This window comes from Peromyscus eremicus, chromosome 12 (genome assembly GCF_949786415.1).
Source record: "Peromyscus eremicus chromosome 12, PerEre_H2_v1, whole genome shotgun sequence".
NCBI lineage: Eukaryota > Metazoa > Chordata > Mammalia > Rodentia > Cricetidae > Peromyscus > Peromyscus eremicus.
The window spans coordinates 68,166,209-68,310,387 of NC_081428.1; the positions used below are offsets into that span (position 1 = coordinate 68,166,209).

At 41.1% G+C, this 144,179-nt stretch overlaps 1 protein-coding gene and 1 long non-coding RNA gene across 3 annotated transcripts; one reads left to right on the forward strand and one right to left on the reverse strand.

Annotated features, from left to right (window-relative positions):
- Window positions 1–14,288: 14,288 nt before the first annotated feature.
- Tp63 (tumor protein p63) lies at window positions 14,289–103,995 on the reverse strand. Of its 2 annotated transcripts, none has more exons than XM_059276911.1 (12): window positions 103,826–103,995; window positions 86,690–86,944; window positions 43,882–44,068; window positions 41,939–42,054; window positions 40,546–40,655; window positions 39,721–39,845; window positions 37,760–37,842; window positions 35,019–35,155; window positions 22,767–22,924; window positions 20,588–20,732; window positions 19,243–19,336; window positions 14,289–16,502 (listed from the first exon to the last, which is right to left on the reverse strand). In XM_059276911.1, the coding sequence occupies exons 1-12, from the start codon at window positions 103,865–103,867 to the stop codon at window positions 16,206–16,208; spliced, it is 1,749 nt and encodes a 582-aa protein (XP_059132894.1). In that variant the 5' UTR covers window positions 103,868–103,995; the 3' UTR covers window positions 14,289–16,205. The 2 variants fall into 2 exon arrangements, with proteins under 2 accessions (XP_059132894.1, XP_059132893.1); XM_059276910.1 differs by having other exon boundaries at window positions 39,709–39,845.
- On the forward strand, window positions 20,506–23,552 carry LOC131922185 (uncharacterized). The gene is made up of 3 exons (XR_009382232.1): window positions 20,506–20,610; window positions 21,527–21,661; window positions 22,879–23,552. It is a non-coding gene; the product is annotated as an uncharacterized LOC131922185 (long non-coding RNA).
- Window positions 103,996–144,179: the final 40,184 nt, after the last annotated feature.

Below are 144,179 nucleotides of genomic sequence, written 5' to 3' on the forward strand. Positions count from 1 at the left end.
GACACCTATATCTTCCAGTGCCTTCTCCCCAGACTCTAAACAATGTGAACCTAACAGGCAGCTCTTACATATAATTTTCCATAAAGATAATGCACGAAGACTGGCCTACAACTTATAACTATATTTATGTGAGTGTGTATTATTCAGTTATTTTAGAAGAGATACCAAGAGCAGAGAATAGAAAAAAAAAAAAGACTCTGGGAAAAAAATGAAAAAAAAAAAAAAACCAATAATAACACAAAATATCAGTTCTTATTTTTCTACTTTATTTCTGAGTAGCCTAAGTTATTACAGATATTTCAATTTTTGCTGTTTTGTGTGTAATATCACTTTCTCAGTGTGCCAACTTCATTGGGCTAAGAGCTGATAAGACATTCTTCATGGTGTACCTGTGAGGTTGGTTCTAGAAGAGATTGGCATTTGAATCAGTGGGCTGTGCAGAGCACAAGGGCATCATCCACTGGAACCGTAAATAGAACACAAGTTTGCAGAGGCAGATCTGTCTTCTGCAAGAGGGAGGATATTCCTCTGTCTTCCAACAGCAGTGTTCCTAATTCCACACCCACATACCATCTACCCTCAGTATTCAGACTCACACTGACTCATATTAGAGCAACCACTCATGAACTCACTTATGATTACTCTTCTATCTCCATATATTTTCTCTCTGTGTACTGGAGAGAGATCAACTCAAAAGTAGGTTGGAGGAGTTACACTTATGAGTTTATTGTTTCCTGTCTCATATAATAGAGGCTAATAAACAAAGACGTATAGGTCTGTGGCTCTGGCATGAAGAAAGCTTTATTTGGTGTATTTGATTTATATGATACAAACACATAGAGAATTGCAATAAACACTATTAAATACTAACAGTCATATTTTCTGTAGAGTATGTATATGAACAAGTAACATTATATTTCAACTCTCCACATATATTTTTTCTTTTTTAGACTTACTTACTTTGCTTTATGTGTATACATATTTTGCCTGCATATATGTCTGTGCATCATCTGTGTGCCCGGTGCCTACAGAGATCAGAAAAGGGCATTGGATCTCTTGGAACTGGAGTTGTAGATGACTGTGAGCTACCATATGAATACTGAAAATTGAACCTGGGTTCTCTACGAGAACAACAAACGTTCTTAATCACTAAGCCATCTCTCCAGCATACTTTTCTACATCTTTAAAAGTATAAAATGCATGTATACTTGAGAAGGTCCTCCACAACACCTCAGTTGTGCTTACAGACAGTGAATCTTTTTTCATCTCTATGAAACATGTGCAGTGGCAAAATCATGGATAGTCAAGGAGAAGTAATGGTGTACCTTATTGATGAGAGAGGGTCCAGGGAGAAACCGAGAGGAAACAGCAGGTAAAATCTCTGGTCCTAACTCTCAAAAAAAGTTACCACTAATACAGCACTATCCCTTTAAGGACTGGAGACAGATCACAGATGAAGCTACATGTAGTGTGGCTGACAAAGACAGCATTGAGGAAAACACAATTGTGGTGATTATTTTATTTGTGCTCTAATAAATAAAGCTTATATGGAGATCAGAGAACAAAGGCAGCCACTATATTAAACATAGAGGTCAGGCAGTGTTAGCACATGCCTTTAATCCTAACATTCAGGAGGCAGAGATTCATCCAAATCACTGTGAGTTCAAGGCCACATTGGGAACAGAACCAGACGAGGTGGCACTGTTAACCATGGAGGTCTGGAGGTCTGCAAACAGATAGGAAATGATAGAGCTGGGTGGAAAGAGGAAAGTGATGTAGCTGGGTGGAGAGAGGAAGTAAAATGGCAGGACACAGAAAGGTATATAGGCATGAGTATACAGGAAGTAGGTCTCTATTTGGCTGAGGATTTCCTAACAGTAAGAACGTGGCTGGGCTCTTTCTGCTTCTCTGATCTCTCAGTTTTCACCCCAATATCTGGCTCTGTTTTTTTTTTTTATAATAAGACCATTTAGCAATTTGTCTTACACACTATAGACGTGTGTACAAAAAATCAGTGCTGAATTTACTTTTGAAAGGATGATAATCGGCGCTTGTGGCAGCGCTGGTTACTGGTGGAAAAGTCACGAGGCACGGCCATGACTACCAGGGTTACAGAGAGCTTTATTGGAAAGAAGGAGAGGATAGGAGAAAGGAGAGCCAGGCCTGGAGAAAGAGAAAAATGGCGGGAGCAGAGCAGAGCAGGGAACAGAGAGAGAGAGGGTGGGGTCTGCATCTGGCGTTTTTTAAGGCGCAGATTGAGTGACCACACCACGCATACATAGTCGCCAGTGCCCCCTGATGAGGTAAGATGCAAGACTCCAAGCTGCACATGTGCAGGAGTGAGGGCAGGATCCTAACAACTTTACCTGTACCTCTTCTCTTGATCCCTTCCTTCTACTTCAGGCGATTAGATAAAGAAAAATATATAACCCATTTTGCCTGTTTGTATAGCATTTATTATAAGTTACAAAACAATTGCTGAGCTTTCACTAAATGCTTAGTGTATTTTCAGCATCTTAGAAGTTAGAAGAGAAAGTATTTATTAATGCCTACTGTTAAGGAGAAGCTTGGAAATTGGCAGCCACAAAACAAGCACAGAAAGCAGGTTCTAGAGATGCCTGTAAAGGTAAAAGTTCATCCAAACTACTCAACAACACACATGAAATGGTGCAGAGCACCTAGAATACATACACTGACCAGTGGGTCTCATTCTGTGTCAAGGAGATCAGGGCTTTTCAAAAGACATTTTTGATAGGCATTTGAGATAGTTGGAAGTAGCTGACGGTTGTAATTTTCTTCCCATTTCTTCTTCACTGTCAGATGGGAGTGTGTGTGTCTGTCCTCTGTGTTTAATTGTTTATGTTCAAAACAATTAAAATGTATCTTAGCATTCAAAAACAGGTCAGCAGATTGATGGGCAGAAATCACATACATCCCATCTGTTTTTGAAACAGTCTCCAACTAACTGATGTAGAGTCTTCTATGGTGGATCAAGGAGCTTCAGCATGGAGGAAATGTTTGAACTTTTAAAAGATGAGTTAGAAAAAGTTGATTGAGATGAGTGGCATAGGATCCAGGCATTCTGCTGAAGTAACTGGTGTAACAAATGAAAAAAAGCCTGAAAAGTCAAGGACAGTTTGTTTGTTCTACAAATGGTGGTTGAATGCGTATTACATTGACATTCATCAGAGAATAACACAGAAGTAATTCTCTGAGAAGAGCACATTGCAGCAGGGGATGTTGAGAAGGAAATTTGGTAGACTCCAGTTAGGGATAAGTTTCATCTGGCTGGCAGTGGAAGCTCCTGGGGGGTGAGGGGGTCTAGTGTTTGCATGGAGCCTGGGGGCGGGGTTGGGATTATTCGATGTAATCTAAAACTGATAAGATTTTTAGAAGGTATGTATGTTTAGCCCAAAGGTATGACCTACTGAAAAATCATCCAATGATGAGTGGGGACACTTGTACCATGAATAGGAGCTCTGAACTCAATCAGAAAGGTTTGGTGTGACCCTGATTCACCAGTGTTGTGACTTGGACATTCATTTGAGCTATTTCCTCAAAGGCTCTCTTGCCTCATCCCTTTGTACTTTATATCCACTCTTTCTGTCTCATAGCATTATGGAAGTGAGATGACTTCTATGAAATTTCATGTAAATACAGTAAGGCAGAATATATAAATTGTACATAAATGAGACATTTGTTTATATAATCTCTCTATATCCTCAAGCCTTGTCTTAGTTAGGATTACTGTTATGATGAAGCACCATGACCAAAAGTAACTTGAGGAGGAAAGGGTTTATTTGGCTTATGCTTCCACATCACAGTTCATCACTGAAAGAAGTCAGGACAGGAACTCAAGCAGAGAGGAAGCCGGAGGCAGGAGCTGATGCAGAGGCTATGGAGGGGTGCTGCTTATTGGCTTGCTCCTCATAGCTTACTCAGCCTTGGTTCTTAAAGAAACCAGGACCACCAGCCCACAGATGACACCGCCCACAATGGGCTGGGTCCTCCCCCATCAATCACTAATTAAGAAACTGCCCTATAGGCTTGCCTACAGCCTGATTTTATGGAGACATTTTCTCATTTGAGGCTCTTTCTCTTAGATGACTTTAGCTTGTGTCAAGTTGACATCAAACGAGTGAGCACAAGACCCAGATTTTTATTCTTATGTTAGCTGTTTCCCCTGGTAATATACATAGACATTTCTATTAAAAATGATATAGAGATGAATTTTCATTTATTTTCCCTTTTGTTGCAGTTGTCTCTTCTGGTTCCTGACATACTAGTATGAAAGAATGTTGCCATGGAAAATGCCTTTGTCTGTATCCAAGGAATTCCTGTTGATATATTATACATGTTTCCTTAAATATTCTTCATTCTTCAGGCCTCTTACCTTTAGCTGTAAGTATCAGACCACGGTCAAGTACCAACCAACTTCTCCAAAAGGTGGGCCATTCCATGTGTTACCATAACTCTCTAGAAAAACTGAAAGAAGAGAAGGCATCTCTTCCACTCAGCCCTGTTTCCTCTAAGAGACGGGGAGACTAGTCTCTACCTGTTCACTCTAAGGATGTATGTGAGCTCATGGAGGAGGGAGGAGGAGGTGGGAGGAGGGAGGAGGAAAATTCAGGCTGTCAGCCCCTTGCACACAGCTCCTGAAATTTCTCTTCCCATTAGTCCCCACTTATCCCAGTTCTGGACTCTGTGTTGTCTTTTAAAATGAGGGGAAAAAAGAAAGAAAAAGAGAAAAGATGGGTGAAGAGGAGAAAGGGAAGGAGAAAGTGATCTCCTTCTTCTAAAGTACGGAATCACATTAATGGCACAAACTTGAGCCAGGACAAGGCTGATTTCAGCACCAGGGTGCACCAAGGGCTGTTTCTTGGAGAAACCTGTTCTCTAGACCTTGAAGCAGAGATGAGCTTTAACCTGGTAGGCTGCCAGGTGTTACCTGTGGTAGGAAGACTGAAGTCTCCTCACTAAAACTGAAAACAAAGGTCAGTGAGATGCTGAGCAGATGGACAGCTTGTTGTGACAGCTCCATGACTTCAGTTCAGTCCATGGAATGTCTGTAAAGATAGAAGGAGAGAACTTACTCCACCAAGTTTTCCTCTGACTTCTATACACACGCTACGGCATGCACACATCCCCACTTACATATCACACACACACACACACACTATAATAATAATAATAATAATAATAATAATAATAATAATAATAACATAAAAGTGCTGAGCATATTTTAGATATATTTTAAGTGCTTTATAGGTATTTTAATATAGATCTCAGAACAACGTTTCATATACCACAGCGCTCTCCATTTACCCAAGAAACAAGCTGGCCAAAGAGAATTTCAAAAACCACTTCTAAGTTCTCAGCTTTGTGAAACTGGAGTGGGATTAGGGGGTCAGACTGCAAAACACAAGGTCTCACTATCCTGCCATGCAGCACGTATTTCTGTTCCCTTTGATACTGATCACTCGATTAGTATGCAACACAAGCATGAAGCCCAGCTTCCCCAGGCTCCAGCAGAATGTCTCCTGGGAAAGACCCTTCTCCTAATTCCACTATGCAGTGGTTCTCAACCTTCCTAATGCTGGGACCCTTTAGCACAGTTCTCGTGTTGTGGTGACACCCCCCCCCACACACACACACCATATGATTATTTTTGTTGTTGTCTCGTGATTGCAGCTTTGCTACTGTTATGAGTCATAATGTGCATGTTGGTTGGTGAAGGGGTCTCGACCCACAGGTTGAGAACAACTGCCCTACAAGATTCCAGGCTTCAATCAGGAGTGCTGCTACTTCAGCCCAGGGGTAGCAAAGTTTTCCCAAAGGAATTCACTGACAGACAGGAAAAGGCATTGGCTAACTCACACGAGGGTTGGAGGGGGGGGGCATGTTTTCTCCAGGTGCAGTCTAGAATGTTGCTCATTATTTATCCCAGCACAAAGAATGAACATTCTGCATTCTGTTTTACATTCAGAAGCAAAAAAAAAAAATCAAATCGACTGGCAGAGGCAACAGGAGGCAATGCATATAAGAGCCTAAAATCCACACATAGTTCCAAGAGCTCCTACTGTGAGTTCTAGAGTTCTTCAGGCCACAAGTGTCTGTAGCTAAAATGGGCATGAGGATGGAAATCAGTGAGCCGTGTGTAAGCACTCGTAAGCAGTACTGCGAAGTCTTCCTTGACACGTTCCGCTAAGAGAGGGGAACAGCAGAAGCGCTGTGGCCTGGAAGAGAGTCTTCTGGCAAGGAGAGGTCAAGGAGGGGTTGCACTGAAATGGAAAGGGAAGATACAGGTCAGCTGGTTTACTAGGAACTGTTTGCAAATTTCCTTCCTGTGAAACTCTGTACGTTCTCATTCCTCCCCAGGGCTCAATTTCCTACTCGATGCAATGAGCCTGATTCCTAAGTTCTTCGTGGATCCGGCTTTCTACAATCATAGAGCTGTGTGTTTCTCGACACCGAATTCCCAAAATGCTTTGCGCAGTGTGAGACGCTGAGTCATGTTTTTGACAGGAAATGCAAAGAGCACCAAGACCACGTGACGCCACGAATGCACAAGCCGTTGCTTAGCTCAATCTATGCATCGTTTTCTCACACTTACCGACATGCATCATCCCCGATTTCCTCATCATGAATACACCCATTCCATTCAACGTGAGGAGAGCGACTATTACACAAACACACTGGAGATAATTGGAGGGCAGTCTGGAAGAAAATCATCTTTCAGTCAAGAGACAGCAGAGCTCTTTTCCTCAGGGAGGGAAAGAATGCATTACAACCATGGGAGAGACCAGGCCTTCACTCTCCTGCCACCCTCACCAAGGGAGGTCAAAGTGTTATCGAGGCTGTGATGATGAGCAAAGAGTGTGGTATTGTACTGCAGGACAAGAAGTAATGAGGCTAAGGAGATGAAAGACAGAGGAGCCAGCCAGCCAAGCCGCTTTCTGATGAATAGGATATTATACTAGGGAAGAAGCTGGCACTCTCTGAGGAGACAGAACTTCCACTGATTGCTCAACGCTGTCTGAACACTAGACAGCCTTCGGACAGCATGGTACCTTCTGAGCCTTGGGCAAGACCCGCCTTAGAAACAGCTCCTTGCCTTACATGTGACTCTTGAAGGTGTCATGGACCTGAGGGTGGGTGTTCATAAAGATGACGTGGCAGGCAGCTATCTTTAAGATTAGTTTTGAGCCACAGTAACATGCAAATATGCTTTTGCTCAAGCCACCAAATCCACCGAAGGGCAACACCACTAAGCTAGGAACATCAGGTTTGAGGGAGAACGGAATATAACATGGGTGTCTTCTTCAGAGAGAAAGAGGGGCAACAGGAAATTGGAATGGTGCAAAGCAAATTTCTCTAAACTTTTACTGACTCTGTGCTGTTTAGAAGTAAATTAGTTGGGGTGACAATACTTTTAGGGGCTTGAGGAAGCGAGAGAGAGAGAGAGAGAGAGAGAGAGAGAGAGAGAGAGAGAGAGAGAGAGAGAGAGAGAGAGAGGAGAGAGGAACATAGAGGTGTCCTTATCCCAAAGGTAGTGAAGAGTAAATTGTACACACTCAATCTTTTCTGATTTCTCCTATAGATATTTCCAAAACACCAGCCTTTAATCTCTCTCATCTACCAAATGAGTTGGTGCCAGATGCCACCAGATTCCACGATTCTGAAAACAAACTTTCTGATTATTTCCAAAATGTCTTTGGCCGGAGGCTACACAAAGTAACACAACAGAATTTTCTACTCATTTCACTGTCCAGAATCTGGCAATAGGTTGGTCCTTGGTGTTCTTTTTCTCTCATTCTTTTAAAATTCCCGCATCCAGCATTCTAAGCATTCAACAGTGCTCTCCAGCACTTTCTTTAGGTTTAATTATTAATAAGACAGTGTAATTTTAGGAAGGCAATGACAAGTTTGGGGGACTTTTAGATCAGTTGGCGGGAACTTGGTTAAAAAACCCAAGTGCACAATGATCAACTAATAGGAGGTAGCATCACGCGTTTAGAAATATTGACATAAAATCATCCCAATTTATCTGAAAGAAAAGGCAATGTCATTCCCAAGCCAGAGAGCAAATCTCGGGTGAGTTATGTGCTTACTGTGTTCTTTATTTCCTGTTATTCTGATTTCCGCTCTCTCGACTTGAAAGCACTTCCCTGTTCCTTGTCTCTCTATATCTAACCTTTATTTGAATTACAAAATGCTGGTCCTCTGAGGTCCTAGGTTGAGAATTCTGATAAAAACCATGAAAGGGAAGTTCTCCTGCCAGTACTTGCCACCCACTTGGCACAAACACAGGTTTGGACTTAGTGTGGGGAGTTACAAATCTCATAAATTTCAAAGACACACCCAACAGGACTCTGAAAACACTGCTCTAAACGGATGAACTCCGCACATCTGAACTATACCAATTTAACATCTATTTTCTCTGGAGAAAGAATGAGTTTTCCAGATGCTTAAAATCTATACTGAGTTCAGATTACATTGTAGGACTCTGATTGGTCACAATAGTTTAACTTTGTTATTGCTGATTTTTTTAAATGTCATCCTTTAGTTAACTTCCAAAAAGATATTACTGAAATAATGACAAGTTATGGGTTCAAGGCTCCTCACGTCTTACAGATTTTAAGCATCTCATCTGACTAACCAGCCTCCTTTAGTCCTGTGTGCCTTCCAGATTGCTACTGCATTTACCTATGCAAATTCACTAATCAGCATAACTTAATAACTCTTAAAAATTGCATAGTGTCAATCCAGTTCAGAAAAGTGGTAGTGGGTGCTACATCTTCTTCAGGTAGAGAGCAAGTGCTAGGAACGGTATACTTAGGATGCACACGTCCTGTGTCTTAGAACACCTACTCAGAGAACTGCAGACACGAATGAGAAAAAGCGTTTACAAGGCGACTGAGCACCACATGTGTTGATCTGTGGCTGCTCAGCTCAAGATTCCGGCTACATTCTCCAAGTCTGGTGTGTACCACTATTCCTGTGCCGTCCTTTCTCACATAACCTTACCGTACCATCAAGAATTAGTTACCGACTAGGATTGCTGTGTTGTCATATTAGCTAATGAAACCGCAGCACCTAAAAGCTAAAACATAGCCTTGCATCTCAGAAATCCTATGAAAAAGTTAGATAGCTCAAGCAGATTTTGTCAAAATTCGGCTTTTGGTGCTCATAACTATTAATGTTAATTAAGTCATAACAAGAGCTATCATCATTCGTTATTTTCTGGCTTTAACTATTTCTAGTTTTCATATTTTAGTACTTTTTTAAAAAGTTAAAATATAATTATATCATTTCCTTCCTTCTCTTTCCTCCCTGCAGCCCCTCCCATTTCTCCTTGCTCCTTCTCAAATACAAGGCTTCTTTTTGTACTATTGTTACATATGTCATGTATTTTATATATCTACACACACACATATGTGTGTGTGTGTATATATACATATATATGTATACACACACACACACACACGCAAGAGCATACATACAACCAGCTGAGTCCATTTAGAGATACTTGAAACTATATGATTCCAGGGCTGACCACTTGGTATTGGATAGCCAGTTAAGGGACTCGCTTCTAAAGAAAACTAATTTTCTTGCTTTCAGCATTCCTCAGTTGGCTATAGTTCTTTGTCCAGTGAGATTTTCCTGATGTGTTTATCTAACGATTCTTTATCAACAAAAAATTGAGAGTCAAATACCAGGATAAGAACCTGAATGATCAGAGAGGAGGAGGCAGAGAAGCCCTCCTATCTTCCATCCAAAAGGCTGAGATCCTCTCTCAGCCCTGCCTTACTACATCCTGTCTATTGGTCCTCAGTTCTCCGAAACCTCTATGGTTAATTTTGGTCGGCTAGCAGCTAACTCTGCCCTCTGATTCAAAGCAAACTTTATTGTCAGAATGCCATCAAAACATCCCACCACATTCTCCCCCTTCCCGTTAGCCTGTCCGCTGGCCCCGTCTGTGTTGAGGGCTTTGTTGCACAGCCATGCTTGCTGAGGTATCCCAGTGGTGCTTCCCCATCATTTCTAGGGGAAACAATCTCTCAGCAGGTTTCCTGTGTCCGCTGGCTCTCACACATTTTAGTAATCTTATGAATGAAACAGGAAGATTAAAGAAATAGTAGAAAACAAACTCAAAATAGATTTGGTCATTTATTTTTCTATTTTCTCGATCTAAATGTAATAAACTGCTTGTGAGCTGGCATACAATGTGGAACGTATTTGCCTTATGAATAGGAATTTCATATAATTTTGTGGGTATTCTTGGGTTTTGTTGCTTTTGACTGTATCTCTTATATTTGTATCATGAAAATCCAAAATACCAAAGACATTTTGGGAACAATTTATAGATTCTAATTGTTTGGAAGAGGTGGGTGTTCATGTCCTTTGCTTTCAAAATATTTGAAATTTTGGATTTACAAACACTAGTCAGACTTTTCGTTTGAGTTAAATTTCATATCATTTGCTTATTTCCAATGACTTTTGGCAGATTCTTTTGTTAGCATTTGTGTACTTGTGAAGTATGTCATAATATTTGGTCTCCAGGAATCATTAGAGGCGAGAAAATACTACCACATCTGCTACAAAATTGGGATGACCAGGCTTTTGTTGTAAAGATACTACATGGTAAAATTCTTCCTCTCAAATGACCCTCTGAATGAAGTTGTCATTTTGTTTTTCGAGACAGGGTTTCTCTGTGTAGCCCTGGCTGTCCTGAAACTCACTCTGTAGACCAGGCTGGCCTTGAACTCAGAGATCTGCCTGCCTCTGCCTCCTGAGTGCTGGGATTAAAGGTATGTGCTGCCACCGCTCATTGAAGTTGTCATTTTTATCCAGATATATAAATTGTTTATCCACTGAACTTTGTGCTTGAGAAACTAAATTGAGGGCATCAGGGGTGAAGACTCAAGTCTGTAGACTAACTTATGTGAACAATTTCACCATCATGTTCTATTTAGCACATCAGGGGTGAAGACTCAGTCTGTAGACTAACTTATGTGAACAATTTCACCATCATGCTACATTTTTCTTTTAGTTTAACAAGCTTGAACTACCTTTTGACTATTTTAATCTTTGTATCATTTAGAACATAAAATTCTGACTGCAGAGGTATTATACATTGTATTACTCTAAGCCTTCTTTAAAGGTGATATAATATTTATGGGTACCACTGTACAAAACTATGCAAGTATGTAATAGTATATTTATGTCATCTTCCTTCTGTGTTCTTACTGTGCCATTTGGTATGGTAGTTAATACAATAGTGCTACAATAAGTGTCATATTATTTTAAATGTGTGAAGGCATCTAAAAAGGGAACTTTTAAAATTAAAGAAATTTAACTCAAGATTATCTTTTCAACATGTAATTCTAAGATACTATCTTCTCAACATGTAATCAACACAAAATGATGGAAAATTGTTTTCATTCATTTTTATTCTAAATCGCTGGAAGTGCATGTGTATTTTGCACTTGTGATCTCCGTTTTGATGAGCTCCATTTAAAGGCTCAGTAGTCACACATAGCTAGCGGATACCACATTAAATGGCAGGCACAGTCTAGAATGCTTTCGTTATTTTATTTTAAAAGACATGTTGGTGAGACTTACTGAAAATAGAGGCCATGATTTTGGAAGAAAGAAAGAAAGGGGGTATATGGGAGGGTTTGAAGGAAGAAACAGGAAGGGAGAAATGATGTGATTATATTATAGTCTCAAAATAAAAGAAAGAAAAACATTATTAGCTTTTGGAGGGGGAAGGTATTAAATTTATTGATAAGAATAAGACAGTTTCTAGAATGCCAAATCATAGAAAATTTTTCAAGATATGAAATGAGAAGATCATTAAAGTTCCAGAGTCTACTTTAGTTTGTAAAGTGTTTAAGAGATCCTCTGACAATTGGAAGAAAATAAATTTGGTTCTCTGTAACTTTTCAACAAACAAAGGAGTCCAATATTCTGTGGTGTATATCAAGCACAAGTCATTTGCACAGTTGAGTTCTTTCTCATATGCATGCTACCAAACCAATTTCTTTATTTTAGAGCAACTATCACCAGTTTTCAGTAAATAATGTAAGATTCATCTTCCTTGACTATGTTTTCGTAATTATATTCATCACATGACATGTTGTCCTTCACATATACACTGAATAGTCTGCAAAGTTCTTGATATATTTTGGTTGTTATTTTCATGCCATTCTAGTTCAGTCTACAAGAGGATAAAGTTTTCGATTTAATAAAATTCATTAGACCATTTTGTTGGAGAGCATTTGTTTTAATGGATAATTGATGTACCTAATGGAAAGGTATTGTCCAGTCTGTCCCCCTCAGAGGCCACTGTCTTCACTGTGTCTCCTCACACAACCAGGGTGACCTACCCAGCATTCCTTCTGTGTTAAGGAGGCTATTTAAGCACCATGGGACAGTCATTTAGTTAAAATTAGGACATAACTCTTGCTCAGCCATCATCAGAGAAGTTTCCTCCTACAGTAGATGGAAAAAAAACAGAGACAACTGGACAATGTGCAAAGAGTGAGAGACCTTGGGACACTGAGTCCTAAATGGGATGTCTCCATGAAGCTTCTTCCCTTAGAGCTCAGGGAAGAGAAGGTGGAAAGATTGGAAGAGCCAGTGGGATGGAAGACACCAAAGACACAAGGCCTTCCAGACAACAGGGCTGATGCACAGAGGAACTTGCAGAGCCTATGGAAGCAGGTGCAGCAATTGCACAGGTCCAAGCCAGATAGAGCCCCATCTCTGAGGGTTGTCGGTGGACATGATCTCCCATCCCTAATCAAAATGCTGTCTCCAGTTGACAACCACTTTCCAAGGAAAAAGTATGTTTCTTTAATGGAGTCTCACTCGGTATACAAACCCCACTCAGTGACAGACCCCATGCCTAGCAGCAGACTGCTGATGCCATACACACTCAAGGGTATGGTAGTTTGGGAGATTTTGTTTGTGTGTTTCGTTAATGCTTTCTCTGGGCTTTTTTTTAACCTTATAAGTCTTTTGCTTAAATGTTATGGTTTCAAATGTTGTGTTTTTATGGGTTTTCTGTGTGTGAGTTATCTGCATTTTTCCTGCCTGTTTTCTAAAGAGAGTGAGAAAGGAAAGAAGGTATAGAGTTGGGTAGGTGGGGAGGATCTGGAACAAGATTAAGGAAAGGAAATCATGATCAGAATATATTGTATGAAAGGTAAAATCTATTTTCAATTTTAAAAAAGTCAAAAAATAAAATAAACTTAGGACATGCTACAGTCTCATCCTTTCTTGGATAGCAAACTCTTTTTGACCTCAAGTGAAGTATTTCTTCCTCTTCTATAGTAAGAGAAATAAAGTCAGAGGTTGAAAGGATGGACACACACACACACACACACACAAAGAAAAACCCACATTTTCTTAATGTATTTTCATTTATTTTCAAATTTTATTGCATGTCCTGGCAAACAAAAGTGGCTTATAGATTTGCCTCAGGCTCACCATAGCCCGGAACACAAAATACCAAAAGACAAGCAACTGAAGCCGTAAAAAAAGTATCATGTCTATAAGAAAGTACATTTTGAAAAAACATTAATAAAGTATATAAAACATTTGACATTTGCTTATTTTTGTACAATTATAAAAATAAAAAACCCACATATTTTTCATATTCAACATCCCACATATATATTTGGGGGAAAATCAAGCAAACAAAAGCTAAATTGATGAAGAAAGAGCATCCCACTTTCTCTCCTCTTCACTTCATCCCCAAGCAAAGGAATCCCATTCTCCAGTGAGTCATCGAGCAGACATCTGTTCTCCACACCTTTCACCGCAGCCTTGGCTGCTCACACACCTCAACACCGGTGTGAGGAGAGGAACTGTGCCTACCTATGGCTAATGGCCAATGCCAAAATCATCAGATACAGTACAGAAATTTCAGAGTTCCTAGTGCCACCTAAATAGTGCTGAAATGCCTCAGAGTCCCCAGTGCCACCCTAACAGTGCTAAAACAGCCCAAATGCTCACAATACCCAGGAAGCCACTTGTCTTCCTGACCTGGCCAAGACATAACTTCATTCTCCACCTATTGAATTTGCAAAGCTGTGAGCTTGTTACAGAAATTAATAATGTTTATCATTATTTAAACACAACAAAAGGTTGAAATTAAGGACTCATTCTCTTTAGCATACAAAATTAAAAAAATTAAAAAACAACTTTCCCTTCCCCCCATCTTACAATTAAGGTATCATGTCGTATTTGACACTGTATTCTCACTAAATGGCATTTTTTTGCAAAAAAAAAAAAAAAAAAAAAATAGAAAAACAGTAACAACAAAAAAGTTTCAGCTGTGGTTCTGGAAAACCCAACTATCCCAAAGAGAAAACCAAAACAAGCAAAAACAGCATAGTATGCAATTTCACACACGCACATACACAATATAAGATTTTCTGGTGAAATCCATACATTACATTTCAGAGGCGTATTTGCCCATTTGCACTTTAAAATAAAAATGAGTTCTCATGCACAATGAATGGCAGCCCTTTACCAAAATAGATGGGAGGGTTGTAGAGCTCATTAGCATATACATAACACAAGTTTTAGATCCGGAAGAAAGAGATTTGTCTCAAAATGTTTCCAAAGCATCTAGGAGGAACACTAACTGCTGCGTACTTTCACAAAGTGGAAAACAAGTCTGTGTTGGTGTGCCTTAAACAGTTTTAGTGAAAAGCGTTTTCCTTGATTTGTGGACATTTCTGTGTCTACGCATAGCCTGGAAGGAGCTGGGTGGAAAACTGGATCTTCAAGCCTGCTTTCCAAAGCAATGGAGCTTTGGTAGTTCAGAAGAAAATAACAGTAGCCCAGCTCATGGCACATGAAAACTGCATGCCTAAGTTTGGATTTTCCAACCCACTACTCTTATTTTAGGCCTTGAAGAGAGGTAAACTAGTCTCTGCATGCAGTGTCTTATGGATAGGAAAGTCCTTAAAAGGTGTATTTCCCAAGCATCACTCCATGCTTCAAAAGGAATGTAAATTCATAGTTTGATGGGACATCTTTCTTTTTTAGTGGAGATTCAGTATTTTTGAGTCATGCTTGTTTATCCTGAATATTCCTAATAGGTACTACAACTTCCCATAAAAACTATTTAATTTCCACTCATCCTGACTAATTGGCCTAAATTCTTACAAAAGCAGTGAATGTGTATTTTACTTGATCAGCCTAGTAGGGAAATTTACTTTTAAGGCTACTCTAATGGCAGCAAATATTTTCCTAATAAATACTAGAGTGTTGGGCCTTAAATTTCAAGGGGCCATTGCTATATTTGGCTATATCCCATCAGATATTTGGAATGGCTGACTTGGGCCATTTAAGAATTTCCAGAATAAACTGCATTCCTCATTCTCAAACAAAAGCAGGAGAGATTGTCCTTTCCTATAACATGTGACAAAGTGAACATGAAATTTTGCTTGTAATAGCCACAGAGTGAATCAGCCTAACTGGGATGGACACCAGTAACATAAAATATACTGACAGAGAAAACTGTGTACATATATACAGCTTTACCTCATAGTGAGCAATGGTAAACACGCTGGATGTATCCATAGGTTTGATGTGCTAAATGCTAAACGCTAAACATCCAAAGAACCAAGAGGACCTGTACATCACTGTTACTCACATAGACCACTCAACTCTAGATATCTGTCACCATACATGATACCCCTGAGTAAGGGGGTACAGATCAGTCATCCAAAACAAACAAATTTCAAAGAAGTTGATAAGTGCAACTCAATTTCCATTAAATTACATTTAAACAATACTCAATGCCCCCACCCAAAATATATATTGTATATTTATATATTTATATTTATATATATATAGTCTTAGACTATAAGGCTGAAAATGCTTTATAAAAGTCAATGAGAGTTCTCCACTGCTTAAAGAGACCCGCTGCTTCTTTGCTAACTTCTATCTAGCAATGACAACGCATCCTACAAGCAAGAGTTTGGAAGGCTTAAAGCCAGAATCAGAATCAAGTAACAGGTCAGACTTTAGGCGACAGGCCGCCTCTTACTTCTCCGTCCCTTTAGAAACCAGACTGAGAAGGAAAATCAGAAGAGCTAGCAAGAATGCTTTGAAGATCAAGCAGATGTGCCCTGTTGGGGCTGGGAGGTGGAAGAAGACGCAAAGAGCCCAGCAATGGCCGCTCATTCCCCTTCCTCTTTGATCCGCTGCTGTTTGTTGCGACGGGAATCCATGTCAAAGTTGAAGTCATTCCATTCATCACGGGGTGGGAAAGAGATGGTCTGGCGGAGAGTAAAGCGCACAGCATCAATCACGCGTTCACCACGGGTCTCACTGGATCCCACACTGACTGTAGAGGCGCCGCTTGGGGTCCTCAGGAGATGCGGGGGTGAGGAGAAGTCGTGCAGCTGCCTGTGGTCCAGGATGCCCTTCCAGATGGCATGTCGGAACTGCTCAGGGATCTTCAGACTTGCCAAATCCTGTGCAACAGGAAGGAGGCCAGGCATTATTAGAAGGCAGACACCTAGACTTTTATCACATGCTGTTTTTCATTCCTTGGTAATTTGGCTTAAATGATCTGAATTTATTATCACTAACTTGGCAAATAAAATTAGCTTTCTGACAGTCTTCCATATGTTGTTACTGAGAACACAGGTAGGACCCTGCTGTGTTACATGTGGTATGGACAATTCACTTGTTCTTCATTGACCTCAACTTCTCCATGTGTAAAATAGTGTAGACAGTAGTTAAATAAGAGAGCAAAAAATCTCAAGAAGAAATGTAAGATTCTCCATGAATCCAATCTATAGGGCTTTAGCCACCAGAAGAAAGGTATTAATGGAGTGTCACTAACAGTGGGGGAGGAAGGGAAAGATTTCTAATAGGGATTGAGAGTTTCCTATGTGCCAAGCACCAAACTGTTTAGTTTATATTCATAATCCTATTTAATCCTGAAATTAGTGCTGTCTATTATTTTAGCTATTTTATGGATAGAAAAAAATGGAAGATTAGGTTAACAAGCCTTGAAGTTATATAACAAGGTAAATAAATTGTGAAATTAGGAAGAGTTTTTGAGCCTCAAATTATCCTATGGACCAAAAAGTCTTATGGTGTGTAGATAAAATACATCAACATGCACAGTGGTTGTGTCTATGCACTATGGGAGGGACCAGAGTCTTAAGTAGGTGTGGTCCATGTCTTGCATTTATTGGCCCTAGTTTGTTTAATATGTTTCAATTCAACAAAGCAGCAAGGTGGGCAGGAAGAAGCTTGGCAGATGGAACCTGATCTTAGTTGTCCTACTTGGATGCATTGGGTACAATTGCTTCTTTGCATTTTAGATACTATGGGCTCATAGGCAAGTGTGGGTATGATGTCATATAAATTCGAAAACACGCACTATAATGTTTATCATTTATATTATGAACTCAGTTTTGCCTCTGAAGATACCCACTGTATTCAAATTCTCTACCAGAAAGGGACACTAAAATAACAGACTACTGCAAAGACACAAGAGGTGTCTGTTTCCAGAAATGAGCACAAAGATGCTGAGGGGAAGATGAGAAAATCAAGTAGCTTTCCAAAATTTCCCAACTCAGAAATCTGCACCATGCTGTCATATTGTCTCATTATATGGGTTTCAGACCATCACAGCTACCCTAACTTCTTCTGTAGTAGAAGAAAACATTGTAAAGAAGACAGTCCACAAATAGATTAAGTTAGCATGCCCTATTACTTCTTGCATTCTTTATACCTCTGAAACTCTGAATGAGCCCAAGATTCTTTGTAATCTCAGCACCACTACCAGGCGACACCAACAGAGAAAGATTTGCGGGAAGCACCTGTGAACATTAATGGCTGCAGGAGAATCCTGGAGCTCCCCACAGGGGCCAAGTCTATAACTAAATATTATGTAAAGACCTAGGGAAGCATCGGACTCCCTGTTCCACCACATAGGACTCCACTACAGGTGTTTCTCAAATACAGGCCTGCTCTGTTTTCATCCACGGAGAAACGTGGTTTTAAGGCAATCCAAGTCCGGTTAAAACTTACTCAAAGTGTTCTTTATAAGTTTTTACCAGGGGTGACTTTTGGAGTTGGGAGGGATGGGCGTAAGGCAGCATGGTATACGCTGCTCTATAGGGCTGGGGCATTCTCATGCCGCAGGGGCATCTCTAGCATCGGTGCTCAAGGAGGGAAGGAGTCCCTACCACAGAAGCAGCAGCAGAGGCAGAGACCATCTCTTCCCATCAGTCCAAAGTGCCATCTGGAAGCTAGAACAGAGGGTAGCAAATGCCAAAGAGAGCAGCAGAAGGCAGCTGAGGAGGGAGGAGGAGGATCAGGTCGCTGAAAATGCAAACGAAGTAGCTCCCACGTCACAGAAGCCCAGGAAATGGGGTGGAAAGCACGAGAATGTTCCATCACATACAGCTTGTTTTAAAGACTATCCAAACGAGAGGGGTTAACTGAGGCCCAGAGAGGCAAAGTGACAGCCTCGAATGTCATTCCTACTAAAATCCATGCCCAGGACTCAAACTTATGGCCAGTAATCATTCCTGATGATAGGGGCAAGGAGTTGGGCTGACAGATTTACAAATGAATGCAGGATCATACGGTACTGAAAGGCACAGTTGACTCATCCTTAAAGCCCTACTTTAAGGATAGGTGGGATAGGCCAGTGAAGAGGGTCACAGGCTAGAGATTTATGGCCAGGCTTATCTTTATGATTCCACCATCAACTCATCATGGCCAACGACAGTTTTGTCATTTCTCTGTATGTATAAATGAGAATCACACTATCTCCTTGCTCTCCTCCTTGGTGATTGAAATTGACTAATGAGAACATTTTAACCAGTCTTTGACAAGCCTCACTATGCTGCCTAAGCAGGTTGCAAACTTCTGAGCTGAGGTAATCCTCCTGCTTCAGCCTCCCAGTTACTTGGTTTCAGCCACCTGTCTTAAGACTAAAATGTCTTGATTGTACACATTCAATACTTTCTTTCCCATTTGTACACACTTGGGTGCAACAAGCCACAGCTTAACAATCAGGCTTAGTGATTGCTGAGCTTCTAACCTAGAGAATTTTTCTGACAGGGTTATAGTTTCATCAGAATTAAAACAAAGTTTAAAACGAGCGTGGATGGAACTACAAGGTGTATGTCCCGGAGGCGGAAAAAATGAAGAAATTTTACTGTAGAGAAAAGTCTAACAGTTACTTACATCCATGGAGTAATGCTCAATCTGATAGATGGTGGTCAGCCCCTGGGTCGTGAAATAGTCCAGACATGATGAACAGCCCAACCTTGCTAAGAAACTGCAGAGGGAGGAGGGAAGAGGAAGGAGGAAACAGAAAAAGAAAGTTCACCCCAACTGCATTGGCGAGGTAAAGGAAAACCCAACATTTTGCCCTTGGATGCCTTGCATAAGAGACTGGGGGCCAAGGAAGTATGTGGGGGCCTTAGGTTTGAGGTTTGAGGACTGTTAGAAACTCGAACTTTAGGTAAACTGACGACAAAAATCAAGTGTAAGCATTCTAGAAGGCGGTGATTTTTCAGTTGGTGATCTGAGGTAGCCTAAGGTTTTGTACAAATGCAGCAGGAGCCATCGCAGGGGGTACAGGCGCAGGGTTCAGTGGTCAGGTCCCCAGACCCCTTGCCTCCTGGATCATCACATCAAATTGGGAATCTCTATATTTACTACTTAGTGTTTGTGGGCTTCTTAGAATGCTTTAGACAGTTAAAACATTGGAGGCTAGTACTCTAGAATATCAATACTTCTTAATGTATGTCCTTAAAACACAGATATTCCTCTTTGTGGTGCTAGCCTGAGATTGGTGATGTCACTATCATCCCAGGGTCAACGTCTGCCGAGCTAAGCCATGTAGCACACCATCTCTGTGGCTAAAATTACACACGGACAAAACCTACTCTACCAGCAGCCAAAGGATCAATGTATGCTTCCCTGGAAGCAGAGGACATGCCCTAAGCATGGAACATGGAGCTGCTTGTGCCTCTGTGAGAAACACCTTTTACATTTTGTTAGTGTCTGTCCACAGGAAACTGTCTTCTCTATAGTGGCCCCACTTCCCAGCAGAGTGGCAGAGGTTCTTCAAATTACAGATTTTTGCTAATATTAAAACTTTTTTTTTTATAGACATCCAACTCCAAAATTATGGTCCCATGGTGGCTAAGAGCTATGAGGCCTAGAGAGCAGGAAAGGGAGCAGGATAGCCAGTTTATGTCCCTTTGGGGAAACCCAGCCCTGAGCACCAACTTATGGGCCACAACTGACCTATAAAAACAGGAGGCAGGAGAAGGGAATAAACGAAGACCGTGAAATGGGTCTGAAACCTGTGTGCATACATACACACGTTTTCACTTTCCCCACACTGGTTGGAGGCATTCTCGATAGAGCTATGCTCGCCACCCTGTGGATCACACTCTACTTCCTGAAGTCACGAGACAGCGTCCTTTCTTCTCAACCGTCTTACCAGCTTCGCCAGTGTCCCCCCACCACCCACAGACGCCTAGGCCCGGCCCCCAGAGCCCGGGGTGTGTGCACTCACCTGACAATGCTGCAATCTGTGGGGTACGGAGGTGGGGGGGTGCAGTGGGAGGTGGAGGGCATGGAGAGCGGGGGAGGGAGGGCTTGGGTGGGGCTGAGTCCATTCATGTCTCCAGCCATCGGCATGTGAGTGCCCATCATAGGAACTGAACAGAAGCAGGAGGAACAGAAAGGGTTACTAGGTTATCATTTCCCAGCGTCCCAGGGGTCTAGCTTGCCTTGTTGAGTGTTACCAGAAAGCCATGGGGTGTTTTGTTTTGTTTTTGTTTGTTCGTTTTTGTGGGGAGGGGTGGCCTAATTTCTCTCTATCCCTTCACACACTCTATGCCTAGTCCAGCAGAATAGAATCAGAACTCCAAACTAATTAGAGCTTTCTGGACCTTTGTTCTCTTTGGACTCTCTTCTCACCCATTTTTTTTTTTCTTCTAATTGTTCTTTTCTCCTAAGTTGATATGTTTTTCTCCTTCTACTGTCCAGCATGGCTATATTTCAGTTTCTCTTGCTGCACTCATCTCCTGTAGCACACAGACTAGCTGTTATCACTGTTTCTGTCCCCGCAGACATAGCACACTTCCTGGTACAGTGAGATGCCCAAAAGCTTATACCGAGAGAAACGTTAACCAATGCGTGTCCATAAGGTCTGTTTGGAAACAGGAGGACTTACTATGGTATTCGTTTGGGAACTTTATGCCTAGTGAGAAAAAACACAATTCTAGATTCTACCTCTGCTACACAATCCACTTGAATTCACCGATATCACCAACACTTTGGGCATTTTTCAAAACCATGAGCTTCAAGCATTCACTGACACTGCCCCCTACTCAAAAAAAAAAAAAAAGTTTAGTACTAATAAAATTTATGAAACAAATTTTGCTTTCTGGTCAAAAACTAGGGCAATAATTTATCTAGAACATTAGAATATAATTTGCATCTGCTTTAGTAACCAGAAGAGTGGCTCAGGGAAAGACCCCTGCTGTGATGCAGTCAGCTGCAAAGCACAGTCCTGAAGCTTCTTCATCTACTTCCCGACAGACTTCTCTGAGTGCATCAGAGAACTGTGTACTAGAAATGAAATGTAAATGACTGAAAGTCGTGTAAATGTAAAACGCTGCTGTTGCCACCACTATCTTGTCCTTTGAACAAGCAGGGATATTTTAATTATGTTACAAGAAAGAAAATCACATTGGGTGGCTTCTCTTTGCACTGTCAGGTTTGGGACCTCAGGGAGGATTACCAGGAGAGAGCAGTCTGTTGTAAAGTCCCTGTTGTCATGCTACTTCACACTGAAAACTCAACAGGTTCCCTCAGCTTCTTTCAGATTGGCTGGGCTTTCCAAAGAAAAGGAAGCCCAAAGGTTTGGTCCCAATCATTCGGGATTTTGAAGGACTAGATGGTAGGTCCTTGTTTTTTTCATTAAGTGGGAATTTTAGCAACTATGCATTCTCTCTATTCCTGATATTATTTATCCTTCTACATTCTTACTATTCTTTATTTCATTCAAGTGTCTGCATCCCGTTTGCTAGACTTACTTATAACAAAGTAAATCTGTTTATAGAAAAGCTACGTGCCAATTATCATCTATTTTGCACTGTATTTTATATCTATGCCTTGTTACTATGAGGAATTTGTATGTGTACAGAAATAAAGGGGAAACTGTTATGGATTGATTCCCTGCTTACGGCATATGGAATGAAGTAAAATGCTAAATGTGTGGGGTGATCATTTTAGAGACAGAGAGCAGCAGAGCAAAGAACTAATTTGTTTGCAGTTGCACAGCTAATTTTGCACGAGTCCAGAGGAGGATCAGTTGTTACACTGCTTTCTGTCTAGCACATCACACTCTTCCCATCACCTCAGCTGTACTTCTTTTAGACTGTGTTGGAGGTGCTCAGTGGTGAGTCTCCGTCCAGGCTGGCAGAAAGTGAACTGTTCTCGTCTCAGAGATCCTTATCCCTCCTGAGGGAAGATCCTCACCCCACATCTGTCTCTATTAGGGTGTTTGGTGATGAAACCCATACCTCAAGAATGCGAAGTTAACTGTGAAAGCCGAGTCAGCCAACTGTGGTCCCCTCTGGCTCTATGGCACTTAGCTTAGGGAAGAACATTTTTGGCTATCCTAAAGCATCTTCTCCTGTACTAGCCCTGTTCATCCTTTGGCAGCTCAAGAGAGAGATGCTTACTGTTGGCTCCCATGCCCTCCGGCATGGTGGTAGGGGTGAGGGCGTTGCGCTGCTGTGGGTTGATAAGCTGGCTCACGGAAGGCAGCTTGTTCATGCTGTTCATTTTGTTCAGAGGTGGGGAGCTGTTACCATATGAAGACTGAGACTGCATCGAGGTCCTAGGAACACAAACATGGGAATGATGGTCAACGTGGGACACCGAAAGGCAGGACCAGTCATTTCCAACAGGTCTGGGATTAAAACCTGGCCTTGAACTATGTATGTACCAGATACTCCTCATGGTTAATGACCTAGAGTCCTAACCAGGGAGGGACTGCAAAGCCGTCACAAAAATCATTGTTTTCTGGACAGTACATATAGAGTGTTTAACATCTCATTTGTGAGAGGAAATATATACACACTTCTTTTCTTCTATTGCTTCCTCCATTTTCTTTCTTTCTCTTGTTTTTCAACTTAAATAAGTCTTAATAACCAGGAAAGAGAGGAAAGAACTGAGCGAGGCACACAGGCTGATAAAGACCAGAAAAACACTAAACTCAGTTTGCAAACGAAGCCTTCCATTTACAACCTTCCAAGCCATTTGGGATGCACAGAAAATACCCGAAAGAGTCAATCATTGGAGGCATTTGACAGCACACCCTAATGTCCCACAAATACCCCCAAGATATAAATACACTTCCTCAGCTAAGATGAGCTGTGAGAACACCCAGTGCATGCCAAGAGCAGTTCTATGTGGGAGAACCTTAGAATCCAAGCCACTGTGGTGTTGATTTTCTATAAGTCTTGTGTGTGTGTGTGTGTATGTGTGTGTGTGTGTGTGTGTGTGTGTGTGTGTGTGTGTGTACAAATCTAGTAGTTATATAAAAGCTATAGCCATGTAATCAATAGATATAGCCACGCACCCTTGCTGTCTGAGATACACTGTTAGTAGGAGGAAATTTGAACCACAATGTTTTTCCTCTTTTAGAGGCTCACAGAGTAGTGACTCTAACAGGGATAACAATCCCTCACTCATTATAGGGCTGAGATAAAAACTGAAGAGGAGCTAATAAGGACCAGCTGTAGAGACTGTACAGTGAGGAATTGCTGACTGTAGAATGGGGATTTTGCTTTGAGTGCGTTTCTAACCTATGGTGGGAAAAGCTCTCCTTTACAATTCATCAAACAACTAATCAATTTTGCTTTGTTCTGATTTGCCTCCTTTCTACCACACCCATATTCTCATAGATATATTAAAAGACATATTTAAATTTTTTATGTGTGTTTTATTTTCATATGTGTTTGTGAGGGATATCAATATCGAATACTTTGTAAAATTAAAAAAAATTAAACGATGGCCTTAAATATTTATACTTTAGGCAATTTTTGAAGATACACTGAATTCCCCATAGTTACTAAAAGCAGGAAGCCTGGTTTCTATATTAGTGCAGAGCACTAGCCAGGGTAAAGCAAACAATATACTCTACAGTTATTTATGTAAACTATGAGGATTGGACCATTACTTTTTGTTCTCTTTAGCCCTTTTCAAGTGGTACGAACAGGCATCATGTAATAAATTTCTCCTCCTCCCCCAGTTATGAAACACCTCAGGATACCTGGCTGACTTTCACCCATGTTTGAATGATTGCCACGGCTATGGGGCATGTCCTGCCACAGTATGGAAGCCCATGGTGAACAGATAAGTATCATTAATGTTTGAAGAATGAGTGAATATGAAACTCTAAGAAAACAAAATGCCCAAATGCCCAGTTCCCACTGCTAGATGAATGGATTGAGAATAGAAATGAGTCTCCTGGTACTTAGCCCTTGAATTTTTTTTTGTTTTCTGGGGACATGCCCCCAGAAACAAAATGATGGTGGGTAACAAGTTTGCAGGATCAAGAAATTGTTGAAATACTAAGATAAATGTAAAAGGCCCAAGTAGGCAAGGAGCAATGACTATGTAAAGGGAATCTACCAGCTACCAAGCAATTCTGAGTCCACACAGCCGCTGTGTTCCAGGAACCTGATGGGTAGTCGGCATATTCAGAAAGTCCATAACTCAGTCCAGGGAAGCACAGAGTAAAATAGTAGGAAGGTATTAGCAGCTGCTGCTTCTCCACCTGTCTTGGGCAGCCATAATGTAGCTAAGAGTTAGTCACCCAGGTTCCAGATACAGATAGGACAGTTAACTTGAAAAGACTCCATGTTCTTCTCCATCTCCTCAAGTAGGTGGACATATAGCCAAAACTAACAATAAGAATAGTTTTAACCATTAATAACCACAAACAGGAAGATAAAAGTACATTGACAAACTTTACATTTGTCCCTGGACTTTCAGTAACAATTTATTGCTATTTTCTATATCCTGTTAAAACATATGGTCATTACTTTTTTTACTACCTTATTAGCTAATTGATTATGTTTCACTATAATCAACTTAATTTTAGGAAGATACACTGGAAACAGCAGATGAACAGAGAAGGAATCTGAATTTTGGAGCCAACCAAAATGTTTGTTTCCTTCTAGATATGAGATGAATATATGAAGTGACCAGATTTAATCTCAGTCTCCCCTGAGCCTCATTTTCCTAGGGCAAGCCTTAGGCTTTTCTCTGTGAGAGTGCCTATGGCATCTGAATGAGTTCATGTGAGAGTTCTGGACATTGTCCAGTGTCTTACAGACACCCAAGATCTTCGTCCTTTCTTCCTTCTTATAGCTCCAAATGGTCAGTTTATATCCTTGTATTTTGTCAAGGGGTTGTAAGGCACCAACTTATGAATTTATAGGAAGAAGTGGCCAGAATTGACACAAGATTCTTAATTGAATAAATTTGGAAAATGATTTTGGATAACCTCAAACAGATCATAAGTCTTGAATGTACTCACTAGAACATGAAAGTGAGTTTTGTAGACATACAGACAAAGGTCACAGCACTGTGATCATTACTCACTCCACAATGTCTGAAATCGACAGCCATCACACACTTGGAAAAAAATGTGATCCTGGATTAAGTCAGAGCCAATACAAAGGTCCTGAAAAACAGCCAACCACTTGGCCATTACAAGTGCAATACCACGGTCCCTCAGTAAACAATCCCCCGTATGTTGGGGGACAATTGAAAAGAAAATAGAAGCTGTGCTGCATTGATGGATTTTTCCTACTTGTCCCTGTCCTTGTCACCTACCCCAGCCAAAGGTCAAACAACCCAAATGTGCTGACACCAGCGCTTGGCAGGAAAACAGAGTGTGGTTTCTCTGAGGCCATTTCTGTGGAGATTTATGAGTTTTCTGGGAACTGGGTATTATAGAGATACAGACAGCTAAATCTCCTGTAGTTGTAGTCTAAATCAAAGTCACAGTTTTTTATTTTTTGTTTTTTCTTTCATTTCTTTTCAGTGGTGGCAACTGAACCTAGGTCTTTAAACATGTTATCAAATTTTCTACCACGGATCTCATTTGTCCACAGATCCCAATTCTTTGTCTTTAACTCTAAAACCATAAACTTCCATGTGCCTTGCTAAGAATAAAATTTAGAATTCCAGGGCTAGATGTGCCTTTAAATCAGTGGTTCTCAACTTGTGGGTCACGATTCCTTTGAGGGACACAAATATCAACAGATATCCTGCATATCACATTTTTACATTACAGTTCATAGCAGTAGCAAAATTACAGTTATGAAGTAGCAATGAAAATAATTTTATGGTTGGGGGGTCACCACAACATGAGGAACTGTGTTAAAAGGTCACAGCATTGGGAAGGTTGAGAACCATTGTTTTAAATGATCTGGGATTAAAAATCAGACATCCTGTTTCTGCCTCTCACGACTATGTGTGAAAGACAAACCTCATGATAAGTTCCAAGTTATGTCCACGGCCTTCTGAACCCTCCCTTGCTCCTTTTTCTTGATTTAAATCCCTTCATTATACTAACTAAACCTTTCAACTCAAATTTGGAGACACATCAACAAAATGTACTTGACCAAGCCATTTCTAGAATGCTGATTATAGAAAGGGGAAAAGAACAGGGAAGGGGAAGGCGCTCTGAAGATGATTGGAAAACAGGACGAAGTAGAAAGATGATTATAGCTGTCCTAAGTATTTCCCAAGAGCACCTCTCTCTGGGGCCTGCACTCTGGGTAATCTCGCCTCCAAAGACCAAGGGCAGCAAGAGTTCTTCAGAAGGCCAACGATAATACAGAAATATATTCCATCATTTTAAAAATACACATGAGTATAAAGGTTACTGAAGGTACATCAAAAATGTACATAAAAATAGGCTAAAAGAGAAAAATGTTTCTGAAAGAAATGACCAAAATCTAAGCACATTCTCTAATTCTTTAAGTTCTCATGACTCAAAGTTAGGAACTGAAATATGACAAGGACATCAGAACTTACTAATATGCTTTAATCTCTTGTTAAGATGTTTTTGTCTTATGTGTTTTTCTGCCACTTGCTTTGGTACATTTATAAAAACTTCCTTTGAAATAGTAACTACAATAACATAAAGCCCAAAATACACAGAAATTGAACCCCCCAAACTTAGGAGGTTGGCCCCACTCTAGATTACTGGCCAAATATTTGATAAAGCCCATGGCATCTAAACCTAATTATCTAATACGTTTGGACTTAGTTTAAATCTAATTAGTAAATTTGGTGATTTTAAATAAAGCTCAAAACCTGCTCAGATGCCTTTTGGCACTCTAGGATGTAAGTACTCACAGGGCTAAAATATGCTCATTTAGGCCAGTGTTTCTTAACCTGTGGGTTGTGACATTTTTGGGAGTGATGTATCAGATATCCTAAATATCAGCTATTTATATTATAATTCACAACAGTAGCAAAATAGCAAAGAAAAATTTTATGGTTGGGGGGTCACCACAACATGAGAAATTTGTATTAGGGGGCTGTAGCTTTAGGAAGGTTGAGAACCACTGACTTAGACATTGTAACTAATTTTTCAGAGTGATGCTTGGATATATCTTAAATAAAATTACAAAAAAAAAACAACAAAGAGAGACAGGACCACAGTGATGGCCCTGTCACTCTGACTACTTAGACCCACATATAGCATTTGCAGCACTTAAGATATGAGAATATACTGTACTGGGGGGAGCGAGAGAGACAGAAACAATAACTACAAGATAAACCAAGGTGCAAAAGTTTATTGAAAATTAAAACCACACATCCACAAAGCAACAGCCTCTATCACAAGAAATTGTTGTCTTGGTGACATAGAATAAAGCGCTGGTGACCTGGTTAGGGTGGGAGGGGGGGCATGGATATAGAGGAAAGAAACAGGGATTCTGCCAGTCCTTTGGAGTTGGGAAAAATATTTTAAAAGGAAAGAGAACTTGATTAGCTCTCTATAATTTCTAGGCTAGAGCTACCGATTTTAATACCTGTATATTTAGATATCATTCAGTCAGAGAGAGTAAGTTTCTCAGATAAATGCACATGAACAGTAGTGTGAAAGCTGGCTGGTTCTATGATGGACAGGGCTGAGGGCTAGCAGGTCTAATTAAACAAATTATCATAGATTTGGTGAGAAGACTTTGAACTCTCTGGGCATTGAACAATGGTAAGCAAGTACCTGGGCAATATTTCGGGGATAGTTTCATCTCCTATTAACACCATAAAAGTAGCTTACCTGCCATGGCATCTAAACAACCATTTTGAGGAGTGTCTCTCTGTGCACAGAAGACTATCCTAGCAGATGCTAATGTATGATGGCAGAGATCAGAGCTGGCAAAGCCTTAGTGAACTTTCTCCTTACATAGAAGAGAATACACAAAGAATGCAACTTCTCAACAAGAATCCCAATCCCGGTACACTTAACACCTTAGTCTGTTACTATTTGCAGTATTACTCCATGTCCAGCATTCAAAGGGCTCGAGACACTCAATCAACACAATTTGCTTAGGCACAAACAATAACAGATTTTTTTTCTGGTTTTCTTAAAAATACATCTTAAGTTTGAGACCTGCTCAAAAGCTTTATTATGAGTTTTAGAAACACAACAGAAGGTAACAGAAAAGGATTCCAATAAACATTGTAATGCCTCTACCCAACCGATCCCCCTCCCTCCTGGGAAAACAATAGAAAGCTCACAGACAAGCACAGTTGGAGTTGCTGCCCAACCCAGGCAGGATCTAAAGATACAAAATCTGCAGTAAGCATCTTTCCTTTTGTAAAATTTTGAGTCCCTTCAAAGATTCTCTCACTAGTGGCTGTGTGCCTTTGAGCAGCTGGGTCTCTGAGTCAAAGTGTCTTCAAGTCCTGTTTGGGAGGGCTGGATACATGTACACACGCTCACACAGAAACAAACACACATGCTCCAACACAGACTGGGATCTAAGGGTACACTGAGCGGTGTGGGGGGTTGGAATGTCTAAAGAAGACGTCAGACTGTGTCGGAGCGTCTCTCCGGGGCTCCACAAGCTCATTCCTGAAGCAGGCTGAAAGGAGACTGCAGAGAGGAACCAGAGAAAGAGAAGGAAGGCTTAGGACTCATGGATCCACATCAAATGAGCACAGAGATACACCCTTCTACCTTCATGATCATAGCAGGCGGAACAGACCATGTCAAGAGCCATTTCTCTCGCTTTCTTGAAAGCCATCCAGAACATTCTACCTCTCAAGAGTTATGCAAAGGAAAAGCAAGGCAAGGCAGGGGCAGCTAATCAGCAGAATCTTCTTTTTAAAAATACATTTTCCCAGGTCCTCTCTAAGACCTAGTTGGGGCCCAGTCATGCCCATTTCTTAACAAGTGACTCATTTGAGGATTATGGTGACAGGCAAGTCCAGTGTTTAGTATAGTGCTTGGCATGGGTCTACTGGACTCAGTTAATTGACAAAGAGAATACAGAAACAAGAATAAACTTTGATCCTCTGTAAAAATGTCACATACCCAATTATTATACCTCATTACTGTTCTGTCTAGCCAAACTCTGAAGTCTGAAGAAACATGATCTTATCAGTGTGGGGGCTGCGTCATTGTGCATCTGGAAAGAACTATTAATGAGCATTTTGTATGTGCCTAGATTGAGGTGGGTAAATACCTTAATCCTCTCAGTCACAAACTTGGCCTATAAATGCATATATCAAACTCATGAAAGCAACTTTTGCATAATTAAGAAATCAATTATGCCATAGGATGCCAAGAATAAGCCCTTTTATTTGGTTAAAGGTTGTGCAACCTGGTGAACTGTTGGGAACTGTTTCCCAGACTGGATTTTCGAATCCTATTTGTTCAGTACTTTCAAAGGAACAAAGCCATTCCTCCCCCGCCTCAATTCACAATCTAGTATACCAGCGAGATTTGGTATCTTCATAAGGAAATATTCCAGAACACACACCATGGGGAAAGCAACTCATTACTAAGAGGTTCAGCGTTGAGTCTTCTGTGTTTGGAAGCTGAAGTCTGGAGTCTCTGGTAGAAAAGCCTAGTACAGTCAGCATGTACTGATCTTATTCCAGTGAAGGCAAGATTATATATACCCCATGGGTTCAAACTTCCAGACCTAGAAGCAAGGCCAGTTCTACACGGAGATACACACATTTGGAGAAGGAATTTCATTGAATTTAATCAAACTTTGAGATTTTTCTCCATTAGTAATTCAGAGCTAATAACTCTCCCTGTCTTTAAAAATGTCATTGTTTAGCCACGAAGTTCAAAAGCAGCCCTGCGTCAACTATAAAAATTCAGATTTTTATTACTGTTGTCTGATTGAACAAAATGAAATTACTAGGTTGTTTATTGTTGCTGTTGTTTTCAAGTCTATAGAGCTGGCAATTTCCAGCAAATATTCTGAAAACGGGTAGCCTTATAACCTAACTTCCAAGTGTGGTTTTAATGATTGGTATCAGTTTGGATATCTGTGTCCTTTACTCTCTCCTAAATTCATTAGTAATCTTGAAGACAGACACTGTCTGCTTCTTACATGCGTGAAGCTGGGAGAGGGGCATTCCTGGTTAAAAAAAAAAAAAAAGAAAAAAAGAAAAAAAGACAGCTTTAAACTAAAAGAGCAAGACTAAAGACCAAGAAGCTAGTAACTACGGCATCATGGGAAGGGATGCTACCTACAGAGTTCCGGATGCTACAATATTCTCGCTGCTGCCTCCTTAATGATGGAGCTGACCAAGACTGGCTGTGATTCTAAAGGGTTTCTAGCCTAAGCTGTTTTGTGGGCTTGCTTGGTCTTTCCAGCCTTGGAGGGAGGGGCTGGACCCAGTCTTGAAGATCTCGCTCAGAAGCAGCATCCTTTGGCTTCTGTTTACTATGGAGCCATGATTAAGACATTATAAAAAGGCATCTTAAGAGGCATTATAAAAAGGCATCTTAAGAGTGTTACAGGGTGTATTATAAGTTAATGGACTCTACTCCATGGAAAACAAAATGCAGTTTTCCAGAGGGAACCGACAGCTAGGCAAAGGTGTAAGAAGTCTTACTGGCCTGAGAACAGCAGAGGCGAGGAGGTTGAATCACAGAGAAAAACAAACAAACAAACAAACAAAAAGAAAACAAGTCATATGGGCCTTTATTCTAAAAGTTAAGGCTTGCTAAAACAGACGTCAAATAACTTGAGCCTAGCATTAAGAATCAGTGCCCATGGAATAGCAAGGGAGTGAAATTTAGCAAAAATATTGGGTCCAATCTGTCCTCCCATTAGATTTGAGCTTTAGTAAACATAACTGTCTATATTTGTACCACTGTGGGCATGCTAATGGAAATAGAATTTCTTCTTAAACAGTGAAAAGCCCACATATGTCTGTAACAACTTGAATCATAGCAACTCAGTTCAAAATCTATCTTCTTCCATAGAGCCTATGATCATGAAGGTAATGATGAAGGGTTAAAAAAGAAATACATAATAAACCCATGCACACGTGAAAAGCAAGCAGAGAGAAAACACAGAATGGGAGACTAAGGAAGCAATTATATTGAAAATATTTTATTGCCACCTTGTAGGAAGTATATTGCATTCCCACCAATTTTTGTTCTATTCTCCTCCCCCCCAAAAAAAATTGATTCCTTACCAACATAAAATTGCTACTATGATTTAGAAAGGAAATCACAGGCTATTATAGGCACTTTCTAAGTTGATTTATTCTTTTCAAATGATTGTCAGGAAATTAGATTTCCAGTTTTTCTTTGTCTACTTATTCCTGTCTCCTGTTCTTGGAGATTTGCATGAAAATAAAAAAGCTGAGAAAAAAAAAATCTCAGCTGAAGACTGTGGCAACCAGAGAACTTACATGGATTCGTGTCAATCATCAGGGAGACATGGATACGTAATGGCATAAACATGTAATTGGACCAAACATCTGTATTTTGCAAAGATCTCATTTTGCAGTCTGTTAGCTCTTCATGCACAAGCTCTCACAGCTGTGAGACACCAACTCCAAACCATGCACTTGACTGTTTCAAATGAACACCCTGGGAGCTACGCAGCTAATTCCCTACTATTCATCTTTAGCTACTCCTGGAAGAGAGTGGAAAATAAGTCCTGAAAACCTTTTAGACCATTTTTTTGCTAGCACAGCTTTAGCATACATTTTCTTCTCGGATGAAACAGATTGCTCTATCAGGAATAGATAATAAAAATTCCCTTGGGAGCAATGCAAGTCATTCCATCAGCTACCTTGGAAAAATCCTTACACAGAGATACAATGTCAGTATTTTTATCTACACAATGCAAACATAGATAGCATGAGCCCCTGACCAGAATCAAGCCCACTTCATTCATAAAGCCTAGAAAACAAAGATAGTAGATTATTTCTTTTCTCATCTAATCTATGGAACCTTCCTTAACTTATCCCATTAATTTATACAACCCTGATAACTGCAAAGCTTTCTCAATATTACAAAGGTATTTTGGTTAAGAATTCACCATTTGGTGCAAACTACAGGAAGGCAGAAGCCCTATCTTTCTCAACTCCATTTTAAAGTCACATATTATAGTGTGCTTTAATAAAGGGATTATATCAATATGAGCATTTGATATCTAAGGGGAAATGCTTCATTTGTCATAGGACAAATGAGATCTATGTTTGAAGGCTGCTGTCTGATGCCAACTTTAGGATGTTTTATTCTCTCTCTTTTTTTCCAAGACAGGGCTTCTCTGTATAGTTTTGGTGCTTGTCCTAGATCTTGCTCTGTAGACCAGGCTGGCCTCAAACTCACAGAGATCTGCCTGGCTCTGCCTCCCGAGTGCTGGGATTAAAGGCGTATGCCACTGATGCCTGGCATGTTTTATACTCTTGTTTTAACTCTCTAGAATATACACATTAGCTTTCTGATGAACCCATCAAACAGAAATTCCACTTCAATGAACCCAAGAAGATGAGCAACCTATTTATCTGCAAGAGTGGTTGGCAAGCTCTAGAGTGTGGCTCATGAGCTTCCAATGGTTTTCACACTGTTAGACATGGAGAAGGTAGCAATCATGATGTGAGAAAATGGTATGAAATACAAGTTTCAGACTCCATTATAAGATACCATGTGACAATCACCCTCATTCATTTACAGTATCTATTGCTGTTCTTCTGATACAATCATAGAAATGATCAGTTACAAGACAGCATCTGCACCAAGATGCCTAAAATACCTAACTCTCATGCTTTAGAAGAAAATGCAAATGTTCACCAGTCCCTGTGCTAGACAGTTCTTTTTCCATTAACTAGAAAGACAATGTCCAGAACTGACATCTCAGAACTAGTTCAACACAACATATTAATATGTAATGGAATCCCAAACCTACTGGTGTTGTGTTGGCTGAGGTAAAGTTTTAAGAATGAACTGGAAGTAATTTATGACCAACTTCTCCGAGGAAGGAACTCTTTCTTATCTCTCTGCAGTCTACTGTGTTTCAGCTGTGGATTCCTTTGATCCCTTTTGTATGATTTGAAGTGAACTAAATTAGCATCATTCTTGAATATCTTAACATACATTGATGTCAGATATACAAAAGAATCCATATGATTGCCAGTGAGAATTCTGTGTGTTCTGATTTTCCTTTAGAGTACTCTGTATCTCCAAGAAAATCACTTGACTGAATTTTATGATTGGCCTTCAGAACAAATGATAGTTACAAATTGTACAACTTTGATGTGAGATGTGATAGAATTTTTCTAGTCAAAAAGAGTCTTAAATGCTCAACAGCTTTGAGTTGAAAAGGGGGCATGCTTATTTCTGAATCTTCTACTGCTCACCACTGCGAAGTTGCCTATGATTATTAGAGATGTAGTCTAGACTCCTTAGCAATCACTTGCATTTCTAATTTAAAGACCATCTTTGGTCAAACCTTATGACTATTGTAATTTATTCTAATAATATAAATAGAATAAATTACCGCTGTAATTAAAAACAAAACAAAACAAAACTCCTTTCACAGTCAAGGTTGTTTTTGATATCATTTCTTTTTGTCCTAAAAGGTTGAGTGCTCGAAATTTCTCACATAGATTGAAAATATAGTATAGACATTTATCTACTGAGGCTCTCTGGCAACACCTGTACTAATACACAATGTATTAAACTCACAAGTGATTGTACTTGAGCACCCAAAGGTAAGTATAAACAGAGCTCTGATTGGCCAATCTACCATCCTTTCAGAAGAGCTATTCTCTTCTTATTAGTCATAAGACAATTAACATCATCAAAGCTCTAAGTGGAAAGGTAAAAACTTAACATATGAATAGATTGTATGCATATGCTAATAAGGTTGGAAAATCTTTCCCCGTGTATTTGAAAATGTATTGCTGGAAGACAGTCTAGAGCCAAGATGGTAAAACACAGAAACTTGCTATGACTCTGTCCTGCACTGGGACATCCTTCAAGGAACAGGGCTAGGTCTCAGAATCCTTGTTAACCCAGTAGGCAAACAAGCCATCTCCTTGTAGGAAAACCTCCTTGGTACTCTTTATCTACAGCAGTCCCCCAAAAGGGATTGTACATATCCTAAGAGATCCACAAGCCAATCCTCTGTAACAAGTGAAGGACTTTGACATGGACTCCGTGGTTAGAATAGAGCATTAGTAAGTGTTAGTATGAGTTTGGGCTCATAATAGAACACAAGCGAAACTCCGGCCAGAAGAAAGGTTACAAGACACATAGAAGGTGAAAACTGAAAAAGTAGGCCAAACCAGCTCATCTAAACTCTTATGGATTACAGTCTCACGATCTCAGCTTCTGCCATTAGCCTACTGCTCATGGAAACAGCCAACAGTCACCCTTGCTCATGCCTTCTGAAAGGACAGCGACAAGACACACTCACTGTTTCTGAAGTAAGTGCTGGTGCTGCTGCTGCTGCTGCTGCCTGTAAGTTTCGATTGTGTGCTGAGGAAGGTACTGCATGAGCTCCAGGGACTCCTTGATCTTCAGCAACATTTCGTAAGTCTCACGACCTCTCACCTACGTAAAAGCCAGAACATGGGGAAGGTGAAGAGCTGCGGAGCAGGCAAAAGTCAGCCAATTCTCATTATTTGTAGATTATGTGTTGGTAAATGCACCTACTCCCTGATACGTCTTTGTGACATGAATATCGATAGAGCTGGCCCTTTTCAGGCAGTTCGAGACACACACTGGGACAGAAGAGTTGAGTCATCTGTGTGTGTTCCCAGCTGAAGGTGAACAAGGAGCAGCTACGCTTCTGTATCAGCTTCTGTGCTGTGAGCTGGCACTCTTTTCCTAGTCTACTTATGGCCATACAGTTTGCAGTTTTGTGTTTTCTGTTGATGACTTGGTTATTTAAAATGGGCTCCAAACTAAAATGCTGCTTACTACTCTTAATTGCAAAGAGGCCATACGGAGAATATGCTTATGTTTGAAAAACCTTGTCCAGGTGAGAGTTACCATGCTGTTGACTGTGAGTTCAGTGTGGATGAGCCAACAACTTATATTAAATGGGACACCTCTAAACAGAAACATGTATAAAATAAGGCTATCAACTGATCTATTGAAATGCTAGAGCCAGAGAATCATAGGAAGCCAGTACTACATTTCCCCAAAGACCAATGATCCAGTTTCAGCTACAACTTTATAAAACATAATGACCATGAAAAATAAGCCATCTTTGGAATGACAAAAGTTTTCAGGAGGAATAAAGCATGCTTTGCTTTTTAAAGATGGCTTCCTCAAAGCTTTAAAAATGAAGAGAAGGATGGGCTAAAATAAAGCCTGCAGCCTACCTGGCGTGTGGTGTGCTGGGAGTGAGTGTCCAACGCATTCTAGACCTCATGCGCTTATCTGCCTCATCCAGTCAATGGCCTGAGCACAAGCAACAGATGTGCCCAGTTTCTCCTCTGGTGTTATTAGCCTGCTCTCATGTCTCTTCTCCAAGAAGCCCACCCTGACTTTAGGACCGATCTTCTCCATGTTTGCTCCTTCACTTGTGTCTCCTAGCCTTGCTCTACTAAGCACTTCATTACCTTGTCAGTGCTATGGACCCAGTGGAAGGTAAATGTTCTGAAGGTAAAAATTCATACTTCTTTCCAATTGCTTGGGATCCAGCCTATTGGTCATTTAACATGAACTGATTCCATTGGTTTTTTTTTTTTTTCATCCCATAAACTTGATTTTGTTTAACTTTTCATTACTTTTAGATACAATTCATCACAGTTGCTCCTTTGTGAGTACACACTGGAATTTCCATGGACTACTAGTATCGTAAAGCAGGTGTAATGTTTGACCTAGAGATAAAGCATTCACTTTCTATATGTAGCTTTAAAAGCAAGACTGGGAACCTCAGCTTATTGCCTGTCAGGTTTCCCCGAGAGCCAGTGCTGGGAAGACGCAGAAGGAGGCATGCACACCCGAACCTGTTGAGCAACTTAAGCTCCCATCCCAGGGCAGTAGATCAGTCGTCGCTCCTGGCACTGCCCCCTGTGTGCCAGCTTGGATGGCATCAGGGTTGAACCAGTCACCAGTATTTTACAAAGTTTAAGAAGAACAGCAATAGCCACTGTTGACGGCAAGGACCTAGGGTAGCAAGGACTCAATGAACACTAACCACAACCTAACTAAGTGACCTCGTCAGTGACCCTGTAGAAGTGATGGATAGTCTTACATAAGAATTGAGTCAAGCCTTCTGGCTCTTCACATGTAACTGTGGCTTCTGCCTTGCTTGGCTTTGTTTATAACACCCCCTAAAAGAAAACAAATGTTCCCTGCACATAGAAATGATGACTGTCTAGAGACACGGACATGCTGATTGTTGTGAGTTGATGGTTCCATATGATAGACATGTATCAAATGACCCTGGTGCACCCCGAAAGATGAACAGCTAATGGCTGCATGAGCAACTTTGTGAGCTATTCATGACAAAAATTCAGGAATGGCAATGCTATGTTAAAAAACTTTATCACTCACAAATAATGACATGTGAATTAACTTTAAATATTTGATTGAAAATGTCCTATTAGGAGGGTAGCTTTGATAGAATGGAAGAGTGAGTGGAAGCGCTCACAGAATGAATATATCCTAAGGGAAAGGATGGCCTCATGATTTATAAAGAAAAATACCTTTGCTTTATTTTATACTTCCTTCTGCCACTGGGATTGAATGTGTTTTCCTTCTCTACATTTCCTATGTTTAACTCCTAAATTCCAAAGTGCTGCTCTCGGGAGAGGGGGCCCTTGGCACACTATCTAGATTGTGAAGGTAGAGACTTGGTAGATGTGATTAGCGTCCCTGTGAATGATTGCTCCAAGAGCTATCTAGCTTTCTGTCCTGTGAAAGAGAATATGGAGAAGATGGAGGCAACTCAGAAGAGGGCCCTCCCTCCCCAGAACCTCACCAAGGGCAAGTTGACCTCAGACATCCAACCAGCACTGGGAGAAATCCATCCGTGGCTGTGGATTTAGATTAGCTACATCATCTAAGTCACTTCACTGTTCTAGCTCCAGCTGAGTGAGAGTTCTTTCCCGTTGCCCGGAGTAACTGGGTAAGGACCATCTAACAAATGCACATTCAAGAAAGCTTAGATGAAGCAACCATGAAAAGTCAAGGGTGACTCACTGGTAAGTATAGCAGTTCATCATCTGGGGATCTTCGTTTCTTGATAGAAGTCATCTGGATGCCATGCGTATTCTGACGAAAAGCTGGAGGAAGAAATATACAAGTTTCATCCAGAGAAGTTACTGAAGCGGTGATGCACTGAATATGATATTTAAAAATACATACAAAGTAGAAACCGCCTAGCAACCTGGGAGATGAGGGACATTTGTCCGAAGTACCCATCTAGTTGATGCTAGTTGCTTTTACATCAAGTAAGAAGGTGGGTAAGAGACAGAAAAGTCAAACTCAGGATGCTGGGGGGCATTCAGAATATGTGCTGCCTACATGTGTCTCTGAAAGGCTGTTAAGAAAAAGGAGAAGAGGGTTTCTTTCTTTTTTTTTTTTTTTTTTGCTTTTTAAAATTTTTATGTTTCAGATCATACATCTCCTAAAGAGTTAAGTGCATGGTACAGGAACTGTGTTGGTCATAGTAAAACGGGGGAGAATTAGCAAGCGATAAATCACTAAGGTTTTAAAATTAGAATCTCTAATCAATCAGGATCCAGGGTGTGAAAATGATCTTTCCACCAAAATTCAGATATTTTGTTCTTCCTAGAAACCACCAAATTGTTGGTAATTAGAGCACCTGAGATAGGCTGGACTATGCTCTATGCTCACTGCAGGCACAAGAGTGAAGTTAGAATAGGGATATATACATATATATACATATATATATAGATAGATAGATAGATAGATAGATAGATAGATAGATAGATAGATATGGTACATTTGAGTTATTTGAGGAATTATCAGGGAGACAGAATCTAGCAGAAAATGATATTACATCCAACACTTGGAAGTCAGTGATGATAGATTCTCCTATAAAGAACAATTCAATTTTTAATTCATCTGAATACTAATGGATAGGAAGAATAAACCCTTCTAATAAAAGAAGGTACTATGATATACTTCGAAATACCTGTTGAAGAGTAGGCATGGCTGTTTATGCCTGGAACTCCAGAACACAGACTACTGAAGAGGGACAGTTGATGTGAGCCAGCCTGGTATACATAGAGATTTCCAGGTGTAGGTGGGGCACAGAGTAGAATCTTTTCTTCAAGAAACCCAAAATAACTTGTTGAGCTGCCATTGGGCTCGTGTTTATGCAACATGCTTTCTAGAATAATATTTCTCTATAAGTCAGCAGCACACGTAGAACAAGTTTGCAGACATCGGCTGGCCTTCAGGACTCTGTGGTGGTGACTGAGGTGGAGGCGTACACCACAGGTCACATGAACCCCTTCCAATGGAAGCATGTCTGCTTTTAAAAGTTTGTTCTACAGGTTTGTTGAAATGTCCCATTTAAAAAAAAAAGTGAGAATTAATCGAAGTTTAATACCAAATGATAAGGTAGTTGAGGCTTCATTCTGGTCAACACATGAAGTCCAGGCTCAGTGCGACCACATCTGCACATCCCTGGACTGTGCCTAAGGAAATATATTCTCAAATGGCACTGTTTCTTAGAGCCCTGAGGAGAACAGGTACCACTTTAGCCCCATGCTTAAGAGCTGAGAGATAAATAGACACCTGCAGCTTTAGGTCACATTCGACCCAGGTGGAGGGCTTATAAAAAACACAGATTGCTGGGACATCAGAAACAGCAAATGCAGAGCTTGAGACTATGCCCAGTTTCCAGGTATTGTTGATGCTGTGTGGAAATCAGATTCTGAGTAATCCCATACTAAGATCTCCAACCAATGACTGTAGCTTAAGCAAGCAGTAGTGTGCTCTGGGGCCCAGCACATTTCCTCCACGTGTACTAGCCATACTGCTACTTTCTCTGAGTCCTCAGCTCACACTCACTGCTAAACCTCACAGTTTTCCTCATACAGCCTTCCAAACATTATCTGCAGAGTCCTGTATCTGGAGATGCCTTGGCCCCACCCCATCTGGCCACTACATCTACTTACGGCGCTTCGTACCATCACCGTTCTTTGCGCTGTCCGACACCTGCTGCTTTCTGATGCTGTCTTCGTCGGCCTTCCTGTCTCTTCCGGGGCAAGCACAGATCCGGGCCTCAAAGCACCGTCGGCCCAGGACTTGCCCACTAGTAATCAGAGAAAAAAAAAAAAAAACAGGTTTAAGTGGCAGGTGACCAAGCCCCCCGGAGTTCTCCCACTGTCTTTCTCCTGATGCTGGCCATCATATGGGTACCCTCGCCACCCTTCAGCATGCCTGCTTCAGCTGGTACCCTCGCCACCCTTCAGCATGCCTGCTCAAAGCAAGCCCCCAGAAACACCTGGCAGAACACAGAGCTGCCTGCGTGCCACAAGCCACGTGAATGAAGAACATTCCATTTGTTCTACAAAGAAGCTCCGAGCCATTAGCTGAACAGCTGCATTTAGCTACATATTTTAAAGGAAACTTGAGTTAAGCCAGGGGATGTCCCTGGATAAAATCCCCTAAGGCATCTCAGACTTCTCAAGGAAACTGGTAAATGCCTTGGGGGGGTCACAGGAAAACAAACACTGTCTATCAGAAACAATTCCAGTCAAATGTCAAGAATTCAGGTCTGAAGCGACTTTTGCATGCCCCCTTGGCTCCTTTACCCCCTTCCCTGACCCACCCTTCTCTGCCTCCACTTTCTCAGATCTTTTGAGGGTTCACAGTGGGTTTATAGCACAAAGCACCAAATCTGGGGCCCCTCTCCACTGTGCACGCAAAAGGAGTGTGGAAGAACATAGGGTTCTACTTCATCGCCCGCCTATGACTGCTTAGGAGTCTGCAGCTCCACACATGCCACTCACTCTCTGGTTTCCAAGGTAACAATGATTAAAATTGGACGGCGGTTCATTCCTCCGACACAGCTGCTGTTGCACATGAAATTGTACAGGACTGTTGTGAATTCAGTGCCAACCTGAGCAGGAGAAAAAGAAACATGTGTGTCCATATGTGATGCCACCTGTGCCAAGGATGGTGTGAGCTGATGCTTTTGCTCTCGGCTCGGCCCTCTTGGGAAAGAACTCTGCTTCTCGTGGCATCTTTCCTTCTAGGAAAGGGTATCGTACAGCCCACTGGAGAGCACCCCTTTGTCTTGCTTCCAATAGATCCTCACACTAATGTTCTCAACATTGGAACAACATGGCCAAGACGGACCTTGTTCTTTTGCAAGCTGATTCAAATCACTCACTTCAGTCTATACCACACAGATATCTCTGGGGAAGGAGAGCTTTTTTTTTTTTTTAAAATGCTCCAAAATAGCAGCAATGCTCCAAAGGGTATTTTCCTTTTGAAGTCAACTCAATATTACACAGGTTTGAATGTACATCTTCATGAAGAATATCCTGGAGCTAAAACACCCTCAGAATTAAGTCATCTAAATCGTTCAACTATGCATAAGGCAAGTCAAGCCCACAGAGTCACATAGCATGGGAGTTACGTGCCCAAGAGCTCAGAGCTTGCTAGTCAACCTCAGCAGACTGGCTTTGTTAGTCCTGTGGTCTTCTGACTACTGTGTACTTCCCACTACTCAATTCTGCTTCATACAACACATTTGTAAATGTACCATCTGTTCAGGGAAACTTCAGCTAAACCATGTGTAGTAGCTTCACTCATTTACAATCTACTATAAAATAAAATACATCTAGCATTTGTTTACACCCACTATCAATTCCCTGCCATCTAGTTAAAACTGGGCTTCGTATAAAACTAACCTCCAAGCTGTGAGGTGAGCTGCATGGGCAGAGCCCCATTACCAAGGAAATTCAGTGCACACTCAATTTTAAAGGGATTTATTCATTTTTATTTTATGCATTTTGCCTGCATGATGTATGTGCACCATGTGTGTCTGGTGCCCCCACCAGCCAGAGAAGACATTCAATCCTCTGGAACCAGAGTTACAGGCAGATGTGAGGAACCATGTGCATGTTTGCTGGGGAGGGGCCGGAAACGGAACCAGCCAGGGTCCTTTGTAAAAGCAGCATGTCCTCTTAAGGACTGAGCCATCTCTCCAGCCACGTGTTTAGGATTTTTAAAGGGGTGATATGGGAACGAGAGACATTAACAGAATGTTCTGGAAGTATTTGGTAGCAAAGGTGAACACAGTGATAAACGTTAGATGCCGCATGTTGCCAGATGTGTATTGTTCCTTCTGGCTTGCTAGCCCAGCTGCAGGTCTGCCCGCCTTGTTTGCTTGTTTACCTGGGGTGGCTCATAAGGGACCAGCACACTCTGCCTTCCTGTGATAGGATCTTCTACGTACTGGGCGTGGCTGTTTCCTTCTACTCGAATCAAATGACTAGGAGGGGCAATCTGTCCTGTATGTCAGAAAAAGACGAAACAGTTAGTTTACATACCCTAATAATAAAGACTATGAAATGAAGCGGCATGGAAAGAATGATGGTGGTGGCCAAGGACACCCTCTGTGTCATAAAGGAAACACACATCCTCAGGAAAAGGGCAGACCTTGTTGCCAGCTGTCTAACATGGATGACACCTAACACTTCATACCAGCACAATGAGCTTTATGATGACCGATGTCTAGGGGATGGTTCTATGTTCCACAACTTAAGGTTAACTATCCGAGCTTTCCTAGGACTCTGTGCCACCTCTCTGACTTCATCCAATCGCATAGAATTTTCCTAGTTTCCTTGGAAAATGGAAAACAAACAAACAAACGGAAAAAGTACAGCCTAAGACTTTGACTGGCAAAAAATACTAAATGAGAAGTAGAAGAAATTAGCTGAGGATATAACTCAGTGAAGGAACACATGCCTACCATTTGCAAGGCCCTGGGTTCGAGCCCCACCGCTGGAAACAAGACAAGCTGAACACTGGAAGGTGGTGAGCACTGTCGATCTTTATTTTTTTTTCTCCTAACCATCTTTAGACCTGGCTTTAGTTATAAAGATAAGAAACTTTCTGGCTCTACTGTGTTGAAAGAGGCCCCGGTTGGAGACAGGGAGCAGGTTTTACAAAGAGCCCAAACAACGTTATAAAACTGTGATGTTTGGCAACGCTCCAAAAGACAGTGTTCTGAGACTTAGGGACCATAAAGCCATCTTTACCCTTGGGGTATGAAGTGCCAGTCTGTGAAAACTATTCAATAAAAGGAAAAAGCTAAGAATATCAACATATTCTCGGCAGCACTGGTTATTCTGACTAAAACAAAATTATGTTAAAAATGATGGAAACCTCTAAAATATTGTCATTTTGATGGAACACTGACATTTGGGCAAACTGAGGATGAAACCTGCATGTGCAGGATATCTTTTATAGTATATAGTTAAGCATAAGGCAAGACACAAAGAGATGGATCACGCAGTCATGTAGACAAAACTAGAAATTATTGTATAAAAATCAGTCAGGGATATTTGGCTGTATTTTCTCCTAAATCTTTTCCCAGCCTCTTTCTCCTTCCATGAACTTTTTACACAATCTCTTCTGTGCCCTATATTCATACATGCCAACTACCTCCTCACCTTTACACTCGCAGTGCTTTCTGTGAAACGTTCTAAACTCAAACCCTTCCTGCACCTCTGGAGGATTCCTTTCTAGTTCTGGTACTCTTTGCTTTCCTTTCCCTCCACGGAACTACAATGTTAGAGCTGTGTGACCCCTTGGGAGCACTCACCTCTCCTATAACATTGCTGTTGGATTTGGGGCTCAGAAGGTGGGTATAGATTACACACGGGCACAGAACTTAAAGGGGGTCCCTAAGATCCTTCCTGGACACCTGTCTTCCTTCCCACTATCCATTTGTCCTGTGTCTTTTCTTTATTCCTCTTACCCATTGTTCTCCTTCTCAATTTTTATTCTTCTCTCTCCCTTTACTTTTTCATTTGCTTCTTAGATCAGTTCTTTTATGCTCCTTCTTCTAGTTTTCCCCTGCCTTCAACTTCTCTAAACTTGAATATCACTCTGGGAAAGGCACCCAAGTCAAAGGATACCAGAGCCACAACTACCACCGTGCTATTCTGTCCACATGTTCTCATTTGGAAAAAATAAATTAATAAGTAGTTCAGTTACTGGGAAAGTCACCAATTTATTTATCAATATTCTGAGTCTGGAATCAGAAGCAGAACCTTTAGCCTCAAGGAGCTGGGTTGAACAGCAGCAGAACCCCAGAACCCCACCGTTCTTACCCTCATTGAACTCGCGGCTCAGCTCGTGGTTAGGGCACCGTTTCACGACCTCAGTGACGTGCTCGGCTTTCTTGTAGACAGGCATGGCACGAATGACAGCACCCTGTGGGGGCGGGGTCATCACCTTGATCTGGATGGGGCACGTCTTCGCGATTTGGCAGTACAGCTTCTTCAGTTCTGTGGAATACTGCTTAGAGAGGAGAGAGGCCCACGGGCGGAAGCGAGAGAGAACCAGTGTGAGATGTTACTCCAGATCAGAACACGCAAACCACGGCCACGCGTGAAAGTCTTTCTAGGTATGTGCTAAGCTCTGCCTAGGACAAGTGTGGCATGTGGCAACTTTGTAACAGGAAGCTATATTTAATCAATATCAATAATTAAACTCATCATTTTTGCTACTGTAAATAAAATTTTGTTTCCAATACACAGTGCATTTATACTATTATTTCCTTAGTGTCTCTCTCTCTCTCTCTCTCTCTCTCTCTCTCTCTCTCTCTCCCCAGTGTTTTTTCCGCCTTTCTTTAAACAAGGTCTCATTATATAGCACTGGCTGTTTATCTTGGAACTCACAGAGATCTTCCTGTCTCTGCCTCCGAAGGGCTGGGAATAAAGGCGTGGACCACAAGCCTGGCCTCCCCGCTCCATCTTTGGGTTGAGGAAATTGAAGTTCACAGGGGTTTATAAATATGACTTTTCCAAAAGGCCCAAGGTATTGGCAACTGATAGCTTCTGGGGGAGGGAGAGTCAGCTTTCTTTAAGGGTGTGGCCTCTGATACGTGGACCAAACTCCAGAGCAGGCTCTGCACTTAATACTATTTGGGCTGTTCAAACAGCATTTGGTCCTCTCACCCAATGGCCACCCTAATAGGAAGCAGCTGATGCAGCCATGCAGATTTATCCAGTAACAAGTGAGTAAATGTTTCCTTCCTACTCAGTTTTCTCCAGGAAGAGTCCATTTCCTGGTGCTGAGCTGGCTTAGAACTGGGAAATGTGGCTTAGAACTTAGAACTGTGGGAAATGTTAAAAATGCCGAAGATGTAAGGGGACAAAGTCCCATCCTGCACCCTCCTCTTGCTACCTCTGAATCAGGGTTAACGTTAAACCTTCTCACCCCAGCTCCCGGGGTCAGTGCCTCATTGTGGCATGCCTACTCACTCCAATACTGAGGTAAAACCACCCAAGCACTAGAAATCCCGGCCAAGAGTGGGCACCTAGTAACACAGATCCAAACAGAGGGTAAACACCCAAGGCGGCAGGCCTACGCTGGCAGCATCCTCCTCCCTGGGAGAAAGGACAGAACAGGAGCCAGAATGGCAAAGACACCCATTTTTTGATATGACCCACCACAAATATGACTAAAGGATAATACCTACCAAAAACAGGAAAAAAAATAACATTTAAATTGGCTTTATCACTGCCTTTTGAAATAGGGTATTTATTTAAGTAATACTTCATTTTCTTCCAAGTAGTTCAGTGTATGAAACCTTCAGTTAAAGTTTCCTAGTGCTAGCAGGGCATTGCAAAATCAGTCCTCCAAGTCCACAGGCCAAGGATTAAACACAGTCAAAAGGTTTTCTATAGCTTGAAGAAAAGGAAGCAGGCCCAAAATCAAGCACAGAAATAAGTTTCTTTTTAGAAAATACTGAATGAAATGTAGATGAATATTTTTTGCTCTTGTGTTCTTAAATGTATTTACTGTTATTTCATGTGCATTGGTGTTTGCCTACATGTATGTCTGTGTAAGAGTGTTGAAGCCCCTGGAAACTCAAGTTACAGACAATTGTGAGCTGGGAATTGAACCTGGGTTCTCTGGAAGAAATCTTAACCATTGAGCTATCTCTCCAGCCCCTGCTTTTGTGGTCTTAAATGATGACTTTAGAGAAACATCATTTTAGGGCATATTAGAAACTCACTTCCATGGAAAACTCCAAAGGAATCAGCATATCTATTTGTGTTTTAGTTGCAAGAAAGACTTTATATAATCCTTCTACGCATTTCAGGAAACAAACAGAGCCTTAGGACACGTGACTAAAAGATCAGTCTGTCGGCTAACAGCTGAAGGTAATCAAGAAGGAAAGGACTGTAAGAAAAAAAGAATAAATGTTCAGAACAGGACAGGTCCCTAAGGGCGACAACCCACTGTAGTAATTAATATATTAGAAACAGAGGTGCAAAGACTAAAATGACCATAAAAGGTACTAAGAAAAAGTTTGGGGGTGGGAGACCTGCCAGTTGACACAGTGTTTGCCTGGTTTAATTCCCTAGCACCACAGAAACTGGATGTCATCCTTGACTACAGTGAGTTGGAGGGCCGCCTGGGATATAGGAAACAATTGTTTCACAAAATGAGAGGAAGAAGTGGAGGCTTCATCAATCACAGATCCTTATTCATCCTCAGGGAGGGAGGTGGGCAATCTAGCCTCTGACTTCAAATAATGAGTGCTGTTATTAGAAAGTGAACCTTCTCTCAAAACTATGAGGAAGGGATTACAGGTGCCCTGTCCCTTATCGGAAGCCCCAGGGCCAGAGGATTCAGTATCTGGAATTGTTCAGGTACTACAGAGGGAAGAAAGTTCACGAAGCGTTTATCCTGAACACCGGCCACAAGGAAAGAGGCCTGCACACTCTGACCAGTGTCAACACTTCTGCGGAATCCATAAATGTTCATGCTGCCCAGGGGATGACTTCCAAGCCTCCTAGTTTGGGTTGGATTTAACCAACAGATGACTGTGCCTCCGACTTAGAAAATCAAAAGGAAAGAGAACAAAGCTTGGTTTTTAGAGCTCTTTGAATTCAGAATTGCAGATAACAGATAATGGACCTCTATTATTATCATCGTCATCATCTGTTTTATAGATAAGAAAATGAAGGCTCAGTGCGGCCTTGCCTGAGGATACACAGATGTTGCATAGCTCCACGTCCTCCTTTTAATAGCAGATCCTCGTCCTTCAACAGCAGATCCTCGTCCTTCTAGTCTCTAGTGAAGGGACAAATTTGTACTTTTACATGTCCTTAATTTCCAGCACCAGGGCTTTTCTGAATGAATGTCAAATGTATAGAGTCTTCAGTGGCACTAACATAAAGCTCCAAAGGGCCCTGGTTAAACATGCAGAATCAGTCTTTAGTTTTCACTGATTGTTTTACTTATACAAAGAAAGCAAGTTCCACTTTTGAAGAAACCCGGGGCTAGGAGAAAGGGGCTCCCTCGGCTTTCTGTCAGCGCTGATGGCCAGTATGGCTCTGAGGAATGCAGCTGCTTTCTACCACAGCTTGAAAGACTCTGTATGGGTCTTTGAGCTCTGGCTTACCTACCTCTCACCCTTCAAAAGCCTAGCTCTTCTCCACTGCACTTTTCTCAGCCTGCGTTCTACAAATACGAAATTGTCTCCTCATTTATTTATTTATTTCCATGGGTATGAGTGTGTTTTGCCTGTACCATGTTCACACCTGGTGCCTAAAGAAATCAGAGAGAGCCTTGGTTGGAGTGTCCGGAAATGAGTTACAGGTGGTTGTGAGCTGCCATGCCGGTTCTGGGAACCAAAATCCAGGTCCTCTGCAAGAGCAACATGTCCCCTTAACCACCATCCCACCAAGCCAGCTGTCCAGCCTCTTATACGAACTTTTCAATGTAATCTCTTTAAAGACGTGTCATCCATCTATCCCCACAATTCAAGCATGCTGTCCCCCATCTTGTACACTCTGGGTTTTCCTTAATTCTCTACAGCATGCCAGGGCACTTTAGAAGATTCCCAGAGAATTCTGCATCCGGGATGGTACCTTTCCCTATTCTCCAGTGTTGGCAATGTTTCCTACTTGACTAAATCAAAGTATCTGACCAGGGCCACGCTGCATTCTGTTGTTGCATCTGGGTTAACGGCCAGGTCTGCAACACAGAGACTAGAGGAATGAAGAGGCTGGGAGGATCCTCCTTTGCCAAGGTAAGTCTCCATCGCTCGGCTTCCTTCACTGTTGGCAGATCAGTTCGATGATGATACTATGATTTTCATATGGTTTTCCAGTTCTAACTGCAGTCTCTCTGGCCTATCACCTGTTAATAACTTCTCAGACTTGGCACATCTTTTATCCCTTACTGAGTAGCCTTGTCAGCTTTTCTAGCTATCCAGGTTTATACAAGATAGCAAAAAATGGGAAATGGATTTACATCAATATTTTTATAATCCCTGGTGATTCACACCAGCCGAGACTGCAATTTGAACACATACAGTGATTTCAATGTGATTCTTTGTTTCTGAGACTTTCAAAATTCGTCTCTAATTTGTTCCTCAACTCTGGCTTGAGGTTTTGGAACTCTAGAGCCTAGATTATGCTTTAAAAATTTTTGCATGTGAGTCTCTTTTGTTTCAATCAATGTTGTATGATTTTTCTGTTAACTACAGCAGTTTTGAAGTGTTTTAGGTTGGTGACTTCTGAAAAAGGTAGAGTTGCGTAATCACAGGCACATTCCAGATAGAGAATGGTTTCAATCTCTTCCCGAGGAGTCTCTGCCTCTGTTATTAACTCCTCTCCAACTCCTGGCCCCAAGCAATCGTCTGCTTGCTTTGTGCTCACTTTAGTTTCACCTTTGTGGAACTTCATATAAATGGGCAGATACATTGCATAATGTCCTGGGACGGGACTTCGGAAAAGTGCATGACGTCACGTATGTCAGCATCCTATTTTACCTAGGAGTAGGGTTCTGCCACTTACCATTTCACTATCGCCAGTTTTCTCCACTGTGGATAAATGATTATGTACAGAACTTATTGTGAATACATGAAATGTATGCTTTTCTTAAATAACTGATTTTTCTATGACCACGTACTGTGGGATCTGACTAACTTTACTTACTAGTTCTAGTAGCTTAGAATTTTCCACACAGACAAGCACATAAACTGCTAATATAGTCTTACTTCTACTGAAGCATAATTCTCTAGTTCAGAGAGACCTGCCATTAACCTTTGGGATGTTTTTTCCTGTACACGTACATTCAAGTAAACTGGAACCATAAAAAATTACACATTGAGTTAATGTATCATGCATATTTTAACTTAGAAAACATGAAGATAAGATTTCTGTTTTTATTCATCACATCTTATTAACATCTACCATTTCATTTTTTAAAAATCTGAATGTTATTTTCTACCTCAAGATATGAGGGCATCTTTTCCTCTTGTTTGTATTTTGAGATAGCCTCTCTGCTGTATTCTCTACTGTGTGTAAGGTTTCCCACAGTAAGTTCTGCAGGATTATATTTCAGATATTGACATAATTTCTGCATTTCAAATGTCATTCCTTATGCTCTTAAATCCATTTTTGCAGTCACCTCTCATCTTAGCCTGTTGGTCTTGCTTTATTATTTTTTTTCTCCAACTTTCTGGTGCCTACATTTTACTGATTTGTAGTGAAGCCACCTTCTAAAGACTTGTTTAGACTTCCTAAGGTATTTTCTTCGACTCTTTACATTGGTTCTCTCTGGTTAACTTTCGTTTTACTCTACAGCCCCAGCATCTGCTTTTACTGTTATCCACCAATATACCAGGATCCAGTCAGAGCCAATGTCTGCCCCTTTTGTTTTTCTGTTTGTGAAACATTGCGCGACTGCACAGAGACGCGGGGGATAAACTCAAGAGGCCAGACTTAACTCTGGTCTTTTGACTTCTAATCCAGTAATTGTTGCCCGTAATTGTTTGTCAGACAAGAGTCTGTTTCCTGGCTTTGGAACTGGATCCTTTTCTCCTTCACAACAAAACGGCTCTGTTAACTCCACTGTTACCTTATGTTATTTTATTTTCTTCAACTAGAATTCATTTTTTAAAAAAGATTTCCACCCCACCCCCCCTTTTTTCCCCTATGTGTTGCTGACCCCACTAACTGAGCGGGGTCTCCATGGACTACTGAACATCTGGGACCCTGTGATAAAGCCGGCTCACGCATTCAGCTTGATTTTAGAAAAGGGAGAAACAAGTAACTGGTATTGTTTTTGTAAGGATTTTTTGTTCTAAGTAATAACATTTCCTGATGATCTATGCATATCTTTTCTGATGAAAACAAGAGGACTGGACTTTGTCAAGTCCAGACATTTTCTCCCACTTGTCCACCTTTTCATTCCTTTCCCTGCCCTAATTTTGGTTCTTGATACTTCCTGCCTGGGAGCCAAATTATTAATTATTCTTTAAGATTACACCCGCTGGGAAGCTTTTCTACTCTCACTGATCACACACACATAAACACACACACACACACACACACACACACACAGCCAACCCATCAGCAAGCACATCAGCAAAGCTGATTAAAATACACCTGGAAACCCAATCCTATCCCCCCATCCACCACTTATTCAAGCAGCTCCATCTATGGTCCTACCTAAAAAACTAGCTCATTCAGTTCACAGTCAAAAGGAGGGAGGAGGATGAGATGATGTGAAAGAGGGGGGCATTTTTACTTATCTGTAATATTTTATGTAAGGAAAATTGTGAAGCAACATAAAATACTAAAATGATGGTAACTACTTGGGCATCCTAACTCACTTGCTTTTTCTGTTTTTTACCTTTGGGTAATTCCTGTCTAGCTAAGTAATACACAAATATATCCCTGACTCTTAGCAGGTAGAAACAGGTGGACAGCAAGGCTAAGCCAGACGGGGATACACAAGGACTCTGTCCAAAAACAAGCAAACAAGAATACTTCTGAATTATGATGCTTAATTTTAATTGTTAATTAGATTAAGAAATACCTAGAGCTGGGTGGTGGTGGCACACACCTTTAATCCCAACACTCAGGATGCAGAGGCATGTGGATCTCTTGTGAGTTTTAGGCCAGCCTGGTCTATAGAGCTAGTTCCAGGACAGCCAGGGCTACACAGAGAAACCCTGTCTTGAAAAACCAAAGAGAGAGAGAGAGAGAGAGAGAGAGAGAGAGAAATAACTTAGATTAGTAAATCACACCTCAGCTGCCCATAAGGACATTGCTAAGCATCCTTAGAACAAAGAGGCTCTGGCCTAAAGAAGGCTTAATGCACTGATGGATTTGAAATCTGAGTAGACCATTGGGACATGGGCCACTGTGGAAGGTAGGATGTGTTGGAAGAACTAGGTCACTGGGGATGTAACCTTGGGGGCTGTATCTTACCCTGGCCATTTCCTGTTATTGATCTGCTATTTCCTGCCCCCCATAGAGAGAGAGGTTCCGCTCTGTTCTACCTTCCACCTCTGAAACCATGAACTAATCTTCCCTTCTTCAAACTGTTTCCGTCAGATATTTGGTCACAGTAACAATGAGAATGACTAACATACTAAAAGTTTTTTGTGCTGAGGATAAAATTCCCTTGTGCTTTTCACTGAGCTAAGTCTCTAGCCCCCTAATTTATGTTTTCCTTCTGTAAACGTAGGATAAGCATCAGTAACCTGTAAAACTGTAACGTCTGTGATTTCAGAAGCCACAGAATATGCCAGGACCCAGAGGAAGTATTATCCAAACCTTCATTTCCCTTTTATTTTCGCATATAAAATAGTCATAAAGGGATAAAGCTTATTCATGAAGTCAACAAATATGTATTAAGCATGTTCTTTGCACCAGACTCAGTCTTGCAGCAATACCCTTTCCCATCAATGTGTTGGCTTAAAGGAAACATGCGTATTAAATTAGTTCTACAACTAGAATAAAAGGTCTGAAGAGAGAGCAGAGGGACTGAGGGGAAATGAAGGGCCATTCAACATGGAGGACCTGAAGGCATTCTGAAGCTAATCTGGGCATCCAGGAAGTGGACTCAGACGTCCCCGCTTTTGTAAGGGACAGCTTTCATAACATAGCATATTCTAATTACAGAGTTTCCATAAAAAAAACCTGCCTGGTATCTTCAAGGGCAGCCCTTGATTCCCTTTCTATCCTTCAGTCACCCTACCTCAAGGCATTTGGAGCTTCAGATCACTTTGCTAAGGTTTTCTTAGAAAGTCAGCTCGAGGAGTTTTGAGCTATAGGATCATTTGGTCTAGCTACTAGATTTCCAGGTAAGAATCCGAAGCCCCAGAGAGGAGACTGGCAGGCAGACTTTGACATGAAGACCAATGAGACCTTGAGCATGACCAGCTTTAGAGAAGAGGCCCAGGGTCGAACTGCTCTGTTTGATAACGGTGAGTTTGAATAAATACTCAGTTATGAAAACACAAGACTACAGAAACTAGTAGTCTACGCAGAGGCCATTTTTCTGAAACATCATCAACTTTCAGCAGGGCTGCAAGGACACTGTCGTTGCCTTTGGTTGTCAGACATCCATCTTTCATTCTGCACTTTTATTCCTTAAATGTAAGCATATTTTCAGACTGGAGTCAAAAGTAACTGTAACATAAAATGTCTACTGCTTGCTGAATAACCTACTTCCCGAGGTCTTGGGGTGAGTCTCAGCCACCGTCTACTGATCTTGCTCTATCTTAGGTAAGGCGGAGAGTGCAGGTGTGGCTCTCTATGAGAGTTTTGTTGTTGTTTTGTTTTTTTTTGTTTTTTTGAGACAGGGTTTCTCTGTAACAGCTCTAGCTGTCCTGGAACTGACTTTGTAGACCAGGCTGGCCTCAAACTCAGAGATCCACCTGTCCCTGTCTCCTTAGTGCTGAGATCAAAGGTGTGTACCACCACCACCCAGCAAGAGTCTTAATGTGAAATTATACAACCAAGTGCTGTGATAGAGAAAATGGGGGAGGGGGGAAGGGGGATAAAGAAAGCACATTTGAAATCATTTGGTTCCAAAGATAAAAGTAATTGACTCCTCCAAAGAAATCACAAACATATGATTCCCTGAGTAGCTGCAGACAACTCACATGATGCCCTGAGTCCTTGAGTTAATCATCCAGATGGAAAAAGGAGGGTACTCATTGAGATGATCTTGCAGGCATGTCCATCTTCTTCTTCCTCTTCTTCCTCTTCCTCTCCTTCTCCTTCTTTTCTTCTTTTCTTCTTCTTCTTCCTTCTTCTTCTTCATCATCATCATCATCATCATCATCATTAGTGTGTATATATATATATATGGACTTGACTGAGATGTGCCATAGTATGCATACACAAGTCAGAGGACAACCTTAGGGGATCAGTTTCTCCTTACTCCTTGGCATGGATTTAAGGGATTGAACTTAGGTCACCAAATTTGAGATGGTGGTGTCTTTATCCACTGAGCTATCCTACACAACAACTTTTTGACAGTGGGTAAATAGACTCTCATGTACAAAGCCCATGCTTGAGACCTGTGCAAGTGATTAAAAAGTTTCTTATAATAATAACATAGCATTTTAAGGATGTGTATGATTTTTGTTAGCCCGCATGTAGGCTGTGGTTTGGACAGGCCTGCCAGGGGTTGTTCTACTTTGAATATGTTATAATAGGTGATAAATCTCCTAGCAACACTGTTTTCAGGTTCGCACCGCTCAAGCGACTTTTTAAAATGAGATAAAATGTGGCACAGTCTCTCTTTGGAAACATATAAAGAGTGGAAACCAGCATGCATCTAGATACCCATGAAGGCATATTTAATTCTAATTCCTGTCCATGACAAGGAAGCACCAGCTCTTGGTCAAGAGCGGGGAACCTAATTTCATGTAAGGTCTCAACCAAGTTCCCCATAGACAATCATTAGAGTTTAAACATCAACAATGAAGAAATTCTTTCTTCAGTGGCCTGGAAGGGCAGTGCTGGATAGCGGTGGTAGAGCCCAGCTCTCCCATGCTACACAATATCCCTGACCGAATGGGAAAGGAAGCTTTACTGAAGTTTTGTTTTGTTTTGGGAATGAGGGGGACAGCTTTGGCATATTGAGAGGAAAGCTGCTTGAAGCCAAATATCATATGTTCAAATAAAATTATTCCAAGGGATTTGGCGAAACAAGGGCAGATTCGGCTCCTTAGCTAATAATATGTTGCAAATAGAAAGGAGGGCCAGGAGAGCATTCCAGTGGTGAGGACCCCACTGCCACCACCTGCCTCAGTGACATACTGTATTACACGCTCTTGGCTGCTAGACTGGTAATTTGGTATCACAGTGCATAGAAATGGCAGCTAATATCAGTACACACCTGCCTATGTTTACAGCAGCTCCCTTTCCTGAAGGCACAGCTAAGACGTTTCCCTCCCTACTATATCAAAACAACATAAAACTTAGGTTTCTAAGTTAACTCTTTCATTCTTTTCCAGAAAAAAAATACAGTGTGTTAAATTCAATATGGGTGGAATGAACTTCCATGCAAGGATTAATCAATAAGTATGTAAGCCTTCTTAAGGGCAGCAGCTTCCCAGGCAATGTCAAAGCCATCCTGATGCCTTAATGCCAGACCAGCCTACATCTGCCATGCTATTTACTACAAGGAGATAGTCTACCATTCTCTTTGAATGTAATACCATGCACATCATAACCATAGAGAAGCAATCTATGCACAACGAGTGAATTCTTCCTTTATTAACATTTGGAGCAAATCACCTACCCAGAGAACAAGGCTGGGTCTGAAGAGGAGCAGAAATCTAACACATATTAAATACATCCATAAATATATTGGTCTTATTTTATTCCATGTATTATTAATAGATTAAGATTTATTTAAACTTAGGAAAGAAAAATCATCAGAATTTACAAATAGTCAGAAAGATAGTTCCCCTTCACTAAGAGAAAATGTAAGATGGACTTCTGATTTGTGATTCCCCTTTAAACAGAGCTCAAAAGAATGCAAGAGGTCAGATGTATCCAGTAGTGCCTGGATAACCCCAAGAACCTGACCAAAAAAACAGTCAGTGTCAAAAGCAGCCACATCCATGCACCCCAAATGAGCCGTTAATATTATAACAAGTTCAAAGTCAGCCTTCGGGTGTTTTAGTACCATCTTAAGGCATCCAGTGACCATTTTTTCCCCTTTCTAAACTGTATTCTTGAAAATGACCACATTTATTCGACCTTCACAACGGTAAGGATGTGTGTGATGAAGTCATAGTTGGAGCTGATAGAAGAGGAAGTCACACAGCCCATGCAGTGTTGAGACAGGACACAAAGAGGTGCTGGCACGTGGTGTGTAAAGTAGAGATTAATCTGCAGCAGAATCAGATACAGGAAAGGCAGACATCCATGGCCAGCTCTCAGTTTTCTTCAGGGGGTTGGGAAAATTAATCCCAACATCAGTTTACTGACATACTCATACTAACATCTGAGCTGTACTCAGAGAGCCAAGCAGACTTGATCTGAGAAAAAATGTACTGAATAACAGTCACAGAGTTTTATGAGCCAACATAGATTCAAGTATGAATTGTACTATCTAAAAACTCAGTGGAGAAACACTAAAACATTCACATCCAGAAATAGTGTTTTTAATTAAAAAAAAAACAACTAATTTCAAAGTTAATTTTGCCTATTCTAAACAAAATTCCAGGCAGTGAGTGTTCTATGGTGGGCAGTTTACCAAAGCACCCCCAAAAGAAAAGGGGGCAGTGAGTATGGGATTTGGGGAGTGTGGCAGAGGGAATATTCAGAAGTTTGGTTAAAAACCAAAATATAAATCAAGAAGCCACTACTTATCCTCTGTGGTGATGTGAGCCATACTTTGCTCTCGACTTCCTGCACCTAATTCCAGAAAGGGAGAGAGAAGAGTCCCCTATCTTCCTAACAACTTCCCTAACCTTGTGGGCAAGCTCACTTTGGCCCCCAACTTCTTAGTTAATACAGGGTTGTTTTACCTTAAAACTCCATCTAGAGCGAAGAAGGGCTTTGCAAGTGAGCTCACAGGCAGACCTCAGGCCACCATAATCTACGGGAAAAGATCCCCACATTGGCCCCACAGCCACCTGGCAGGTATTCACTTCTCCCCACCTCTCTTCCTGCCACAGCCGTCTAGCTGCCAGACATGTACGAATTGTGCTCTTGATAGTTAAAGGGGAAAAAAAAAAATCCTTCCTCCCAGCACTTTTCCTGACAGCCCCAGCCAAAAGGGCCGCCTGTTGCCACCTGTCAGTTGTGGGGATTAATTACCTGAGCTGAGGCTGGGAGCGGCGCATTCTTCCCAGGGCCTCACCCGCAGATGCTGACATCCAGCAGGTGGGCTGTCTGCTCACTACCTACTGTGAAGACCAGGCAGTGGGTCCACCCGGCCTGGCCTGGCAGGTGGGGGACAGGGAATACTGGATACTCATCCTGCAGTAGCAGTTCCGGAGAGATGAGCATGCCCTGGGACTTGCCAGGAGGTCAAAGGCAAATCTGTGGCTGGCTGGGGCACCTACCAATGGGGAGACAGCTCTGCCTTCCTGACTAGAGAGAAGCATATTGGCACCATCCTCGGGCAGGGGCTGGGGTGAAGGCTGCCAGCCTCCTACTTGCCTAAGGATATGAGTTTGGAAAGCCAGTTAAGGGAGATTTGACACACTAGATTGGTAATTGTGCAACTCTATCTCCTCTGCAGAGTGAAAGGGCCTCCATGTAGTCTCAACTGTCAAAGTCACCCACGCTAACAGGACCTAGCCAAGAACACAGTCACCTTCTCAAAGCTGACCCTGAGAGGCCTTTGTCTTCAGGTGCTCAATACGTAGTAGTTTGTTTTCACATCTTTCCCGAAAGTCACACTCACCAGGGGTGGAAGGCTGGAGAGAAGTGAACGCTGTGGGTGCGGTGTGATGGGAGTTAAAGGTTTACACACTTAGTAACTTGTAGAGCTGAGAGGAAACTTCAGGTAGACGGTCTCCTCCGTTCTGGCCAAACATTGGCAAACAGCCTTCCTCAGTAAAGCATTCCGCAGAATGAGAGGAGAAACGGGTATCATCTATAGAGTCAGACTCTTCCACTCCGGGGTAGGGAGGAGTAGAACAGTATTCCTCACCTCCACTGGGCACTTCAGCTCAATTCCCTAAAGACTGAGAGGCCCAGAGAAAACCCCACACAAGGAATAAGGTAGAATTTAGAACCCATGACTTCTCATTTGCAACCCTATAATCATTTCAAGCGAAACACACCTGCAACTCTCCCAGAGACGTTCTCTGGCCCTCCAGGGTTGAGGGGCAGATAAGAAAGCTTTATAGAAATGAAAACATGTAGGCCCTGCGCTCTCTCTCTCTCTCTCTCTCTCTCTCTCTCTCTCTCTCTCTCTCCTCCCATCTCTCTCAATTACACTCTTTCTCTTCCACACATAAACATTCATCCACCCAGGACAACAGTTCTCAACCTATAGGTCACAACATCTTTGAGGAGTACATATCAGAGAGCCTGCATATCAGACACTACAACTTATAACATCGCAAAATTACAGTTCTGAAGGAGCAATGAAATAATTGTATGGTCGGGAGTCACCACACCAAGAGGAACTGTATTGAAGGGTCCCAGCATTGGGAAGGCTGAGATCCACTGGTCTAGGAGATTGCTCTGCCCTTAGCCATTATTTGCCCTTAGGTGGAGAAAGTCCTTCCTCTCCCTCAGAGTGACTCAAGGTTCCCAGTAGTGTCTAATGCCCCAAGCTACCTCAAATAACACCCAAACCTTTTGCCCCTTCTCTTTCCTCAGCCTGACCTTAGTTTATCAGGGAAGCCACCTTTCCTCATTAAGTTCTTCCGGGGACTCAGGGCATTCACTGCCACAGGGCTGTGTCTTTTCCCCACTCCATGACAAAGCCTCACATTTGAAGCTGGGGCTGTCCTTCCCTGCCCTCCTATGATGCTATAATGGAACTCACTGCCCTTGCTTATACAGGCATACTCACTCTTTTCTAAAAGTACCTCCTGGTAAACTATTCCTCAATCCCTAGTTCCTAATGACAGCAATATCCTTCTGAATAAGAACGTGCTAAAAAACCATCTGGTGTTGGAGGCATCTGTAGCTGTCTCCCTGTGTAACAGCCCAGGCACTTCTGACAAAATGCTACCACACGCAACAGCACCTTTTTTTTTTTCCTTGCAAAAATGACGCTTTTTTGGCATTCCATTCATATACCTACTCTAAAAAGAACCTGGTAGTGGCCATTTGCTGGTGTCTGTGGGGCATTCTTTTTATTAGAAAGCTAAATAAATCTGTTAGGTAAGATTCAATAGATTACTACCAGGAATCTGGAAGTTAATGACATGTAACTGATGTCCACAGAAAGTGCCGTCACTCATCATGGTATGTTAACAGTTTATAGATCATTTCAACATCTTCTTTATTTTTCTCTCTGCAGTAGAGGTTTAAATAGATACTTTGCTTACAGTAACATAAAGGTAGAAATCCAGATTTGAATCCAGATTGTATACCGCATAAGCATATTACATAATGCCTCCATGGTCATTTGTAGAGACCTTGCTGTGTTCAAGTTACTGTACCCCCGGCTATTGTGAGAATACGTGGAGATCAATTTCTCCCCTCCATCTGGGAAAAAAATCAACATGTATTTGCTTATTTCTGACATACAGCAAAAATAAAACATAAACATAATTTAGGATTAGACACAATACAGAAGAATTCTAATCCCAAAATGGTGCCATGACTCACAATCCAAGAAGGCTATTGAGAAAATCTGAGAAGCTGTTAACATTCCTCGTGGATGTAGCTCTGTGAAACTGCAACAAATACCTCTGAGCCCTAAGTACGTGAGCTCATCCTTCCACCCCCCACACCCTCATTGTCTCTTCCTAGCCCTCAGCTGGTTTTTAGTAAATTGATAATATTCTTTGCCTAAATTCAGGGGGAAAATTGGATTAACTCCTACAAGTGTTTAGTTGCTAATTTCAGGTTTTCATTCATATACTGAATTTGGAACAGACATCTATGTTTGAGGATTCTTCACAAACATTAAAAAAACTAAGATCCATACCTTTCAATGAATGGCAACAGTTATCTCCCTTACCCCAATATGCTGAAAACTGGGAACAGGGTCACAAGATAGACTGGACAACTGGAGACATGTTTGGTGTGCAGAAAACCCGCAGCTAACACTTACTGACCAATGGTGCAGTGCAGCAGCTTTGAGAAGCATTCATAGTTTAAGGGGCTCCAGCTACCTCTGACATACAGGGGCTTCCTCTCATTTGCCAATGAGGTGAACGACTCTGAACTTCAAAGAAATTGCCCAGACTTTCAAAAACTAAGTTCCAGGTTCATTCACCAGCGGCAAGGACCTGATACTGAGCCACCCAAGACACAGTATAGGATGTCACCCTGGGTAACTTCAGCCAGGTGATATCATGCAGAGCAGAATGTGAGCCTTCTCTCGGATAGAGAGATAACACTGTCACTTACAGTCACCTGGGAGTGTGACGGGAGAATGATCCTTGCCTTACTGACCACACAGTGCTTGGCTTAGGATAAGCCCTAAGAGGAAGCACTGTTAATGCCCGGCAGTCCCCTGACATGATTACTGCCACCTCAGAAAACAGCACAATTATGTGAGTGACACTAAATGTTTTGAAACCCAGTTCCTAGAGATGCATTTTGACTTAGGTCTACTGAGTATCCTGATTAGGGTGATAAGTTCATGGGACGAGTGGGAACATAAAAAACGGAGAGAAAGAAAGGAAAAAAACAGTAGTCCTGGTAAAGTACCACGTGTTTAAGGAGCCTAGCTCAATCTCACTTCATGTACAAGGCACTGTGTTTCGTTGTCTTTTTTCTTTTTTTAAGGCTGAGGGAAGAAGAGCCTCGACTTAATGCTTCTGTGTGGATACTTGCAGTGAATCCTCCCACACTGTCCTTCTGACAGAAAGCCAGACTACCAAAGAGTTTTAAATACCCCCGTGAAAGCATCCCGGCAGTAGTTGTGAAGAATTACCATTAATCTGAGGTCTTTGTCCTTCATTCTTTCCCTCAAAGAAACAGATGCTGGCGTGTAAATAACCAGGGTTTAAAGAGGAGGGTGAGAGCAGCAATTGGATTACAAGACGTAAACAGAGACCAGGCCTGTTGATCTTCCCTTTGCCTTCAAGGGTTGAGTGTAGGAAACCTTAAAGTCCCTTTGACTATGGCTGTCCCCAAGTTTCTGAGCAGTGGAAATAGACACTTCCGTGGACATTACACTATCAAACAGGCAAAATGCCGAGTTCCTTTATTTCCACAAGGACAGGAAGCGAGCATGCTCAAATACCAAGACCCTATGGTTACTCCTGCCCAAAAGAGAAGGTGTAACCTAGTAAATTAGATCAGGTTGGCTGGCCAGTTGCTTGAAGCCAACTCTACACCTTTCACACTTTTTAAATAAAGTCCCAGGAACTAAGACGATGTTGAGGCATCTACTTCCATGGCTGCTAATTAGCACTATGTGAACCTGTATTACGCAAGCATCTGAGGGGCAGGGGTTGGGGGGCAGGGGAAGACTTTCACAAACACCAGCCTTTGCCTGCAACATCTCTTACCAGCTTATCATAACATTACTTCCTATTCCTTTCCAGTTCACCTAAGATGGAGACAAGCTTCATCTTGCCCACTCTGCCTGCATTCTTTATAAACAGCCTATTCCAGTTAGCTCCAGCAGGGAAAAGCCCAGCACCACTGTCTCGACTGTACCATGGAGTTAAAGTATAGTTACTGAAATACTACAGAAAGCCTAAGAAAAACAATAAAGTAAGCCGGTAAACAGCAGCTACCCCACGCTGAGAAACTCGGGGACATCAAGTGGGGCATGATGACATGTGGCTGTCATCCTAGCTCTCTCTGTCATCCTACTGCTGGAGGATTGCTCGTGATCCGCTTGGGGAACATAGCAGGGTCCTAATTTGGAAGGGAATATGGAAAGAAAGGAGAAAGGGAAAAAGATATAAAGGAGAGGAGGAAAGAAAGGGAAGAAGAAGGAAGCATAAGAAGCTTGCGGATAACAAAGAAGAGGAAGAGGAAGGAAGGAGCCGTGGAGGCCTAGGAGGCTGTGAGAAAGGAGTGCATCACTCAGCTTGAGTTAAAGTCCCATGCTCACTAGTGTTGATCTGAAGATGGAAAGAGGGAGGGAGGGTGGACAAATGACGTTCTACTTAGAGTTGTTAACTGAGATGGGAATATATACTGTATGCCTTATACGAATGTTATTTATGTGAAATCTGTAGTTGGCTTGACTTTTGAAATTTTATTTGTCTAGTCTAGCAAACACTAGCTTGTACAGAGAGAAATTATCTTGTATTTTTATTACCTGTATTGAAAGTTGAAATGTACGGAACTCCATAAACCCATCATTTGTGTTCAACACTTAACAATACCTTACCAATATTATTACCTTAGAAAGGGAGGGAGGAGGGGAGATGTGTAGGGCAGAGGGGCTATCAAGGTATCAAAAGACTCCAGTGTAAGGCAAGAGAGCAAACCCAGCTCATCCTGTGACCACAGTGAAATGCTTCCTCTGGCTACAGAGCACAGTGCTCAAGCAGAAGCCCAGTGCACTGTGAAGGACCCAGTGCTCACATGGGCGGAGCTCCTGGCCCTGCTCTGATGCCCAGGTTACATAACTCTTCATTTAAGAAATGAGGGAAATGCCGGCCAGCGCAGCAGGAGTGTCATAAGGATTCAACGTGGCCATCTTCAGGTGTGTTTTGAAAACTCTAAGGCATTTTATAAACAGAATGGGACTGTCATCAGTAACCTAGGATTGAGCTGGAAAGGAACACTGGCCAGAGGGTGACAAGCTTAAAGGTCAGTGTGTAGTCACCAGCAATGGGCCGCCCACCAGCTGGGATCAGAGGTAAGTTAGACAGGTCTTTCTGCCTGACAAGAAGAGGGACAGTTAGGAGAAAACGTCTAGGAGCACTGGGGACTATTGTCAACAGCTGGACAAGTGGCAGCCCTATGGAGGGCTTGCTGGGGAACAGGTACCCTGAGAACAGGTGACAAAATGACAGGAGAAAGAGCCTGAAGACTAAGTGTCCAGAACATGGGATGAGAGCTAGAGCCCAGGGCTAACAGTGTCAAAATGTCCATACACTACAAGGAAAATAAACTTTCCCACTGCTGGAAGAGTTCTACCTTTTAAACAGGAATTTCGTGTAGCACTCCCAGATACCCACCAACCAACTTTACTTCTCTTCCATAAAAATTGCCATTAAGTAATGTTATTGATTCTCACATTCCTCCAATGTACCAATGGATAGAAAAAAAAAACTTTTACTCTTAAAATTGGTGTTCCTTGACTTTTTGGATTATATATATATAGTTGATTCATTGCCTTAAATCTTAAGTAAAAATGATGTCGTCTCTCAAAATTGACATTTACTGAATGTGGAAAATGGACAGACGAAGATCGAGATTTCCTGAGAGTTGCAAAGAGCTGTGGGAACAGACAACTCTCTATTCAATCAAAAGGACAGACATTCTGGGTGGCTTCAAATACAGACCCAGTGGCAGGACCAGGGATCTCAACCTTTCTTAACCCACATGTACAGAACATCTCATCAGGGTCTGAATCCACGCTAGTGCGGGCAAGAAACTCTGGTAAGTCAGCGACTGGGCACACAGGAAGACAGACTGGCACACTATTGTTATACTAATGATGTCCAGGGCACCAGAGCTGGGAAGACACATACCACAAGCATTTCTTCCACTCAAGTTATCTTACTGGCCATCAGATTCCTTTCCAATAAGGATGCCAGAAAAAAAAAAAAGTTCTAGGTATTCCTTAAACGGAGGACTAGGGGGAGGACGCTGGCTGTGGCTACCCTGTTTCAAATACCTTCAAAACTGATCATTTACTCTCTTCTCATTTCGTTATTTTAGCATTTGTGGGTTTTTTTTTTGTTTTGTTTTGTTTTAACAAATCTAATGAGCAGTCTGTCTCCCTTCAAATGTGCAGTGTACAAGTTGATGGTCTTAATCAGCACCTGGAAAAACGTGACCCACCAGACAAGGAATCCACTGCCCACTGGCTAGGGTCTGTTCTGTAGAAACAGCACTGTGGAGACACAAATGGCGTGTGCATAAACACACACACAATAGAAGTGTTCATTTGTTTTCATCGAAATTCCTCACGGGAAATTCCAGAGTTATTCTTTATTAGAGCAAGAGATAAACTCATAAGCTTAAATGTTATAAAGGACTAGCAGAGGGCAGGCACAAAACTCTGTTTTCCAAGCAGTGCCTTAATGATTGCCCTCCAAGTCTCTCATCTCAAAACTAAAAAGAAACAAGAAAAAGAAAAAAAAAAAAATCCGCAAGACTGTCGAAGCTCTGCCAGAGCCAGTAAAGCACATCACGGCAGTGAGTAATTTTCCTGTTTACTTCAAACACTTTTTTTCCCAAACTCCAACCTGGGCAAGTCTGATCAGGTGAGGCTTTGGAACAGGTAAAAGCATCCCCAATTTCTACATAAACGCTGCAGGCCATGGGGCAGAGACAAGTCTCAACTGAGCACTCCACGGTAGTCAAGCTTCCCGGCGCCTCTGGTCTTGTCTCGCTCATACCTGACAAGTAGCGTCATGTCTCCCTGCCTTCAGACTCGGCTTTATCTGCAACACACACACACACACACACACACACACACACACACACACACACACAAAATCTTCTTGGTTGTATTTATATATGAATAGCTAGGTACATTGTAACAAACCTGCCTTATAACCATTGTATTTCTTGAGTTTCTTTCAAAACAAAAATTTCTCCTCTGACCTCATTCTTCATGTGAAGCCATGGCTGGATGCAAAAGCATGGCTGTTCCTTGCTGGGAAATGCTTCTACTTTCAAATTCAGTGGTGGAGAGGTCTGACGTTTTTTGTGTTTTTACAGAAATAATTATTAGCAACAACAGCAACACATTTTAAGATCTACCTTTATGCAAATTCATCTCCTACATAATATGTGTTTTTATTCTAAGTCAGAGAGAGAGTTTGGGGGAGAGAGAATTGCTACTCATGATGGAAGATTAGTCTCTCATGTCTCTACCTCTAAGGAGGGAGGAAATAGGAGTTAGAGTTTAGTCTCGGATCTATTTTGTCAACATGGGCAGATTGCTGGGTCTTCTGGAGTTTATTTCTCAATTCATAAGCAGGGCATTATGGAACACGTCTCTGTTAGCAACTGTGAGTTCTGCTGTCCACACTGCTTTGTGCTCCTCAGGTAGGAGGTGTCACCCGGCTATTAGGGTGCTTTCTTACACACCACTCACAAATTTGGAAGGCACTTTTCAAGTCAAGGGAACAGTGTTTTTATTTTTCACACCAGAGACGAGCTGGTACAGATCTGGGACATGGATTTGCTGCTACTCTGTCACTGCATTTTCTTCCTGATACGATCACTGTCCTATTCTCCCCTACCATACATACCTTTAGGTGGAACGTTTAAACTGTAGAGAAACTAAGTCAGTCGTGGTGCAGGCTTCGATGATATGGATGCTCGTGTCCTTTCCTAACTCCAGGATTGTGAGGCAAAGTGAAGGGACCGGGTAAGAAGTGCACCCTGAGAAGATCTAGGATACACTCCGTTCTCGACCTCCTTATCTCATGATAAGCACTTACATTGCAGAGGCACAAATGGGAACTCCACAGTGGCTGACAGAGGCCCAATAGTGGGAGGCAGAATGCTAACAGAAGGGTGGAGCTTTCAAGGCCCATTCACCCTTGGACTTCAGCATAGCTCTGCATTTAGTCAGTGACTTTATGTCAAAGGAGGTAAGTGCACCTGCTTACTGGGGACATTGCTTCCTGATCCTAGAGAACTTGGGCATGGGTCAGTCACAGCAATGTGAAGTACATTATGGACTCCTTGGCTCAATGATTGCAAGCACTGATTACAATTGTGTCTGTCTCACCCAAGTTTCGAAGTCACCCATAAGCTGCATACCCCTGACTATATGAACATACACAGCGGAGTAACCACAATTGTCTGCTAGAGGTCAAAAGGATGCCGTATGTGTCTCATTAGAAAAAGGAGTAGGGAAGAGTCTTACTTGTTTAGCTTTTCTTGCTATGTTGCTACTGAAATATTTGGGTGAGCCCATGAGTTATGTCCAGCTGCAGCTGCTGCACCCAAGCTTGTCCTGAACTTGGGTGTCACTGCACACTGAGCTGGTCCTGAGCTACTTTCTTGGACTTAGGATTTTGACTCCAAGGACTACCCATCTTCCAGTGCCTGGGGTTGGCTGACTACAGCTGAGCCCTAAGCAGAAAGGTCTCAGATAACCTTCATATTATCTGTTAGCCAGGCACCATGAAAATCCAATGGGGTAAAAGGAATTAGAATATTCCCATCATGATAGCTCTCACAGCACATCAAGTTCCAGGCCAAAAAGTTATAATGCCAACCCAATATTTTGCAAATGGAAGCCCATCTCTTATCGGTCAAATGCTGTCTCTTTTATTACAGCACTCCTTCTACAATAGAGAAATAAGATTGGCAGTGTGGGGTGTGGGGCTCAAACAGTACTGGCTGGAAAGAGAATCGCTCCTCACTGCAAGGTACATGCCTGGCAAGCAAAGGATGATCCTGTAGCCTACAGAATGAGGTTGACACTCCATATTCTAAACCCGACAGTGACAATAGCAACACCAGAGTGTCTGAAGTTCAGATGATAGTGTGGAATTGAAAAGGAACTAACAGTGAGAGTGACAGCCTGCATTACATGGATCTGAGCAAGCTCAAGTTAGACAAAACCCAGCATGGAGGATGGAAGAGCGGACACAAAGTCGCACCACTAACTGAGGAGCTACTGGCCTCTGGGAGATGCTTAGAAAAGAAGAGTTAGACTTCTGGTAGATTAACTATTCTCCAGGGCAGGCCTGACATCCAACTGTAGTTAGGACATACAAATTGAATATATATATATATAATTTTTTTAAAAGAGAACTTGAGGTTGAATGGGTAGAGAAGTAGGGGTGCATCAGCGAGGAGTTGGGGGCATTGCATATGATTGAAATAATTATACAAAACTCTCAAATAATTAACAAAAAACACTACTATAAAAATACAAATAAAACCATTACTTAAAAGCAATGCGATAAAGAGAATCTGTGGAGCTTTCTGCTTATTTAATATCTGTACTTATATTTGCACCAATCGGTTGCAGAGAAAATGATCAACTCAATTGGAAATATTTAATAGGTGCAGAAAGCTCTCAGGACCCAAGAAGTCTTGAGCAGCAGATCTAAACAACCGTCTTCCACATCTACATCACAAGGGTTTGTGTTGCTGCAGTGGTGCTCCAGCAGTGCTCCAGCAGTGCTCCAGCAGTGCTCCATGGCAGGGGAACTGGCATCTGGAAACCTCACAACACCAGAAGCACGAGCTACCTAAGAGCTGCTGGTCCATTACTTAAGAAAAGGCCAGGGACAGAACTTCTAGTTTTTTGTTTTGTTTTGTTTTTCATTTCTGCTATTTTAAACCTTGCAGAATTCTACATGGTTATTTTATGTTTTAGTTACTCTCAACTTCATGTCTTTTTCACTTTTCCCCATCCATTCTTTTTCCCAAAGATTATTTGTGGAACATCTATGTCCCCCCCCCCCCTCACCTTTAAAGCCCTAAAAGAAGTTATCATTTTCTTCTATAAAATGTTTTCTTCTATTACACCTCTATGCTTTCATTGGTTTTCTGTGACAAAACACTGAATTCCTACATAGATATCTTACTTCATTCACCTTTTACTCATGTGATGGGAACAATTAAACAATACCAGCAGCCAGACTCCACACATGTGCCTGGGCATGGTGGTATACTCTTACCACTCTTCTATGGAGACCCAGGCAAGAGAAGCTAACTTCGAGGCAAGACTCAGTTCCACGCTAAGATCCTATCTCAGAAAGCAAAAGGAGAAACAACCAAAACCCATGTATGTTATTCTCTCTCCCTCTCTCTGTGGATGGGTCTTTTACACACTTTACTAAACTGAAAGTTTTTCACACTAATAATACACGTACTGATAACTGACTTCTAATGTGTAATTTTGTACATCAATGCCTGCTCTTCACCTTTGGCATGAAAAATCAAGTTGAAGGACACATCATATTGTGTTTTTTCCAAATCCATTTGTTACCAATGCTGTGTATCACAAACTATAACAGACTATCACAAAGCTAGCTCTTGACTACAATTTTGAAAGGCCTAGCATTATTCAAAGCCAGGTCCTTCTAGTCAATCTAAAAGCCAAACTCTAGCTCCGCCTCCACTGTCCTTCTATAACAGTAGTGTAAGAACTCCTAGTAAGCCTTCTTCTTCTGTGATGACATCCCCACTTCCAAATGTCCTCCTGGGAAATGGCCACTGACCTCTTCCAAAGCCTAAAGAAAGTGGACAGTGGGGCTAACCTTTCATAACTCCTTAAATGCAAAGCACATGTTATCACATGGTAGATGGGTGATCTCTGTGAGTTCAGGTCACTCATACTCCAGAAAATAATATATCCTAGAAACTAGAGGTTTCAATATGCCAGAAACTAAGGTTACAGTTTGAATTGAAAATTTAAGAAATAAAGATGCAAATATTTCAAGAAAACTAAGAACAATGTAGGGTCTTTGTCACTGAATTTAGTTAGAAGTGAAAGGAAGCAATTTTCAAAGAATCTTTCCCAAACTGTTTAAGTTTAACTTTAAAGTAAAGTGTCTTCTAGATCTCTCATACTCTCTCTCCTAACCCCTAACGGGGGAACTGACAGGTGGAGTCTAGATTGTTTCTATAGTCTGGAATACTGAGTGCACATTCACAATTCTGACGATATTGTAGTTCTATTAATTGCAATGGTCTCCTGCAGTGGTCTCTGCCACAAACATTCCAAAACAGCATGTTCTGGGCACTCAAGCAGGATGAAACCTTTGCTTAATTTCCTGAATCTTCTTTTCTCGTTCTTGGTTCCCTATCTTCCAAGGCTCTATGGGTCCAGCTCCATAACACAGCTCAGTAACACTGTACCTGACAAGAATTCTGAGTCCTCTTTGGAGTAGAAGTAACAACCAAAGCAGTAAATACTCTTTGTAAGATAGCCGTGGTTTCCATTTCCCATCACAAAGGAAAGGAGCATTTATAATTCAGTTAACTGAACCGCTATTGAGGATGGCAGGCCAGAGGGGGAATGCATTTCCTGTTGCGGACTTTGAAAATGGCATGGATATGTGATAGCATGTGCTTTGTTTTCATGATGCCTTAAACTAAGAAAACGTTGCCCCCATCTTTTTTAAAAATGGAGTTAAAGACAAACTTTTCATGAAAAGTGTTCATTCCTACTAGAGTGAAAACCAGAAAGAATGCTGAAAGATTTAGTCCAGTGGATTCCTTTCAGAGCTAATAAAACTGAAGATCTGGCTGGCACAATAGGCCTGGCTCTCTTCACGAACTTCTTCCTCCTTTCAACACTACTTCCTGTCAAACGATTCCAGTGGCAGTCCAGGCACATATATACAGTGTGTCTTTATTCAGTCAACCACATATACTGGTGGGCCCTCTATACACAAACCAATAGCATAAATAGCCATGCTAATCCTCACTGAAGAAATACCAAACATCTGAGGAATCTATCATTTTTTCTTGTTTGCTAATATGAGTGTGGCAAGAAATAATCCTAAATTATGTCGAAGAAATACTACACTGATAAAAGTCAAAACAACCCCACTGTGAAAGTGTGTCTCTGTCTCTGAAATATAAATTGCAATTCTATCCTCACCTACACTCAGCACTTCTTTCTCTTGCCATGGTCTGAGTTCTTGGAACACCTCCCCAGTTCGTCTCCTTGCCCTCAGCCTTCCAACTTCACAGCATCTACCCTTAGTCATTTCCCTCCACCAGGATATGATGTCTTCACCAATTAGTGTTTTCCCTGGGCTTGTTAAGATGGAACTTAATTCTTTGGGATGGTATTCCAAGATTGCAATCCCTTCTCATTCTAGCTCTGAGGACTTCTCTCCAGATTCACATTCTTTCTCCAAATACCTTGGAGTCCCTGTTCTTGGGCATATGGGATGCATCCATGTCTCCATGACTTTAGTCACCTCTAAATGGAACGCCTTTTCTCTTTTTACTCACTATAATGTCCTGCTTATCACTTCAAAATCCAACACTAAATATCGGATTCCCTGAGAAACTCGATAAAATAGTATTTTCTGTTCTGCATCATAGTTTGTTCAGACAAGGAAGAGAAAACAAAGATATATTGAGACTTGTTGAGTACACCACCATCAAGATAGGATGACCAGACAGAGCTACTCCTTCAGACATTCTGAATATGCATATTGGGGGTGGAATGGGAAGCCTTCGTCTATAGGTAATACTTCTAGTGAGTTTAAATGGATAAGCACGAGTCTGCCTGGGAGACAAAGGTGGTAGAAGGGAGAAGGACATTCCAGAGAGATTAGAGCCCCTGTCACACTGAATTATAGCCAGCTTTATCAGTTTGCAAAGATTGACTGTGAGCCCTTTGAAGATGGAAGGGCTAACTGATCTATTAATATGATTACCCTACAGCATCTGGCCCTCATATTAACTAACTGATTTGTCAGGGACATGCTCAGTGGGCAGGCTCTGCATTATGGGCTTCATACAGTGAACTCCGAACAACCTTCATGAGAGATCACTTCTGCCTGACAGAAATGGAAATTGAACTGTAGAATGGTCTGGTCACTTACGTGGCACTCTATCTGTGTGGTTTTCCTTTTTCAGGTATATACCTTCTGGCTCTTAAGAAATGTTCTTGAAAACACGGAAGAGTGTTATTCCATGGGTAATGTCAACTAGGAACTGGAAATATGGGATAGCCAACTTCACTCATATGCTCATATCACAGAACATAACTTAATGAATCTTGAGAGGACCACTTAGATGTCATCTTGGGCACACCAGTCTGGGGGCTAGCAATTTTGAAGTTTCTAAGAAAATACACCAAAACTTTTAAAGGTCTTTCCGTATCATTATAGAGTTTTGTATATAACATTATTTTTTGGAATTGCTGAAAAATAAATGCTTTTTTTGTCTTTCTATTAGGAGACTTTCCTTTTATCTGGACTTCACTAGAGTTCTGTCCATACCGCATTTTATTCATTTACTTCAATAAAAACTGCATATATTTTGTAATGCCAAGCAAAGCAGGAAATGAAAAATATGTCCAGGGTTCCTTCCTAGAGTGACCCCTTGTTAACATTTTGGTATTCATAGAATCATCTTTAAAGTGGATCTGAGCAAAAGGTAAACTCAATTTCTGGGTACACTCTTTGCTAAGGTGCAAGCAAATATAATAAGCTCAGATTCATTTAAGTGATGCAATACTTCCAATGGTCTCCAAGTCAGAGAACGAAATTGGCCGTTGGTGTTTTTAAATCTGCAGTTGACGCAGACAGTACTGAAAGACTGGGGTTTACCAGCTGGGAAAGTATTAAATATGCCAACTTGCCAAGAAGAAGTTTGAATGAGTCGTTTCAGGACTACTGAAGTTTAAGCTTCCTTAGTATTTTTTTTCCCACTTCCTTTTTTTTCCTTCCTTTCTTCCTTCCCTCTCTCTTCTTGTCAACTTATTTCCATTTTGACAGGAAGGAGTGAGAAGCAAGCTGGAGCTGAGGGGGGAGGGCAGAGCAAAGGGGCAGCAGAAGCAATGGAGAAAGGCATGATTTCCTTTCTCAGGGACTTCGGGCGTCTACTATAGGGCATGCCGACAACCGCCCCCGCTAGGTTGTGTGTTGAGAAATGCAGCACTCTCCTACCCCTAAAAAGATACATGAAATGTCGATTTAAAAAGCTAAGAGGACTCCCCATGACATTCCCACAAGATATTTCCTGTCCTGGAGGAAACCAAGAAAGATACTGGTGGTTGAAACAATTAAAATTCCCTCCGCTTGATTGATTTGTCCATAACTTAAGCGCTCTCTCTCACTGTTTTCTGTCTTCCACCCGATACATAGTTTTTAAATCAAACTTTTCGCAATACTTCAGTGTATTCGAGAGCAAAGGTCCAGGTAGTTTTTTTCTTTCTACAAAATCTCTCTCCTGAATATTTTAAAACTAGGAAATGCTGACTTAAAATATATATGTGACACAACTTTGTATCCTGGTGACTAATATAGTTATGAACCAGGCATCCATTTCATATTGATAATTCATAATTTCATATTGATACTATCAGTTCAGTGGAATGCCTCCCTAATATTTAATAGTCAGTCTGATTCTAAACATTTTAATTCTATTTCATGTGGATAACCACTGTTGCCATTTTTTAAACGAAGCTTCCAGTACATATGCCAGTTATATAAGGAAATAGTATGTGAAGGGGAATCTCCTAAAACCTTATAAATCATTTTAAGATTAGACCTGTTCAAACAGGCGCGAAGGCATAAACACGTCTTGGCCCCATCCCATGCAGAATGGGTCGGCTCCAGATGTTCTCCTGCAAGCTAGGTCTTGCCTAGTACAAGAACATTCATCTCCCAAACACATCATTTCAACTCCTTTGCCTGGAGACACACACACACACACACACACACACACACACACCAAATCACCGGGTTTATTATTACTATTATTATCAGCTCCTGAAGAAACTCTACTTTATATATACATATATATATATATGTGTGTGTGTGTGTGTGTGTGTGTGTGTGTGTGTGTGTATATATATATATATATATATATAAATATAAACAGAGAACAAGAACTGAACATCCAGTCTTTAGAATGTCACTCTCTAGTGACAGGGAGGGGAGGTTTCCTTCAGCCCTTCTCAAGCAAATGGTAATAGAGGAGTCTAGCCAATGTCCTTTGTGCTTTTCTTTTCTTTTTTTTTTTTTTTAATCTACAAAACCAGTACCTGGACCAGCACTGACTCACAAAACCAGAGACATTAGCTCATGGCCATGAGTCAGTCGTGAGAATTCTGCTGAGCCTCGCCCTCTCTCTGGTGTTCTAGAGGGTAGTTAGTCCCTAGCAGATATGGCGTGTGACCTAGGAACGGTTGTTAATGTGTCCATGATCAAATGCTATGACCAAATTGGCAAGGAGAAAAGCTGTCTACGTGGAGAATCCTACAGACTGAGGATATCCACAGGACATCCCAGTTAGGCCAGTCCTACAGGAAGGCTCTTATCTCCCACCATCAGCCATTCCAATGATTCCAGGAGAGAAGAAAAACTCTACCCTCTAGACTACTTGGGTTTTCCCTTAGGAAGAAAGAAAAGGCAGAGGGGTCAACTTTGGGGTACCCAGAAGGATTCTCTTTTTCCTAAAGGCAGGAGCAAACGGGATTCTTTTAGTAGGATTTAAAATAAGTGGGATAAGAATCACCTCACTCAACCAGAGCCTCAAGCTTATACCCGAGGAGGAAGCATGAGAAGTTCAGCTCACAAGGTAGGAAATGGCAAGGTTAACTGGCAGACTCTCTCTCAAGGCAGAGGCAACAGTTCACAGGGACAGCAACTTCCTGCTTTATAAACCACTTATACCTCATTATCTCATGTGATCCTCATGAAAACCGGGGGTAATTATCATTATCCTCATTTTAAAGATGAGGAAACCGAGGCACCAATAGGGCAAAGCAATTTGCCTAGATCCCAGCTGGAGCACCGCACGCAGCCCACCATCACTAGCAGCTATTCCACGGGGGTTAGCTATCACATGGGTACCTTCTCTGCTTCTCTACTGTTCTGCCCTCGCTTTCTGCCTAGCCCTAGAAACAGTGACTTTGTCAGCTTGCTCCTGCCTTCTCTCGCCTCTCCCCACCTTACAGAGTGAGCTATGTCACAAGTGAGATTTCTGCCCCACCACTATGTGTTTGTACAACTGTCACCCTTCATCATCTGTCCCATTCAACAACAGCCACACAGGACTGAATCAATCTGCCGTACGCATGAGCTGAGCATAATTATGCCTGTGCTTCAAAGGAATATGCCACCTGTGATATTCAGCACATTGCCTGTAGATGTTTTTCAGGGGCTTTGACCTACATAGTTTGGCAGCATCTTATTTTGACTTATTCAGTTCTCTGTACTTGAGCACAGAGGGAATAGCAGTGTCTGCGGGGAAGCGCATAGGCTTACATGTAGTTTTACTTAGGCTACTGGAAGGTCAACACTCTGTTTATAGAATAACCAATGGCTTATTCAGCCCTTCCACCACTGCCTAGTGGAAGGCTTTAGGACAGAAGCAAGAGCTATTCCATGGAGTACACACCTTAATACAGATCCCAACAATGGCAAGTGGGCAAGTCTATCCTAAATTCTAACCCTTTACCTATAATCCTTCCCAATAAAACCAAGCACTCCCCAGAAGGTGCAGCATGTACTGCATATTCACTCTATTAAAGTCTACTAATAATATCATCTTCATAGTTAGGAAGACGCAGCTGGTAGAGAGACAGGGTTCTGCATAGGCCAAGCGGACAAAGGTGGAATTGAACCCTGGCTTCGCCTAACCAATGAACTGAATTCTGCTTCTTGACATCTTTGTCTTCTTAGGAACAGAATTCAGTTTGTTGGTTAGGCAAAGTCAGGCTTGAATTCCACCTTTGCCCACTTGGCCTAACTGTGTTTTACAAGACTGCAAATTTTAAATACTGTATCTGGTACACTTCTTCCTCTTTTTGAAAGCCAGGACTTTGGCATTTTCCTAAATTTGTAGTCTGGAAGACGCAGATACACTGTAAGAACCTCTCATAGCTTTAAGCAGTGTGTTGTTTGCTTTATGATGTCTCACTTTAATTTACCAGGGAGCGTTTTTATTTTAAATCGAGAGTTTATGAAATGTACTTCACTCAAAGCATTCCGTTTTCTGTTTCTGAAGTCTAAATTCCAATGTCAAACACATTATGAAAGCAACAAATTAGGACTGAGTCCATGCCCTCTAGCCATATGCTCAACTGACAACTTCAAAACAAATTCTTAAGCCATTTTTTTTTTTTAAAGAAAATCTGTTAGCTTGGGAATGCTTCTAAGCAAGCTTTAGCAGGATATACACCCTCTGTCTGCTCATATTACAGTGTGGGTAGCACCCAGGGAAAATATACTCGTTCTAATCCCCCTTTCCTAGTTGACTTTGTTCCCAAGCTTCTTTTGTATGAGAGTGTCCCTATTCCATCGCATACCAGTGACAAACAGATAACACTGCAGCCCCGGCCATCTCTTCCTTGCGTGTATGCCCATTGACTCTGGAAGAGAAAGACGCCTATAGTCACTGGACTCTCACAGGCTAGGACTAGAAATGCCAACATCACATCAAAATCCCATCAAATCAGGCTCTGTTCACAATTAGTGGGGAAATATCCTGATGTTAGAGTCAGAGAATTTCTGCTTGAGGTGCCAACCACCTATAAACTCACATAAGCAAGAGGCTGACGCAGGAGGAGTACTTGAGCAGAGGAGCTTGTGGCCAGCCACCATAGCACATTGAAACACTGTCCTATCACAATTCATCCCAAATGAATGGTAACATTGAACTAATGACCAAAATTAAACCTTGAGATTTCTCATGAACAAAGAATATTAAAAGTTTGATTGCTTGTCTATTTTCACTAAACTCAAGCAGATGTTGACTGAGACCTTCTTGGAAATTTAAAGGCAAATTAGCAAAGTATATAGAATTACATATTTCTTCATTAAGACCTGAAATATATTTTAAAAGAAATTTAGTTCTCGAAAGGAACAGACTTGCTAGGCAGGGAAAAAAGTGGGATGTGCCCTTCTCTATTCCCTGTCTTTTTCTTTCCCCAAATAGCTCAATCAACTCTCCCAGGAAGAAAAGTGAAAGAAATAAGAAGCATGTCCTCATATCTAAATGCAAAAACACATAATAGACTATCAAATGCAGTAATTAAAGATGGAAAGCAATTAGGTTGATTTTGCACATTCCGTTTGAATTCGTTTGGGTCTCTTCCCTAAATTAGAAGTGCATGTCATAAACATACTCCATTAGAGCTAGTACTGTGTCTTAGAAAACACCGACTAACAAACGCAATGTATGGTTTTCAGACTTCTGTAAGTGGCTCTACTCCGAAGTTTCTAGTGAGACGTCCCACTTCCCTTGTGGCAACCATACTGCTAATCCCAGGGTGCCTGAGATAATAGCTACTCTTGGGTGGGCGTTGGGGGAGGAGAGGAATATTAAAACCTGGAAGACTACTGCTAGTAAAACTTGTTTGTGTTACCAAAGCCACATTTATTTACTACCCAAAGGGATGATACCAGTTAAACCAATGCTTTGAAACAGTTGAGTGTAAAATGTTTTTGATAAAGATCATTGAACACAGTAATGAAATCAAGACATAATAAAGATCTGTTCAATGAACTAGGTATGTTGGTTCTCATAGCTAATTTCTGTCCAAATTGGATGATAGAATTTTTATTCCACCTTTCCCATATTTTTGTGCTTTCTGGTCTCTCCCATTCTCACTGTTGCACACTGCAAATTCTGCAATTTTTCAGACAGTCTTCTTTTTTATGCTGCCACCTATAGTTGCTTTTTCTAGGTCATGAGGCCTTCAAAGTTTGATCAGATAGTGTGTGTGTGTGTGTGTGTGTGTGGTATTTGCCATCACAAGCCATGACACTCTGGTTTGGCTACTACACCATTCTTCACAAATCCAGTTCTACTTATACTTATTTATGATTTACTACAGCCTGTAGTGTCCAGCAGGTACCATCTTCCTGCCAACTGTCAAATGATAGTTATAGTGAGTTGTGTCAAAGGAGCCCAGTAAGGAAGAATAGGGTCCCATGTTCATTGCTAAAGATGAACATCTATGTTTCCCATACTTTTGTAGAAAGAAAAGCATTATAGGTTAAAATGATGGTTGTTAGGTAAGATACGCATCCTGGATTATTGGTACATTTTGGATGTGTACACGAATGGCTACCCATTTGCTTCTTGAGTAGAAATTACATGAGAAACCTACAATTCCTTCTGGATGTGCTGAGTGAGTTGATTCCCTGTATCCAGACCTTGAGCTACCCATCTATAACATTGCCTATAGAGCTTTAACAAGAAAGTAATGGGTGCATGATTTTACAGTTATGTGATGATTCCCAGACAGACTATAAACATTATGAAGTATCTTTTTATTGAATCTACATATGAATGTGTAGACTTTAGGCTTTGAAGATCAGTGAAAGTTAGATATAATCTGTCACCATGAAAGAGATAGAAGAATAGGAGATTAAGAACGGCCAAAGTTATCTTGTGATAATTGTTAGAAGCTGGCAATCCTATTTTGAAAAGATTGACTTGGACAATATTAAAAACAGTTATTTATCAAATATCTTCCTACATTCAGAGGGAATACAGTTATACTAAAGCACTTCAAAACAGCCTGTATTTATTTATACTTGTATAACGTCTACCCTGTAGAGGTATGAGAATAAGCAATAGAGGAAGAGTCTCCTTTTCGATGTGGACTGTCTTGAAAGAGATCATTAATCAGTACAACATGAGTAACTTTCGTAAGCACTCATTTCAACTGTGAAAGTTCAGAAATATTCCTGTTATTGAAAATACCTTATATTCTGTTGGTTAATCTGTTTTATCTAGTTGTAAACTGTTCCGGCATTTCTCAAAGGCGTCATCTGCTAGCTCCTCAGTTTTGTATAGGAAGGCGGAAAGGGTAAATATAGGCCACATACAGTGTGTAAAGTCAAGTCTTGAGTCTAATACATTCCCTAGTCTGTAACTTCATCCCGTCACCAAGGTAACGGACTAGAAGTCTCCCTGTTAGGTATTCCACGCCCTTCTCATATCTACGAATGTTGGCAGGTATTTTGTAGACCACTCTACTTTGGGGTAGGGCATTAAGCAGGGATAGTAAAGGCACATACTAACATATTTTCAAATTCAATAAGAAACAAGGTTTTTTTCCTAATATATAAACCCTTAGTACTATGATCAGAAACAAATTCACTCTATATACTATGCAAAAATCTAAATTCGCTGAAGACAATTTTGAGAAAATCGGTGTTTTAAATGACTGTAATTGAGTGTATTAAAATTCCAGGACATCAAGATATTGATTAAAATATTTGTTATGATGAAGCTAGCTTTAGGGAAGTCAAATTCATAAAAACAACTTCTAATATTTTACAAGTAAATTTAACACATCTGTCAAAGCATATAGGACAGTTAAGCAAACTATAGGACTGTGAGCATCATTTCGCTATTTTGTACAAATATAGATGTTTATAGCAGTAATTATTTTGGTTTTATGATATATGGTTAATCACATGTATGATTTATTTGATGGTGATTACTTGGTCAGAGATGTAATCCATAATTATGACACTGTTTAAGTGAGAAAATGTGATTTTTTTCTCAAGAATACAAAATATGAAAATGGAGTAGAGGCAATTTACATAATTTAGGGCTTTATATTCACAAATATAAAAGTCCCAAATTAATACACAAGATATAAAGCAAAGTACTAGAAGGGGAATCAAAGGACAAGACAAATTTGTATCTCAAGTCATTAAAGTGATTACAACATAAATTCCTCCTGCTGTTACTCAGGTTTGGATTCAGTTAAATATGTTCTAAGGAGAAACTCTTTGAAATCACAAACTAGCATATACAGGGCTGGAGGGATGGCTCAGTGGCTAAGAGTACTGGCTGCTCTTCTAGAGGATCCAGGTTCAGTTCCCAGCACCCTCATGACAGCTTACAACCTTTAGTATCTCCCATTCCAGAGGAACCAGTACTCTCTTCCCACCTCCACAGGAACCAGGCATGTGTATGACACACAGACATCATGTAGGAAAAACACATAAAAACAACCCCCCTTTTAAAATTATATATTTTTCATTCAATATTTATACCCAAGGACTTAAACATATAGAGTGTGTCATGTCATGTCTTTGTAACTGAGTTGGAAAAGTACCTGAATTGTAAACATGGGAATAATGTAGCTCAAGAAGGGGAATCTGAGCAACAAAAATCAAGGATGAGGTAATAACATGCTCTGTTTTGAGAACAGAATCTCCCAGGCTCCCGAAGCACTTCATAAACCTTAATTATACCTCAAAGCCACCTTGCCAACAAAATATTATAATACCCATTTAACAGATGGGCAGAGACAAAACCACCTGCCCCAGTTCCTCTTGCTTATTAGTACCCCACAGTGGCCTTCTGAGTGCCATGCTCTCCTTAATGAGCCATGTTCTTTGGGAGCCTGGCAGATGATGTCACCAATCAAATGAGAGTCTTCAAGTCATCCTTGTTCTTATTTGCTACAGCTTGGAAGCTATTCAAAGAAAAATGCCAAGAGTCTTCTCAAATAGTCTCCTCAATGTATTCATTAAATTTTTTCCTAAGAGCATAAAAAAGGCCCAATAACAACAACAACAAACAAAACTCCTAAACTTTAGAAGGTACCAAAGGAAGAAGATCCTATCTGACGAGGGGACTTGAAATTTCAGGATTAAGTCTACAGACAACATGGGGAAACTCAGCTCCTTCCGACACAATGGACCGGCAAATGACAGGCTTGTTCACATGAACCTTCAATATACACTCAAACTGAATGAGACGGCTCACTCTGCTTGTAAAGGAAGAATCCCTTCTTCGTTTATCACACAATGAACCAAATGTAGGTAGACCTGCAAGATGGCCCAGCAGGTAAAGGTACTTGCCACCGACCCTGAAGACCTGAGTTCAATCCCCAAGTGCTACATGGTAGAAGGAGAGAACCAATACTTACAAGTTGTCTCCTGACCTTGACAGGCACACACAACACATGTAAAAATAAATAAATGTTGCAGCTTAATCTTTCAAACAAAATTAAGTATAGATTCTCTGACTACTTTAGATTTTATTTTGAGTTTCAGTTTGTTGATAGGGTTAACAATATTATTAAAAACCATAGGAAGCCAGGCGGTTTTAATCCCAGCACGCCTTTAATCCCAGCACTCGGGAGGCAGAGCCAGGCAGAACTCTGTGAGTTCGAAGCCAGCCTGGTCTACCAAGTGAGTTCCAGGAAAGGCACAAAGCTACACAGAGAAACCCTGTCTCAAAAAAACAAAACAAAACAAAAACCATAAGAAGGACACCAACAAAAATTATTCTCTTTGGGTGTGCCTAATTAGGACCCCATAGTCTAAAACTCACTCCATGTCTAGGACATATCACAAGGCTGGAAGAAACTAAGAGTTACCATCCCATTCTACAAAAATTTCTCCTGTAATGTAGAAAGAATGGAAGGTGCTGGGCAGAAAGGTTATGTTATTTCAAGTCTCCATGTATCCACCACTCCAGAAAAGCAGGATACCCAGGGGCTGGTAACATTTACAAAACTGTTGGCCACTTCCAATAATATCATTAAATGAAGGAAAAAGGCAAAGAACAAAGAAAGGATGAAAAACTTGGAAGCAATCTAAGTAAAGATATTGATTGTTCTTGACATACATTCATGAGGCTTTATTCAAGTACAGTTGCTTTGAGTCACCCAGTGACAGATGGTCAATGAATATCTTTCAGGAGAAATGTGCGCATGCCCTTCATGAGATGGAGAGGGGACAGACTGCGTATTCAGTGGAAATGGTTCACCAAGAGGTGACAGGGATGGGAGTGTGCAAAGCTCATAGATGGGAAAGTACCAACAGCAAATATCCCACAGTAGAAGGCACATCCTTCAGGGTTGATTTTGAATACACATTCATTTTAAGGGATTTCTAGTGACCTTAATGATATATTATGTTTTTCTTGAGTCATTAAAAAATTCTTCTGGTATTATTCTCTGTTTATGCATCAATTTTCAGGTGATCTTTATTCCAGAACATGCTGTATGTGCCAATTAAAAATAAACTATCAGTTAGTAAGCTGAGAAAATTGATTTGAAGCCTGTTAAACCTCACTGCCCTCTTTTGATTATAGCTTTGGCTACTTTTAGTGTTAAGGTACAGAATTCCATAAATTCTCTAATGATAAGAGCAGGAACAAATAAAACACTTCATGCAAGTTCAGAGCACTGCATATAGCCAGGGTTTTATAAGATAAAATTTTATAGACATGAGAAGGTAGGAAGGATAGATTCTATAAGAAAAAAATAATAAAATACACACTGCCAATGTATTGTTTAGTTACATGTAAAAAGATTTCAATCTCTATTTCCTTTGAAAGGGACAGTGAATTATTACTTAATGAAGTACAGCTGATAGTAACTGATGGTTCCTACCTTAGAGGCTTGTGGTTATTTTATGCAAACTTCAGATGACCTTCCCTTGTCTCTGTGAACACATTGCACAGGATGGAAATGTAGCCTGTCTACTGTTATGTTTGGCTTGTAGTATTTTATAAGATGACATTACTGTCAGTTAAAGGTCTGGAGGTGTTCCATGCAAATCAGAGTCGCTAGTTTCTCTTTAATTGTTTAATGACAGGCTTCACTTCTCCTAAGACAGGAGGCTGGGACTGTAAGGTAGGGGACCTTGCAGGCATAGTGTGCCAAGCCATTTCCATGCAGTCTTTGCACTAGCCTTCCTGGTACCAACGTCTCTGTGCTCTCTACTCTGGAGGAGCCCATCGTTAGTCATGAGCTCTGCTGAAGGTCAACTCTCAGGGGTCTGACTCCTGATCATGAAAACGTCCATAGTGATGGCATCATCAAGATTTTCTCCACATTAGCCCAGGATTCCAGGAAAGCAGAGAAACAACACACAGAGAGCTGGGGATCCCTATAGAACTCTGCTGGTTACTTCCCCCGATAACTGGGGAAGGAGGAGAGTGACAGGAAGAGGAGGCATAGAGAAGGTGGGGAAGAAGGGATGAAGATCTAGGAACAGGAGGAAAAGAATGAATAAGAGGGAAAGAGAAAAACAAGGGAAATGTTGGTTATTCTTTTTGTAGTAGTAAAAGCAATAATTTAAAAAATTATTTCTGTTGGGTCAATGGTCCTTATTATACTCATATGCAGTAAATCAATATTAATTGTTTTAAAAGAAACTCCATGCTTCAGCCCACAAATCACTCAGAAGACAGTGGGAGAGTGATAAACATCGGATTAGGTGAACTTGGACTTGGCTGGCTGGCTAAGTAATTATGCTCTGGACTGAAGAACATCTCTTCCGTAGCATGCTTGACCAGGGATGTGTGTTAACCCAAACCCCAAAGGCAGTCACATTAACCATCACTGAGAGTCACCGAGCATGTTATTTGAGACATTCTTAGTACTCTGTGTTCTAAGAAATAGCTTGGGTAACTCATTAGTGTGTTTGATGTACAGAAAGACGCACTTATACGTATTTTGGATAATTTATAGAACAGCTATGCCAAGAACTAAAAATAACCTTGTTATGGGCCACCAATTTCTTTCTTGTGCTTCAGCAATAAAATATAACTGTCACTTAACTGTGAGACTATGCTAAGGCAAAATTAAGGCTTAAACTTTGAAGGTGAGAGTGGTGGGGGTGGGCAAAAGAGATATAGAGAGAGACAGAGAGACAGAGACTGACAGACACAGAGAGTTAAAGAGACAGACAGAAACAGAGACAGAGACAGAGACAAGGAAAGAGCATGCTAGGCATTGAACCCAGAATCTTATGCATGCTAATCCTATATTCCATCACTGAGCCAAGGCTCCAATCCGGAAGAATCTGCAAATCACAGGCAACATGGAGAAGTTTATCACCTGCTTTGATGAGCCAGTCATAGAGTCTGCATTCCAGAGGGCCATGCAACAGGCTGGCTTGCATTTGATTTCTACAGAGCTGGCAGCCTTTTTCTGAAAGTCTTACATTACAGGTAACCTGATGACAGGGAGTGGGCCACAGGCATGCATCACAGCCTGCCTGGCTCCCTCTGAGACTGAGACTCAATTGCTAGGATCAATGGAACTCTCCCGGGAACTAGCTGTTCCCTTTTCAAACTCCACCTCCCTAATCTCTCCCCTGGCTGCAGGCAGATTCTTCAAAGCCCGGAACATAACTGGAACCTGGTATGGTTAGGAAAAGCAAAGGAAGAAGGCTGTCCACAAGCCACAGGCCAAGGCAGAAGGTCCACATCCATGGATGGTAAGGTTTGAGACTGGAGGAGATGGTTCAAAATTAACTACCAACAAGGTTTCCTTATGTTTATTGAGAACCTACCACACATCCCACATTGTTCTGTGTCTGGGTTAGGGTTTCTACCTAATAAGTCTTGGAAATCTATAAGGAGAGAAAGACACAGGAACCCAAATGATTCTTCATCCCAAGAGCAGTATCATCATCTCAGTCTGAAAACAGTTAAGAAAAGCAAAAAATAGAGAGAACCTAACCTGAGGGTACTCACAGAGAACTCAATCTGCTATGGCATGGGCTGCTAAATAAGTAAACAATGTCACAGCTTAAAAGGTGCGTGACGGAGGTCAATATTCAGAGCCAGCCTGGGTCTGTGGTTGGCAACCTCATTGCTGCAGATCGATGGAAAGAAAACTCTCTGCCTTAGGATGCAGGCTTCCTTCCCCTTATTCTCAGCGCTCATGGGAAGCTTTCTTCTCTGTACCACCAGTGTTTAACAGCCATCTAGCATTCTTATCTGTACATGTGCCTCACTGCTGAACTAGTGCCCTGCTATGGAGTGTTTCAGAGATAGCCATTCATGTTTGACCGCAAGTCAATAGCCAAGTCTCCAATAAGTAACATGCATTGTTTCTATGACCATACAGGGAAGAAAAACATTATAATACATAAAGCAGAATTAAAGGTAATAAGTAAGTATGGTCAATCACTTAGTGGGAAGGTGCCATGCTTGTGCTGGCAAGGCGACCCTGCATCAGCTTGGGCAGGCCTTCAGGAAAGCCCGATTCCATGCTTTGTCACCTCCTGTGTGTTTAGAAAGGGGACAATACTATAGTCCTTGGGACCTGATCTATGCATATTAATATCTACAAATCATTAAAAAAAATGGAGACCTTCTTCTTCTTTTTTAAAAAATTATTGCCTGTTATGTAACTGCATCCTCAGCAAAGCTGCAATAAGCTTGCCATACAAAAAAGGCTCAAATTCAACTTACAGATTCAAATTCAGTCAAATTAGACTTGATGAACACATGTATGCCTCTGACTAGCCGAGCACGAATAGGTCCATATCCTCATCTTGTACTCTTTACAACAAAGTATTGACATCCATGTGTGTAAGCAAAGAGAGTGAGGCTCCGAGAGAGTGAGTCTGAGGCAAATCCACACGATAGCAGCGCGGTGCCGAGATGAAATCTGCGCTTACATTTCTTGGTGTCTTCCAAGTGCGGTTGTTTCTCATGCCCTGTGGCTGATGAGACTCAGGTAAAACACTGGACCATTCATGCATTATTAAATAACAGGCCTCTCTCTAGCTAGTGTCAATATAATTGCGGAAAGAAGAAAGTGTGAAACAAAACCTTAACCTTGTAGTTGAGAGGTAGGTGTGTGTGTGTGTGTGTGTGTGTGTGTGTGTGTGTGTGTGTGTGTGTGAAATAGAGTAGAGGAACTTGTTATCACATTTTGCTTTGTTTCATTGGAAGAAAAAATATATATATTATACCTTTCCAGAACTAGACCCATCGCTCCTCCAGCTACTTAAAGCAGAAGTGCTGAAGGTGCATGTCCCCATGCTCCGAGCATCTTAGTTAGAGGCTGCGAGTATTTCTGAAAGAAAACCCAGGAGACTCTGGAGGAAGATCATGAAGAGATGACACAATACAGAGGCTCAAACACCTTCTTATTAAAGAGTCACTGGAAGGACGAGGCTGCAAGTGTGGCCTCCCCTAATGACACCTGCTTCTGCTACTTCGGGTTTGTGGGCAATCCCAGCATCTTATTTAGAATAAATTGCTTTAAATGCATAGAGTCCTAGGGAGTAAGTGGTGTGTAATACAGCCCCAAATACCCTCTGTCAGTTGGACATTGGGGTACTAGAGGCCAGCTCTACAGGACACAGGCCTACTCCTGTATGCCTCTACCTTTGCCAGTTAGAAAGAGTGATAGTCTAGACAGCATAGGAAGGATACTATCTGGAGTGAGGGCCTGGGGGCATGATTCATCCTGTGACTTGCTTATTGAGGCTTCCTATTTTAAAATTGGGGGTAAAAGACTTAGTCATGAGGCACAGATATGACAAATCCTTAAGTAATTCTTCTTGGGGGCTGGAGAGATGGCTCAGCAGTTAAGAGCACTGGCTGCCCATCTAGAGGACCTGGGTTCAATTCCCAGCACTCACATGGCAGCTCACAACTGTAATTTTAGTTCTGGGGGGTTCCAACACCCTCACACAGACATGCATGCTGGCAGAACACCAATGAACATAAAATAAAAATAAGTGGCTCTTCTTGAAAATGCAAAGCCTGTAAATGATGCAAGACCATGCAACTTGACCCAATAATTAGATGCTACTATGTACAAAGCATAGGTATCCCTAACTAAGAAACACTGCTGTCATTGGTGGTCACCATGGGTACCTGGATAAGGACCCCAGTGACCTAGAGTACTGAAGAGATGCCAGTAACCTTGATATAAGGCTGTTTGAGAGTAAAAAAGAATAAATAAATAGAACTCCAGCTAGTGTGCAATATGCTGGTGGAACCTTTATTCTGTAAGACTGTGGACAACTGCAGAGCCAGCCAAGGGAGGTCAAACTGTCTGGCAGGCTCCACTTCTGCATGGCAGGCCGTGTGCATTATGAGAACCTAGTCAGTGCTAAAGTTTTCCATCCTGGTTATTAGTACTGTCACCTCACCTCTGACAACACTACCTATCACCATCTTCGTCCTCACCAAAGCACCAATGAGACTCCAGACAGCTGAAGTGACTTGGCTAAGGCCACACTGATAATCATACCGCCATCCAAGCTTTCTGGCTCTCACCCAGATCTCAGAAATCTAAGTGCCTGTTTTCCCCCCTCGGGCTCCTGATATTGCTATCATATCAAGGATATTTTATCAGCATATATATTCAAATCATCTCCTTCCTCCCTAATCTATGCTTTAAGCAGTGGTCGCCAATGCTTTTTGTCAGACGATTTGTTTCTTTGAGAGAAGGTCCTTGAGGGTGGGTGTTTTGAGTTTGTGCTGAATGAACTAGTGGGTCTTGAGCTTTGGGGGAAAGGAATGGTAAGGGGTTGTGGGAGGGCAGGCTGGTTTAATGCACCTGCCCCAAGCTTCACTTCCATGACTTTAGAAGGGGAGCGATATTCATTTGGTGGTCTCAACATACCCTTTATTCCCTCAGACAAGTGGACCTAAGACTTAGTAACCAATCAGGCAACTGTTGGTCCTGAAGCTCATGAATACCATGCACATCCCACTCTAGACTCACAGGTCTTTGTAAAAAGGTTGCTATCCTGGTGGATAGTAGAACATCACTGAGAAACTCCAGTGCATTGGGAAGCTTACTCACCTGCAGCCCTCACTCCAGGATTGTTAAGACCAAATGAGATAAAGGATTATGACAAGATTGACAAGCAGGACATGGGGGGGGGGGTGGAGATCAAGTGTTAAGCTGGTCCTGGCATTCCTGGGTGAAATATGAGCCATCACAGAGTACCTTCTCAGACCATGAAAGAGGAACACTGACGTAAGATGGATTTTTAGACAATTTAGGGACTTCTTGCTTGGAAAGCCAGAAAAAAACAAGACCTACTCCATGAAGGGAGGCAGAAATTAGAAATCACCCAGCCCCACAAACTTAAAGAACTTCACTTGGCTTAATCTGCATGTTTTCCTGCTCTCTTCATAGCAGGAGGGGTTACAAAACCACGTACGCATAAGAGGGAAAAAGACAAGGACCAGATGCAAGGTGATGCCAGACTGTAGTGAGTGGGATAAATGTAGACTCTCCTTACACTCCATTCGCCTGGGTGAAAGTAGATGTCTCCTATTGGAGAAGGGTGAGGCACTTTCTAGAGAATCAGGCTCGCTAAAGTGGCCAAGAATGGGCCAAGCTCTAAAGCTACTTTTCAATAAAATAATGACATTTAGAAGGATTTCTACAGACAGTGAGTTGTTTGATAAACATGCACACCGCTATGGTGTTTGTCATCCTTTGGTTAAACCAGTTAAAATCAGTTCTGTAGGATTCTTCCTTTATATATATATGACCATTATTTGTGTTTCTCTGTAGTACAATATAAACTGAGAAGTGAGATAAACAATCTTCTATTTGCCCCCCAGGGCCTCACATACATGACCAGTGTTTTAGCACTGGGCTATACCTTCCGCTATCCATTTCCTTTGAGACCGGGTCTCATTTGGTTGCTCAGACAGGCCTCATACTCTCTGTAGCCCAGGAGAAGAGTTGATCTGCAACGCTCCTGCTTGAACTTCATGAGCAGCTGGGATTACAGGCCTGCCCCACCATTCCTGGGTCTTTTTATTTTTTAATTTGGAGACACGGATGGACGTACAAGCATTAGAAAAGTTGTAACCAGCACACATGGAGAGCTGGCTTCTTCAACTTTTGAAATCAGGATCGTTTTGCACTAACTCAGGGCCCTGAATAGTTGTAGGGGCTTTCGGATGGGGGGAAAAAGCTTTGCAAACTAAGAAAATATACACATACCAACAAATGATGACCCTCACTATAGAGTCTACATGAACAAACATATTGGCCTTAGGAAATGATGTTCATTGTCTTAAATGGTTGCATTGTATTTTTGTTAATCACTTCTTAACACATTTCTATCTTTTGCAGTGAGAAGGTTTGGTGAACGCACAGAACACCCTGGAAACTGTCCATATTCTAGGACTGTAATATTTCTTGTTGTCACAACCCTTTCTATTTTCCTGAAACTGCATACAAAGTGCCTCCCAGGAGTGGGTAGCAGTCAGGAACACACAGGCTGATATCACTAGGCACTGGCCAAAACAGGCACTTTTGGTTGCCAGACTAGGCCAGGCTTTTGCACTGAATATCATCTATACTCTGGATAAGTGTTAAATATTCAAAGATGGTTTTTTTTTTTTTTTTTTTTTTTCTTCATCAGATTAAGTAATACATGAACTTGGAAGAGAGAAAAGTCCTGTGGAGGTGAGGCGCTCTTACCGTCCAGGTGGCAGACTTGGCCGTGCTTGATTGCTGGAAGGACACATCGAAGCTGTGTGGGCCTGGGTAGTCTGTGTTGGAAGGGATGGCAGGGGACGGAGAGAGGGCATCAAAGGTGGAGCTGGGCTGCGCATAGGGCGAGGGCGCCGTCACGCTGTTCTGCGCATGGTCTGTGTTGTAGGGGCTGGTGGACGAGGAGCCGTTCTGAATCTGCTGGTCCATGCTGTTCAGGAGCCCCAGGTTCGTGTACTGTGGCTGCAAGGATACCCACACACCTCGACATTAGTCGTGTAAGTCACAGCTCATTGCTCAATAAAATAATTAAATAAATAAATTTAAGGCGTCATTTGGTGTGCTTTGTGAAAACCTGGACCTGAGGTTCCAAACACTTCATGTAACAAGTAAAGCCAGCCATCTGTGGTACAAGAAAACACCCAGTACAGCTGGGAGAGTGTTGGAAAATAGAATATATGCTTACTCAAAACAGGCACAGAGTGCCCAGGGCACAGTACTGCTTAGAAATTATTTTAAATAAATGCTATTATTGCTTTACTAAAAAAACAAAAAAAAAAAAAGCCTCACACAATATTCACAAGGAAAGAGACCAACTGATAGATTTATAGAAGTTTAGCATCAAACCGTTGTACATATAGTGCAAATTTTCTTTTCAGCATTAAATCTAAATTATTTGACAGTCCAGCACTCTGGTGAGCAATTTGAAATGATTGGTGGGGCAGACTGGGCAGCATGGCCGCAGAGACCCCCCCACACACTTCAGTGTTTGAGATGGAATTGTGTGGTGTTTCTCAGATTAGATTCAAACTCTCCACTTAAGCCACCCTCCCGCCTCATCCTCCTGTGGCTTTACCACACGTATTAAAAAGTAGCCCGCTAGCGGGGTATTCTGGTCTAATTTTTAAGAATGTGCACATTTATCCTTTTGTAGCAATTCTGTCTTCTCTACAGTAGAGCATATGTAGTGAAAAGACACCACCTAGTTAGGGATAGAATGTACTGTGGTGGACATAACTCAGAAGTACTTTGGCTCATATAGCTCTAACAGACAGATGCTGTTGTCTTCTGTATGAAAAGACCAAGGGCAGAGTCAGTTCTCAGTGAGATATTTATGGAATTAATCCAGATCTTCCCATTTACCTGCAGAACAACTTTCTCATGACCAGAGAGGGGAAGTGACTTACCCAAGCACTGCCCACCAGCCAGAGTAGAAATCCTGAAAGAGCCTTAAGCCAGCTGGCAGTGACGGCCTTCCCTTAACCCAAATTCCGCTGAGCCTATTTCCAGAGGGGTTACTGGCTTGTGGGGCTTGTGGGGCAGTTTCTCTGGGTGGGGGAACTTTTTGACCCCTGCAAGTCTTGGTTTCTCTTCCAGCTAATGAAGGGGAAGAGAGTCCCCCGCTGGTACATATTTTAAAAAGGAAGTAAGGAGGTTAGTTTCTCGATAGAACTATGACCCCAAGAGACCCAGGCTGTGGAAAATCAGGAAGAACCAAAAAAATATATATATATATTTTAAAAGATTTTTTAAAAAAATAAAAAAGAAAAGGAAGAAAAAAAAAGGAACGAGGGCTTGAAGTTTGCTTTCCGTTTCAAATGTTCATAACATAATAACATGATTTTATCCAACTTCAATCTGTCATAGGAGGAAATAAATGGACTCAGTCATTCCATTCAGTCCAGAAAGCATCTGCTGAAATGCCCCCAGCCGCACACCCATTCCATTACATTCATGCATTCACATTCCACTGCCGAATGCCACCTCCCATTTGCTCTGTAAATAACTATTAATCTATTTACACTTATCCCCATGCTGACAAGAGCAGCTGTTTGTCTCATCATCTCTCCCTTCTGACTTCGACAGCTCCTACCCCTCTCCTACCCTGGATGATCCTGGACCTCCCTTCTAGACAGGTGTGACTAACCTGTAGGTAGACACTGAGGGGAGAAAAAAAATAAAACCCAAGGAGGTACAAATATGGCTACATCTTGCTGAACTAAAGCTTTTCGGTACCAAGCCGGAGGCCACAGTTCGGAAGGGGATTGAAGAAACCTTATTTGTGTTTAGTTAAGGGTCGGTATACAAAGCACTCTTGAAAGGAATCAGATAATGCCAGCAAGGGCACGTGCTTCCCTACAGCAGGACAATTAGGGAGGTAGTGGTCCCTGACAAAAAGGAAAAAGCAGCCAGCTGAACACTTTCTCAAAGGCAGTAAAATGACTGCTGGCCCACCCCTCCCTCCCCCTCCAGCTACACAGCAGAAACATCAACTAATTGTGGGCTTGGATGAGAACAAAGAAACACCGTCCCTTTGAATTCCGCCCCTGCCCCAAATACATATAAAGAAAGAAGTTGGGGGCCCAGTTTTAAAAGCCAGTAAGCAAACACATCAATTCTCCAAGGACTTAAGAAAAAAGTAAAATTCCATTTACAGAGGCAGCGCCAAAGCAAGCCCTGCCCTGACTACAAGGCTGAACATACTCAACACCAAAGAAGAATCTTCCAAAGAAGAGTCTTCTAAAACTCACCGGAACCCGGTAGCTGCTAACAGATCTGCCCCTAATACCATGTTAAGTTCTGTGCAGTTGAGTAAAAATCCTAGACTAGAAATGACTAGGAACAGCATGATTTGTTCCTATGAATCCATGTGTGTGTGTGTGTGTGTGTGTGTGTTAACCCTAGAGTTCTCAGTATTGTGCAAACTCAATTTGTTATCCAGCAATAAAAAGCAGAAATCATTTCAATTTAAATTCTTCCCAAATCATGCTTTAAAAAGAAATCAGTCCAACAAGTGTACTCAATTGTCTCATTTTTTTGTTTTTTAAATTATAAATCCAGCACTTCTAATTGTGGGCTTAGATGAGAACAAAGCAATACATCTTTGATTTTTTTCTAATGTCTGTAAAGAGAAATGAGTAAACAAGGACCATAGTAAAAATGCACATGTAGAAGTCCTCCTTGGACACATTTCTTAGTTTGTTGGGAATCAGTAAGTCACAAGCCACAGGAGCTAGCTCAGTAGAAGCTAAGTTGGAACTACCCAGCATTTGAAGGAGTTCTCACTTGCTTACTTCTTTGATTAGAGGAATAACTGCATACATTGACTTAAGAAGGGCAAACCAACATTGCTAAGAATTATGAGTTCCCCAGACAGGACAGGAAAATAAATTCTAGTACTTAATGCAAGATGAGAACTCAGGGCCTCTTCTTACATTGTTAAGAATTTTAAAAGTCCGATATCAGAAAGTTAAGTAACGCCCGATGGCATTCTAAAGATGTTCGCTGTGGGTCTCAAATGGAATGTTGTAAGGTAACCTTGTTTAATCCTAATATAAACCATCATCCTTTAAAGCTGGGCAGGTGGGAGAAGATTCATTTCCCAGTGAAGCAAAGCTGGTGGGCAGAAGAGAACAGTACTGTCCTCTTTTTTCCACTGGGCAATACCATGTGAACACAGAGGGAAAATGAGTTACGCAGGAATGCTGACGGATTATTGATGATAACAAGGAAGAGCATCAGACACTAGAATGTGACATCTGTGCATCACACACAAACACCGCCCTGGGAAGAATTCCATGGCCATTGGTGCTTCTTATGTAACAAAGAGTGTCAGGGTATTTGAAATGAAATATAGTGGAGAGTCTCTTTCTAATGGCAGTGTCTTGATCTCAGGATATCAATAAGGTGACCTGCAGGTGCACACATACACAGGAAGAATGGATGCCCATGTTATGTGCCTGTCCTGTCACACCTGAGAGAAAAGGCAGCTTTTCTTTTCAGAAAATATGAACACAAAAAATGGGTACAATTTGTCTGCTACCTGCGACGCTCCTTATAAAATAAGACAATGGATTTCCCCTGACTTGAGCCAGCTGGTTAATTTTCTGGAAGTTACTGAGAAATACAAGACTCCCTGACTGGGCCCGAAGTATCAGCCATGCTTATCCCCAAAGCATCTTCGCACTGAAAGGATGAGGCACATGGTGCTCGTGAGGATACACTACACTCTTGGATCACGGAATGTTAGGAACACAGATATGGTTGTGACAAAAATAGGGATCCCCATGGCCAAGAATCTGTGTGCATTCATCAGGAGCAAAGAACACACACAGCTGTCGGTTCCCAAAGCATAGGACAAGCATTTCCTCTGTCTTCTCCTTCCATGTAAGTCCTGCCTTCTACAGCTGACTGCGGACTCTGAGCCATGGCCTCCTAAACTTCACAATTAAGACAGCATCAGAGAAGACTAGACGTTTTCTGTATGATCTTTCAAAATGTCTTAAGAATACCACCCTCGTAGCTTCATTTTATTTTTTCTTTCCTCAGTTATGCTTTCGTGACCACTTTAGATTGTGAACATGTCATGGACCTGAATTTTCTTCATAGGAGCTCAATAATGTTTTTGATATCTTGCTGTAAATAAAGTCCTTCTTAAACCCTTGAATCAGTGCGAAGATGCTTCGGGGATAAGCATGGCTGATACTTCGGGCCCAGTCAGGGAGTCTTGTATTTCTCAGACCTTGAAGCCCCAAATTTATCACCCTCCCATACAAAATTAATACCAATAAAGTATCAAATCAAGTTATTTGAACACTGCCTTGCAAATGAGCCCTAAGTAAACCTTGTGTGTAAAAAGAAAAATCTCTCCCCACAAATTCACCAGTATAAGGCAAATATCCCAATCTCTCCTTCCTAAGATATTGCTGTCTACGCTAGGTATGTTGAGGTCATGTGGAAAAATAACTAACATTTCATCTGGAAAAATGTTTTTGGCTCTTGAATGGCTGTTAGGTAAGGCTAGGGGATTAGACAACTTTAGCACTTCTCATATTTCTATTTGGATTTTAGAAGTGTAACAGAACTCTCAGGCTGGTGGCATGGGATTAAGTCTTGACACTACCAGCAATGTGCTCTTCCCCCCGGGGTGATGAAGGTGAGTAAATTTGACCCCAGCTTCCTATGGGCTAAGAATCTGCATAAAACCAGGAAGACAGTGGAAGGGCAGCAGTTCATACATTCTATCAGCCCCTCTGTGAAGCCATATTAAAATAATGCCACGATCCCTCTCTCACAACAGGTTCATAATGAAATCACCATTTCATCTTTGTTGAGATTTGCCTGGTCAAACCTAAAAAAAAACCAAAATTAACTGTCTCAGTGGCATAGCTAGTTGCCTCAGTGGGTATAATCTTCTGCCTCAGGCTTAATGGAGGGGTCTTTGTTAGCCTCCTGCAGCTCCCCTGGGAAAAGAAAACAGTTTCTTCATGACCTTGGCTTTAGAAAGCATTCATTCCCTTACACATTAGCACATAGCATTTTCATCCAGTAATATTAGCAGGACAGTGCTGTTCAACAAACATTGCCTAAGGGAGAAATGCTTGCCATTTTTAAGTCTCCCACCACCTGTCCCAGTTCAGAAAATGATGGTTTGCTTTATTCTAGAATTGAACATAATTAACTTAAAGCATTCTGTTTGAGGTCAAGAAAATATTTATAGAAGAATGTTGAATTAGAGCAACATCTTTTTACCTTAAATGTGTAGGTACTATCATCTTTTCTGAAAACTGTATTTTGTTAAACATAAGATATTTTACTTCTTTTGTTTGCTACATAATCATAAAAAAGTGAATGCCTGGAAATAAAATGTACCCATTCATATAATAAACAAAATAAAGTGTTTAAGCAAAACCAAATCTAGAGTATAGGCGGAATACTTAACGAAATTATTTTATCATAAAGTCTTGAGAGTCTTGGAGGAGTCTATCACTTATGAGAGATGTCTTTAAAAACTCCATGAACAGTTGAGACAAACAGATTAAAGTTTGTTGATCAAGGAGACAGAAGCGTCAACAAACAGTACACAGAGTTTTAAAAGGCAGAAAATGGGGACCACATTGAAGATAAACCCTGACCTAAACATCACTAAAGAGAAGTGTATAAAGTTCAGTTAAGGAAAAGTGAAAATTTAATGCAAGGACTTAAGTAAGTATCCACCCTGGTAATCAGGACAGAGACGTACAAACCATGAGGAATCTCAATTCAAACATTATACACCAAGAAAATGGAGGCGTGATGGAAAGCAGAAATATCTCCTTTTAATTAATGTTATAATTCTTGACACATTAGAGAAAGACATTCAGAGTTTCAGTTTGTTCAACCTGGCAGCTACTCATTAAAATAAAGGCCAAAGTATGTTTGTGGCCATTCCCTCCTATTTACTCTCTACGGCCATCATCAGCCTAGAGCAATCATTTATTTCACTAGCTCTATTTACTCATGTGGTAACGCTGGGAAGAGACAGCACACACTAATGAAGATCTTTGGGGAGAGTTAGGCCATCTACATGGAAAATGTGATCTACACTAAGGGAGATCTTTGGGGAGAGTTAGGCCATCTACATGGAAAATGTGATCTACACTAAGGGAGATCTTTGGGGAGAGTTAGGCTATCTACATGGAAAATGTGATCCAGTGACTGCAGAAGCTCATCAACAATTCTCAGGTCACTTGCTTATCAGCAGCCATGACGACATGATGTAGAAGACTTATTTCATATCGCTAAAGGCTTCCCCTGCCCAATAAACCACTACCTGCCCTCAGGATTCCTCTATTTAATCTAGAGTTCCAAAAATGATGAGCCCCTTGAGAAGACCCATGTTGTCTTAGAAACAAAATGGCCTCATCTTGAAATTGACCTTGGAGGTAGTGTCACTGAAACTTCCCTTTGGCAAATAGCCCTTCCTTCAGCCTTTCAAAAGTGAACACCTGCTTCCTGATTCAGCTTTCGGTTTCCATGTCCTCTACTGTCTCCTCATGTCACTGTCCAGACATAGGATTCTCCCAATGCTTTCCATTTCTATAACCTTTCCCCTTGGTAGTGCATAATTAGCATTGCAACTGTAGTCAGTAAATATCGTAAACATTAGTCTGCTCTGCCAGACAACACACTTATGTGAGATCATATGTGTTGCAGTCAGTGACAAATCCCTACTGCTTGGAGAAGGGTCTGTGGTACAGTAGATGTCAGGGATCTGCTCTTTCAGAAATAAGCATAAAATCCTTCAACTACAATCACATTGAGAAAGGCTTTCCTTTATTCTAACACAACAAAGCCATGTTGCTTTATCCTGAAGCATCTAGCTCTGCATGCAAACTGCATTCATCTCCGCGCTCATCTGTCAGCTGAGCCATAGAGGCCATCTCATATAATCTCTATGACCTTTGCTTTGTGTTCTTCACGCTCCTGGTAGGTGGGAATTGTGCTCTGAGCTTCAGCGTTGGTGGGAACCTGTAGCAGAATAGCCAGAATTGTCACTCACAATGCAATGAGTAATCGCTGGTGGCTCACACCTAGCTGAGGAGCTTAGTAAGGAGCCTCTACTTCCTTAAAATGAACACACACTCACTTTTGTGCCAAGGCGGAGATGTCTCACCTGATGATCTAGACTTTCTTTTCAATGCATTTAGGTCAGCAATAGGAGTCCCCATTTTGATAGTCTCATTTATTATTTACCCCTATTACAGACAACTATGGGCAAACATAGGTTCCTTTGGAAAGAAATCACTTAGAAACAAGCTTTAGTTTCTAATAGACAGGCCGCTGACTTGGCCTCGCCCTGTCTGACTTCCACAATTTTCTGCCCGGTTAGTCAGAAACCTGTTTAGAATCATGACAGGATTGATGACTTACAAATGTACGTTTTGTGGAAGCAAGACTTATAAACTGTTTCTTGGGAATGATCTAAATTCATGACCTTACTCCAGACTTTGTAACCTACACTCAGAGGCCTCCATGTTTGAAAGGTGTGCCCTGCAGCACGAAGACAGGTTTGTGCATGCTCCTGGAGTCTTACCACTTTCAAAAGTGTCCTCATTTTGTTTTGTTTCCTTGTCTTTGCAGTTCCAGGGATAGACTTGGGGTCTCTCACATACTAGGTGAACGTTCTGCTGCTGTGCTCTGCCCTAGCCCTCTAATTTACTTTTGCTTGTCAGCTGCCCGGCTGATTGCTATATCCTTCATTTCATCTGAGGTAAAGCTTTCGGCACTTGACTACGCTTTGTAATGAGACGTTGTGACGTACCCACTGCTGGGATATTCTCTCAGCCAGCACTTCTAACTGCAAAACAAAACTGAGGTTAGCAGCTATGGTGAAGGTCTACCTTACTCTGACAAGCATGTATTACCTCATCTCGCTCTAGTTACCTCACTCAAGAAGCGGTACTCCATCAGCCACCTCAACAGTGTCTTTGAGGGAAGAGACTTAGATGTCGTGTTTAAGCGAAGCGAAGCGACTTAGGATTTCTCAGAGAATGGAAAATAATCAGAGGAGCATGCTTGCTACTCATCAGGCTCATTCACCCAGATTAAACGACCCACCTCTCTGGTGATGACCCATGGACACATAAGGGACAGACTGAATCAAGGAAACAGGGTAGAAGCAGGCAAACACTTCAGCTGCAATTCGAGATAAAGATCTAATCTCTTTGTTTTGTTTTGTTTTTATCTCACACATTCCCTGCCCTCTCCTGGGTAATCAATTAAATGAAAGTAGCATTTACCCTACCCCCTTTACCTGTTAGATAACGTACAAGCCAGTTTTACATTAGGAAACTGCTCCACTTCTTCAAAAATCTTTCTTGTTACTTGAAATTTAATGCAAGTGAATAAAACTCATCTTACTGCAAGAAATCCAAAACCAACCAAACAAATAACCTGCCAGACATCAAGGAAAACCATGTGTTTCTGTTACCTACTGGACATACCGAGGACAAGGCTTGTATACTTCTCTTATTCTGCATATTGTTTAAAAGTAGCCTTTTTTTTTTTTTTTTTTAAATAAGTAGGTACCTGGAACCATAGTTCTATCTGAAGATACCATTTGATGCCAATGCAAACAGATGACTTTCTAAAACATTCAGAGAACGCTATTTAGTAGCCCTGGAGAGGGCTCATGAGTAAATATGCCATTCTCTATCCTCTGGGATCCATCAGGCTAGAGAGAGAGAGCAAAGGCACCTGGTGCCCACAGGTCCAGAGGACAGAGATCTTGTTCTGAAAGTCAGCTCTAAGGGACATCAGGAGAAGGGCTGTTAGCTTCCTCAGCGAGTCTTAACGACTGCAAGGGACTTCATCAGGAGATAAATAGATGGTCACATGGGTATTGGAGTACAGAGAGAAAGCTGGCAAAGGGGTCTCCTCCTCCATCTCCTCAGTCAGATTTTGAGCCTTTTAAGCACTTGGACACTGCACACTGAAGGAATTTCCCGTGCACTAGGCTCAGAAGAGTTCCCTTTACCTCACCTGGACGGCCATCTCTCTGTGGGTAGGTGTCTGATGGGTCCCCCACCTTGGTCTGCTCAGAGCCTCCCATGGTCTATTTAAAAGTAGTCAAGCCATTCCCCATACACCTGATGTTGTCCTTTGTGAGGTTAATGGTTTTCCTTTTAATTCTGGTTCCATCACTGGAGTGACACTAATCCAGCCTGATTTGAGTAAACAGAGTTTATTCCCCATTGTCTCTGTGATCTGAGAAAGAATCAACTTAAGAAAGATCACCGCCTGGATTGGAAATGGCCCCTGTGGGGGTTTTGCGCAAGCTTGAAAGGGGGACAGAAAAGGCCTGCGCAGAGTCCTGTCTAAAGCAAGCCCTCTTGAGGGTGTGTGTGCGTTTGGGGGGGGGAGGGTAATTCTCACAGGGGTATTATACTAACTGCACCTATTAGTGGCTTCTGCACCAATAAGAACGAACAACTGTTTCCTTTGTAGTGTTTCCAGAATAGCTGACCAGAGTGGTTCCTGAGTTTCTTCCTCTGACAACACACTGCACACCACAGCTTTCAAAAATCATTTTATCTTTTTTTTTTTTTTTTGTCTCTTAAGAAACAGAAAAAAAAATGAAGTTTAGGTTACAAGTTTTGAATAAAATATCAATTCTTTCAAAAATATTTCATAGTTATACCCGTTTCTACATTCCAAGTGTGATTCACCTTAACACCAGTTGCTCCATTTTAAATTGACAAATGGGTATTATCTGGGGAAGCCAGCTCAGCTCAAACCTACAGTTGTCCAGCCTCATTTTGTCTTAAAGAAGAAACTTGAACTACTTCATTTAAAACTTAGGGCATGTAAGCCAGTCACAGTGAAACATCGAAGAAGTTTAGAAATGAAAAGTCCCATGTCAGATGGGCGTGGTGGTGCACACCTTAGATTCCTGCACATGGGAGGCAGAGGCAGGCATCTCTCTGAGTTCAAGGCCAGCCTGGTCTACAGAGTGAGTTCCAGGACAGCCAGGGCCACACAAGAAATTCTGTCTTGAAAAACAAACAAACAAGTCCCATGTCTTTTCTTTTAACTAGAAAATGGGGAGGAACACAATTTTTAATAGAATACTACCAGATCGAGTCAGAAGATCAAATGTAAAGTATAAAGTGTTATTTTTGTGAGGACTTTATAGGTGTTTCATTCAGTTATTTCTTCAAGAGACTGGCTGGTGTTTGCTCTGATGCATACAGAGGCAACAGTATGACAAGGCTGGACACTTCCCGAATCTGCTTGGTTTTCTGGAATAGTAAACTGGGGAGGAAGAGAAAGAAAAGGGAAACAGGCTGAGGTGCTCCTCCACAGATCACAGAGCTCACTCCTCTCCTGCCCACCTACTCCATTTGTCTTTATGTTCCTCTTTTACCTCATTCATTTATTTATTTATTTATTTATTTATTTATTTATTTATTTATTTATTTATTTATTTATTTATTTATTTATGGAGACAGACTCTAGCTTGAACTTGCTATGGAGACTAGGGTAGCCTCAAACTTGCAGCAATCCTCCTGCCTCTGCGTCCAGAGCATTGTGATTGCAGGCTTGTCCCACCACGCCAGGCTTTTCTTTGTTTTTAAATCAAGCCACCAACTCCCCCGTCTTCATCTGCCCACCCGTGGCCTGTCCTACCACTCTCGCTGTTCCACAATTCTGTTCTCTCTGGCTGCCTGCATCCCTTCCTTGGATAAACAGGTGAGAAGGGAGCATGTGGAAGGAAAGGACATGTCTCTTCCCACCAGGTCTCTTCAGATGCTATTACCCTACAATCGAATTTTAAAATGTCATGGGTGAGATACTTTATGTGAGAAACCAAACCCTAAATCCGTTACTTTTGTTTTTCTTAATTTGGTGGTGGGGGCAGCGTTGATCTTAAGTGTACCATTTGTACATCTCTCTGTTCTATTACCTTCCAACTGGAATTCTCATGTTGAACAAATCCACAGGTGGATCTGGTCTTCCACATTGAGCTCCAGAATTGCAACTTTCATTGAGAGCTGTGACCAGTACAGTTTTTCTTATCCTGGACCTACAATGACTAGTAAATATAATTAATTCCTAACCAAGAGAAGCATCTGAATTTTGTCCCTAATTCTGATGTCCATATAAACTAAATCTATGGAACTGACTAGGTAGCCCTTAATGTCTACCAGCCAGGGCAACCTTGTGGGCTAATTCTTTTCTCTCACTGGAGTGTGGTACTTATCACCCCAGAGCATGTCAAAGCTCTGAATCTCAAATGTGTCAACACTGCTCACGTTTCCAGAGCAGGCACATCCTTCTTATTGTCTCTTAGTGTTTCTCAGAAAGCTCTCCATTTCAAATGCATGGCAGTATACACATGAATACATTCTCTTTTCAAATCAGAATGCCTCCATCTGCTTCTGCTCTCTCCTGCATTTTATTAATTTTATATCTATATCCTCTGCACATTATTCTTCTCTCCATTCCTTGCTGAATTATGGGTGCTGTAATCATGTGAAATGTTTCCCTCATCACAAATAATTTATATTCTCTCTGTGTGTCTCTGTCTCTTTTTCTATCTGTCTGTCTGTCTCGTCTTCTCCCTCTCTGAGAACACATCATGTCTCTAACAAGCTTGTTTTGTGTTGGAGTCATTTATAAGCATATTCTGTCCTTCTTAGACTGGCAAAGTCTCAGCAGTCAGTGGCCACTGATTATCCATTTCTGCCTTCCTTACGAGGACAGTCAGTGTGTTTAAACTTAGTTTCTAGGACATACTGAGTCAAATGGAAAGGTTCCTTTGAATGGGAAAAATAATCTATATAGTTGTGGCTGCTGTCTGATCTACAGGCAAATATATATTACTTCTCATTTAGGGGTAGTTTATTTAGGAAAAAGAATGAAAAGAAGAATAGGGTCCATTTTTAGAGTAACTGAATAATTTGTGTACTTACTAGAACATTTTTGCAAATGGAAAGGGTTACTATTAATAATTTTGCTGGAATAGCAGATATAAACAGGGCAAAACAAGACTAAATAGTCCCAATTTTTCTCTGGCAGAAACCACAGCTATCGAAGAGAGTTATGGGTAGAGAGTACATTAGTTGAAAGAGACCTGAGAAACAATTCATTTCTACCATTCCAGCAGTGGTGGATATTTTTGCAGAACTGACAGCCGATGTATAGTGCAAGAAATGCCTTTTTCTACTTCCATGCAGTCCATGGCTAAGCCATTTATCCTCCCCAAGAGCTCTCACATAGGGCTCCAATTACACACTTCTCTACTCAGAGCCTATCCCAGATGTGCTGTGGCCACTGTGTCAACACACTCCCCTCTCAGTAACATGGTCCTTGCTTAGCCACTCTATCTAATATTTCTAACTTTATGCCCTAATGACGCCATACTTCCTATTCCACTGAACTGCATACATGATGTTTCTGAGCATGTCAGCCAGCACCCAAGTCCTATGCCTTCTCTGTTTTATCACTTTCCCTAAAATCTTCATTCCCCCTTGTAAATCTAGGACTCAGAAAGTTGTATGCATCTCTCCACGCTCAGCTGCATCCTACAGATACATTTGGGTTTTCCTGATCCTTCTCCTCTGACACTCTTCATATTGCCCACCCTTTCATACTGCAGCAAAGACCTCTATACCACTACTTCATTGTGCTTTTGAAATTATATTATTAAGGGAATAGAAATAAGATGAACTTCGGGTCCACTGCTTTTCTTTAACATTTCAAGTCATTGTGTTTTAAACCCAAAATGCCCTGCCCTATTGCATGGATACTCTCTACAGGCACCATTAAAATTAACACTGGGTGATAGATAACAGTGTGCCCACCACCCAGCCTTCTTCTCATAAGATATGGAAGGAGTAAGAGTGGTCCACTAGGTTTGGGAAACCTTGCCGTCTGCAAAAATGTAAAGCTCTTATGGCAATTATGAAAATATTTAAAAAAAAACAAACAACCCTGAGTTCTCTTTTGACATTGGTGCTATCTCTTCTTTACTTATTGATATAAAATAAAAAGTGAAAAATACACAAAAACAAAGTTTGATTTGATAGTCATAAGAGAAGATATTTTTAACCTATATCCTTCTTTCCTAAGCCACCAAACGCACATCAAAGAAAGCCAGAGTGCATTTGTGGCAACGTATTTCTTAACCCTTCCCCTCAAAATCCCCTGTAAACAACGTCTCACGGCCACAGACGCATAGTTCCTTAACAGGGCCGAGTGCAGAATTTATTCTAACTCCTCTCCGTTCAAATTTAAGAGCATTTGTAGCAAATTTATGTTCAAGAGATGAATGTAGTTTGCTGAAAGAACAGCCAGTACAGTTTGGCGGCTGTGGATAACATCCATTCATACATCTACCCCACCACACACCCCGTTGAGGATCACTGCTCTTCTAAAAAACAACCAAACCAAACATGCTTCCCCTGATCTAGATAAAGGATAAGTGTTTCATTATCTGCCGATCTCTTTTCCAATAGTAGCGAGGAAGGTATGATCTATGGTCTGCCATCTAAGATCTCTTTCTCCCAGCCAGTCCCTTCTGGGCTTGAGGGCACCCAATTGAAAAACAGGTAGTGCGAGGCAACTCACTCATGGAGAGTGAGTTCAGCGTGCCTGACACCCGAATTCAATCCGCTGCTGAACCATAGAACCACCGTTTGATTAACTAGGAAGAACATTCTCTCCCATCTAAAACACAGGCAGTAGAAACAGGACAGAGATAGGAAATGCTTGCTGAGACCTTGCAGGCCCTGAGGTGAGCTGAGTGGGCAGTGACCTGGCCTGCCGGGACCCTCACTCCGGCCGCAGCACTTTCCCCAAAGCCGTGAGTCAGTGTTTCACGGAAACCTCTCTGGATAGCTACCATGAGTTACAATCAGTCGTCTTCTTCAGAGCGCATACAACTGTCCGGTGGAGTTCCAGATAAAAATTTTAGAAAATGGCACACAGTCAGACACACGGGGCACTCTCAAATATAAAAAGGAAAAACAATCAACTCTGGGTAGTAAAATGGAAGTTTTGAGCCTCGGATTCTGTTTAGTATCAAGCTATCCCTCTCCCTCACCAAAAGCTACACAAGGAATGTTTTAGCAAAGATCTCTTTCTAAAATGGAGCTTCTCTCTCTCCCTCCCCCATATTACACAAACACTCTCCTCTCTCTCTCTCTCTCTCTCTCTCTCTCTCTCTCTCTCTCTCTCTCTCTCTCTCTCTCACACACACACACACACACACACACTCACACACACACACAGAGATACCCATACCAATGCAGTGCAGTGGAGTATGGTACCAGCCCAGTGTTTTTGTTTGTTGTTTTTGTTGTGTTGTTGTTTTAGAAAGCAGAGCTGAATCTGTGAAGAAATTCCTTTCTTGTGACAGTCTTTATCTGAGTCTGGGATGGCCTCAAGCTTGGCACTGGATCGCAGCGCTTGCTTGTTACTTCTCCATTGTCACACAAGGGCAGATCTTTAAGCCCTGCCTGTCACATCTTGCCCATATCCTCCTCCCTTCTGGACCCTTTCCTGTTCATTAGTTGCTTCCCCTAATCCAGCTTTATTGGAAGGAAATAACTGGAAAGTTAAAAAAAAAAAAAGTGTAGAGAAGGAACACACTGCTCTTTTATTAATTTTTGAGTTATCAATTCAAACGGTCAGTAAGTTAAACTAAAACATTATTTTAAGTCAGAGAGTACGTTAGAGTTATTAAATAATTCTCACTAGATATTCTATTCCTTTTATTTCCCCAATTTGTCCAGTTTTAACAATTCTTGCTATTTCTACACTGAGGAGTACTGATAAACATGAATACCAAAGTGCCATATCTTTTGTATTAAATCTCCATATTCGCAGACGCATGTGGATCCAAATATTGTTATAGACTTATGTGGAACAGGGCACTCACAGAGAGAACCGGATATTAAAGAGAAGCCCACACAAACAAGGCAGCCAGTCTTCACAGATCCTAGCCATGAAGTTACCGCATAATACACACACTGGAGGAAGGATATGGAAGCTCTGAAGGAAGCGTGAGACATGACAGGAGATAGAAGTTCAGCCATGTTCTTTGGTAGCTGCTTTCCCTGCAGCTCAGTGGCATTCCAGCAGCCGGCCCAGCCACCTCGGGAACCCTTACCATTCTTCTGCCTAGCGTTCCAAAACACCCCAAGCCTGTGTAGAGGAATTTCCTTCATAATGAAGCTGCCATATTCTCACACTAAAAAAAAAAAAAAAAGGCAGTCTTCCCACAGAGACATATTAACGTCATGGGATTTACAAAGTTGTCTTTCTTTCCTGACACTATATTTTCTTTAACACGATCATTTCCTTTAACTCGACACCAGGCTTCTAATTTCCTCACCCCATATCTCAGAACTAACTTGGCTCTTTTTCTTTTACATTTACTCACAGATAGCTCACTCTTAGACACTTCAGAAATACTGAGCAAGATAGCTCACAAATACAGATGACATCAGATCGACAGAGTGATCATTTCTTAATTATTAGAACTGAGCAACATCAGACCCAGCGGAGGCAGCAAGAAACTCCCACAAGTTACAGGCATTTCTTCAAACTGTTTGCTGACATTGTAAGCTACCTTTCGATGTTAGAGCAAAACGAGAAACTCAAGTTTCTCTAGCGAGGACAAGCAAGACTGCGTGTCTGTTTTAAAGGAAAGCGGGCACTTCCTTTTCCTCCTTGAGATAACCTGATATTTCCCCTGTTATATTTGCACAGTTCAGGTGTCTAGACAACGGCGTGGTCAGTAGCCGCGCTGGCCCTGCTTTGCTGCCCTTCGCTTCTCTTCCTCTTGCGGTCTGCGCCGACTGCTATGCGTTTTGTTTTGACTCTTACGGAGCTTGTCATCCACACCCCAGTCTCCTTTTTCCACGCGTTCACCTGCGAGCGTTCTCATCGGAAATCCTGAACTCTCTGTCCCAACAGCCCGGCCCCTGGACATCCCCCCCGATCCCCAATCTGATTAGTGTCAACACAGCTGCCTCTTCCTAGGAATGTAAACTAATATTGTTGTTAGACCTCTCGACCCGAGGAAACTTCCTCAGAGCCTTCCAGTCTCCTCGGAGGTTTACTTCCCCTTCATTCCAGCGCCTAGTGATTGAAATCTCTAAGTCAGACTTGCTAAGACGGGAGCAGAGAATCACCAACTCCTTAAAATCTGGACTGTTCGGACGCTCCCTTTCACGCACACATGCACAAATGGTTAACAGCGCACTGTTCTGAAGTAACTTATCTATCCATCCACAGGAAACTTCTAAGTCAGTCACCACACAATTCGGACAGTACTCAAGGATCCTCAAATTTAAATGAGCTTCCGGACTGATACAATTAAAAGTGATAGCTTTAAACAAACCTACTTCATTACTTTAAACACATTCATTTGCTTTGAATATGAAGCCAGGAGAACTGAGATAAACAGTTAATATACAATCAATTAATTTGTCCCCCTGGTACATTAGCTCCCATCAATGTTCCTAGCAGAACGTGCTCTACTTCTCCTGTCCACTCTTATAAAAAAGGTGATTTTAGATAATCCTGAATATTGTGTTTCTTCAAATACATAGTGTCACCCAGGAATTTTGGTTTTCCCCTTTTGCTCCTACTGTTTCATCTGATACTCAAAGAAAATAAAAGACAACCTTACAGCCACTACAGAAAACATTCATGAAGAAAAGAAGATTCCTACAGACTTGCAGACACATAACATTGGGTCACCAGAACCACAACTATGTAAGTTTTTTATCTAAAGAATGAGAAGAGAAGAAAGCAATCTCTCTGCAGAGTGCTAAAATCTAAAAGCCTTACCTCACTAAATTGAGTCTGGGCATTGTTTTCCAGGTACAACATGTTAGCAGTTAGACTGGTCAAGGCTGCTCTTCTTTCTTCTGTTTCCAGGGTTTGGCCAGCCCCCCCCCAACCCCCTCTGAGAGCCTTTCACTACGAATCTTCTGAGAAGATAACAGAATTCAGGTGCCTCTCTCTTTCTCTCTCTGTACATACTTTAAGGTTCCCTAATATATACCCAACTATAGGCATGAGGGGCGGGACTCTTCACTTTACCTGTCCAATCCATCAACTTCCACCTGGGCTCCTCCACTCCAATGGAGTGAAGCCTCTCCCATCTCATTAAGTAGTTAGAATTCCTTATCACCAATCTTTAAAGAAAAGGGAAAAAAAAAAAAAGAGGCGGGAGACAGACAGGTAAAAACTTTCCCCTGTCTCTTTCATAAGAAAGTGCACTCTGTCCCAAAACCAAAACAAAAACCTCCCTCAAACAAGCCTACCACCCCCACCACCCCCACCAGGACACACAGGAGACAAGGCGGTGCACGAAGCTGTTACTACACTTCGCAGTTGAGAAGTACAAGTTTTGGGAACGTTTTGGAAGGCTTCTTCTTCTTCTTCTTTTTTTTTTTCTAAACTGCATTTGGGATTTTTAAGAATGACTATACAAAGTTAGAAAGTAGGGAAAATTGCTTGTATATTTTCTTAGTATAAAACTCAAAGGTACTGTCTTCTAGCTCAAGTGTTCAGTATATTTTCATCATACATATACCAGGGAATTCATATCAAACAATGCCAGCATAAGCCACTTGATTTTCCAGAACGCATTTCAGTAAGCATTTAAAACCCCCAGTCACGCTAAACTTGTAAAAACAAGCATCCATGTTAGATACAGTAAGTAGAAACCCTGGCAAGTATATCCATGCTCTCAAAACCTGCCTCTATTTATGTATTTCTTTATTATATTCAGTTTTTATTAAGGCTTATTATTATTCAGAGATAGTATTTCCTTAAGTGTGTAATAGAATTCATATTGACTATTTTCTGTGCTATTTCTGTGTAAATGACTAAAAAAGTGTATCTTTGATCATAATTAAATGGATTGGCATAAATGCATAAGAATATTATTAGAGACTCTGACTCCAGTTACCGGACGTAGTGAAGATGGAATGTCCCCAAGTTCTGAGGTGATTGCTAACATGCTCTGTCATTATCGCCCAGGGCTTGAACTCCAGCTAGCCTTATATCAGAATACTCACCTCCCCTGAATCAGAATCAGTTCTCTCTACTGTACGTAAAACTGGGGAAGAGTACTAAGAGCAAATATTAGATTTCTTCCTAAATTTGGGGGGATTTAAAAAAAAATCAGAACAAAAAAAGTCTAGAAATCATAATAGATTATTATTAAAATATCAGAATGAAAGTTTATAATGTGCTCAGGAATTTAGATTTTCCTTCTGTTAATTTCTAGTTTGCATTCCCAGGCTTCATTTAGGGAAAGACTGAGGTGGTCACAGAAAGCGGGTGGGAAGGCTTACAAATGGAGTAGAAACATTGTGCTCCTCTGCATCTTTCCACTTTACTTCCCCCGACAGGTTAAGGGACACTGTAAAACCTGGAGGACCCCAGGTATGCTTTTTCAGTGTCGGACCCAGCCCCAGCTGGAATGGGATCCCCCAAGAACTGCCAGCCCAACAAGGGGATTTTACACAACCTCATTCAATCCTGAATGAATTTTGCTTGAGAATCACTGTTTTAAAGTACATCTGTTACTATATTAATTTTTATACTAATTTGATAGGGCAGCCATTTGAATCCCGTAACTGAGCTATTAATTACATATAATCAAAGGGTAAACAAACTTCTTCAACCAAGTTTAAAGATTCCCAGAAGGATTTGGGGAAGAAATGTCTTATTCTTTCTATATGTCAATCACACATGACCAGATCAGTCTGTGGCCTCAGTCAGACATGAATCAAGACTATAAATAGAAATCGAAGAGCCTAGTGCCATGGCTGTTTGAGAATGTTGGGAAGTTGAGGAAAGGAGCCTGGACAAGGGATTTGGAGATGAGAGAGTTGTGTTCCCAGTTCTGGCTTTAGCAACCTCCATGCCCTAGGGGCAAGTTGCTCAACTCTTCTAGATTCAGATTCCTGGTTTGGGAAATGACAGAGTGCCGTAGCTCAGGATTCCTCAAGACCTTTACAAAGAGGGCAGTCTGTGTCTTTGTCCAGGATTAAGAGAAGTGCTACGGAGATTTCTCTCATTTTTTTTTCACAGCTATAGCTAGCTGTCCCTCAGTGTATTGTACAAATGATGTAGTTAAACCACACAGGTACTTAAATGCTTAAGGGGCATAGGGGAAAAAGAAGCAATGTATTGGGAACCCAAACGCATGTTGTTTATTTATTTATTTTTTGCTTTAGGACATTCCCATGAAGAAAAATTAGCTAATTGTCCATATCAATTTGAAGTTAACACAAACATATTCATAAGGGTGCTAATTAAAGTATATCTGATAATGTTTGGTTTCAGAATTAGCATCCTGCATGTAAGAACCATGCACTTAATCAGGCTGGAGGTTATGGAGAAGTAACAGTTCCTTGCACTCTGCTTTCCTGGGGATCTCAGTGGTTCTGGAAAACTTCCATCCAGCCCACATAGGCTTGAGTAGGGAACAGCATGGCTCATAAAGACCTCTAGCAAAATGGTTAAGTCCATCCTATGGGTGCGGGTTAGTGCAACAGAAGGGAAAAGCATAGGCTCTGTGGAGTTTAGTCATGCGCACAACACAGGTCCCCATCAAGAAACTCATTTTCTTGACTTGAAAGAGAAGGGAGGTTAGAAGCCAAGACTATGAATGCTTGGGATTATTTATTTACCAAAGGAAAGCAAAAATTGGTGACTCGTTTTTATGGCAATAATGAAAACTCTAAGAAAGAATGTGGATCTAGTCCTAAGTTTAGTAATCTTTCTGTGTCTTAACCAAAAGGTAGCTCCCTGGGTGAGGCAACAAAAGGGAAAAATTGCAAAGTCTTCTCTCTCCTGGCTCCTGGAGTCCTCATCATTTCTTTACCTTTCCTAGAGGGGATGTTGGGGCACTCACAGGGTGCCCCAACGACAACTATTAAGAAAGAGGTTCCAACCCATCAAAATCGGATCCCAGCTTCATCTTGCCCACACTCCACTGCGCCCACTGCATGAGGCCTTACGTATGTGGCCACCGCTGTTCTCCTCTTCCATCTGCTTCTTCATTTGGTACCTCGCATCTCTTTACCCGGTTAACCTGTGTTCTGTGTTCGCCTGAGACAAATGTTTGTTTTGATATTCTTTTACTACTAGCTTCAGGGGACTTCTCCAATTTCCTAGTTGAAGTAGAATCTTCTATTTATTTTTTTCAAGATAGGGTTTCTCTGTGTAACGATCCTGGATGTCCTGGAACATACTTTGTAGATGGGGCTGGCCTTGAACTACAGAGATCCTCCTGCCTCTGCCTCCCGAGTGCTGGGTTTAAAGGCGTGTGCCAACTCCCTCTGACAAAGTAGAATCTTACATTATATGATGTCAATTAAAGCAGCTGTGAAATTCTACCTTTCAATAAAAGTAGTGTGTACCTCCTCCATTAGACAACACATTTTTGAATGTTTTTTCACGCCTATCACATTTAGTGTCTAAAAATAGTGTTGCAAACAATTTCATTCTATAAGAAAGGACAAGAGAGGTGAACAGTGAGTCTTTCCCAAAGCTTATTGTGAAACAAACATTTATTTCATGGAATACCTTCCCCATAAGAATCAAAGCACAGTGCTTCATCAAAATAGAGAGGAAAAATAATGACTCCAATCTAAGCTTAACATCTCAAATCCTTAATAATCATTTGTGGAAAGGGAAACTTGCCAGCTTGATAAACCTGTAATAGTCCAAAAAAGGTTGGGGTTTTTAGAGCATGGGGGAAGCTAAGAGCTGTGGGGACTTTCCAAGCTGCTGCAAACAAAATCAGGTACATCTTTAAATGTCAGCTCCCATCCAAATTAAAGGGTAGCCGGTGGAGCACACAGAGTAACTTCCCAAACTCTGGTTTTCTCTCAGCTAAGTGATTTCCTTCCCCATGTATCCTACACGGGTGACAAGAATGAACATTCGTAGAAGCTGCCAAAGTCACCAGACCAACTTTCTCTTTAGTCTAAAACTGCATTCAAAATCAAGATATAAGGTCACGTCTGTTTTAGGGTCACCGGTTAGGCTCTGACAGATGGGGGTGCCTTCTAAACACCGAAGGTGAAGGAGGTTCTGACCAAACCTGATAGTTGTATTCAAGATAGAAGATTGTGCACAGATGTTATTGTGAAAGGTAAAATACTAGACAGCATTCAGTCTTTCTCTCTGTTTCTCGCTCACTGTCTATCTGTCTTTGAACCTTTCATCGGTCAAGTACTCTTCAAAGAATTTTACATACATAAAACATTTAATTCTCATAAAAATTATGACTTAGAATTACATTAGTGCTGTTTCACAAATGAAGACTTTGAGACACGAGACAGGATAAAAGTGAGAATCTGTACATTTGACCCCAGTTCTACGCAAAGCTCTGATGTATGATTAGGCTGCAGCCTCATAATTCCTCCCATCCTCTGTTTAACCAACATCCAATGCCATGTACACAGCAGCCTGCAGCTCATTCAGCCAACAGCCCACTCTGTGATTATAATAATAGCAGGAGCTTTGCCACATCGCATCCCTCCTTTTAGATAATGCTCGGCTTCTGAAGGTCTCAAAGCAATTCACCTCAACAGATGTAGAAATGTAGAGATACAATCATTTTTCATATACTTTTTCATCATGATGGAAAATTAGATTAAAGAGTAATCTCCTAAGTAGAAGCAAAAACTGAAAACTCCATGGCTGGAGAGATGGCTCAGTGGTTAAGAGCACTGGCTGCTTTTCCAGAGGCCGTGAGTTCAAACCTGAGCTCACCCTACATGGTGGCTCACAACCATCTATAATTAGCCCCATTGGATACAATGCCCTCTTCTGCTGTGCAGACATACATGCTAAGGAAACAACGATATACATAAAATAAATAAATCTTAGAAAGAAAAACTGGAAACTCCAAATTTTTTTTTTTTTTTTTTTTTTTTTTTTGGTTTTTCAAGACAGGGTTTCTCTGTGTAGCTTTGCGCCTTTCCTGGAACTCACTTGGTAGTCCAGGCTGTCCTCGAACTCACAGAGATCCACCTGCCTCTGCCTCCCGAGTGCTGGGATTAAAGGCGTGCGCCACCACCGCCCGGCGAAAACTCCAAATTTTAAAAGCCAACTATAAACTCATCACTCATTGTTAAAAGTTACATTCTTCCATGTTTATATATAGTGACAAAATGAACACAATACTCAATATTACTTTTGTAAATTATCATCATAGTATTATGACCAGTCTCTTGGTAAATAGTCACATAGCTAGAAGTACTAGGCCAAATGATAGGGCCTAAGTCATTAGATGGTATGGTATCACCCTATTTTCCAAGAAAATAGCACCAAAACATATTTAGAAGACTCTAACCATTACAGCACCGTGAAACAACGTTTTGAACTTTAACAATGAAAAGGGAAATTCTAATTTTACTATGGATCATTTGCTTGCTGGTGAGACTGTGTTTCAACACTCACTAGTCCTTCGCATCTCATTGTTTATTTATCTATTTAAAGTGAGGATTGAGATCAGTGTTATGTGTATACTTGGCCTTGAACTTGTAACAGTCCTTCCCTTGGCTCTGAATAGCTGGGATTATAGGCCTGAGCCACCAATCCCAGCAAGATTTCTCCTTCAGATGGTCTGTGAATATCCTATGTTTAGCCAGTAACTTCTGTCCTTTTGGATTTTACAAGTCCTCATTATTTGTATTGATATTAACACTAACAACTTGATCAAATATTTCTAAGTTAGTTCACTTTGGATTAGCTATAGGCACAAGAATTTTGATCACTTTATAAATAAAATTACTTCTTTGGGCTTTAACACTTGTGTTGTTTATTTTATTGTTTTAAAATATATGAAATAGAGTACACAGAATAAAACATAATCATGTAACCTAGAGGCACCTCTTGTTAAAATTTTGATACATACTCAGCCAAAGGAACACCTTCTATATAAGTATATATGATTCATGAACTATACATGTAATATTAAATATTAAAGATATATTTTAATGCAATGGCCATGAATCAGTGTAATATGCTATTAAGTAAAATACAGCAATTTAATTTCAATAATTCAATGAATAGCTAATACTGCACAGGCAGAAGCATAGCTCAGCAGGTAAAGTGCTTGGTGTGGGAGCAGAAGAACCCGAAGGCCAAGTGCACTAGCACGTGTCTGTAATCAGTTTCCTTACAGTGGCACGGGAGCCAAAGACCAGGGCATTCTCGAAAGTTCTTCTGAGTTAGCTATCCTGATACATACAGCAGTGAAGAGCAAAGGGCCCTTTCTCAAACATGTTGGAAAGTGATGACTGATAGCCAAGGTTATCCTCTGACTTCCTTATACTTGTTGTGGTATATGCACACACACACACACACACACACACACACACACACTATTCCAAAAGCTGATGGCTGCCACCCATTATTCCCTTGTTCCCTAGACATTGTAGCTTGTATTTAGACCGCACTGTGGGTTGGATCTCACGTGTTTCCCTACAGCTCATGTGTTGGAAGTTGATTCTCCAGCTCATGGGGCCTGAAGCTTTAGCAGCAAGCCGTGGGTGGAAGAAATGAGTGTTGAATACTGGAGTGAGACTCAGATATTTCCTCTGACGCTTGCTCAAGCTATGATGGTTTGTCTCAACACAAGACAAAATGAAATTGAGCCAACTGACCATGTACTGAAACCCCTGACGCTGTGATCCCAAGTACACATTTTGCTTTTTTTTTTAAGTCGTTCATCTTGAGAATTTTGCAGAAACCTAATGCAATCCCACAATACAAAAGCTACAGCATTAGCACTAGTATCTAGTATTATTTAAAGGACTTCTTCATGTTTTAGTATACAGCTTCATTATATAAGTAAGTAACTTCCTCATTTGGGTACCTGGCATTACTCATCAAAATAAAAAGGCTCATCTCCACACCCACTGGTTTGATTTACACACAGCAGGTCTTCAAATCAAACCAGTTCACATCGAATGCTGGTTATATTTACTTAACATTTTTGAACACTTTCATTTTAAACATCAACATTTTATTCTCTATTATGTTTAACTTTCCTAACTAGCCCACAGCAGGAGTTTACATGATAGATTCTACAAAAAATAACTAACATTTTTGTTTATTCATGTGCACAGTTCCATTCTTGGCTACGAAATGCCATCCTCAAATTCTTATTTCCCAAAGGTTACAATGTCTTAAGCTTCAATAGCCTGATTAATAACGATATCCCTTTCCTTGGCCCTTCCTATTTGCTGCCACAGTGTGCATAGGGCTGCTACCACACCAAGTGCCCCGGCGATGAAGTTGTCAACAGCCAGGAAGGGAAAGTACTCCACAGTAAGAATCAGAACCATGGGTCTGGGTCCTACAATGGCTTTAGGTTAGTCCCTTTTAATGATGGTGATGAACAAATATTCATGCAAAACAATTACTTGACATACCATATTATTTTCTACAATCTACTGAATTATAACTCAGTGCAAGACCATATCTTAATACTCTCCTCTTTTAAAAATCATAGAAAAGATGACCTCTCTTGCTTGTAATGACTATGCACAAAAGGTCTCTGTCCCTAGAACCATAAATATAGGCTAGGGTTCTGGCTTTTATGGCTACACCAAGTACAAGCCTTCCCTTCTATACCTCAGTCTTCCAATCTGGTCTTTAGACCCTGTTGTCATGGTTTGGCCCTTGATGTGACTGTCATCCCAGGGTTTTGGGAACTTACATCTGTCTATTTGACTACAATATAAACTTCATTATTGATGAAAACACACAACTGCTCCGTGAGCTACTTGTCCCTTCTGGAATTCCTCTCTGAAGGACTGGTAGGGCAGTGGATTTCTATCCAGTTTCAGGCCTGGTGACTTCACACTCCACTTTTATTTCCTCAGTTTGTCTCTCCTCAGCTTCAGGTAGAAGGAGAAGTGACAGCTTTATGCTTTTGAGGTAACTTGAAAAATCCTACCTGATTTTTGCATGCAGATAGCAGGGCACTTTTGACTCATAGCCCCCTGCCCCTTGCCTCCACCTCTGCCCTGCTATGGCTGCACCACCTCAAGATGCTAAGCTTTAAACACTGGTGCATATAAATGTGCTTGATAAACCTACTCTCTCGGTGATTTTCCACCTGACTTTGGTATTGCCTGTCTGCTCCCTGAAGCTCTCTAAGGGAAGTCAGTGAATGGTTAAGTCCTGAGGCATTTGTGCAGTCAGTAATTCTGTGTATACTCCTGACTGCTTTATTTAAGTGTATAGTCACAGATGTTGCAATCTCAATCAGCCTTTCACTAAAAAATGCACACAAAACTCAAGGTCAACTTCATGGTTAAAGAGCAGAGAGTTGAAATACTCAGAGAAATGACAACCAAAGCCCTAGTTGGATGTATAATAACTGATGCCTCTACCATCTCTAACAGGGCACTGAGGTAGACCATGGTGCTTTTCAGAACTGAGGACCAGCATGTGGTAGATATCCTTCCAGATACAAATGGCACCAGGCTTCCTCATCTCCCATTTATGATAGTAGAGCATGTGAGGAAAAGCTATGGTCTAATATTAAATAAATACTAAGTGTCTTCATAATATAGTGTTGACTTTCACAGATAGGGAACACATTGGAGCATTTGTTACATCCACTAAAGACCAACAGGGTTCATAACATCAGATTTGGAAGCAGCTCCTGGCATCGTTTTCATAAAAGAAGACCAGATTTTCACATTTGAAGAAGTTTTGATGATAATCTTGCAATAATTCTAGCTCTAGGGTAGTCTCAACTGAGCACCTATGGGAAGGCTGCTTTAGCTGACAAAGAGGGACATATAGCTTAGAGATATGTAATGATTGTCTTCAGATTTTATTTTACGTTGTGCCTCATATATAAAACACACATGTAGTATGTTCCACCATCTTTCAGCTAGTTCCACAATTTTCTCCAAAAGGAAAACTCAAATAAGCCAGCACTCCCAAAGCATGTTACCCCCACTGCGCTCAACACTTCCTCCCTGCTGCATACTGGTGTGTTTTCTTACTTACTCCTGTTTCCTTATTCCCTCTGAGGAGCCCGTTGCTAATTTCTCACTGAATTCTTGTTATTGCATATCCCATCTTACAGCCTTATACTCATGTCTTTACGAACCCGAGAATGCAGAGGCACTTGAGAGCAGTGGCCATGCATGCCTCCTTCATTTTTGTATCTCCTGCAGCCCAAGGAGTGTGCAGTCAGCAAAAGCTTTGCTAAGGATAGGTCTGCTCTGGGAAGCAAGCTTGTCCTCCTTAGCTTTGGTTCTCAAATAAGGAAATACGCTTACAGAGGAATTAAATGTATAATGAAGTTCACACATAAATTACGCTTATAGCTGAGCTCAGAACTCAGATTTTCTGGCTCCATCCCCATGTACTCTCTCTGTGTGGCACCAAGCCCTCATTACAGAACAGATTAGTGTCTTGCACATGTGCCAACAATGTGCAGGAATGCAGCCTCGGAAAAAAGTAACTTTTCGTTTGCATGGTCCGCAAGGGAAAACGAGAGGTCCTATAGATACAACGGACTTCAGTAGACTGTTGGTGCCTTTCAGCAATGTGCTCCCTGCTAAATATTGCTCTTCTGGGCTTTCTGCTGTTACAAACACAATACATTGACTGATTTCCAGCTTCCCGATCCTGATTCACAACTCGATTAAAAAGTGGTGCAACCAAGTAGGTGTGCCTCTGAGTCTGGGTTGCTGAGCCAGATCTTCCAGGCTGTGGAGGACGCTGTCTTGATTTTGTAAGAAAACATTATCTGTATCCATTATTAGCTGGGAAATTCTGTCAGAAAGAATTTTGAAAGTCACCAGAGGAATGATGCATCTGAGAAACATATGCAATTTCAAGCAAGGACTGAAATTTCTTTCAGACTGATTCTTATGAGACAGGAACAGGAAAGCAGTTTGATAGTACAGTGCAGGCTTAGCACCTGTGAGGCCCCGGGTTCGATCCCCAGCATGGCAGATCCAACCAACAAACTAACCAACCAACCAAACAGAAATCCACCTAAGCCGAAACATAAATAAATGAACTTAAGATTAGAGAGTAATAATAGGAATGATGAAATAATTTCTCTAAATGGAGTCTAGTCCAAGTTGTGCAGATCACAGAAGGAAAGTAGAAGCAGGAAGCCAGGCTTCAACGTGTGTAATAAAAACCCATATGGGTATTGCATGTGTGTTTGTCCACATAGATACATACATATACATGCATGTACATGCACACACAATTACATCACATGTACACACACACACAGTGGAACAGTGGATCTAACAAAATAAAAAGTGAAACAACACTAGGGTCTGTGATATGAGGTGCAAGACCTTGCTTGTTATTCTTAGCACCACAAAGAGATAGAGAGCGATGGACAAGACAGAGAAGGGCAAGGGTGTGTGTGTGTGTGTGTGTGTGTGTGTGTGTGTGTGTGTATGTGTGTGTGCATGTGTGCATGTGTTTGTGTGTATGAGAAGAGAGAGGAGGCACAGAGACAGAGATGGAGAGATAAAGATTGTAATTGGCTATGACTTGTAATTTAGTTGCTAAGTGGATACAGTGGCAGCACTACTCACATTCTAATCTACCGCTTATGGTTTTTAATCACTGCATTTTACTCATGATTTTTATTCAGAAAGGTTCTACGTAAAGCAGGGAGCTTAAGCTCTCATGTCCCAGGATGGACTTAACAGTGTGGGCGCTGCAGCCTGGACTTAGAGGATTATGCCAATATCAGTTCACTGACACTTGAGTCTGAGCATTCTTAGAAGACACATTCAGCCTCCACTCTCCTACCTTAGTTATAACTTTTTTTATTTAGCAACTACAGTATGTCCTTAGTCAGGGACAATAGCTTGGCACTCATGTAAGCGAACTGGCACTGAGGTATGATCCTCAGGCACCACACAAGCCACGCCCCCTGCTGATCTCCACTGTTGCTCCAGAAGGGAACAAGTCAAAATGCATGGGTTCTTCTAATGTGGAAAACTGCAAACTGCAACCTTTTACTTCTTTCCCCTTGTTAATAGGAAACATAGACAAAAGAAAAAAAAGTCAAGGTTTAAAGTTAGTTGATTTAATTAGATCTTAACATCAAACCATACATCCTTGGAAGATGCTAAGTTTCGAAGGAGTATTACAGAGTATCAATTAGAGATCGTGTTATTTCTTCTCAAACATACATTTGCACACATGCACATTGCCTTTCAGATGATGCTTGCATATTTTACTGCATATGATATATGAAAAGATCAAAGCAACAATATGATGCAATGTTGGTCCTAAAACTTCCCCATTTGGTAGAGATCTCTACACAAACACCTAAAGAGAGAGTCAGGATGGTAATCATTCCAGATGATAGCTAAAATAAATGTTAGCATTAAGTTACAAGCCACAGTGCCAGGAAACTCTGAGGAAGGGTGACTAATTCTCTTGTGGAGGGGAGGGATAAAGAGGTAGACCTTTAAGACTGAGAAGAGCTTGGGAAGAAGAGAAAGAAGACGTCCGTGAAGCAAAGCATTAGCACAGATCAAAAAAACTATAAGATGCATCCAAACAAGAAGGTGGAGTTGCTCAGCCTGGGGGCTCATGGACAGAGGTGATCCAGAAGGCAGTACCAGAGTCAGACTGTGGTGGGCTTGAATGCTTCACATATTACAAGGTAACGTTATGCTCACAGAGTCTTTGTGGTTTAAAATCCCTGCAAGAAAACAGGGGCTAGAGATCACCTTTTACTGCCCATGACTGCTTTCCTAAGTGCTCATTTAACACAGAAATCGTGTGAATCGAAAATCTGCTGAAAAGACTACATGATCTGAGAGCTCGTCTTCTGCTCCTGCATCCCCAAGATCAACAGCAACTCCTCATCTCCTTCTCACCCTTCACAAAGAGGTGGGCCAAGTCTACCCGACTGTCACAACAGCATTTACCCTCTGACCCTCAGCAAACAAGTGTACAGGATGCCTTTCTGCACTGCTGGATGCTATGCCTTGTAAAGACTGACCTGTGTGGCCAATTACAGAGTACAACTTCATCCCCCTAGGACGAACAGATACACTTAGACCAGCCCCTGACAGATCTGTGGCCTTGGAAGAGTCTAATCCCATAGGGAGTCGGGGATACTTTATTTTCAGGGTAAGTTTTAAAATCTAAACAAGGATCCATTTCTTCATCAATATTCATCTGTGAAGTCAGGAGTAATGAGCAATTAATGGTCCCTCAAATGTCCACTCCTCAATGTTGTTTTTCAGGGTTCTCTGGGACTCTACAGGGATGTTCTCACAATGATGGCTCCGTGCCCATGATAGCTTCTTTTTTTTTTTTTTCTCCAAGAAGCGTGGCAAGCCTAGGAATGAGTGTGACATTGTTTCTCCAAAGAAATGTGAAATTCCAAAGACAAAAGAGGAGGGGAAGGGTGAAAAGATATGGCCGATTTGATGCTTTCAGAGACCCCAAATTTTGGTGAGGCAGAAACTAGAAGATGTCACAGTAGTGAGGACTGTAGACATCACGACCGATCCATTGCATTCACAAGTGAACAGTCCACAACCGGAGGTGGAAAAGGGCAGTCTTGATGCTTTGCAACTGTTGTGTCCATGTCACATGGCGTGTTTGCGTGCCGTATCCCATATTTGAAGAATCCCATCACCTGTGACATTAACTAACATGGCGTGTTTGCGTGCCGTATCCCATATTTGAAGAATCCCATCACCTGTGACATTAACTAACATAGTGTGTTTGCATGCCATATCCCATATTTAAAGAATCCCATCACCTGTGACGTTAACTATAAGAAATATAAGCATCTCCATGACTGGTAGTCTATATATTTTCAATGCTATCTACCACAGTTCCTTCTCATACATCCAACTCACCTGCTTTGGATTATGCTGTAAAATTAGTTAAGATTTAATGCTCAGGACAGAATTCTACTATGGAGCTTATAAAAGATATAAGAAAAAAATATGGGATTTAAGAGATGGAGAATTAGATAGCAGTAAAAAAATGATGACAAGAGTCTTCAAAGTGTCAAAAAAGTCAAATCGTGCCCAAGCATTTTGAAAGCCATTTATTAAAAAAAAAAGAAAAGAAAAAGAAAGAAAGAAAGAAAGAAAGAAAGAAAGAAAGAAAGAAAGAAAGAAAGAAAGAAAAGAGGGAGAAAGGAAAAAGCCATGAAGTCAGGAGAGGAATGTGGGGAAGACTTGGGAAGTGATGTTGAGTCCGGATCTAATCTAAATACATTGAATTCCTGCGTAAAGGTGCCAGAGAGTAACCTTCTTTTCAAAAAATTGAAATGGAGAAAGAAAACCAAACCTAGAATCAAAGCGCACTATGAATTCAACGACAGAAAACAAGCAGAGGAACGGGGTGACGCATTAGGACTAAGGGTAGCCAACTCTGTATTTGAAACACATCTCTCATGGCTTAATGGGAAAGAGTTTTGCTGAAATCTGGGTTCTGAAATTGACTAGGTCTGTGACGATAGGAAGTCTCTTTTCTTACTTATTGAGAGAGGTACCACCAGCTAAATCACCTCACTTAAAATATAAATGTGAGCGTTGGCAAGGGAGATTATTTTACCACTTCTGAAGTGGAAAGAAAATCTAGAAGAATAGAATTAGCAATCGTATATTGAGGATTCCTAAACAGCAATGCAAAAACTTTATGGCATCCTTGTTGCATGCTTGTCCTCACAATTTCTTCCAAATTTTCTTTGATCTCACTTGTAGACAATCACCTCATAAAAGAATCTGGGGGCTGAAGATGTAGCTCAAATGGCAGAGTGTCTGCCTCGTATGCAAGAGACCCTGAGTTCGGTACCCAGCACTGCATAAACCAGATATGATGGGGCATGCTGGAATCCCAGCAGTTGGGAGGTAAAGCAGGAGGGTCAGAAATTTAAGGTCATCCTTAGCAACCCTGTTTGAGATGAACCTGGGGACACTGTTTCGAAAGGAAAAACAAAAAGAATATGGCTATAATGAATGATGACATGCAGAGGTACGACCTATGATCTAATATCTATAAGTATTAAATATTCTGTTAAGCATGAAATCATGTGCTCTGTTTTTGTTTTGTTTTGTTTTGTTTGTTTTAGAATTTGCAGTTCTAGGAGTGGGCTTAGTGGTTCATATATGCAAAGGAAACTCTCCACCCGAACCACAGCCTTGCCTCTGAAGTTTAGGCTTTCAGGAAAATACTTATTAAAAGTCAACAGTTTGCCTTAAAACAAAAATGGAGCACCTATCCACATATGAGATGGTGTTTTTATTGTGTTATTTATTTGTTTATTCATCTATACCTAGTGATAGATTTTCTTTTCTCTCTCTCTCTCTGTGTGTGTGTGTGTGTGTGTGTGTGTGTGTGTGTGTGTGTGTGTGTGCATGTGTATGCATGTTCATGTATGGTGAATGTAATGCATATGCATACGTGTGCATATGTATGAGAACATTAGAGGATAACCTGTGGAGTCATTCATTCTTAGGCACCATGCACTTTTTTGTTTAGAAAGGGTCTGTCACTGGCCTGGGGCTCACCAGTTAGGTTACACTGGCTGTCTGATAAGACCCAGGGATCCTCCTGCCTTCAGTTTCCCAGCACTGATTACAAGCACACACCACCATCCCAGGTTTTTCAGGTGGGTTCTGGGGTTCAAGCTCAGGTCTTTACACTTGCAGGACCAACACTCTGTTGACTAAACCATCTCCCCAGCCCATCATATTTTCTATGATCAGAGGATGAACCAGATGACATTTTTTTCCCACTTCCCGCTAAGAGAATTAGAAGGTAGAAGCTTCCAAATTGTAATTATGGAGTTAAAGGCCAGACTGCTGGGGAGGTTGAATCTGGTGACCTTTGTGATCTTCCCTAACCCAAAGATTTCTATAATTATACAGACACACATGCACTCACGCACGTACACACTCAGGCACTCGCTTATCAGAGTTAAAGAAGCAGAAAAGTGTCATAAATGGACATGATTACTAAACAGTATTTTTTTTTAATACAAGCACCACTTAGTGTTTATGTTCAGTGTCTTAACCTCCAGGAAATCATTCTCCCTGTTAAATAAGGAGGAAACTTACCAAATTACCTAACAGCATGCAGGCCTGCCTGGCATGGTTCTCTAATTCTCCCGGGAGCTGACTTCTGGTTTGTGAGTTTTGGTCTACTGTAAGGAAGTCATTGTTGGTTTGGCAATGTCCCCAGATTATCTGAATTTCTAAGATGTGTACAAAGTTAATAAAGGCAGACTCTGCATCTTTAGCAGGGTCCGTCGAGCCTGCTAATACGGCCTCACTTAGCGTGGCGTCCTGCAGCCACAGGAGCTTGAAGCTGACTGACAGATTTACTGTCTGGGCTGACTGAAAATAAGATTTACAAGGGAAAATTTTGAGAAGTGAAAAATGATTCTGACACAACCAGGAGGGATTGAATACAACACAGGATGCTTCGTAGCACTCAGGTTTTGAGTTGGGTTTTTGTGTGTTGTTTGTTTGTTTCCAGAGTCAAACATTGTGGAGAAAAGTACACATAGAAAACATTGCATCAAGATCGAGATAACTTTCGGAGGTATTGCTTCATAGCCTAATGACTTAGCCTCCCAGAGAAAGAAAAAAAGGTTACCACTGGTAGTTTTTGGGACATTTTGTACTCATTTATCAAGCAGGGAAAACAGCCTCAGAGGATAAACACAGACTGAACCCTCCACCCCTTATAGGAGGGGCTTTGGTATTTGATGGTACAGCAACCTTTAGCTGCTCAGATAAAAGACGCTGAGTGCAAACCGAAGTATTATCTACTTATTACCCACTTATCTGCTTATTCTCCCCTTGAAGTCCACTTCTGTCTGCAGTATCAATCACTTCTCTGGCAGCTTGTCTTACTACAAAGGGAGGATTTGATGCCTTGCTTAGTCTTCTAGAAGAAGCAGACTCCTGCAAAACTAATTCATTTTACCACCAAGGCTGTGGGATGAGGTTGTCTGGGGCTGGGTCTAGAAACAGTCTGTTACAGCACAATTCTTGAAAAGGAAACAGAAATTCAATCTACATTTTCATGAAACACAACAGTCCAGGCCCTTGGCATTGGGTAAGCACTGAATACTTGAGAGGAAAGGTCTTAACAATGACAGAATGAGAGCAACTGTCCAATATTATCATCAGAACATTGGTAGTATGACACTGGTATCATTGCTGAGATAGAGTTAGCCTCAAGAAATAACACATAAACACATAGTGCTAAAAGATAGACACATCCTATAGTCAGGAACCTGGGCTTCTGGCTGGCTCTTTTGTCAACAGGCTGTGTGACTTTGGGCTGGGCCCTTCTTTTTCTGTGTGTCTGTTTCCTTAGTCAAAAGGCTTCGGCTGCCAGGTGATCCTTGCCATCCATCCTGGAGCTGATGGCCTGAGCGAGAGCGTTAGCTTATGGGACATGGCTTTCCAGTAAATTCAAAATAGGTGCTCTGCTGGGGAAGAGAAAAGTTCAGGCCAGGGACAAGCAGCAAATTAGCTGAACGTCTCCAGGAACTCCTAGACTCATTATAACAGCTTGTTTACTTAACTGTCTTCATTAGCTGCCCTTACTTCATCAAAGGAATGCTTCCAGACCCTTACAATTAGACATGTAAACAAAAGCACCATCTATCACTGCCATACTCAGACAAACAGGGTTTCTGATATGCTCTCAATCCTACCAAGGGCGATAGCCCCCACTAAAACTATTAGGCCGGCATGCAAATATTAAGTAGGGAATTATCCATAGGAAGAAATTAATGAATTCACCAACTTCCTGAATGTCAATGGGACCTGACCTACTTTCCAAAATGGGCAAGGGAAAACCTGAATCTTACAGAGAAGTGAGCTGTCAGCCAAGTAAAGCCTTATGCAATTTTTATTGTTCTAGGACTACCAAATATACCCAGTTCTTCTACCAAGGAGTCTCACATAAATATGTAATATTATTAAAGAAATAGCAATCAGATCAGTAATTACAGAGGTGAACATTTCACGACCAACCCACTGATCAATATCAAAAGCCTTTAGCCCCTTTTTTCTTTCTCTGTTTCAATATTAATGTTATCAGTATGTATTATAGTATGGCATAATATAAAAACATTGAATTTTTGTAATTTTAATCTTTTAAGTTGGGGATCCAGGAAAACACTCATATTTACTCTGATAGCACAGGTCTGAAATACTATGGATGCTTTCTGTTTAGTCATAAGTACTAAAATATACACTTAACAGAGTTCAGCGGCTTTTAGCAACATTTTAATTAAACAAAAACCTTAAGATAGTCCCAGCTTGGTGGCACATGAGTGCAGTACCTACAAGGGAAGAAATGGAGGAGGCAAGAACTCATACTTCAGAGCAGCCTGGGCAATTTATCCAGATTCAACCCCAAAATAAAATGTGAACAAAAAATGGCTGTGGCTATGACTCAGGAGTAGACTAGTTATCTAGCGTGCTTTAGGCCCCAGATTTGATGCTCAGGGTTGGGGAGGGGGGTGGGGACAGAGGAAAATAGTTACTATGCACTTAAACTGTACATTATATCAACGATAACAAATACAAGATTTTAAAACAGAGTTATACAAAGTATTTGCTTTTTTATGAATACATATCATTTAAAATCCGTATTGCAATTAACTTTGCTTCATTCAAATAATAACTGCTGATACCTTACATAATTTGTACAGTGGAAATGACTCACTAATCTCAACAAAAAAAAAACTTGCAACCTTAAACATTTCATCTTGCCTAACAATCTGTGGCAATGATGACTTGGACTGGACTCTTTAAATTTGCATTAATTAGAGAAAAAAAATGTTCTCCAAAAAGAAAAAAGAAGAGCCTTCCAGGCACAATGCATTTTGATAAGCCCCCAAATGTCCAGCCTTCTGCTGCTTAGCTACATTACAAAGGGCTTAGTAGCTGTCCAAGAAGCGTTTTACACAAGTATCTACACATCCTGACTGCATAGAAAAACAGTAACCAGCATATGTGAATGGCACAACACCCACCAAGGTGGGCAAAACCATCAGAGAAATCACATTTGCTCATTCAAACTCACACGGGGAGAACCTGGGGTAGTCCCAATACAGTTCAGCAGAATAACACATGCTGTCAGAAGTGTGGGGCCCGGGGTTCAGGCCTCAATAGTAAAAATCAGAAAACAAAACAGTAGAACAAACCCCAAACAAGGCGAGACACCAGGAAGACTTGAGTTGTTTCGCTTTATTGAAAGAGCTAACAAACTTTGCTAGGAATGAGCCCTTTAACCCTAACCATTCACCAGACGTTTGCTGAACATTGCTAAGCGCCAGGCTTTGTAATGTTTCTGTGTTCCTGCAGCTTTGAGCAATCTGTTGCAAATCATGAATCAATCTGTGATTCATCACTGGAATACCATCAGTGGTGACAAATTTTCATCCTTTAGACAAATGCTTTCCGACAAACTGAGTAATCAAGCTAGGTAAGATTATCAAGAGAAAAGTAACATTAAAATAAGGACCGTTCATGTTTCTAATACGTTTGCACTGAATGCAAGTTCCAAAGAGACTGAAGCAATGTAATTGCCCAAGTTAGCTCATTAGAGATCCCTCTGAAGTTCTAAATGTGTACAATCATTTAAAAGTTGTATTCTTTCAATGATTCTTCTGCAGTGTATAGAAACTATACATGCACATTTATTACAACTATGTTATTAATCAAAGACACTATTAGTATTATCTATTGGACTATTTATGAACAAAGAGTAATTTTTTGAAGTAATTTTCAACCAAAAGTTAGAAAAACAAGAACAGAGAAGCCCTTATATTCACAGGGCCCATGATCTCTCATCAAAACATATGGCAGGGCTCTGTCTTATCACAACAGATGTGTTTAAACAACTTCTAAAATGTCATTTTATTGTCCAAGTAGAATAGTCTCAAGTAGACTAATTAGTAATAAGCTTAATGAAAAAACATTTTACTTTCCTTTTAGCCAAAAATAACTTTCTACACTGCTATTCAACTTTACCATTACATAGATCAAAGATTTGGAAGATAATAGAACTTATTAAAGTATGAACATCAAATACTTTTAAAAAATGCATTATTTGTAAAGCTGGGAAGACAGCTCAGTGGGTAAGGGCACTTGGACCTGAGTTCAAATCCCTAGCATCCACGGCTGCACATGCCTGTCATCCCAACATTGAGAAGTGGGGACAGGTGGATCCTAATAGCTCAGCGGTAAGCCTGCCTAAGCAAATCCAGGTTTAGCTAGCAAAAGACTTTGTTTCAATGCAATAAAGTGCATAATGATAAAATATACTCTGTGTCTTCCCCTGAACTCTTCATTCAGGCCCTCAGGCATACAAAACTCATATGCACACAATATAAACACATATGTGATACACACCTACAAGGACATATTTGCATCAACAGTCACAGGATGGAAATAGCGAACATTTGTTGGACACTTAAGTCACAATTCTTAGGACCTTTATATACATGTTCTGATTTAACATATCAGCCCAAGAGGGAGTACTATTATGATCCCCACTTTACACATGAGAAAGGTGCACAGGTCAGTAATGTAATTTGTCTGATGTCACATGACTAGTAAGCAAAAGACCAGGACCAGACACATCTCCTGCAGCCACATTAACTAGCTTTTGTGCTGGACCTTACAATGGAATCCCTCTGTCTATCTCTGTGAACATACCTGTACTTCTGAGTCCAATTCCATAATCCCACATGGTGGAAGGAAAGGAAGGACGTCTGCAATTTGTCATGTGACTTCCACATGTGCTGTTGGCAAGTGCACATCCACACATGCACACATACACAAACTAAATACTTATAAAGATCTTAAGACGAAAAGTAAAATCCTGAAGCTCAAAATTAGTTACTATTATACTTGGGGTATTTCAACACAAAACCCAAACTACTTAATCTTTAAAATAAGTATCTAATATTAAAATGTCATATAATTCACTTAATGTATCAACATACTATATTTAATCTGACATTGCCATGCAATTTTTTTTTTTTTGTTTTTGTTTTTCAAGACAGGGTTTCTCTGTGTAGCTTTGCACCTTTCCTGGAACTCACTTGGTAGCCCAGGCTGGCCTCGAACTCACAGAGATCCGCCTGGCTCTGCCTCCCGAGTGCTGGGATTAAAGGTGTGCGCCACCACTGCCCGGCGCCATGCAATTCTTTAGAGAACCTCTCATCTAGATTTGAATATCGATTCTTAAGTGATAAAAGTCAGAGTGGGTTTAGTGACATGTTAGGTCATGGGGCTCACAGTTCACACAGTTAAATACTAGAGATTTTATAATCATAATGAAGAGATTTGATAATCAGAACGAAGTTTCTGCAGCTTGTAAAGCTTGCTCCATGCACAATAATCTGCCTCCAAGAATGCTTAAATCTAAGCATGCTTTGCGGGTCAGCCCAGAGAAGGAAGTTTGTTTCCAGGGGCCCTCGGACAGTGCGGCCACTTTCAATGTGACATAACTAATATGTCTGGTTTGCCAGCCATGAGCTACTCCGTCAGCTGCTTCTTGGTGGGTACAACTGGCATCATGACTCTGTGCCAAGAGAGATGCTGGAACCAAAGCCGAACTTTTTCAAAAGACCAAACTCAAGTAATTATACTCTGAAGACGGTATGTGGAAAAGCAAAATTCAGCAAAGAAAATGTCTTTTGTTCTTTCATGTTCGGATTTTAATAAGAGAAATCAATAAATTCAGCTTATATAAGACTGAACTACCATTTCTACTGCACAAACCAAGAAATGGACATACTTTCCCCTCTTTGGGAGGCAAGATTCATTTTATCTTATGTGTAGAAGTGTTTTGCTTAGATGTATGCATGCATAGGTACCATGCATTCCTGGGACTCATGGGGCTAGAAGGGACATTGGATTCCTTGGAACTGGTGTTACGGATGGTGATGAACCACCACATGGGTACTAGGAACTGAAGCTGGATCTCCTACAAGAGCGTTAAGGGATAGCAACGGTCTCTTCCTCCAGTCTCCTTCCCCCCCTTACATTGAATACAGAACACAAACTGTCTCTAGTTAGAAAGTACATATAAACAGACCAAGAAAATTATCTGAGCCAGCACTACTCAAGATTTTTCTTTCCTTTCCTTATTTTATTTTTAAGCTCCTTTTGTAGGACTAAATAAAGAACTGGATCAGAGTATATTTAGAAGAGAAAAACACACCAATTCCTTCAGCTATGGCTTCAGACGTCATTGTTCCCTGAAGGTGAGTAGAGAAGCATGGAGCTCATGGGTACTAAACTTATCAGCATAAAACGTTTTCATATACTTTTCCATGACCTGGTGCGCGATGGTTGTAATTTAGATATTTTTGCTTCTAGTTGTGTAATTTGCTGATCCAAATGCACCAGCAAAGAACACACACACACACACACACACACACACACACACACACACAATATCTTCATAAAGGCACCCATAGGCTGCAGGGAGAAGGACAGAAAGAGGTGTGCAACAGAAGGAAAGAGAGCTTCATCCCCGTCAGTCACCCAGAGAACAAATGCAACCTGGCGGGGGGGGGGGGGGGGGGGGGGGGGGGGGGGGAGCTGTCTCTAAAAGGAAGACAGCAGTAGAGAGCTTCAATCACTTTTCCTTTTGTTGGTTCCAGCGGTAGGTAGGTCTGTGCACTCAAAAGGAGAACAATAGCACCAGATTTTTCTGTGCAACATTTACTGCTTAAAACAGCAACATGATTTATGCTTTTTGAGTGTTTCAATTTCAGAAGAAATCTGAATGAGGAGATAGTCTGTGGAAAGACATTCCGATGAACTGGTTAGGCAGGTCCCTGTTTGGAAGGAACACTGCCTGGGGCCGGGCCGGAGATAGAGGCAGCTTTACTTGAGGGAGTGGAGAGCCACAGAAGGTGGCTGCTTTTCCTTTCGCCACTCCACACAGGACTCGCATTTATGACTAATCGTTATTAGGGCGATCTGTTGCCGCCAACCGTACCGTAGACTGGGAACCAGGCATTTTCTCAGATAGAAAAAGCGACTTTTGCATGAGGGTTTTGCAATATTATCACCCCCTCCCCGACCACACACACACACACACACCCCTCTAAAAACAGTAAGAAGAGAGAGACATTATTCCCCAAACTCTAGATGTTTAGACCACGTGAGTTTTATTTAGAAGAGGTTTGGTTTTAACAAAGGTTCATCCTGGATCTGTGGCCCCTGCACCACCTCACTAGAGGAGCCCCAGCAAGATGGACTTGGGGTTCTTACTTATCCCCTAAAGAACCTAAGTCAAGGGGGAGACGAGATGGGTGTCAGTCAACAGCACCATCAGTGCCAGCGCGTGGAGACCAGTACCCAAGACTCTCGACTCCCAGGCCAGAGTTTCTTACCCAAATTTGACTACTCCAGAAGTCTGTGTGCCTTTAAACATGCTTTATATTTTATACAGCCTCGAACTGAAAACCCTTCTCCTGGCAAGCAACCACGGGAGAACTCAGTCCTGTATACGATGCGTCCTTTATTTAATTACGAGGAAATAGAGATGGCTTATTGGAATGCTTGTTTCCTTTCTCAATTATTCGCCAAGCAGATTGCTGTCCTCCTCCAAACCCTCCTTAGCTTTTTCTATTAGGTCGACTTCACACACTCCAATAGTCTCTTTTCCTACAGAGGCTATTTTTATTGTGAAGAAGCAAATAAAACGGCACAGTCCAATAAGGAGCTGTCTTTAATGCAGCGGCTGGGAGGCTTTGCTCTCTCGTTCCTTTCATCTAGAGCAGCCAGCATCACCCCAATAAAGCTCCATCTAACCCCAAATAATCAGATACCCCACCCAGACATCTAAAGGAGAGGCCACTTTACAAAGCCACGCTTTACAAGACCGTCCAGCTCCGATTGGAAGAGTAGCAAGTGGCAGGGTTCAGGAGGATCAAACACGATTTGATTTCTGATATGGTTTCTGTTTCCTTATCCTGTGCCACAGAGGTACAAGAGTCCCTCATGAAAATCCCTGCTGGGGGGGGGCGGGGGCGGGGTTTGGACTTGCCTCTACTGGATGTGTTTCCCTATGGGAGGCCTTTGCCTTCTTGTGGGGGAGAGTGGGGAGGGGGGTTGGGAGGGGGAGGCTGGGGGGGGTGGGAGGAGGGAAGAGAGGGATCTTTGATTGGTGTGTAAAATGAATGAAAAAATTTTCTTAATGAAAAAAAAAAAAAGAAAAGAAAATCCCTGCTCACTTTTCACTGCTTCAAGAAGGTGTGGCAAGAAATGACTTAAGTAATATCCATTAAGAATCCCCAGCTTCTTGGCAAGATGGCAAGTAAGTGCAAAGGAGCCGGACCTGTTCCTTGTTGTTATTGTTGCTGTTTTGTTTTGAAATACAGAAAAGAACCGTACATCTCTTCTAAACACAGTAAGTTCACTAGACAGAGAGTGGCAGGGAGGATACTTCTAGTGGACCCCAGGAGTCCTCAAATGAGGTGAAGAGTCAAGGGGAAGAGGGCCTCCAGACTAGTTCCCAAGGAGGCAGGTCCACCGCACATGGAAGTGTGAATGTCATGCACACCTACTGTTCTTCTTTTGCCCTGGAGAGGTCCCTGTGACCCTTCCAACCAGTAATAACACACATAGCTGTTGGTGGTGCTGATTAGCTTGGTTTTATGCCTCATCCTCAGCATGCCATCAACATGGTTCTTGTATTCTACTTAGTTGGACACGTAATTGTTCCTCTTATGATAGTGAAACTAAGAGAACGCTAATTGTCGTCTCTGTTGCTACCTGTGAACTAGCAGTCAAGTCTCAATAAATATGGGCAAGATGAACAGGGACCGTTTGAAAGGCAGACTGGATCATTAGGCCCCTAAACCTGATTTTTTTTCCACAATGAGCCCCAGAGAGGGCAGAATGTGAGACCATAGACATGTGCAGACTCCTTAAGTCTTCCCCAATCATCTTCTAGCGACTGACGCCCAACTGAACAAGGACATGGCTAAGTGGTACAACTCTTGCTTGCCTGCCTGCCTACCTTCCCTTCCCTTCCTTGGTTTTTTGAGACAGGGTCTCTCTACATAACCCTGGCTGTCCTGGAACTCACTTTGTAGACCAGGCTGGCTTCAAACTCACAGAGATCCACATGCCTCTGCTTCCTAAGTGCTGGGATTAAAGGTGTGCACCACCATGTCCAGCCAGAACTCATCTTTTTTTTCATATATATGTGTGTGTATGTGTTTGTGTGAAATATACATACATATGTGTGTGTGTGTGTGTGTGTGTGTGTGTGTGTGTGTGTGTGTGTATCGTAGTTCTTTGGGCATTTCACATCATGCACCCCAATCCCACTCACCTCCCAGCCCCTCCATATCCACCCCTCACCCCTGCAGCATCACCCCCTAAAAGAAAACTCTTTTTGTATACTGATTCCATCTCAACTATTTGCCATTCTCATACTCCTTCCCTTGCTTGTGGATTTTCAGGTGAATTTACCACATTTCTCAAATTTACATAAAATGAGCTCTAAATTGATGGTCCTCAGACACGTTCGATGTTTCCAGGAAACTGCTTTTAGTGTGGTTTTGACCTTGTTTTTGTTGTTGTGTTTTTTAACTTGTTTTTGAGACAGGGTCTCATGGATTTGCCTCAAACTGGCTATGCAGCTGAGGGTGGTTCCTGATGCCTCTGATTCCACCTCCAGAGTACTGACATTATAGGGATACATCGCCATACCTGCTCATGAAGTTCTGGGGCTCGACCCCGGGGCTGTGCATTCTCTGCAAGGGTCCTACCGACTGAGCTACATCCCTGCCCTTCCAGGAAAGGTTCCAAACTGTCATTTGAGTCACTAGGTGATTCATGTGTCTTTCCGTTCTTTGTAAGCACCACCATTCATTACCTAACATTCAGTGTTTCATGTATTTCAGCTAAATCCTTTCTTTCAGGCACTCCCTGTCTCCAAGAACATGCTTTGTCTCTTTTCTCTTAAACAACCTTATTATTTCCTCAGCTTTCCATCAGAATTTCTGCTGCTCTCACATGTACAGTCCCCCCGCTGCGCGGAGCCCTTTCCCTCAAGAAGATTGGTTTGTACAAGGTCCTGTCTGTCAGGACCTAGAAAGTCCTTGGGAGAGACTTTTTTCCATCTATTCCCTTATTTTTGCAGACTAAGTAAGTGTAGTAAGCTGCGGATGCCAACTGGATGCAGAGCCACGTAAATGCTCACTGCCAGGAGGCACTGTTCACTTATCGTACCATGTGAAGATTGTCCCTGAAGTCACAGCAGTCAGCGGCCCTGACTGAACTCTGGGCTAGTAGTCTAGGATAACTGCATATTTTTCATCTTTTCTATTCGTCTTTCAATAGTCAATCAGCAAACATTTTTCCTGCATACCCCTGACTTTGGAGACTATCACTACATGCTTGTTCAGTTAAGAACATGAAGTCACCGGGCAGTGGTGGCACATGCCTTTAATCCCAGCACTCGGGAGGCAGAGCCAGGCGGATCTCTGTGAGTTTGAGGCCAGCCTGGGCTACCAAGCGAGTTCCAGGAAAGGCACAAAGCTACACAGAGAAACCCTGTCTCCAAAAAACAAAAAACAAAAAACAAAACAAAAACAAAAAAGAACATGAAGTCTTTTCTGGGAAGGACATTTGAGTGAGCCATCTCTATAATTAAGAAAATTCAGGCTGGGGGAAGGAAGAGAGACTGTGATCAAAATACATTTATGAAATCCTCAAAGATTTAATAAAAAAATATAAAATGGAAGGGAAGGTAATTGGGGTTTATTTACTTCTTTCTGACAAAACATATGATGTCAAACATTCAGGAAATGTATTTTATCTATAGTATTACACTTAGCGTTTGATTTGATTTGATTTGTTTTGATACAGGATCTTCCTATGGTGCTCAGGCTAGTCTCAAATTCATGAGTTCAAATTTATGAGTGATTCTCCTAGTTTTTCCTCTCACCTTGCTAGTACCACACATGGGCCTCCCAAACACCATGCCCAGATTTATCTTCTTATTTTCTAACTGCCATAATGTAGCAAATCTTGGCACATATTTTAATATGAGCCCTAGTCAGAAATGCCTATTTTAGAGTAGACAATGATCTAGACGTTTCTTCTCTGTCCTTACAGTTTTATATCCTTACCCAGTCACTCACACACACACACACACACACACACACACCACACCCCACTCCCCTGAATTAGTTTTGTCCCTATAAAAAACGTATGAACTGTTTGCCCCAGTAGTTCTGCCCATCAGAAGCACCTGGAAGGTGTGTAGAAGGATAGACACTGTCCTTTTCCCCATCAGGTTCTGACTCTAGATCTGGAGTGGAAGCCAAGAGTTCACAGATCTTAACAAATTTCTAAGTATTCTTAATGCTGTTGGTCCTCAGACCATGTTTTGAGAATTAAACCATGTCTTGGGTCTATATAGATCTGACTTCACTGCTATGTTAAGGGTTAAACCCAGGTAGACCTGTGTGTTGAGCCACCAAAGTTCATGTTCCCAGTCACTCCACTGGAAGAGAATAGTGCAAAACCACTCAATGACAACTGAGTAACATACAAATTATTAAGTAAAATAGATATGCTTTCTAATGAGTTCTGTGAGACCTGAACATAAGAAAAAATACATTGGTTTTCAAAAGAAGTCTTCAAACTTCAGCAATAGTTAAAAAAAAAGAAAGAAAGAAAAAGAAAAAGAAAAACCTCAACCCTGTCTACCTTTAAGTAGGAATGGCCAAGTCCCATTTCACAGCATGCTAACATGTCATGGAGTAACACTTGACTTTAAAAAGGATGTATATATAGAAATTTCATATTTTTTTCTTTCTTCATTGGTAATTGTCACACTTGGAATTAAAAATGTATGGTTTTGAAAGAGATCACATTTTAACTATACATTACCATTGAGAACCAGGCCCATGAAAAGTATAGCTCCAACCCCTTCATGCACAAAATTTACATCTCAGAAATTGTTTGTCTACTGTAAGTAGTCAGTACCAGCAGCTTCCTCCTGCAGCCTGGGAAACAGAGGCTCAGAAACATTCTGTACTTTTTCTAAGTGGACCAAAATAGTGAGTGACAGGGCCGGATGGACTTCACACAGCTGGCTCTTTGCCCCCAGAGGCTGAACCCTTTAGACTGCTTCTCCCAGCAGCCAGCAGAGCAGATCTAGAGGCTCAGAACGCTGGGGCTACCCCCAGCTCATGCTTATCACAAATGTCCCAAGGGTCACTTGAATCTTAGCTATCTCATCATTAAGAAAAGGTGTGACAGTCACTAGAGCATTTCCAAAGTTCCCATAATTCTCTAAAAGTTTTCCAAGTTTTTCCGGTTGAAACTCTGTCTCCCGGCTGAAGGAAAGGCTGTAGTCCTTCGTTTCAAGTCAGCTTGCTAGGATGTCAATGTGCTAAGGTTCTGAGACGACGCAAGGTCACCATCAGCTCCCCTGTGTCTGCTGAAATCCCTGTCTGTTTATCTGTCCTTTTCAACTTCTCCATTGTGAATGCACACACACAGAGCACAGTGTCTTAAGTAACTTTGCTGAGGTTACACCAGAGACAGGTGTTAAGGAAACTATTCCCCTGGGGCTATCATTTCTAACTCTCCCTCTGCAGAAGGAGAGGGAGGGGCAGAAGGGAAAGGGTTTCTTTTCAGATTAAACACAGGGACTGCAAACACCTTCCCCCAGGCAATACATTCTCTGCCAGTGTGGGCTGCAGTTTACCCAAACACCAAAGCAAAAAGCAAACAGCCTCTTTTGTAAGGGAAGAGCTGTCAGCTGTCAAGTGATATTTGTGAATTTCTAGAGAAGAAAGAAAGAAAAGAAAACCCTTGCCCTTATTTTATTAAGCAGCCTGTTTGTTCAAGGTTGAAATGCATATGTGTGTTTAAGGTAAAGTCTCCCAGTTGGCACTCTTGAACAAAGTGATGTCTTCCTATTGGCTAGGCCACACAAAGAAGAAAAGAGAAAAACAGTCTGCTGTCGGAGACATCTAAACTCAGTCTAAACTAAGTGTAGAGTGAGCTTCCCCGTGAGCAGAATAGGTGATTACACGCGGATTCCACAGGCCTCGCTAGAGCATTTAGTGTTTAGTGGAATGTTTCCTTGCTCCCATGTTTTAATTGTATTCAGAGAATGAACACACATAGCTCACCAGCTGAGGAGATTGCCAGGGCTTCCACAGGAAAGGTTAAGAAGTGCTGGAGGAAAAGGAGAAAATGATGTAGCCATTCTCATGCCCAGGACAAATTCTAGACACTATGCACAGTGTTTTTCCACCAGGTCTTTTCCACACTGTCCCTATCACAGCCTGCCCATACATCGACTAGCTGCTCCAGTCTCCAAGAGGACTTACTTCTCTTCAGCCAAAATGCCTAGCCTTATGAATCCTTTGGATAACTTGACTAAAATGAAAGATGCCACTTATGGAGGCATTTCCGCATGGTGTGCAATCAATGGACACATCCGCCTCCTACAGATGTTTGTATTTTTTTCACAGAAGATACTGAATCACCAAAGTTATCTCCAGTTTGTAACCCCCCCCCCACAACTAATGGATATGTAAACACACAGCAATAATAATAAAAGAAAGAATTCATGGAAACAAGCTCATTGTGAACACAATGTTATCCCATAATTATGCGTTTATGTATTTATAAGAGAACATCCATATCTAAATATTTTTCTAAAAATTACTATCAATAGAAAAGTTAAAATATGGTGAATCTGAGCAATCTATATTATAACAATGAAGGGTGGTTTTTTTCTTGTGAAGATTAGCAAATAAGATCTATAATAGAAATATAAAAAAACATTTTATAAAACTGATTTATGACATTCCAGCCAGGGAAGCAGGAATACATTTTATCTAGAACCTCCAATGACCACACTTATCATAATCCCAGAAGAATTTCCAACCAGGCAATACATAGCCACCACATTCTAAGAACCAGACAGTAAACAGAAACCAAGGAAGAAAACACCCGCCCAACAAAGACAAGACCAGTTATCACCAAGAATTACAATCTTTCCAAACCCAGATGCCAAATTGCCAGCATACAATCAATAACAGCCAGAACAATACATCTCCACTAGAGCCGATCAACACCAACAAAGTAGGCCCTAAGAACCGCAACATAGCTGAAGCACAAGAAAAAGACCTTGAAATAGCCTTTATGAATATGATAAAGGTCTTAAAGATTAAATAAACTCCTTAAAGAAATCAATGAAAACGCAAACAGTGGAAGGAATTGAGGAAAACTTATCAAGACCTGAAAGTGAAAAATAGAATCGATAAGGAAAACACAAACTGAGGAAAATCTGGAAATGAACTTCAAGGAACGTGAACAGGCACTTCAGAGGCAAGCCTTACCAACAGAATATAAGAGATGGAAGAGGGAATCTTAGGCATTGAAAACATGATAGAATAGATGGATACTTTGATCAAAGAAAATGTTAAGTTTAAAAAAATTCTGAATTCTGGCACAAAATATTCAGGAAATCTGGGATATTATGAAAAAAATCTAAGAATAATAGGAATAGAAGAAGAAGTAACAAAGGTCAAAGGTACAGAAAATATTTTTGAAAAAAATCATATAAGAAAATTTCTCTATCCTAAAGAAGGATATGTCTATCAAGTTATGAGAGGCATACAGAACACCAAATAGACTGGACAGGAAAATAAATTCCCCTTGTCATATAATATTCAAAACACTAAAATACAAAACAAAGAAAGAATTTAAAAATCAACAAATTTAAGATCCTAAAGGGAAAAAGACCAAGTAACACATAACATATAAAGGCAGAACAATAACCCCTGAATTCTCAATGGAGATGCTAAAAGCCTGAAGGACCTGGACAGATGTTCTACAGACTCTCAGATGTCATCCCAGACAACTAGACCCAACAACACTTTCAATCACAATAGATAGAGAAAATAGACATTCCATGATAAAGCCAAAATTAAGCGATATCTATCTACAAATCCAGCCCTCCAGTAATCAACAAACCCTGCTCATTGAAAACTCTCAACATCAATGGTCTCAATTACCCAATAAAAAGACACAGGCTAACAGAATGGATGTGAAAACAGGGCCCATCCTTCTGCTGCATACAAGAAACACACCTTAGCATCAAGGATAAACATCACCTTAGATAAAAGGATAGAAAGAGATGCTTCCAATGAATGGACCTAAGAAGCAAGCTGATGTAGCCATTTTAATATCTGGCAAAACAGACTTCAAACCAAAACAATTCAGAGAGATAGGGAAGGACACTAAATAATCAAAGGAAAATCTACCAAGGGGTATCAATTCTTAACATCTATGCACCAAACACAAGGGGACCCAAGTTCATAAAAGAAACACTAGTACAGTTTAAATCACACATTGACCCTCACACACTAACATATTGTGGGAGACTTCAATATATTATCTTTTATGCTATTTCTTGGTAGATGACAGAGGAAAAACACTGAGATTATTGGAGTCACCACTAAAATATGCAAATAAAGACAATGTAGATAAATTAAAATAATGTAGTCGAAAAAGAATCAAGTAACCAAAAGGACAGAATAAATGGAAACATGAACAATGGAACAAAGAAGCAGAAAACAATCACAGTCCTAAAGCACACGAATTCCATTATATCTAAACGGTGTGTACGGCACAAAGGACGACATAAGTTGTCAGAATGCATGGAAGTCATCCAATTACATATTGTTGAGAAAAATTCATTTCAAAACAATGATTTCTCATCATACTCATCATACAAACAGCAAAGAACTGGAAGTTTCAGATTGCTCAAGTATTACTCGAGACAAAATAGACTAATATGGAAGCACAGTGGCAGAGGTTAATTGCAGGAGTATACAAGGGCCAATTCGCCATGAATGTTAATAATCTTAGATATCACGTACCCAACACACATGTAAAAAAAATGTAAACACTTGAAAAGGCAAACAGATCCATAATTACTGCTTGGAAACTTCAACACTCAGTAGTCAATATACCAGGAGACAGAAAAACAGAAAAGATGTAGAACTATACATTTCCAAATCCAACTGGATCCCGTTGTTATTTATAGAACTTCCCACACAACAAAAGCGGAGTGTGTGGTCTTGTACTTCAGTGGTAGTCTTTCCAACACTAATAGGTCAAAGTTGAAGTTCTAGAAAAGTGTAAATATATTTAAAACTAAACAGAACCTGAAAAACACATTAATCACATCAGTATTGATTGGATGAGGCTATGGCAATGTCTAGTGGGAAATTTATTATTATAGTCAATGCTAAAATCTGCAGGAGAAAAAGAAAATATAAATATAAATGAGGAGGCTTAGACATTAAAGTACTGACATCATGATGACTGTAAGAAAAGAAAGGAGAAGCAGGGGATTAGGAGGAAGAGAAAAGCAGGAGAGAGAAATGATGAGGAAATGAGAAAAACGAGGAGGAAGTTGAGAAAGAGGAAGATGAGGAAGAGGAAGACGAGGAAGAGGAAGAAGGGAAACAGTAGGGAGGAGAAAAGAAATTTCAGAAAAAAAAATAAGGGCGGGTGCAAAATAAAACAAAAGGCACAGAAGTCAGGAAAGCAAACAAAAAAAATGAGGTTGGATAGAGAACACTATTAGAAAAAAAGGTAAAGTAAAATTTGAGGTGTTTTGTCGAAAGGTAATCAATATTGGTAAGTCTCTAGTACTGAAAGTTTCCAGCATAGTACATGAAAATATAATTATCTATCTTTCCAGTATTAGCAGACTATAAAGGAAATATTCCAAACAATTCTATATGCATGGGCTTAGTAACTATAATTCAATTTATCGTTTCTCAAAAACTACATCTTGTCAAGACTCGCCCAAGATAAAAGAATAGCAGCAGTCCTATAAAGGAATTCGGTTTCTAGCTCCTGGAAAAGACATACCAGGCCTCGATGGTTTCATTGGTGAATTCTATCAAGTGTGCAAAAGAGAATTATCATTCTATAGAGCCTTTCAATTTCAACCAATGTTCGTGCTGGGAATAGAATCCCGGTCCTCTAGAAGAGCACCCCAGGCTTTTAATGGCTGAGTCACCTCTGCAGCTCTAAACACTGTCATTTTTAATACTCGAATTTTTCTTATCTAAACATTCTTTAGTTGAATTTTTCAGCCTGACCTCTTCAAATTTCTTAATTCCTCCAATGCTTTGATGGTAACAGTTTTGCAAATGTGGACTTACTCCGCCCATCATAATCAGTTTTGCTCATGTTCCAAAGCCTTATTACAAATCACCCTCTCTGTAACATATTGCTGGTCTTTCTCAGTCTTAATAAATCATAATGTTGTCATGTTTCTGTAAGAATATCCATACTTCTGAGTAGATTTCATGGGTAATTTTATACCCATTGGCTATTTTATAACCTTTAATGCTATTTCATGGTCTTCTCAAGGGAAGAAACAATGATTTCCTCATCTACAGCATAACATTCCATAGGTAGTTGCTAAATAATAAGTGTGTTTGGATTTGTACACATGATGGGAATTTTGTCATAGAAGTAAGCTGATATGTGCTGGGACAGGTACTGTGGCCAATCACACACACACATACACACACACACACACACACACACACACAGAGAGAGAGAGAGAGAGAGAGAGAGATTGCAGTCTGTTGAGATGAAGAATTGAAGGTTTCTCACGTATATCTGGGATGAGTCAGTAAGGTTATAAATACATAGCATTTTAGGTAATTACCACTCAGTTTCCTTTAAGTAAAATCTGATTTAACGTGAAGTATAAAGGGTAAATAAATGCAAAATAGTTATTTGGCCAGCATCCATCACTGAGGAGAATGTTTCACTGTTAATATTTAATGTGCATTTTGAATGTATTAGAGGCATACTTACACAGATCCAAAGTAATACAAATCTGAGAAATACAGTAATATATAAAACAATAGAATCAAGGAACATTATGGCACTTGAGAAAACATATAAAATATGAATTTTTTTTGAGATATTTCACTCAGCCTCATTCACTAACCCAATAGAACTAATTTTCAGCAGCATAAAACACATTCTAATAAAAATTATACACAGTATCTACAATCTAATTTAACATCTACACTTTAATTTCCTTTGCTAATAATCAGACCAAAACATCATGATTCCATTTCTTGGCCATACGAAAAATTAGAAAAAAATAGGATGAATTTCTCAATTTCTGCCCTTAGTAATCTGACATGTCTCTTCATGCCCATTATAGAGTTGCGTTTCTTATACAGTGAGAAAAGAATTGGCTGAGTTCCCCACTTATTAAAATACTATATTGATGGGGAAAGTAATTTATGTGTAGACTTTACAAAGTATTTAACAATTACCCAATAGTGGAACTGTGGAAGGCCGCTACTAAAGCTGAAGAAACGAGCCCCACACAGTCTCACAGCGGTTGAGAAGGGCCAGGCATCTAAGAGTCTCCCTGCTTTCTAACTTACAGAGCAGAGCACCATTACGGCGTCCTGTGCAAACTCACTATTTTGCCATGCCAGCTGCTGAGGTCTGTGGTAATCTGGCCTTGACTGTGTAACTGCCATTCATATCTATGTGTGTGCAGAGATAAAGACAAGACGGCACCAGAATAGTGCTAATATAGAAGCTGAAAATTCATATTCAATTAGAATTTATGACAATTGTAAGTTCTTTTGAGTTAAAAATGGGGTATCTACAGAAGGGTAAGCTTGTTTATTTAATGAGATTCAATCTTTCTCTCCTTCCATGCACATGTCAATACAGCTGCCTCGAGTGCTTTATTATTATTTTTTCCTCTCTGGCAAAAATCCTACTGCCTTCTTTCTGAACCCCTACTATGTGTTCTCGAGCACTCCAATGACAAAAATGTAGTGGTACCTGATTCTTGAAGAGACAGAGAAACAAACAAGTGTAGTATTGTGTAATACAGAACATACCAAAAGTTATCATCACCGTTGCTTCAGAGGGATGGTATTTAATTCCAGAGGGTGGAAACGGTGACATAGAAGGGATTCCAAGAGAGAGCAGGGCAGAGAGGGTAGTGAGGGACAGATAAGAACTGGATAGCGAGAAGAAAAACGTGGAAATGATATTTTGGAAGAGAATGTTTTCAACAACACAATGAAACAACAGAACAGTCTGGAACACTAGGAAACCAAGTATGTCGGTGTATAAATTACAATGTTGGGAACTGGAATTTAAAAGCTTATGATTTTAAATTTCATAACTTTAGCTATTCCTATGTAGCCAAGAGTTAGAATACAAAGTCTTTTCAGCATAAGCACACACAACTTCTTTAAGGCAGGTGCACCTTTGTTTGGAATCATCTGAGTTTTTTGTTTTGTTTTGTTTTTGTTTTTGTTTTTTTTAGTACAGGATCTGTATCAAAATTAACAGTAATACTCCTGACCTAGCCAGAAACGGAAGTCACTAGTATGGTTTCACCACTTAATAAATAGGTAATAAACCTAACATCCTAACATTATGAGTGACATCGTGGAAAAGCCCAGGAAATACCACTTATTTCTCATCTATGTTCCTTTTGACTTTGTTTCCTGAGTATGTGCACAGAAGTTACTTCTTCCTTCAGCATTACTGTGAAGCCAAATGAGAAAAGTGGTTCCCACGGTGGGATGGATCTGGGCAGCATCAGATCCAGCTTCTGCTTTTCTAGGGCTGTGAGCACCCTGGTGCCATCATCCTCTCTAATTTGGGCTTACCATAAAGAACAATGTAGAAAACAGATAGGCAAATGAAAAGAAAAAGCAGCTAATCATTTCCCAGTTGACTAGATCTGCTCTCTTCCCAACGGTCTTTCTGTTCAGAGCCATCTCCTCTTGATTTGCCGATAACCTGGCCCACACATTGAAGAGGAAGCTCAGGGTACTCACCCACATGGGGTCACTGAGGTCTGAGTCCTGCATGCGAATACAATCCATGCTGATCTCAATCTTGTTGGTTGCACCATTTTCTGACGGTTCATCCACAAAGTTCAAGTCGATGGGCTGTACTGAACATATAGGCCTAGCACAAAGGGGAGGAAGGTATGCATCACCAATCGGGAGAAACTACAAGGCATTTAACTAACTAATAATAATGAAGATTTGTTGCTTCACTGTTGGCCAGACCTTGCTTAGAATCAGAAACCCCAGGTTTGAATCTGGACTCAACCATTTCCCATACACATCATCTGAGGAAGGTCAAGCTAAATCCTGCTTGGCAAGTTGGAGGCATGACCTCTGCTGGCTGACAGGAAGGCTAACACGGATAGACCAGGGACAGTGCTATGTGCAGATCCTGGAAGGTCAGTGGCAGGCAGGAAGCACTCTACTGTCCCCTTTCATCTTTCTATCAACTTAACTAAAACCTGGTTTTGATAAAAACAGTAATAAACATTTTACACAGAAATGTAAAATGACTAATGAAATGGAGTGCTTCACCTTCTTAGGGGATACGTCTTCAAGAAAAAGAAATAGGGTTTGAGGGTCAGACATTGACACTGGGGAAGGTGTTTCAGATAGTTCTGGGAAAAATATTTAGAATGTATACAGTGCTACTACTTCAAGGTAATGATGTTCTTTTGGTATTGAAAACTAGAGAAAGAAAACTACTTTATTTTCAATGCCGTTATATTATTGAAGGCCTTAAATTTACAAAAGTATAACTTTTATCAACTGACTCTCAAAATGTTCTGTAGTAAATGATATTGCAGCCATTTGTGTTGACTTATTTTTAAAGAGTTAAGGTGCCCTTCTTGATTATTCGATACTTACTGTTCCAAAAAATCCCAGATATGCTGGAAAACTTCTGGGCTGAGGAACTCACTTGTCTGGGTGCTCTGCGACATGGCGGATCGGTAATAACTTTCTTTCCAAGAGAAATGAGCTGGGGTTTCTACGAAACTTAAAAGGACAAAAAAATGAAGCTAAGATTATAGTTTCTGTATTCATGACACTGGCTAATTAAATCAAATCTAAACGATCTGGAAAACACCAATGAGTCTATAAAGTCATACAGGCATATGAAACACAGTTCCTAAGTTGCACAAATGATGTTTCTTTAGAAAGCATCCCAGACTACACTCTGCAGGCAATCAAGACAGAACTTCCAATGCTAGACAATCAAGTCATTTTTATCAAATGTATCTCTCTTAATTAATAGCATTGTTACTGCATGCTATACTTACACTTCCCAACAGAGTGTAGATTTCAAAAAGAAAATAAACAGCCCTTCATTAAATCTGTCGGCAAGGCTGACCTATCATTAAACCTATTTTATAAGTGCCTCAAATGATTATCTGCCCATTCTGCCTCCAGCAGGTAAGAAGTAGAATTGGAAAACAGAAGTCATTTCAGAGAACTTCAATTTTGCCCTCAGATTAATAACTTCTCTTGTAGCTACAATTTTAGCACCACACTGTAGAGGACAATAAATATAAGCTTCTTGGACCTAAGGCTTTATTATTTAATCACTAGTTGCTTACCAGGGTGTGTGTGTGTGTGTGTGTGTGTGTGTGTGTGTGTGTGTGTAGGTGTTACTTAATTGGAGTTAGAATTCATGGTTAACTAAGGGATACACAAACACCAGGATTCCATGCCAATTAATGCCACTTGAACTTGTTCATTTTGTGGCTAGGTTCTCAAGTATGATTTTTTTTTTTAAAATTCAACATTGATCCCTGTTTATCTAGAACGAAACTCCAGCTTTTTCAGTTGATATATTCTCCAAGTCTGAATATTATCTGCCTAGATAATCTGGGTAGTGATTTGCTATAATGATCAGTAGGCTAATTTTACCTCAGAATGAAATTAGTTATGCTCTTAAATCATCGCTGTTCATGTAAAAATGAAGGAAATTAATAGTGTACGAGGACAGTTAATCTTCTTACTCCCCTGTCAAATATTTACTCTGTATTCTATTTACGTAGTAGGCGATTACAACACTGGGGTTATTAATAAATCATACCAACCTACCTCAGCAGTACATTCATTGATCAGGTTAAATAACATAAAAATAATGAATAAAATATTCATCGTTCACCAAGAAGCATCTGAGTATTGCAAATAAAAAGTGAGTATGACTGTCTCAATTCCCTGGGAGGTCATGGTGGAGACAAGGGGAAAACAAATCTATAATACACATTGTGAGTGTAAACATCTCTATTAAATCATGATATATAATTTCGGCAGGCCCAAAGAAAGAGACAAGTGGCCAAGGGAGAATCAGCCTGAGCAGTAAGAGCTAATGTACACTGTAGGTAGACTAGCAAGGAGGTCAACCAGTTGTCTGTCTCATCTACTTTGGTCTACAGTCAAATATGAAGGGCTAACAAGGACAATAACTTAGTGCATATGAAACATAAAGGCTGTGCAAAATTTTGGACACAGAATGTGGAGATATGCAATTGGGGGGGATATGAAACTTAAATGCTGTGTCAAAAGAAACATGGGCACTAGGACTTACATTGAAAGGTCCTTTTGTAAGCTATTCTTTAAAGATTTGTTTCTAATTTTAATCATGTGCACGCGTCTGTGTCTATGTGGGTATATATGTTCATGAGTGCCGGTATCGGTGGAACCCAGATAAGGGAATTGGATCTCATGGAGGGGGAGTTACAGGTGGTTGTGAGCTACCAGGCATGGTTACTGGGAACCAAACTCTTTCAAAGGAACATCCTCTAGTCCTCCATAATTTGAGAGGGGGGGAAAAACGTTACTTTTCATCAGTAGTATGCATATTCATAAACACTCCTTTAAATTATACAACTCAGAAGCCAATGGGCTGGTACCCGCATCCGCTGACACACATTCCTCCCTTATGGTGAGTGGCTATAGTCATTGCTTCTAGAGTACGCTATCCTTTACTTTACTTTGCTAAATAAACTTCCTCTTAAACTGGGTGGACTTTTTTTTTCCTCTCTAAGAGTACAAAAATTTAGAAATGTACACCTAGTGAGATATTGACCTCCAAAGAGAGAAGAAGAAATGATAAGGGAAGGTAGATGAAGTGGGGTGAGGGGAGGAAAAAGGAAGAGAGAGGAGGGGAATAGAGTTCAAGGCTGTCTATTAGGACATGCTTACATATCTCCTTTGCAAACAGTTAATTTCTTGTTCGGTAGTTTAGCATGCAAACACTATGGGGGAGTGGAGTGGAGAGGTCACCTAGGGCCATAGGGCATGAACGATGAAGTAAGCACTGCCCATCTTTTAAGTCTTTGCCTATGGGAGAATCTCAGTATCAATTACTCATGCAACAATGGCTTCCTTCAAACGTCTCTGTCAAACCAGTCACGCCCAAACACTGGAAGTCTGAAGGTTTTTTTTTTAAGTTCTTTATGGCCTTTTTTTTTTTTCTTTCTTTAAACAAACTATCCTTCACTCTGTATTCTAATTCAGAAAAGAATACTTTTCTTTGTAGAAGTTACTGGAAAACACATATCAGTCAACAGTTGGCATTTTCTTTTGCTTTCCCATTGCCCCAGAAAGCATCACTGCCAGCTTGATTCTGTTCATTGACCACGTGGAAAGGCTAGACTGAAACACCAAACTAAAGAACAATCAGGCCAGCTCTGTTATGCTCTAACATGGCTCTTTCTGCAGTCTTTAAAAATAAATTAGGACATGAGATGCTAATACTTGCCATACCTGGACCAACCCATGGCTTTTTAGCAGTGCCTGTGCTTGCCATTTATCCAGAAACATAAATATGGGGGAATTCATTTTAAGAACAAAGTCTCCCTATTTCCCTTTAGAACATACACACACACACACACACACACACACACACACACACAAAGACACTCACACGCATATATTTAGAAATGCACTTGATTCTACACAAGCGTGTCCTAAACTGCCTAACAGAAAAGATAACAGTTAGCGAGGCAACAACTTGAAGCTCCTGGCTGCTGCTAGATTTCCTGACTAAGAGCCCTTGACCAGGTGTCAGTGACCCTGGAGAGGAAAGCAGCTCTTCCAGGAGCATCCTCTCCAGCTAGGATCACACTGGAACTCTCATAGGTTGAGGGGATGATATCATGCATGAGTCCCGGCTATCAAGGATGGTTAGCCTATCATGTTCATCCTGTCTCATTAACATCACAGCGTGAACTTCCTCAAGATCCATTATTGTGCTGCAATGTTGGCTGTTGAGAACAGGAGGCTAAACTCCCTGGGACTTTCCAAGCAGTGGTTAATCACAGCTATGAGTCCAACATATTATTATGAAATAAGTTTAAAGGACAGTTACACTAAAATACAGAGGTGATAAAGGCTGAAAACTCATCTCCTCCTAATCGTCTTGCTAGCTAGCATACATCAATATACATCAATACTCCTGAGTGCCATTCAAAAACAAAGACGGTAGGATGGCTTAGTTAAAAAATCAAATCATCTGTGGATTCCATGCCATCCCTCCGAAATAAATGCACATAATACACGTGGACTCAACCATCTACAGAGATTCTATTATGTGGAAAGCCACGCAGAGGGGTTAGCAAATGAGTAGGGCATGTTGCTTTTTAGAAAGTTGTTTTTTGTTTTTGGGGTTTTTTTTTTTGTTTTTGTTTTTCTTAAGCCAGGTGGTGGTGACACACGCCTTTAATCCCAGTACCAGAAAGTGAGTTCGAGGCCAGCCTGGTCTACAGAGTGAGATCCAGCACAGGCACCAAAACTATACAGAGAAACTCTGTCTCGAAAAACAAACAAACAAAAAGGTTTTTCCCCCCATATAGTATAGTATAGTGCTTTTAACTTTTTCTTAATTTTTACTCTTTATCACAGCATCTTATGCACCAATTTCTAATTTCCTACTGGACGGTGACCTTCTTAGGGGTAGACAAGCCAACCCAGGCCAGCCCTCTCAGTTTGTGCTCTGCCTGTCTGAGGTGTCTGAGGATCAGGAGTAGAGCATTGCTGTGGATTAAGGCGCGATCTTTGAATGGGGCCTGCTTTTCCAGTTATTCAGAGGCCCTCTAGCCTCAGAGAAGAGAAGCAGGTTCGTCAAGTTCACTCAGGCAGTAAATGATAAAGCTGGGACTTAAACACAAGATTGTGCGGCTTCAAAGTCATGCCTTATTAAATTACATATATAATGTCTAGTTCTCATTCTCCATACAACTT

Coding starts and splice junctions, on each gene's coding strand:
- Tp63 (XM_059276910.1), bottom strand. CDS start 103,867: ATGTTGTACCTGGAAAACAATGCCCAGACTCAATTTAGTGAG. Junction 39,846..40,545: donor GTTACCTTGGAAACCAGAGA/GTGAGTGGCATG, acceptor TCTGATTACTAG/TGGGCAAGTCCTGGGCCGAC. Junction 22,925..35,018: donor CAGCACTTACTTCAGAAACA/GTGAGTGTGTCT, acceptor TTGTGTTCCTAG/GACCTCGATGCAGTCTCAGT.